The sequence below is a fragment of the Lathyrus oleraceus genome, chromosome 3, assembly GCF_024323335.1.
Source record: "Lathyrus oleraceus cultivar Zhongwan6 chromosome 3, CAAS_Psat_ZW6_1.0, whole genome shotgun sequence".
NCBI classification, from domain to species: Eukaryota; Viridiplantae; Streptophyta; class Magnoliopsida; order Fabales; family Fabaceae; genus Lathyrus; species Lathyrus oleraceus.
In genome coordinates, this window is record NC_066581.1 from 97268442 (window position 1) to 97412620 (window position 144179).

Below are 144179 nucleotides of genomic sequence, written 5' to 3' on the forward strand. Positions count from 1 at the left end.
AGTGATATGTAAAGCATTCTCCTAAAGCTTATGCCATACAAAAGAGAAAAGAGGATGGATCAAGCACAAAGGGTAAGAGGATGGTCCATTACTTTAATCCATACTTCATGATACCTAGGACAAACTTATGCATCAATCCAAAGTACCTTAAATGATCCATGATCAATTAGGAGGTAGATTTGAAATGATGAAAGTTCATCAAGTACCAATCCACACATCATGAACAAGATGGACACAAACCATCCAATTGATCAAGAGGAAAATAAAGAGATGAAGAAGAAGAAGAGGACACGAGAAATCATACCCAAATTGGATCAAAGGATTGATCAAGTCTTCATCAAAATAAATCATCTATTTTGATGGGTTAGGGTTTTTACCCCATCAACACCGAAGACCCATTGAGTTTAATGAGACCTATGATCAAAACAACCATGATCCAAGGTCAACAAAAGTCAACAAAGGTCAAACAAATATAAAATGCAAAAAGATAAAATAAAATGCATCAAAAAGATTTTTAAAATGAATTTTAAAAGGGAAATAAAAGAGAAAATCCATAAAGCCCTTCAAAGCACCAAATAAATGGCCAAGAAAATTATGGAAGGTTAGGAATAAAATAAGACACATAACATAAAACTTTCAGAATTTAAAAATGCAGAAAAATATTTTTAAACCAATTAAAACAATGGAGAAAAGAGAAATTTCATGAAAAATAATAAAATAAAATATAAAAAGTAAAAATTAGATGAAAAAAAAATAGAATTTTAGAAATTATTTTGGGATTTTTTGGATATAAAATGAATTTTAAAAGAAAATGTAATTAAAAATGAAAATAGAAAAAGAAATAAAACCAGGAAAAGAAACATGGAGCGTTGGATCTGGCCTCATTAATTGATGTGACAGATCCAACAATCCTCGGGTTGGGGCACACGATGGAATTTAACAAAAATGAAACACGAGATTGCATTTAAATTGAACCAATCAGAACATTTCAGTTGTCCAACGTGTCTCCAAACTCAGATGACCTGAGATGAACTCCGATCATTTTCCCCGATGGTCTCTCGCCGAAGTTTCATCGTTTGGTAAACTCAGAACACAAGACTACCACCAATGTGATCGCCTCCTCATCATGAATTCAACCTCATGCTCCAAATTCATTTATCTAAACTGAGCATGGGGAATTTCATAGAAGTTTCAGAAGCAAGCAAGCCACAAAAAATTAAATTAAATGATGAACGTGATCTATCAACACCAGATAAGTTAGAGGAAAGCATCAGAGAGTGAAAGACTACATTTGGTAACTTGTTTGAGTTCAAATGATGCTCAAAACTATCTTGTCCAAATGGTGATCAGAAGTTGATGAAGCTCGATCTGGTCATAGCATTTCAGAAGGTCCTAGAGCTTGGTAATTGTTGCAAAAAGCTTCAGAGAAGGCCGAAGGTGCCAACGAAATCAAGAAATCGGACCATGGTGATTTCTTCAGTTCTAAGTCACCATTTTCCACTCAATGAGGCATCTTGCTCAGGAGGCTTTTTGATCCCACTCTTATTGTAATGTGTTCACACCATATCAAAGATCATAATTTTCCAAGAAAGGTTGCATTTGGATGCTTGAGCACAAAGTTGTGACATGTTGAAGTTGACACAAAAATCTGGTCATGTAAATGACCTGAAAATGACCTTTAATGTCTCAATGACTACCATGGCCTTCCAAGCATAATTTGACTTTCATCTTTGAAGCAATCTTGTAGAGGGAATCACAAATGATATTGTAAAAAACTAATCATCCTCAAATGCTGAAAATTGAAGAAGTTATGAATCTTGAAAGTTGAGAAAAAGTCACTTGAAAATAGGTCAGATTTCACTAAGTCCACAAATGACCTATAATGTCTCCAAACGTTTTATTATCCTCCAAGAATAATTGGCTCTTATCATGTAAATAGAAGTTATAGAGGATATTGAGAAGAGACATATGCAAAAATAAGCATTCAAAAATGTTGAGAATTAAAGGAGTTGTGTTCCTTGGAACTTTGACTTCAAATTTTGACTTTTTTGGTCGAACCTCTTGGAATAAACTTGTGCACTTGGAATTTTCTTGCATTTTAAGGTACATGGATGATAATATGAACTTACAATAAGGTGTACTTGAATGTCTTTTTATTTGATTGCTCAAAGTTTTAGGCAACTTGTTGAAGAAGGCATGGAAATAAACACATAAACCTTTAACTTTCTTTGAGAAGTTTGCAATAAAACTTTGAGATACTCTTGATCAAAGTGAGGTTTCAAGATCCTTGATGACCTTAGAGATCATGTCTTGAGATATAACCCCTCGAGAATCAATGGTTGACCATACTTTGACTTGAGGAAATAACAAAACCCTACTTGATGAGCCATGCTTGATGCTCTTGATGGGAAACCCTACCCTGCACAATAAACTTAAAGAAAATAAGACATATTTTTACTATTTTGATTAGTGGTTAGATAAGAAATGAACATAAAAACACAAAGGTAAAATATCAACAAATAGGTTCTTGGTGAACCCTGCAAAGAGAAAAACCTAAAAATGGGAGGGAGAGGAATAAGATGTGACCTTCTATGTATGCAAGGGTGCAAATGATATCTGGGATCTTATGGTTAAAAGTTAGGGTATGATAGATGCCCCTATTTAAGGTTCTTCAATTTGGAGATATGAAGATTGAGATCTTTGTCTCTACGAGATTGAGGAGACTTAAGTAAAGAAGACCCAATTTTGGCCCTAAGATACCGCAAAAATGCTTATGATATGATATGATATGAATGTCGACATGGATCTCTGTGAGGAATATAGCGCCATGAAAAAGAAGAAATGCTGGAGAAAATAGGAGATTGAAACTCCGTAGGGGAATAACAGATTCCAAAGGGGGACCCAAGTCGGGACAAACAAAGTTCCACAGGGGAAAAGGAAAGACGTGGTACTAACTATTGTATTGGAAAGAAACCAATGCACAGTTAGAAGACAAACAAAACAAAGACCCAACGGGGGAAGACTTATCAAAGCAAGACTCCGTCATGGAAAAGATCAATTAAAGGGAATGCCCAACTCTACTAGGGGGAGAAATTACCTAACTATCAGCCAAGTGATATCTTAACAAAGGTAATAATCTCAAAAGGAAAGATTACCAACTCCCAGCCAAGTGATATCTTAACAAAGGTAACCAACCAAACGTAAGAGGAATATTACCTACTATCATCCGAGTGATAGCTTCACAAAGGTAATAAGCTCAAAAAAGGAAAGATTACCAACTACCATCCAAGCGATATCTTAACAAAGGCAACAAACCAAAGGTAAGAGGAATATTACCTATTACCAGTCGAGTGATATCTTAACAAAGGTAATAATCTCAAAAAAGGAAAGATTACCAACTACCAGCCAAGTGATAGCTTAACAAAGGTATCCAACCAAAGGTAAGAGGAATATTACCTAACTATCAACCAAGTGATAGCTTAATGTCATACCCTCAAAATTTCCCTACCCCATATCACTCTCTCGAGCCATAAACCTTAAGCATACATCCCATACATGTCATCTCATATGCATGTGTACTTAATGATCACAATAATCCATAAGCCCAAGGCTTGGGATTCATCTGCAAAGCCCCAAGATCCTCTAATCATGTTGAGATGTGCCTAAGCCACCTTAACCCTAACCTCATCCTCAAGCATCCCACAAAGCTTGGAGGATCAATCAAGACATCTCACTCACTCCCCAAGTCCAATTTATGTGGTGAGTAACCTTTGAAGAAGCTTCAAGATTCATCTGGTCACCCAAGGATCAAACCCTAGCTCTTGACCCTCCTTTTGGCTTGTACATGTCATGATTCACCATGGATCTTGACCATGCCATTAAGGACCCCTCAAATCCAAAGTTTTTTCATACCACATACCTTTTAAACATCTTAATTTAATCCCTACATCTCAAACCCTAATTCATTTGACCATGGTTCTTGATGAAACTTGTGGCTCAAGAAACCCTAGTTTAAGGATCCCTTGATCATTGACCTTGCTCATTTTTGGCCATTCAATCACCCTACCACTCATTCAATATCATTTCATGTCCATTATAATCAAAATCAAACATTTAAAAATCCATTGAATCCATGTTACAAGTAGTTGGTTTGTACATGATTTTTAAACTTTCCATGACTTGATCCATCCACCAATTTGGCCTAAAATCATTCCACAAAGGTGGAAACTTCATTTCCCATAATGGTATGGCCATTTTAACTCAAAAAATCCATCATTGTGCCTTGGGAATCAATAAATCACAAAATCACCAAATTAGGTCATGTTGGTTGGTCACATTTTGGCAAGAATGGCCTATGGGAAGTTCCAAACACCATAACTTTCTCATTTTTCAAGATTTTTAAATTCCACTTTGAGCCAAATGTTATAAATAAATTCCTCACCAACTTTGTTTCTAGGTTAAAAAACTAACTCATTGAGGAAGGGATTCAATTTTTCTATTGGCCAAGCTCGTCCACCATGCCCACCATGCCCTAAAATCATGTCATGACCACTACTTTGACACATTTCCATTTCCAAACCACAAACCATTTTGACCTGGTTCTTGATTCAAAGTTGCTGACTTGCCATGATGCACAAACCAGATGCACATCAGCCAGATTTTGCAAATCAATGCACCAAGGCCTCAAACTCTTTCCTTATGATCCCAATGGTCCACAAACACATTACATATCATATTATGGTGTGATTTAAGGTCAACTTTCAAGTCAAAACCTTACAAATCATAAAATTCGACCCCATGTGCAAATTCTAATTTTCCCCAAAATGGCAAAAAGCAAATCCTGTAGCAGAGCATTTCATTACCCTTGGTTGTTACAAATCCATGCTATGGACCAAAACCAACTTGTCTATGGTGCAACTAAGCTCAGAATGTAGCTGTTTCATTGTTCCCCGAGTCAACACTAAGCATGCTTTAAGTCACATGCCAATCTGAAGCAAACCTCCACAATCTCCCTCCAAAACCATCCACACGCCTTACCTATAAATAGGTGAAGCTGTTCCACTTCAAAACCATGTTGAAAAAGGCCCTAAACTCATTATGAACATGTATTCTGAACCTCTATTAATAGAGTATCGGGTTTTTATTTCTAGAGCACCTCAACCTCAAACGACCATCCAGGAACCTTCACCAAACATCCCTCAAGCTTTCCAAACACCTAACTCCCCTTCCCCAAGCCTCACCTAAGCAGAGCCATACCGTCAGAAAACTTGCATGAGCTACTTATGATCAGGTAGATTTCTCGACACCCATCATCCAAACAAGTTTCCACTTCCCTCGAAATCACTCACTGATCATTTCCCCTAAACTTGTAGCTTTGATTGTCCCTTATCCACCATTTAATTTTTAAATTAGGTCAAGTTAGTATTTCTGGTTCGTGAGAAAGAACTCCACACTAAGAGCCAATCAATGGCTCATGAGTGTCGAAGATAGTTTGTTTATGTTTATGCATTGAGATTCCATAAAAAAATCTGGTTGGTTTTGCTTATTTCCAACTTTGGATTTTCAAAAATCTTGAGGTTGAAGATGACCTCGGGTCGTTACCTCGCGTCGAATTCGAATTCAAAAAGAAATCGTGTGGTACTATGAATGGTTGTTGAGCGCGCGGATCCCTTTTAAACTTGGTTTTCTTATTTTATTATTTCGGCCCATTTGGTTAACACAACTGGGCCTTTGGCCCAGTGGGTTAGGGGGTTGATCCCCCCATGACCCCAAGGTCATGGGTTCAACCCCTAGTGTGTGCAAATCTTCATTATCTTTTTTAACTTGTGTTATTTTATTTTCCATATTTAATTTCATTTCCATTTTATTTTTTAACCCTTTCATTTTTATTATTTTGCAAATATGTTAAACATAAACCCCCTTTATTTTTGTCTATAAAATTCATTGGTTACTTGTTTTATTTCATTTGAATTATTTTTGGTGAACTTACAAAGTCTTGAACTTATGGACTAATTAAATTTATTTAAGTCATGACATGTTTGGTTTAGAGTTGATTAAAACCTTTCATACTTCAAACCTACCATTAGATGATCATGTGTTCATCCATGGTACTTTGAGGTATGGATATGTTGCCCCTACTTAAAATAACTTGGTCATTTGACTTGTGGATGAAGTCTTATTTTATTAACTTGGATTCATCTGATAAATTGCTATTCACTTGGTTTATACTAACCCACTAACCCTTTACCTATTTGTTTATATCATACACTAACCCTTTACTTACTTGCTTATATCATACACTAACCCTTTATTGACTTGTTAACATTGTGCCTTGTTTATATAACTTGTTAATGTCTTATTCTGTTCACCTTAACTTTACTAACCTTGATTACTACTAACCTTTTGTCATTGTTATTATCATTGTTAGTATCCATTGTTATTTACTTTTATGTCATTTTCATTCAAGTACTCACCATCATTATCATTGTATAACTCCATAATGCATGTTTATTATATTGCCTTTACTTTATTATTATCATACTCATAAAAACAACAAAAACATGATAACATTATAAGACAAAGAAAAACAATCCATGGCACTTAACCAACTTGGACTAAGAGGATCCCATTTAGGACATTTGATTGGAGGCTTTTCCATTACTTTCTTGTGACACTTTATTTCAAACACTTGGGTTTCATTTATACTTACATTCCGGTTGTAAAAATGACATCATGGCACCACCTTAGGGGGACATGTTTGTAAGACCATTATCCTTTGTTTAGCTTAGGTCACTTTTGCACACACAAGGCTTTCTCTTGGGTTACCTTACAATTAGCTCCTTTATTTTCTTGTTGGTTACTTTGCATTCATTTTGCATAAGCCAAATTTCTAAATCAAATAAACAAACCTTTAATTCAATGTCAAGTGGCTTTTTCATAATCAAATTCAAAATACTTAATAAATATGATTAGTATTGTGCGCCACAAACCTTAAGTGGTGGAGATTGAGTGAGAATTGAGCATTCTTACCCTCACTCTGATTATTTTGGACGCAAGACATTTGGCTTGTTGTCTAGAATATTCACCTCCTCCCCTAGACTTTAGTGCAATCTAATCACAAACTCTTTTCATAAACCCTTGTTAAGGTAAAATCAACACAATCCATCAAACCTAATTTTTTGTGCCTTAGGGTACCACCCTGAAAACCCTTTTCTCAAAGGTAAAATCAACCAAACACAGAAACATTTTCTACTCCAAACTACAGAGCTCTGATTCCTAATCCCCGAATGAATGATACGTAGGCACAAGGGCCACAATCCTTGGCGAGCACCATAATAAAAAACCAAAACTCCTCTCTTTCACACACATTCCTTTTGAAAATAAAACAATAACAGATAAATCCCCATGTACATAAATAACCCAAATGGTTCCCATGGAAATACCATGGACGTGAGGGGTTCTAATACCTTCCCCTTGCGTAACCGACTCCCGAACCCTAATCTCGATTGCAAGACCGATTCCTTATCATTTTCTAGTGTTTCCCGTACACTTATCTTTTTGAGGGTTTTATCGACTACTTCTCATTGCCTCCCCGATAGAGGCACTCAAATAAAATTCGGTGGTGACTCTTCTGATATTTTTTTCAGTCCGTCCAGTTCACTCGTTATCGTGAAACCCTAGTGGCGACAGCTGGCGACTCTGTTGGGGACCATGTTTTCCCTAAGCGAGTCTAGCCTAGTTTGGGTTTTTTTCCTTTTGCGTACGTGGATATTTATTTGTTATTTATTTTTTCCTGTATATATTACTTTTATTGCTAACCTGTATTTATTTTTTATGTTTGTCCGTTTGTCCTTATCTTTGGTCTCGTGACGAAGAAAATTTGGAAGCAATAATGATTGCAAAGAAAACCTTGTGTGAAAGACTTTCCACCTGAGTCTGAGAGATTTCTTGAGATAGGAGAGGCTGAATAGTATTGGTCTGTGAGGTTTCTTCCTCGTTAGGGTCATACGAGAACCTCACTTAGTGGTAGATTCTCTTAAGGGGATTGATGACCGTCGTGCTTTTGGCGTAAGCATCCTTTCCTTTACTAGAGTTTGTGACCCTAAGACCTCTCTTTTAGAACATTTAACCGTGGCCAGCCTATACCAATGTTCATGTAGTATAGGTCCCCGGGGTTCCTTCCTCGTAGGGATCGATACGAATATCTCACTTAGAGTAGATGACTTTGATGGAGCAGTCGCTGTAGCGGTAAAAACATTGAGATTAAGTTATTGATTAACTCGCAAAGCAAGAGTCGCCACCGCGCTTTTATCATTTCCAAAGGAAAAGGGAAAAAGTATGAACAAAACCCAAAGAAGTTTTAAAATAAAACTAATAAAAGAGAACAAGGGTTCAGGGGTTAGTTATGCAAAGGGAAGGTATTAAGACCCTAAACATCCATGGTACTCCATTGGAACCTCTTTGAAAATATGTATATTTTGGTTTGAAAAGGGTGTTGTTTGTTAAAAGATTGGAGAGATGGGAAAAGAAGTATATTTTTCTTACTTTTTTATGTTTGCCAAGACCTTTGAAGTCTCATGCCTACGTATTAACAAAGTGCAGTGGAGGATCAAAACCTCGTAGTTCATGGTAAAAATAACAAAGGGAGTTTGCTTTGATTCATTTTTATGGAAAAGACATTTTATCATTTTAAGGAGAATACTCAACTAGTCACCCACAAGTATGAGGACTTTGCATCATCATGAGAAGGGCTCCAACTTGGATAAGGATCAACAAGTATGCCACTGGCTCTCATAAATGGAAAATAATCATTATCAATGCTATAGGGATATGAGAATTATATCTCAACTAAGGAAATGACTCATGTCTAATGCCTTGAGAAAAGTTTTAAAAGGAAAAATGCACAAAGGGCACAAAATGGTTTGAATGAGTTATGCATTTTTTAGTCTTTTGAAATTGGTGTGCATATGCCTAAGATGAATTAACACTTATTAAGAAAAATGTTTTAAAAATCACTTGACAGAAGTCAAGGTTTATTGAGAAAGAAGTTCAAGTTAAAAAAACAAGAGGGTTTTCGATAAGAGGGAGAAGATTTGAAAATTAAAGAAGGCAGAGGAGAAGAAGAGATTATCCTAAAGTACAAAGTAAAAGCTAGGGAGGAAAGATATAACCAAGAGAAAATTCATGAAAAATAGAAAATCAATGAAATAAAATGTGGAAAAATAAAAATCAGATGAAGAAAAATAAAAGAGAATTTTAGAAATTATTTTGGGATTTTTTGGATGAAAAATGAAATTACTATGAATTTTAAAGAAAAAGAAATTAAAAATAATAAAAGAAAAAAATTAAAATCAGAAAAAACACAGAGCGTTGGATCACGCCTCATTAATTAACGTGGCAGATCCAACACTCCAAAGGTTGGGATGCATGGTGGAACACGTTGCAAGCCAAACACGGGATCCAATTTAAATCCAACCAATCAAAACAATTCAAATTTCCAACGTGTCTGATTCAAACTCAGACAACTTGAGAAAACTTCAGTAGTCTTCTCTAGTGAGCTCTTTCCGAAGTTTCATCATTTGGTAAATTCAAGACATGGGACCACCACCATTGTGATCCTCTTCTCATTCCAAATTCAACCTTATGCTCCAAATTCATTTATCTAAATCGAGCAAAGGGAATTTCAGAGAAGATTCAGAAATAAGCAAGCCATGAAAAAAAATTAAATGATGAGCACAGTCAATCAAAGCCAGATAAGTTAGGGGAAGACATCAGAGAGTGAAAGACTACATTATGATAACTTGATTGAGTTTAAATGATGCTCAGAACTATGTTGTCCAGATGGTGATCAGAAGTTGATGTAGCTCGATCTGATTAGAGTACTTCATAAGGACTCTGAGCTTGGGAATTATTGCAAAAAATTTAGAGGATGTCGAAGATGCTAATGGAATCAAGAAATTGGATTGAAACAAGCTGAAACTCAAAACACGGTAGTTGAATTTTCTGGAAAATTTTCAAGTTGCAATAGGAGTTTATTGGCTCTTCAAAGCTTGCAAATGAAGGCAATATCTTCCTCTATTTATAGGAAATGTGTTTGGATCCATATACGCATGGAATGATGTTGAATTCTTGCAAAACAAATTTGATCCAAATGTGTGAAAAGTGTGACTTGAAACTCATCAAAACTCAGCCAAATGATGCGTTTTAAGGGTCAATTAATTTTTGGAGACTTGGTTAAACATGTTTAGGATCAAATAACTTTCTAATTTGGCTTAGAATTGAGATTGGTGATGTTCAAGTTTCGGGCAATGGTGATTTCTGCAGTTCCAAGTCACCATGTTCAACTTAATGGGGCATCCTACTCAAGAGGCTTTTTGATCCCATTATTTTTGCAATGTGTTAACATTATGGCCAAGATTATAATGTGCTAAGAAAGGTTGCATTTGGATGTTTGAGCACAAAGTTATGGCATGTTGAAGTTGGCATGAAAAACTGGTTACATAACTTAGAAAAATTTGAGTGCTTCATGGCTGAAAATAACCTATAATGTCCCAATGAATTCCATGGTCTTCCAAGCATATTATGACCTTGGTCCTTGAAGAAAACATGTAGAGGGTATTACAAACGACATTATGCAAAAATAATCATACTCATATGTTGAAAATTGAAGAATTTATGATCCTTGAAAGTTAGGAAAAGTTCAATTGAAAATAGGTCAAATTTCACTAAGTCCACAAATGACCTATAATGTCTCCAAACTTTTAATGCTCCTCCAAGCATAATTAGCTCTTATCATGTGAAGATAAGTTGTATATGATGTTTAGAAGAGTCATATGCAAAAATAAGCATTCAAAAATGTTGACAATTGAAGGAGTTATGATCTTTGGAACTTTGACTTCAAATTATTGACTTTTAGGTCAAACCGCTTGGAACAAGCTTGTGTATTTGGACTTTTCTTGCATTTAAAATCACATGGGTGATCATATGAACTCAAGATAAGTTGTCCTTGATATTCTCTTGATTAAATTGCTCAACGCTTAAAGTTGCTTGTTGAAGAAGGCATGGAAATAAACACATGAAGCTTTGACTTTCCTTGAGAAGTAAGCAACTAAACTTTAAGATGCTCTTGATTTGAAAAGCCCAACCTGGAACAATAAACTTAGGGAAACAAGATATATTTTTGGTATTTTTATTAGTGGTTAGATAAGCAATGAATCAAATAAACACAAAGGTAAAACAAAGAGGTGCTAGGTGATCCTCCAAGAAGCAAAACCAAAAGATGGATAAGGGGAAGGACCAAGATGTGGCCTTGCTTGTATGAAAAAAATGAAAATGAGATGTGGGATCTTAGGGTTAAAAATTAGGGTATGACAGATGCCCCTATTTAAGTTTCTTCAATTTGGAGATATGAAGGTTGAAATCTTAGTCTGAACAAGATTGAAGAGACTTAAATATCAAAGACCCAATTTTTGGCCCTAAGATACCGCAAGATGTTTATGATATGATATGAATGCAAACCAGGATCACTGTGGGGAGAAGAAGTTTCGACAACAGACAAAGAACTGTTAGAGAAAAAAGGAGACTAAAAATTCTATAGGGGAATGACAGATTCCAAAAGGGGGACTCGACTGGGGATAAATAATGTTCCACAGGGGCACAAGAAGAATTCGAGAATAACCAATGCACGTCTAGAAAACGAGCTAAAGATATAACGGGGAAGACTTATCAAAATAAGACTTCTCCGTGGAAAAGAAACCAATAAAAGGGGAAAACCCCGACTTCAAAAGGAGAGGAATATTACCTAACTATCAGCCAAGTGATAGCCTAACAAAGGTAATAAACCAAAGGGAATGATTACCAACTATCACCCAAGTGGTAACTTAACAAATGTAACCAATCAAAGGTAAAAGGAACTATTACCTACTATCAGCTGAGTGATAGCTTAACAAAGGTAATAAACCAAAGGAAATGATTACCAACTACCAGCCAAGTGATAACTTAACAAAGGTATTCAATCAAAGGTAAAAGGAGCTATTACCTACTATCAGTCGAGTGATAGATTAACAAAGGTAATAAGCACAAAACAGAATGATTACCAACTACCAACCAAGTGGTAACTTAACAAAGGTAACCAATAAAGGGGGGCCAAAGTTCAATCCAAGACTGAGCTGGAGAGAAGCGGTCAAAGAGGACTCAATCCAATGAGAACATGAACTCAATTGGAGATTGATTCCATCCAGATAATGAACTGGAGGGTAAAACTGAAACAAAAATCTTCCATGAGGATCAGGCTAAGTGGGGAATCAAAAAGGATAAACTATTTCTTCTTAAGGTCAACACTCTATTGGAGATAGGAGATACGTATTTTGTGAGGAGAAAAGCTCCAGAGAGTGGTGAGGAATTACTTCAAAATTAAAAATGCGCAAATAAACATCATGATGTTATGCACATGCGTATGATTATGCTGACAAAACAAACGCGAAGGCGTGAGACTGATAACATAGTACACCCAGATACTCGGCTAATCTCAACAAGGCGGAGATGCTGGAAGAGATTCATCAGGGATTCCACCACTGTTGCAATTTGAGGCTGGAGAGATTGTTATAAAAGAAGATCTGACTTGGGGAAGAATTGAATTCTAACCTTCATGATCTTACCATCCTAGGGATTGCCATTAACATTCCTCTTTCGTATTCACAAGTCGAGGAAAAATACATATATTTTTTGTAAATTTTCAAAAATATGATTGTTTAAATATATTTTTTGCTTCAAAAATGATCATCAAAAATAAATGAAATCTCGTAAACTGAAACAAAATAAGAATAGCGAACAAATGGGCAAAAGGCTCAATTTTTATTTATAGAATGGTAGTTCACAAATGGCGTGACTCCATGGATCATTAAAAAGTTGGAAAATGGTAAATACATAGGAAGGTCTACGTTGAAATACAATGATCACTATTCTCCCTAATAACTTTGAATTCCACTATGCTCTGGACTTCGGTCGAGGATGACAAAAATGAACCCTTGATAGGCACTATTACTTCAAATGATCAAGTCTGGCCTGATGTAGTTACTTGCCATAATCCATAACTTATAACTAGATTGCCTTTTTAGGGCCAATCTACTGGGATTATTATTTTCTATTTATGTCTCTAATTTTTGCCTGGACCTCCCTTCCGGGGTTTTAATCCACCGAGATGCTAATTTTTGCCTAAGTCGCCTATTCGGGTTTTCAACTTAGCGAGTTGTCCTTTTATTTTTTCTAGGTGAAGTATTTCTTGACTACATCATCATTCACAGGATGAGGGAGCTCCTCTCCATCCATTGATGTAAGAATAAATGCACCACAAGAGAGATATCTCTTAACAACATATATGCCTTCGTAATTAGGAGTCCACTTGCCCCTAAAATCAGTGTTAAAAGACAAGATCTTCCTAAGCACAAGTCACCTTCTCTGAATACACGAGGTTGAACCTTTTTGTAAAGTGCTTTCTTCATTCTCTTTTGATATAACTAACCATGACATAAGGTTGTCATTCTTTTCTCTTTAATCAAATTCAACTGACCATATCTGCTCTGACACCATTTAACCTCAGACAAACTGGCTTCCATCAGGACTCGCATTGATGGATCTCAACCTCCAAAGGGAGCATTGCTTCCATGCCATACACAAGAGAGAAAGGGGTTACCCCTGTTTAAGTGTGGATAGATGTATGGTATCCATGCAAAGAAAAAGGGAGCATTTCATGCCAATCCTTAAACGTCACAACCATCTTCTGGATGATCTTCTTAATATTCTTATTTGTGGCTTCAACAACCCCATTCATCTTAGGCCTATAAGGAGAGGAGTTATGATGTTCAATCTTGAAGTCATCACAAAGTTTTTTCATCATCTTATTATTCAAGTTCTACCCGTTATTAGTAATGATCTTACTTGGAACACCATATCGGCAAATAATCTTATTCTTGATAAATCTGACCATGGTCTGCTTGGTCACATTAGCATAAGATGTTGATTCAACCCACTTGGTGAATTAATCAATAGCTACCAAGATGAAACAATGTTTGTTTGAAGCTTTGGGTTCAATCATACCAATCATATCAATTCCCCACATAGAGAAAGGCCATGAAGATGAAATAACATTGAGAACCGTCGGAGGCACATGAATCTTGTCAGCATAAATCTGACATTTATGGCACTTCTTCATATATTTACAGCAATCAAATTCCATTGTTAGCCAATAGTAACATGCCTTCAACATCTTTTTAGCCATTACATGTCCATTGGTGTGAGTACCAAAGGATCCTTCATAAACTTCTTGCATTAACATGTCAGCTTCGTGTCTATCCACGCATCTGAGCAAAGCCATGTCTAAATTTCACTTGTAAAACACATCTTCATTTAGAAAAAAAATTCCACCCAGTCTTCTCAAAGTCTTCTTATCTTTGTTGGATGCCCCAAGCGGGTATTCCTGACTTTGGAGAAAACACTTAATGTCATAATACCAGGGCTTATCATTTATAACTTTTTCTGCTGCAAACATATGAGCAGGTCTATCAAGGCGCATAATTGTGATATTGGTTGCGTCGTTCTAATGATTTGCTTTATACATAGAGGAAAAAGTATCCAGAGCGTCTGCCATTTGATTCTCTTCACGAGGTATATGATGAAATTCTATTTTATTGAAGAAAGTTGACAGCCTCCTTACATAATCTTTGTAAGGAATCAGGCCAGGATGACGAGTCTCCCATTCTCCTTTTATCTGATTAACCACCAAGGATGAATCTCCATACACATCCAGGATTTTAATTCTCAAATCAATGGCTTCTTCAAGACCCATGATACAAGCTTCATATTCTGCCATATTATTCGTACAATCAAACATCAATCTTGCAGTAAAAGGGATATGAGAACCCTTTGGAGTAATAATGATTTCCCCAATTCCATTTCCATAAGCATTAACAACTCCTTCAAACATTAAACCCCAACGAGATCCAGGCTCTGGCCCTTCTCCAAGCAACGGTTCATCGCAATCTTTAGATTTCAACTTCATAACATCTTCATCAGGGAAGTCGAACCTGGTGGATTGATAATCATCGATCGGCTGGTAAGCCAAATGATCTACAAGAATACTCCCTTTAATTGCTTTCTGAGTACGGTACTCAATATCATATTCAGACAATAGCATCTGCCAATGAATGAGCTATCCTTCCAGTCAAAGAAGATTTTTTAAAAATATATTGGATTGGATCCATTTTGGATATCAACCAAGTGGTATGATTGATCATATACTGGCGTAAACGTTTGGAAGAATGAGCTAAACCATAACAGATATTTTCAAGCATGGAGTACTGAGACTCACAGTCTGTAAACTTCTTACTCAGATAGTAGATGGCGTGCTTAAACGTAGAGAAAAATAAGAAAGGGGGGCTTGAATTGTTTTCACTGATAATAAAAACTTTTGCAAACAAAACACACACGAAAGATAAAGCAATCAACACAGAATTTTATCCTGGTTCGCTTGAAATTCAAAGCTACTCCAGTCCACCCAGCCAAGGTGATTTCGCCTTCAACAAGGACTTAATCCAATAATCTAGAAAGATTACAACAAAAGCGTCTAAGAGAACAAAGATATCTTAGCCCTCTCAAGTATACATACTTCACAAGTCACTTGAGGAAGTATTCAACAACTATTTGAGAATTACAAGGAAGTGTTTAGTGCTTCTAGGTAAGCAATTTTAACACAATAAGAATAGTGAAACTTCACACTAAGAGCAACAACTCGTGTGAACAGATTTAAACAAGAATTAAAATATAGAATTGAGTTTTTCAGTATTCTTGTGTGATTGCTTCATTTCTTTATGGAGATGATATGCCCTTTATATAGTGCTTTAGATGTGATGTCGTTGGTTGAAGCATTGATGTTGATATCTTGACAATGATGAGACTTAATTGAAATTAAGTTTGTTGTCCTTTCCATAGAAATTTTGGAGAGTATTTATTTTTCTCCAAATAAATATTAACACCATATATGGAAAACTTCGTTGTTAAGTCTTTAACATTGATCTATTGGCGTGAGTCAGAGTGCGCGGAATCCATATCTTCTTGTTCAACATGTATTCTCCAGATAGTTGTTAGAAGTGATTTTTCTTCAAAAGTTCTTTATATGCGTTCAGTTGGACCTTCTTTAGATGTACGAATCAGCATAATAACTTAAGTGTGGAATCCTTCAAAATCAGAGTATCTAAGTCTTCAAACTTCAAATGTTGTGAGCGTCGTTGTCTTCAGAGTCAGAGCGACTACTTTATTTGATTCTAATTCATCCATTCTGGACTTGTGTGATGTCAGATGTTGTCTATCAGATCCATTTCTGTTAGAGTCCTGCATACTTAGATAAATTCGTTAGGGTACCAATGTGTTTCATCCTTTGTTATCATCAAAACTTAGAGATGAATTGTAGACCGAAAATCTCATTCTAACAATCTCCCCATTTTTGATGATGACAATAACTTCAGTCTGATGATGAAACAATGATACTTAAAAATATTTAAAGGAGTTATCTTAGAGTCAGATGTATGATGAATCCCCCTGAGATAAGCAATCTCCCACTAAATTATATGCTTAAGAAGGTTTAGTGGTTCTTACCAGATCTCCTTAAGTTGTATAGCTTGTTTCTCAGATGATTTAACTCAGATACTTCCTGCAGAGCTTTAGTCTTCATAATAATATTTTTTAAATGTGCACAATGTATTATAAGGCTTAGATATTATTTCATCAGAGGCTGTTTAATTTATTCTACCATTTTTTGTCAGACTCAAAAAGACATAGCAAGGCAAGTAAAGGCAAAACAAATTTCATTGATAAGAGGCAAGTACAGATAAGAGAAAGAAGAAAAACTTATAAGAAAAACATAGAAGTTAAGCACTTAGAGAATTATAGCATAACAATCCTATGTGTGCCTAAGGGTTCGAAGGAGGCGGCATCCTCTGCAGCAGCTGAGTCAGTAGATTCTGAATGTTGGAGTTGACAGAGTTCTATTGATCTAGTCTGGCTCTCACAATATGTTGCTCTTTCTGTAGTTCCTCCAGAGTATTCAACACCAATGGAGAAAAGTCATAGTGAGATGACTCCACCTGAGTCAGAGCGGTGTCCTTAGCCTTGGCAGCTTCTTCCGCAGCAATGTGTGCTGCTTCTTCAGCATTAGCCTTGGCTTTGGCTTCAGCTTCAGCAGCAGCAGTAGCCTCAACGGCAACCTTTTCTGCAGTGTCTCTTATTTCTTTCTCTTCTTCTTCTAATCGAGCCTTTTCCTCATCTTCTCTGTGAGCTTTCTCTTCTGCCTCTCTAGCTAGACGGGCCTGTAACCTCTCTCCAACTTCTCTGATACAGTCTTTTATGACTTGTTCAGAGAGGCCTTTCAGCTTGAAAGCCTCAGATGTCATCCATCTGATTACTTTATTCTAGTGAGTCCTCACTAGTAGGGCCTCAGATATGGGAAGTGTTGTGGTAGTGAGACAAAAATGTTGAAGGGGAGGTGAAGGTGGGTTAGAGGTATGAGATTCAGAAGGATTTGTGGTGGATTTTGTGGGTTCATAGTGTGCATAGATGGGGGATGGTTGAGGTAAGTAAGAGGACAATTGCCTTAATTATAAAGTAGGAGATTCAAAGGGTTGAGACTTACTTTGAGAGGAGGATACCAGAGGCACAGGTGGTCTGGATACAAATGGTTCCCCCAGCTTCATAGTTTTCTTCTTTGACTTTCTTTTAGATGGCTCTCGCATCCTCTTCAAGAAATTGGATGGATGTTCAGGTAGCCAATCCACCGAGAAGTCAGAGATGTCTACCCCTTGATTTGCTAGGTCCTGCAGATAGTGGGTGATAACCTGTGGGGGATCTATCTTAGAGAACAGATAGAGACAATTGGGTATCTTTCTCTGATCCTTCAGAGCTTCCCAGGAGGTGTACAAAGATGGCTTGACCAAAACTCTCTCAATGATGCCCATGCTCTTCAGATTTCTTGAGTTCAGAGGCTTGTCGGTGTCTACCGTCACATCTTCCATCAGATTGTGGAATATCAGATGATCCACCAATCCGCTTTCTATCAGAACATCGAAGATTAGCCTTCCCAAAGGAATGTAGTTTCTGGGCTTCATGTGGTTTCGGGTAACCCTGACCGAGTCCCTAAGATATTTGAACAGTAGGGATGACAGATTCATCTTGAGTCCTTTGTGGAGGTAGTAAATGATGCACTTATAGTCAATGTTGATGTAATCTGACGAATTTGATGTTGGACGATGATGAATAGTACCATAATAATCTTCATCCAGACTCTCAGATTCTGGTGAAGCTCCTTGTTCTTGGAGGATTTTCCTTCTGCGCTCTGCTTGAAGATGGTGGGAATAATCTCCTGGGACATGTATTTTGCCCTAGGGTTGATGTTATAGATTCTTCTTCCCCCAGTCTTCTCCATGTTCAGAAGTTTTTCTATTGATTTCTCCGTAATAATTATTTTCACCCCCAGAACGTGTGAGACGATGCAATGGTCGTCGCAATATGCAAATCTCCAGAACTCCTTGACTAGAAATGTGTAGATTGGACCATAAAGTCTCTGAAAGTAGTTTTCCCAAACTCCAGACCTCGCTTCATTTTTCAAAATCCACCAGAGATTCACACAAAACTTCCAGTTTGTCAAAAGGAGTTGCAAGATGAATGTGGGCTGGACGATCCAAAATGTGTGGTTCCTTGTAGACTGGGGTTGATATTACAGCAGTTACAACGGTGGTTCACTAAGAAGCATTTGTATGTTGTTCAATTGATTCCATTTGTTGAGAGAAGTTGTACAGTTGTTGTTGTGAATCCATGAAGAAGATGAAGAATAAGTGAAGAACACTGAAGAACTTTGAGAGGAAGTGTTGGTAACAAGGGTTTGTGTTGGATTGTGAGTGAAAAGTGTGAGAGTGTGAGTTACGACAATTATATATACACAAGGTTAACATGCAAAATGACATCATTTAGTGGGAATAGTAAACAACAACATGAATGGGCACAAAAATAGAGTTGACACGCGAGGGGGAAATCAATTGTAGCTCGTGATGGATGTCTAATCCCAAAAATATGCACACTGCTCGAGGAGACCTCAAAATTCTGGCTCTTGAGTTCTGTGCTAGACAGTTGTCTAGAAGATCCAAGGTCATATGAATGAGAGGCCACATGTTGATATATCTGACGTCAAGAATACCAAGAGATTTGGTCATGAGGATTTCTAATTCAGATTACTTCTAACTGGAAGAAATATTAGAGTTAGATCCAGATGCCAGAAGGTTTTAAGTTAGAGCATATTTTGACATTTCAAAGAAGGAGCACAAATTTTTGACTCATTTTGGGCAATTTTCCATGTTTAAATGTTTCAGAATGAATGAGAATCTATCTTAAGCTAGGGGTTTTATGAAGATATGAGCTCATTGGTAGTCTGTATCTATGAATTTTAATGTTATTACCCCTTTCGGAACATAGTCTCTGATAAAATGATGTTTAATATCTATGTGCTTTGCTCTGGAGGGCAAAATAGGGTTCTCACTTAAACATATGACAGCAGTATTGACACAAAAGATAGGAATGTTACTCTCATATATCTGAAGGTCTTCTAATTGATTCTTCATCCAGAGCATCTGAGTAGTGCATAGTGAAGCTGAAATATTTTATGCTTCTACAGTAAAGTGTTATGGTTGACTTTCTTTTGCTAGCCCAAGAGATAAGGTTTCCTTCCAGAATTTGATAGTTTCCAGATGTACTCTTTCGTTCCAATCTATCTCCAGCGTAATCTGCATCACAATATCCAGAAAGCATATACTCTGATGTTTTCTCACACATCAGGCTAAGGTTAGGTGTTCCTTTCAGATACGTTAGGATTCTCGTAATAGTTATTAGATGAGATTCCCTTGGATCTGACTGGAATCTGGCACAGAGACAAACGCTGAAGAGAATATATGGTCGTGTAGTAGTCAGATAGAGAAGAGAGCCTATCATACCACGATAGAGCTTCTGACAGACCTTTTGACTTACCTCTTCTTTATCCAGAATGCAGGTACAATGCATGAGAGTCTTTGTTGGTTTACTTTCTGACATTTCAATTTTCTTCAGAATGTCTTTTATGAATTTTCTTTGATATACATATCTAGCGTCTGAAGATTGGTTGATTTGAATTCCCAGAAAGAATTTTAGTTTGTGCATCTGACTTATTTCAAATTCTACCTGCATTAACTCAGAAAGTTCTTGACAAACAGAAGGATTAGCATAATCGAAGATTATATCATCAACATATATCTGACAGATCATGAGGTCATTTATCATGTTTTTACAAAAGAGTGTAAAGTCAACTTTGCCTATGATAAAATCCTTTTTCAGAAGAAAAATACTTAGTCTTTCATACCAAGCTCTAGGAGCTTGTTTTAGACCATACAGGGATTTTTTCAGTTTAAAAACATGTTCTGGACATTTTGAATTTTCAAAACCTGGAGGTTGATGAACATACACTTTATCAGAAACATATCCATTCAGAAATGCACTCTTGACATCCATCTGATATAGTTTGATGGAATAATTTACAGCGAATTATAGAAATAAATTCATGATCATCAAGCTATGAATAAGCTAGACATCAATAAAACCAGAGTTGCCACCGCGCTTTTATTGTTTCCAATGGAAAAGGGAAAAGTACGAACAAAACCCAAAAGTAAGAAGTTTTCAAATCAAAACTAATAAAATGTCAGAGATTACAGGTAAGGGGGTTGGTTACATAGAGGAAAGGTGTTAGCACCCAAACTGTCCTAGATACTCCTAGGGAGCCCTTTTTTGTGTGCATATGTATTTTGTACAAATGGATGTTTACAAACAAATAGAGTGGGGGTATGAGAAAAGAATTCAATAATTATGTTTTTGTGTTTGACAAGACCTTCGGACTTGTGCCTACATACCAACATAAAAATGAGAGATCAAAACCTCGTAGCTCGTGATACAAATTTCAAACTGGATGCATTGCTTTTAACAAAAATTAAGTTTGAAAGACACAAAGGCCTAAAATGGTTTGAATGAGTTAGTTCTTTTTGGCTTTTTTGAAAGTTTAACTCAAGTATAGTTAAGTTTATTTACAAATTTGATTTAAGAAAAGGAGTTTGAAAATGCAATGGCATAAGGCCAAAGTTTCTATCTTTTTGCAAAGTGGTCAAAGTTTAGAACAAAATAAGTTCAATCAAAGAAGATTTTAAAAAGAGGGAGGGAGAGATTTTGAAATTTAAGAAATGGGGAGAAGATGAAGAGACTAACCCTATGCACAAAATTAAAAGTTAAGGGTTGAAAAGATCTGACCAATTGGTAGCAATCCAATAGACAAGAATGTCAATAGAAACCTAAGTTCCCTTGGATATTTAGAATCAAGAAACACACAAATGCACAATTATATTATCTTGAAGAGCAAGGCATCAAATAAAGATAGCCACATCCAAGCTTTGCCACTCCATGATCTTCTTCAAATTTGCCCATGTAACAGATGAATTCAACAAGTCACATGTTTAAAATAACAACTTTATAATGATCATGTTGCAAATAAACTCAAAGGGATCTTGAATGATGAATCAGATGGAATTTCAAATTGCAAGCACTTAGTTTCACAAAAGTTGGCATTGGCCAAGTCCTTTAGCATAGGAATGTTGCCTAAGTTCTAAGTCCATTTGTCCAAGATCGAGTCAACAGTCCACACAAAAGTTGTTTAGGATTTTTTTGTTATTATTATGTACATTAATGGTCAAAGACCACACAAACAAACAAAGTATACACAAAATGGGATATATCACACAATATGGTCCAAGTGGATAAAAAATGAAAATTGCATTAACATAAACAATTAGAATGGTATGAATAATGGCAAATGAATAAAGATTAAAATTAAATTACATTAAAATAAATGGCTTGAAATTAAATGTTAGTTGTTAATGATTTAGAGGTTAGTATTGTTTTGCTTTTGGTTTTTTATTTGAAGTCATTCTTTGGAGAATACTCAACCCACTTATCACAAGCATGGATCCTTGAACCAAGACATCTTCCAAAGGAAGGAAAAAAGGCCAAGTTTCCACACAGTACCATGAAAGAGGAGAGACTTACAATCTCACTAACTATAATGTTATGTCTTTTGTATCACAAATTTAGCGCTATGTTAAGAAATCGTAATTGGATTTATATAGAAGTCACAACTATTTGAGACTGGGCAATAGAATTTTGGTGTTAATACATGTTAGAGACATAGTATAATGGACTATGCTCACGAAACATACCACACACAAAAAGAATATGCAAAAGAGGTGGCCTAATCTTATCCATACTTATGTTGATTTTTCAATCAACTAGCCTTGGGACTTTGACACATCATAGGCCAAATGAGATGAATGCATAAAGAAGGGGAATAAGATGAAGATGGAGGGGAATGGATCAAAACTCAAATTGGCCAAAGGAGGACTTTTACCAAATTAATATCATCCATTCATTTTGGGAGATGGAATGTACATTCCATCAATCCCCTAAATCCAATGATATTAACTTGACAAAGTCAAATCAACCTTGACCATGACCCAACAACAAGAGTCAAACTCAAACTAGTCATCATAATTGGTCAACACAATTAATTGGCATTTATTCAAATTAAAAAGACTAAAAATAATGCATTAAATTAAATATGGTTTGTCAAATTCCTAAAACCTCATCAAAACACCAAAGAAATGGCCATGAGATTTATCATAGGTCAAACAAGGTCAAAGGACCTTGGAAAAAAAAATTCAGAATTTTTAAAGACTTAAAAGTATTTTTAAACAATTAAAAATAAACAAAAAATCAATTAAATCATGAAAAATATTAATAATGATCCAAAAAATAAGTTTAATTCAAAATATGAAAGAGGAAATTATTTGAAATTTTTTGGTGAAACTCTAATATTTTTTGGATCAATATTAAAATTAATATGAATTACTGAAAATAAAAGGATTAAAATGAAAATCATAAAATAGAAAAAAATGTGGACCACTTGATCTCCCTCATTAGTTGAGGTGGCAGATCAAGTGGTCCTCAGCGCGCGTTCCACAATGGACACTAGTCAATGCGCTGCAGGGGTGGTATTTAAAACAAACGCACGAGATTAAAACGTTTTGCAAGGATCCCATGGTCTGAGACGTGCCAACACACGGCCGGAGCTGTAGCTCCGGTCTTCTTCTTCGGTGGACCTCACCAGACTGGTCCACCCTCAACCATCACCAAAATGAAAAAGGAGAACATGATCTGAAAGAAAAAAATGGTGTAGAGCACGAATCTGACCTCAATTTTCACTAACTCCAAATATATATAAAAAGATATGAGGAGTTGAATTTTGAGGAATGTCAACTGAGTTGCTTCGATTTGATCTCTAAGCAACTCAATCTTCTTGCCTACATTGGTAGGACTTTAGACAACCAAAGATCCAAGAGAATTGAGTAGAATTGAGTGAGAATCAGAGAGATAAAGTTTTCTAAAAATTACCTTCAATGTTATGCAGTTCTTGATGTCGCTTGCTCCAAACACGATCTGATCACACTTGAGAAGCTAGCAGGAAGTGATTGGAGAGGTTACAAGGCTTTGGATCCTGGAGTTCTTGAATCTCCAACAGTGGAGATTCAAACTTAAATTTCAAATTGAAATTTCTCAGGTTTTCCTTTAAAATGAGAGGGTTTGAATGGGGGGTAAAGCTGGTGCGCAAAGTGTTGTTCAAATGAGCTCAGAAGCCTTCTATTTATAGCCAAAGGGAATGATATTTGCACACTTCAAAATTTGTCCAAAATTGGCAATATGGATGGCACGAGTGTATGGGAATGTACATGCCCATGATGCAATGCATTAAGGTCCAAAATGATTCATATTGAAGTTTGAATGAAGCTTGAATGGCAAGGCAATATGAACTGAAGTTTGTGCAATTGATTCTTTCCAATGATGCCTCCCTGTTAAAGCCATGCGCATACCTAGCAATCTTTGTCCAAAATGAATGAACTTGGGTTCTTTGGAAAGCTTGGATCAAGGGGAACAAGTTTTATGTTGAACACTTTTTCATTTGGATCTTGGAACATGGAGAATTTTGAGGTGGAAATTTGGAAATTTCAACATGTTGAAAAATTCTCTAAGTGTCAAGCCATATACCTCAATATTCCACCTTACTTAACTTTTTATGTGAGCTTCAAATGAGAAACATGTCTGTATCAAAGTTGTATCTCTTTCAAAGACCTTCAAAATGGTCACCAATTTCATGTCATTTGGATTTGGAATGATAGAGTTATTCCTTTTTGGATTTTGGAAAAATCACTTATCAAATGGTATAGGTCAAAAATGACCTATAATATAACCTCATATCACATGCTCATAAAAGTTGAATTAGCTCTCACTCCAAACATCAAAATTGAAGTACACATATTGAATTTGATTTTGCAACTTGAAAATATTTTATATCATAAAAATCGAGCAAGTTATGGCCTTGGGAAGTGGACTTTCAAATTAGAGATTAGACAAAATGACCTATAATGTTTCAACATAGGAAATGATTTTCCAAGCAAAACTAGCTCTAGGTCTCAACATGAAAGTTGTTTGGAATGTCATTTATAGTAACGTTTATCTTGGAATCATTTTCATATGGTGAAAATTGTAGGAGATAGAGTCTAGAGAGACCCAGTTTTGATCAGATGAATTCATCTGGCCAACCACCACCAACCAACTTGCTAACCTTTAATTGTTTGGTATTTCTTGGATCATGGTAGATCATATATGTATAAGATGATAAATCTTGAAGTGTCCCTTGAGAAATTTGATCAATTGGTGAGATAGCTTGTTGGAGAAGTTATTCAAGATACCTAGTCAAACTAGGGTTTCCAAGGCAAATCACCCTCAAACTCTTGAAGAATGCTTGATCAATATGACATGTAGGAATAATTGGGACTCATATATGATGCTTGTAACCATCCTTGGATCAATTCATGGTTGTGCTCTTTGTCATGAGGGTCTTAAACCCTAGATATGAACTTGATAAATCAATGGGATCATGCCCTACCCACAAAAGAGTTAGGCAAATGCAAAGACATATTTTTGGTATTTTGGTTAGTAAAATGATAATATACAAGTATGATACAATCACATAGTGCTTGGTGATCTCTCCCCAAAACAAACCCAATGAAAGAGGGGTAAGGAGGATGCCAAGGTATGATCCTAATGCTAATGCATATGATGAAATTGCATGAGGGATCTTAGGGTCAAAATTAGGGTCTTACAGCTGCCCCTATTTAAGGACATTCTAACTGAGGAGGCGAAGGTTAAAATCTTCATGTCGACTCAGTAGAATGGGCCTAAATAACAACATATAGAAACAAATTTTGGTCCCTAAGAGTCCTCATGATGCATATGATATGAATGTAAAAGTTAATGCTCTATGGGGAAATATTTCCACAAAGGAAAAGAAATCAGAGAGACCAAAAATACGCAGGAGCATAATGCGTTTCGTAAGGAAAACTCACTGGGGAGACAGATACTTTATGGATAAAGGAGTTATTGCATAGGCCAGGCTACAACTTAAAACCGCTGGGGGACCTGAGGAATTCCATATAAAATGGAAAGACTCAGTCGGGGAACAACAACATCTGCAGGGAATACGAGTAAGTCAGGTGTAGCGGTGTATTCGTCGCTATATGATTTATTGATTAAATCAAAAGCAAAGCATACAATGAATCGAGTCGCCACCGCACTTTTATTTATCCAAAGGACTGGCTAAAAAGCGAACAAAAGCCTAAGAAGTTTTACACATAGAAAACTAATCAAAAGATCAGAGAGTCCGGGTAAGGGGTAAATTACGCAATGGGAAGGTGTTAGGCACCCACTACGTTCTAGGTACTCCTAGGGAGCCCTTTTCACACTTGTTGTACTAAATTGTTATTTGTTATGAAATATTTATTGTGCAAACATGAAGGGGATGATGAGAAAAGAATATACAATTTTTATTGTTTTTGTGTTCGAACGGATGAACCCGTTGCCTACGTACCTTCCATCAAAGGTAAGGATCAAAACGCCGTAGTTCGGCTAAAAGATTTCCAAAAGTTAGTGGATTCAATTTTAAACACAAGCCTTAAGGTCTTACGTTATCCACGGGAGAAAACTCAACCTTATACAAACAACGAGTCCACCATGTGAGAATAGCTTCAACTTGCTAGTGAGGGGGTTAACCCTATAATAAGCAAGGAAGACTTACAATTCAATCAACTAAGGACGAATAGGTGAGATTAACATCAACCAACTAGGATAAATCAAACCTATGGCTAATGTATGAAAACTTAACAAGAATGGACAACGCCACAAAACAATTGAATGAGTGAAGTTAATTGATTATGATTATTCACAATTGGAGGGTCAAAGTATGATTAAGATTGATTCAAAAGAAGTATTATGAAATGGAGTTTGAAAAGTCAAGGACTTAGGGTCCAGGTTTCTAATTTGAAAGCATGAAGATGTTTGCACAATATTTATCTCAAGTTTTGAAAGTAATGTGTGAAAAGGCTTAGGACAAAGAGGGATGAACGGATGAAGATGGAGTGTAAAACTTCCTAGAAGGTTCACCTCTTGAAATCATATAGAAGATGACTCAAGTGTGTCCTTTGGAATAGACAGTGGGCAATAACAAACAAGCAAAGCAAAAGAGGAAAGTCAACAAAAGCGGATACCGGATGCCAATCTATCTGGGCTTATACCAATCTCCTAAAACAAAACTGGATATCAGAGGCCACTCTATGGACTTATACCAATCTCCTCAACAAAGGAATAAAAAGTGGATACCGGATGCCAATCTATCTGGGCTTATACCAATCTCCAACAAAATCAAAGCAAACACTTGGATGTCAGATGCCAATCTATCTGGGCTTACTCTAACCTCCAACATATGATCATAGGAAAACAAATGCCAAATTACATGGACTTACAATTGCATCCTCACATAAATCAAACAAATGCATTAAGCAAAGAGAAGATGAGTGGCCAATGAAATGGTCTTATACTCACTTCCATATCATAGGAACAATGGCCAATGAATGGTCTTACAATTGTCCTCAATGGGCAAACAACAAAGATATGTCACAAAGACAAATGAAATGGTCATGCACTAATGAGCAATTAATGATGATAAATGCACAAAGCATGCAAGCAGACATGTACAAATGAACTAAGTAATCAATCAACCAAAGTCATTCAGCACACTCTATAACCAAACAATTAGGCTCATACAAAGGGTAGGCACTGAAGCCAACTGGAATAGGGTTAATGGTGCTCTTAACCTTGACATTGAGAGCCAAGGTGAAGTAGATGAAAGGATATGAGGGGTGTACCTCATGCTCTTATCCCTGGTCAGGGAGAGCTTCAAATGATAGAAGGTGTGGGAGTTCAGAAAGATGGAACTCTCTCCACAAGTTAGACTCGATAGATCTTGGGTTTTTACTCACTATGCATCAACACAAGTAGTGTGAGCAAGGTGAGTGACTCACAGAATAGTAGGAGATAGGCTACATATCTCTTTTGTCTACCAATTGCCTCACATGAGGTCTTTACCTGCTTGGGGACAAAGTTAAACAAACACAAACATTGCCTCTTAAGGAGGACTTCAGACAGTTGCCTGGCCAAGTAACAGGCCAGGTCTTCCAGACTACATGAAGACAAGAGATTCTACCTCAATGCAAATGCTATCAAGCAAAGCAAAGCAAGTTCTTAAAAGAACTGAGCAACTAATGGTACCTGAAACCAGTCAAACAAAATCAGTATACAATTCAAACTCAAAACCAATATAAGATAAGGATCAACAGTCAACACAATCAGTCAAATGTGCAATGCACAAAGCTCAAAGCATATGAGCTAAGCATCCTACAAAACAAACAAGTTAGTTCATGATAATCAATCAAACTTAATCAACTTGCATAAGTCTCCTTAAGGCATTTGCTTCTTAACCTGAAAAGCAAACTTAAACATGAGAAACAAGACCACTAGGACAAGCCTAAGGTCAAAAAGAGATAAGAAATCCAAAACAGCAAGTGAAAGCTATCCAATCAAGTTCAAACAATTAAGAAACAAACCCAAGTGGTTTCATGTTCATATCATTCATCATTATCATTTCACAAACAAAGTAGGTCAAAGCATGTCATATAGAACCTCAAAGAAGTCAACAGAAAGACTCCACTCAAATCCAGTCACAAACATTTCAATAAATCCTCAAATAATTCATGATCAAACATCATCCATAACATGATAAGCATACCAAATTTCAGCTCATTTGGATCAAGGGAAGTAGGTCAATGAAAACCAGAAAGTCAAAGCAAGTTCAAGCAAACTCATACAAAGCATCAAAACATGCACCAACTTCAATTAATCATAAAACAGAAACAAAACATGATAAATGAATGGGACTAAAACCATGATAAACTTCAAGATGTCTAAAATTCACATGTCAAATTTTGAGTCCATCCAATAATGCATGAGGATTTCACAAATCATATGAAATCATGTATCACAAAAAAGTCAACAATTTGGTCAAACAGGGGAGAAAATTCCAATCAAAAAGGAAATGCCATCAATAATTCCAGAAAAATTCACATGTATTCGCAACATCCATAAGTATATTCATGCAAAAATACAGACCATTTTGAGTTCAATAAGCATGGTAATTAAAATCATGAAGTTGGACATGAATGGTGTGACACAAATTGTCACACCTCTATTCAAAAAATCATATCTTATCAACCAGCAATGATAAAATCACAAACTCTACACCAAAATCACCATGAAGATGTCTAGTTTAAGCACAAAAAATTTCAGAGGCATTGGATTAAGTATCATCATTTCACAAGCAAAATGGCATGGCATACACAAAATGGACACACATGAACAAACCCTAGGCATTTTTAAAATCCACACGTGCAAAAAATCTGGAAAAATCACCATAATAAACTAGAGATCATAAGGAGCATTTCACAAAAAATCCCATCAAATTTGGACAAATATTGAAGAACTTATGAATTTTCTAAAGATTGGCACACAAAATGAAATAAATATTGAAAAAAGAAAAAGATTTAAATCCAATTAAACACGGCAGTGGCAATTTTGTAAATAGTTGGTCCCTTAAGTGAAACGCTGCGTTTCACTTAAGGACGTGTCATCCAGGGATTGGCTTCATGGGCCAAAAACTGCGGAACGCATGCAGGACACGGGCTTGGAAGATCAAATACGGGTTTTGGCAAGGAAAATTAGGGTTTCGAGCTACAGTTGCCATGTTCATCATCCAAAATCCCAGCAAGAACACTTGGCAACCAAAATCAAAAAGCGACATACCAAACAACTCATCTTGCAGTGTACAACAATAATCTAACCCTAGTTTTCACTAACTCGAGCCAACATGAAAGAACTAAGCACAACAACATTTGACCAACAAACTTTAAATCAACATTTCACTCTCAATACTTAACTAAAATCCAAACCATAACATTCAGTGAACTCAGCATGGCAAGATCTATCCAAAGCACAACATGATTTCAAGAATAATGAGGTTCGAAAGTTCACCTGATTTGAAGAGCAGTGGTGAAATCGTGGTTTTCAGGCCGTGTTGAGCTGAAACAGATGCACAATGATGTTCCAAATGATGAATGAACAATGAATTTTAGCTCAACAACCCTTGAGGCGGCTCCAATCGATACTTGCCATGGAAGAACTTCAATGTAACAGTGTTGTTCCTTGCTTTACAGTTGTGATTCTAAGCTTGCAAAAGCTTCCAAAAGGATGGTGGATGATGGTCCAATACCCAGAAGCACGAATCCTTTGACAATTTTTCAGAAAAGTTCAAGTAAGGAAATGAGAGTTTTTGAGAGGAAATGAATTTCAGATCTGATTTGTGAATGTGGCTAGGGTTTTTCAGTCTGAAATGAGTCATATATACTCTGATTAACAAAGCCTAAGTTTGGTTAATGAAGTGGTAAGTGAAATTAGCTTAAATGAAGTGTTTTGGTTAATTGGTGAAATCCACTCAACATGCATGTGCATGGCATGCTACAGTGCGAAAATGGGCCTAAACAATCTCCAAATGTGGTTTTCAGTCATTTGCAATTGGTAGAATACATTGGCAAAGCTTAATTTGAAAGTCCATTTTTCACCCCTCTCTTTTTTAATTCAATGCACTTGAAAAAGGCCATTTTGATTGGAAGATTTTTGGTGAAATGTGATGAAGGATTTGGATAGAGCATATCAAATGTGACTTGTAGCAAAAAACCTCACTCAATTTGGCCAAATGGTTTGGAAGTTATCTCACTTTGAAGTTCAAAAATTCTTGAGAATGATTTGATCATAACTTGCCAACCACATATGAGAAATGAGTGTTCTTGGACTTTTTGGAAATGGGAGAACAAGATCTTCAACTTTCATGTTGGACAAAAATTCATTTGAAGCTTGTATGATGATGTAATTTTGAGGAGAAGAACTTTCCATTTTTGGCAAATTCCAATTACAGGTCAACTTACTATTTTTGGAAACTTTTTGTCTGACCTCCAATCCTTCACTGATGATGTTTGACATGTTATATGAGGCTTATATGGACATGAATGAGACCTCTCAAACCAATTCCTACCATCAAATCACTGATTAAATGCACAGTTGACCACAGTTGACTGTGCTAGGGTTTTGGTTGACTGAACCATGTTCTGATGAATTCCAAGCCCCTACCACTTGAGATCTTGATTCAAAATGATGTCACAACTCATATGAACTCTTGATGAATGATCATGGTGCCCAAATTCTTCAAGAATGGCCACCATCTATTGCTCAATGACTGTTTTGACTGATTTGACCTAGCTGGCTTCATCTGCAAGTAGCAGGGTTAGATGACAATATTTTTGTACTTTTGGTTAATAAACAAATGAAAAGCAATGATATACAAATGCAATACATGCTTTGTGATCAAGAACCACACTCACAAAATAGCCCACCCACTAGGAGGGAAGCAAAGGTGCACAAAGATCCTTGAGGCAATGATATGGTATGATATGATTCCATGAGGGATCTTAGGGACAAAATTGGGGTCTTACAGATGCCCCTATTTAAGGTCATTCTAGCCGGAGAAGTGAAGTTTAGAAATCTTCATCTCGACACGGTAGAATGGGCTTAAATAACAGTAATGAGACAAATTTTGGTCCCTAAGAGACCTCATGATGCAAATGTTTGTATGCAAAAGACACACTCTGTGGGGAATATGATTCACACAGAAGAAAAGACGATCCGTCGGAGTAATACACTCACCAGGGACAGAGACTCTAACAAGACTCTTATTGGGGATAGTAAAAGAAAAAGAATGCGTGAGCAGGGCACGACTTCAAGTTGGGGAAAAACAAAACTGACACAGCGTGGACAAGACACGACTCTGATTAGGGGAATAACAGAAATCAGACTGGAGACCTCACTGGGGAGTGAAGGACTCACACTGGGGAAAAGAAAATTCCAAAGGAAAAACATCCATTGGAGAGACACAAGCTGACTCCTGGAAAGCAATAGGAAACTCTACTGGGGAAGCACCAAAGAATGAGGTGTTACCGGTATAAGGGTAATAAACTCAGGAAGAATGAATATCTAAGACCGGTATAAGGGTGAGAGATATCAATCAACCACACATCTGAGAAAGACCTGGAAATGGTACATAAACTCAGGAAAATCTGACTCCGCAAGGGACCAAAGTCATAATAGGGAGCAGAAAGGAAGGAACACCAGGGATACCGAGGTATATAATAGGTGACCGACCAAAGCGTGAATTGGTATATATGCCAAAACACTCATCATCCGAAAGGAGGGCTTGAAAAAGCAAATCGACTTGCAGGATGGACATTCGAATCCACAACGGGAAAATGAACCTTACTCAATTGGGGACACAAACCCAAAGAGCGCATGAGATATAATATCCATTACCAGCAGACCGTGGATAAGAATACTCGCATGAGATATATTATCTATTACCGTCAGAACGTAGATAATAAACTCGCATGGTAAGAAACACCAGAGATACCAAGGTATATAATAGGTGATCTACCGAACACGTGCATTGGTATATATGCCAAAACACTCATCATCCGAAACACAAACTGGTTAAAGGATGGATATTCGATTCTACAAAGAATACGAATCTTGCTCAGCTGGGGAAAATCAACAAAGGATTCCAACTAAAGAGCGCTTGAGACATATTATTCATTACCGGCAGACCGTGAATAATATACTCGAAAGGAAAAGACACCAGAGATACCGAAGTATATAATAGGTGACTAACCAAAAAGAGAGACAATCGATACCAAGCAACCGGGTAAACGAAAGATAACTCAAAGGGATAAATTGCAAGCATCCGGCAATTATCCGAAACACAACAAATATTCGACTCCGCAAAGGGAAATAACGAATCTTACTCGACCAAGGAAACACGAAAGGCTTCGACTGAAGAGTGTATGAGATATATTATTCATTACCGGCAGACCGTGAATAACATACTCGCATGGAAGATTATCCACAACCGGTTACTGGGTTAATAAAGGATAAATCAACCGAAAAGAAAGGCATCGGGGTACCAAACTAGGTATATAATGATGACCGATCAAAGGGAACAACAACATTACCAACACAAGGGTAAATGAAAGGAGACCCGCTGGGATAAATTGCAAGCATCCGGCAATTATCCACAACTGTACCACAAGGCACAAACTCCGCCGGGGAGAAACATCAATACTTGGGATTTACAACTACCGAATACGGGGTAGAAGATCACAGACTCAACTGGGGATAGAAATCACCACAGGGAGACACCAACTCTGTTAGGGATAAAACCACAACAACAGAAATCCACTTACAATCAGGACGAACCACAAAGGTTATCTCTGTTAGGGGAAAAGAGATAGGACTTACAACTACCGAATACGAGGTAATAGCCATATTCTGGTGGGGATAACCATGAATTAGGGTTTACATCTACCGAATACGGGGTAGAAAACCAAAAAACTTGCCAAGGAATAAAAGGTATATAACCACCAATTCCACTGAAAGGGCAAAGAAAATAGGACTTATAACTACCGGTATAAGGGTAGAGGCCCGAAAAAACTCCGCTGGGGAACAACCCACTGGGAAGCACAAGACAATTGACAAATAGCCAATCCGGGAATAATCCGAAAAGGCAGACTGAATCAAGACACGTCCTAATGAGGATGTAACTCAAATAGGAAAATCCATCCCAATATTTATGTTGGGAGGAAACGGAAGAAACCGTCATCCATGAGGATATATCTCAGTGGGGAACCGCAGAAGGAAAGACAACGCTTTCTGCTTATGGGGCTGACTCTATATGGAGAGAATTAACACCCGACATCTGCTAGGGGAGATCTATTAGGGATCTGTACCACCATAGCAAGGAATAATCAACAAAAGATACATGGCGAGAAATGCAACATGAATATCTGAATGTTTATGAATATGCATGAATATGCGTGATTTATGTTTGATGAATGCTGACAAAACAGACATATCTAACACAAACAGGTCCAGGAATCAAACGCCTGGTACTATACTTCCAGGGGAGAACCAACTGGAAAGCCAATCTGCGGAGATCTACATGCTATAAAGCATAGATCTGCGGGTACTGCTGGGGAGCAGAGGATCAGAGATATCAGGAAACACCAAATCTCTGAGTGATGGATCAGCCAACAACCCAACCAGGGTACAGAAAAGTCACAACGGGCAAAACAGCCACCTAGACGAATCTGTTGGGGAACAAGAGAAAATCTCGAAGATCCGCAGGGGATCTCAGCATCAACTGAGAAACAAAAAGTTTTGTGACTCCAAACAACTCCGGGGAACAACCCACTGAAGGAGAAAAACATCATCCAAGTAGAATCCAACTGCATAAACAACTCTACTGGGGAAAACTGCTGCTGGAGAAAACTGAGTCTTCAACAACACTTTTCTTGCAACTATGCTGGGGAACGACCCCATCACAAGATCTGGAGAAAGAAGATACAACCAAACCAGGAATATGAACCAAATGTCTTACCTGTTGGAGATCATGCCACCCTTGGGAGAGCACTGAGATATTCTTGAGTATCCTTTCAACCTTATGGATATTCACTTTGTTTAAAAACAGCAAATTTTGAAAAATTTGATTTGTTTAAAAACAATGATATTTTATCAATTAAAACATGCAAAACATTTGTTGAATTGAAACAAATAAGAGTGCAAATAATTGGATAAAAGCTCAAATTCATTTGATGGAATGGTAGCCTGCAAATGGCAAGACTCCATAGATCTGTATAAATTTGACATCAGTGATATATATTGGAAGAGGGCTACATTGAACATAATGATCCTTTCTCTACCAATTTGAATCTCGATGTATTCGAAGCTTCAGTTTGACGACGAATCGAGAATCCTCTGACGAGATGACAGCTGGTGAAACAGAAAGTCTTGTCAGGATGCAATTACTTGCCAAATCCCTAATTTTTGCCTAGATTGCCCCAGAGTGAGGTACTCAATCTAGCGGGATGCAAATATTCTTTTTTCAAGTCTCTAATTTTTGCCTGGATTACCCTTGCGGGTTCTCCACCGAGACGCTCATTTTTGCCTAAGTCGCCCTTTCGGGTTTTCAACCTAGCGAGCTATTCTGTTTTTCATTTGCATATACTTTTTTTTCTAGGCAAAGTATCTCTTGATTGCATCTGAATTCACAGGACGAGTGAAATCCTCCCCATCCATTGTTGTAAGCATCAAAGCTCCGCCTGAAAAGGCTCTCTTAACAACATATGGACCCTCGTAGTTTGGAGTCCACTTGCCCCTGGAATCGGGCGCGAAAGACAAGACTTTCTTGAGCACGAGGTCACCTTCTCGGAACACACGAGGCTTGACCTTCTTATCGAATGCTTTCTTCATTCTCTGCTGATATAACTGACCATGACACATGGCAGTTAACCGCTTCTCTTCAATCAAATTCAATTGGTCATAACGACTCTGCATCCATTCAGCATCAGTCAACTTGGCTTCCATCAAGACTCTCATTGATGGGATCTCCACCTCTACTGGGAGAACAACCTCCATGCCGTAAACAAGAGAGAAAGGGGTTGCCCCTGTTGAAGTGCGTACAGACGTACGATATCCATGCAAAGCAAATGGCAGCATCTCATGCCAATCTTTGTACGTAACAGTCATCTTCTGGATAATCTTCTTGATGTTCTTATTAGCAGCTTCAACAGCCCCATTCATCTTAGGTCTGTAGGGAGAGGAATTATGGTGTGCAATCTTGAATTCAGCGCACAACTCATCCATCATCTTATTGTTCAGATTAGATCCATTATCAGTAATGATCCTCTCTGGCACACCATAACGGCAAATCAGCTGGTTCTTGATAAACTTCACAACCACCTGTCTAGTCACATTCGCATACGAAGCGGCTTCAACCCATTTAGTGAAGTAATCAATTGCTACGAGAATAAACCGGTGTTCGTTGGACGCTTTCGGCTCAATCATGCCGATCATGTCAATTCCCCACATAGAGAAAGGCCATGGTGACGAAATCACATTCAGAAGTGTCGGAGGAATATGAATCTTATCCGCATAAATTTGACACTTGTGACATTTCTTCACATACTTGCAACAGTCAGACTCCATTGTCAGCCAATAGTAGCCTGCTCTCAATATCTTCTTAGCCATGGCATGTCCATTGGAATGAGTACCAAATGAACCCTCATGGACCTCAGTCATCAATAGGTTTGCTTCGTGTCTATCCACGCATCTGAGCAAAACCATATCAAAATTTCTCTTATACAGCACTTCACCACTGAGGTAGAAACTGCCTGACAACCTTCTCAAAGTTTTCCTATCTTTCACAGATGCCCCAGGCGGGTAGACCTGGTTCTGGAGGAAATTCTTGATATCAAAATACCAAGGCTTGTCATCTTTCACCTCTTCAATCGCAAATATGTGTGCTGGTCTATCTAAGCGCATCACAGTAATATTGGGGACATCATTCCACCGTCTGACTACAATCATGGAAGCGAGCGTAGCAAGAGTATCTGCCATCCGATTATCCTCTCGAGGAATGTGATAAAATTCAACTTCCGTGAAGAATGTTGAAATCCTCCTTGCGTAATCTCTGTATGGGATGAGACCAGGTTGATTCGTCTCCCATTCTCCCTTGATCTGATTAACCACCAGGGCCGAATCACCATACACATCAAGATACTTGATTCTCAAATCAATGCATTCTTCAAGTCCCATAATACAGGCTTCATACTCCGCCATATTATTCGTGCATTTGAAAGTTAGCCTCGCTGTAAACGGAATGTGTGAACCTTGAGGAGTAATGATCACTGCCCCAATTCCATTTCTATATTGATTAACAGCGCCATCAAACACCATCGTCCATCTGGAACCAGGTTCCGGACCTTCATCAAGTGTAGGCTCATCGCAATCTTTCATCTTCAAATACAGAATTTCCTCATCCGGGAAGTCATACTGAACAGACTGATGATCTTCGATCGGCTGGTGCGCTAAATGGTCAGCCAAGATACTACCTTTGATAGCCTTTTGAGCTCGATACTCAATATCATACTCAGACAACAACATCTGCCAACGGGCAATCCTCCCAGTTAAAGCAGGCTTCTCGAAGATATACTTAATTGGATCCATTCTGGATATCAACCAAGTTGTATGATTTATCATGTACTGGCGCAAACGCTTAGCAGCCCAAGCCAAAGCACAGCACGTCTTCTCAAGCATAGAGTACCGAGACTCACAATCAGTAAACTTCTTACTGAGGTAGTATATAGCAAACTCCTTCTTCCCTGATTCATCTTGTTGACCGAGTACACAACCCATCGAGTCTTCAAGAACTGTCAAATACATGATCAGAGGTCTTCCTTCCACAGGCGGAGACAAGATCGGAGGTTCAGACAGATATTCTTTGATACTGTCGAAAGCTTTCTGGCAATCCTCGGTCCAATCATGAGACTGATCTTTCCGGAGGAGCTTGAATATCGGCGCACATGTGGCAGTCATGTGGGATATAAATCTGGAAATGTAATTCAAGCGGCCAAGAAAACCTCGGACTTGCTTCTCAGTTTTGGGTGCAGGCATCTCTTGTATTGCTTTGACCTTTGCAGGATCAACTTCAATACCTCTTTCACTTACCACAAAACCCAACAATTTGCCAGAACGGACTCCAAATGTACACTTGTTCGGATTCAGGCGAAGTTTAAACTTCCTCAAACGCTGAAAAAGCTTCAACAAATGCTCAATATGCTCAACTTCCGTTCGGGACTTAGCAATCATATCATCAACATAGACTTCTATCTCCTTGTGCATCATATCATGAAACAAGGTAGTCATAGCTCGTTGATACGTGGCTCCGGCGTTCTTCAAACCGAAGGGCATCACTCGATAACAGAATGTTCCCCAAGGTGTGATGAATGTTGTCTTCTCCATATCCTCTGGTGCCATTTTGATTTGATTATATCCGGAAAATCCGTCCATAAAGGAAAAGACTTTGAATTTAGCTGTATTGTCTACCAACATATCAATGTGTGGTAGAGGAAAATCATCTTTCGGGCTAGCCTTATTCAAATCTCTATAATCAACGCACATACGGACTTTTCCATCCTTCTTAGGAACAGGCACAATATTGGCCACCCATTGAGGATATGTAGAAGTCACCAGAAACCCCGCATCAATTTGCTTCTGAACTTCCTCTTTGATCTTCACTGCCATATCTGGATGAGTTCTTCTGAGCTTCTGCTTCACAGGCACGCACTCAGGCTTTAAAGGCAGGAAATGTTGCACAATATCTGTATCTATACCCGACATGTCTTCATAGGACCAAGCAAAGATATCTGAATATTCTCGTAGCAAACTGATCAAATCTTCCTTGACAGACCCTTCAAGAAGTGCCCCAATCTTCACCAGACGAACACAATCCTCAGACCCCAAGTTGACTGTTTCCAAGTCTTCGAGATGCGGCTGAATGATCTTCTCTTCGTGCTCAAGGAGACGGGTAATCTCATCAGGAATCTCCTCAACGTCATCTTCCTCTGCCTCAAATACAGGGAATTCAAAATTGGGAGATGGCGTTGGATCATTATGTTCAATGGGTTTTAGGATCAACTCTGATCTATGGATGACCGTAGGAACATCTACAGCGACCCAATTGTGGCAGACACCACCAGGAATAACGAAATTGTTCACGTCTTCTGCATCCTCTTCCAAGATAGCAGCAACTTCCTCCTCAGGTTGATCAGCATGGATGAATCCTCCACTTGTGAACAAACCTTGCTCATTACATGCCCCAGAACAGTATCCAATGCCAGCCCGGGATCTATTGTCTTCAAGTTCGATCACCTTCCCTAATCCAGCAACTGCGCCACATTCAATGGCTAGCTTTGCATCACGGTAGGAAGTGAATGAAGGAGACTTCTTCTCGATTGGTTCATCAATAGATAAAGCTTGGAACGGCGTTCCAACTTCATCCTCAGCGTCAATGTAGGAGAAAGAAGACAGATGGCTAACCAGGAGAGCCTTTTCTCCCCCTACTACAACCAATTTCTTGTTTTTGACAAATTTCAGCTTCTGGTGTAGGGTGGATGTCACGGCGCCAGCCTCGTGAATCCATGGTCTGCCTAAGAGACAGCTATAAGATGGGTGGATATCCATTACCTGGAAGGTAACCTGGAAATCGCTTGGTCCAATCTTGATTGGGAGATCAACTTCCCCAATCACGGTCTTACGCGACCCATCGAACGCTTTCACAACAACCCCACTCTGCCTCATAGGAGGACCTTGATATGACAATCTGGAGAGTGTGGTTTTTGGCAATACATTTAAAGAAGATCCAGTGTCCACCAGCACATTGGACATTGCATCAGATTTGCAATTCATGGAGATATGTAAAGCCATATTGTGGTCTCTTCCCTCCTCAGGGAGATCAGCGTCACAAAAGCTCAAAGTGTTGCAAGCGGTAATGTTTGCAACAATACTATCAAATTGCTCAATGGTGACGTCGTGATCAACATACGCCAAATCCAAGACTTTCTGCAGAGCCTCCCTATGGGGTTCTGAATTCAGCAATAGAGAAAGTATGGAAATCTTGGATGGCATTTGTAGAAGCTGGTCTACAACGTTGTACTCACTCTTTCTGATGAGCCTCAGCATCTCATCAGATTCATCATCTACAATGCCACTCGGGCCAACTGAAGAAACGGGAGTTTTTTGTACAGAGGAGGATGGTTTGGCAACATCACGTGCCTGATTCTGAATATTAACAGCGGTCCCAACCGGACGCTCAACCGTATCAGAAGCAACAGCCTTAGGAGGCGCAGAAAACACACGACCACTTCGGGTCAACCCACTTACATCAGCGACGTTGGTCACGGAAGTTGAAGGCAAAGGCACTTCTACCCCATCTTGCACAGCAACAGGGTTATATCTGAATGGTACGGCTCTGTCTGAAGAGTAAGGCACAGGGCCTGCAGGTTTAATGACCAAAGAAGGGGAAGCCTTCGGCTTGCTGCAATTGTAGCGGATAACAACAGGCTCAGGTAACTTGAATACTGGTGAAATCACATTCACTTCAGGCTCGTCTTCATCAACGTTGCGATTCTGCAGAATCTCAACGGTACCCTCATCCAACAACTTTTGGAGTTCTCTTCGTACTTGATCGCAACCCAAGCGGTTAACCGAGCAGACGCGGCATTTGTCGTGGTTATGCTCTAAGTAGCTGTACTGACACAGCAAACGATGTAATTCAACCAACGACTGCCTAATGTGGCTTACATATCTGACCTTGTACTTCCCAAGGCATTCCTGAACCATATTAACTGATTTCCCATGCGCAGGCAATGGGTTCTTGGTGACATTCGGGCCTGAATCTTCAAAACTCAAGATTCCACATCTCATAAGGTCTTGAACCTTAGTCTTGAGTGGGTAGCAATTCTCAATGTTATGACCCGGAGCACCGGAATGGTAAACACAATGCTGATCTGGTTTATACCACCATTGTGGATTTGCAAGACTGGCAGGAGGATCCCTGGGAGAAACCAATTTCCTTTCCAACAAGGAAGGATAAAGCTCTGCATATGTCATAGGAATTGGATCGAAGCTGATCTTCTTCCTATCATAACTCAAGTTAGCTTGATTGGTTGTACTGCCACGAGGCTGGTAAGCCTGTTGCTGTGGACGATGTTGTTGCTGATACTGAGGTTGTTGATATTGTTGCTGATGCTGATACTGCTGATGTTGCTGAGCATTGTCTTTAAAGACAGGTGCTATATGAGCCACCTGGTGCTGACGACCGGCACGACGTGCAGGCTTCCTCTGAACAGAGGGTCTTCTGTGCTGGGGATGGGATTGCACAGCATGTGCTTCCCCATCCTTCCTCTTAAACGCTCCATATCGTTTAGAAGAAGAGCTCTCGTCCTTCGCCAATCGTCCTTCACGGACACCTTCCTCAAGACGCATCCCCATGTTCACCATCTCGGTGAAATCAGAGGGAGCGCTTGCTACCATCCGCTCGTAATAGAATGAGCCAAGAGTCTTCAAAAAGATCTTGGTCATTTCTTTCTCCTCCAGCGGTGGAGTAATCTGAGCTGCCAGCTCTCGCCACCTCTGGGCGTACTCCTTGAAAGTTTCCTTGTCCTTCTGTGACATGGACCTGAGTTGATCTCGGTCAGGCGCCATATCGACGTTATATTTATACTGCTTGACGAAGGCTTCGCCAAGGTCGTTGAAGGATCTGATATTGGCACTGTCTAAGCTCATGTACCATCTGAGCGCCGCACCGGACAGACTGTCTTGGAAATAATGAATCAGAAGCTGATCATTATCAGTCTGGGTAGACATCTTCCTGGCGTACATGACCAGGTGAGCGAGTGGACATGTGTTCCCTTTATACTTTTCAAAGTCAGGTACTTTGAATTTAATCGGTATCTTCACACCGGGAACAAGGCACAACTCGGCAGCAGACTTGCCGAATAAATCTTTACCTCGAAGAGTCTTCAATTCCTTTCTCAGCTCAAGGAATTGGTCGTTCATGGCGTCCATCTTTTCATAAACGTCCGGGCCCTCAAACGGCTCGGAGTGATAGATGGTGTCGTCTACCCTTGGCATGGTATGCACGACAGGAGGAGCAGCAACAGAGACCGGGCTAGATGCCGGCATGTGAGCAAAAGTTGGAGCAGGCCGATCAGGCATAAAACCTGGAGGCATTCCCCAAGGGAATCCGGCTGGCATAGCATTGGGCACCTGATGAGCACTGACTGGCACAGTCGAAGTGACGACCTCTGAGATGACCGTCCTCTGGGCAGGCGTTGCAGGCGATTGAGCAGGTTGATTTTGAGCAGCGAGGAGTTGCTCCATCAAAGCGCCAAGTCTGGCGACCTCTTCTTTCAGTTCTCTGTTCTCTTGTTCTAGCTGCTCCATGACTCTCGCAGAATTGACTCGAGTATAATACCGGTGAGTCAGCTTGTCTTCAAAATAAATGAAGAACACAGAGTTAGGACAAGAAGACCAGAAACAAAGGGTACCTGCTTATGCAAAAAATGATGCATGAAATGCTTGTGCAGATGCTTTATTTATTTTCAAGGAACCCTTAGGGTATTATTTGCAATATTTTGAATAGTTAAAGCATTTTAATTTCTCACGGAAAATATTTCATTCAATATATCGAAACAAAGAAGTACAGCATTTTTTATTATTACAAAGAGAAAAGGGAAATAAACATCCTATGGATCCCTAGAAGCTCGGGATGCTGGAAGACGAGAAGTACACAGCTTCTTGATCTCTCTCTCATAGGCCGCTTCCATATCTGCTTTCTCCTTTGCAAGTCGATCATACCTCCTCTTCCAGAATTTAGAAGACTGAGGAAGCAGAGAGGTCCAAGTGTCGTTCGGATCGTCGATCACTCGATGCTCAAGGAACTCAATCATAGCGTCCTTCTCCTTAAGCTGCTGAAGCAATTCTTCTCTTTCACGGATCCAAGCACGTGAAAGGTCTTCTTCTCTCAACTCCTCTACACGTTGGGTAGGGAGGGTTGAAGGCCCAGCCACATCCAACGGTGTAGGTCTCGGATGATCATATGGCATCAAGTACACGGCAACTCTCTGTCTGACCCAAGAGGTGTATGGCTCCAAAGCAATGCAGTTCTTTGGACCCAACTCGTTCCTACTCTTCTTGTGAATACTGCGCCAAGCACGGACAAATCTGGCTTTCAGGCCTTGGGGATCTTTACCCTCCTGGAAGAACACACCTTCTAACAGAATGTTATGAGGTTTATCCTTCAGGGGGAACCCAAGCTGACGTCGTGCGAGAATGGGATTGTAGCTGATCCCACCACATGTGCCAAGAAGAGGCACATTAGGGAATTCACCACAATAGTCAATGATCTGGACGGTATCATACACGCGATCATACCAAGTGATATCATCATTAGTGAGAGACATAAGTCTATGAGACCACCGTAGACATCCCTTGTTCTCCTTGAAAGCAACTGTCTGCGGCAAGTGCGAAATAAACCACTTGCATAGCAAAGGTAGACAGCAGACAATAACTCCTCCACCCTTTGCATTCCTCAGATGCAAAGAGACATAGGCATCGCCCAACAAAGTCGGAACGGGATTAAGAACAGAGAAGATCCTAATAGCGTTCATGTCCACGAACTTGTCGAAGTTGGGAAACAACACTAATCCATAGATGAGCAACACAAACAAAGCCTCAAAGGCATCCTCACTCATGGCCTTCCCATAAAAGGTAGCTTGAGCAACGAGGAACTCGGAAGGAAAACCCTGAATTCCGCCTTTGGTAGTCAGATTAGCCCTAATCAAATCTTCATCTATGTGCAACAAACTGGCAATCTCTCGAGCAGTCGGAATACTCTCTAGGCCACTGAACGACACTTGATCCAGAATCGGAATCCCAATGAGATGAGAATACTCCTCCAAAGTAGGCAGCAACTGGAAATCCGGAAATGAGAAGCAATGATACAGCGGATCATAAAACTGGGCTAGAGTACTCATCAACCCTTCATCAACCTGAGTAGTCAGCAGAGGTAGAAGCTTCCCATATCGAGCTTTGAAACCCAAGGGATCTAATACATAAGATGTCAGATTCCTTAACTCTTTTACATCGGGTTGTCTAAAGCTGTACTTCTTTGTATGCCTTTTTGGTCTTTCCATGTCTGAAAATTTTGCAAATAAACCCTTTTAAGTTCCTTGAAAATATTCTTTCTTCTTTTTTTTTTGATGACATGAAGTGCAGATGAATGCATGAATGCATGAATGCAACAATCACACTCAAGGATCAAATAAGTCACACCAAACAAAGGTCATGGGAAAGCTCATTGTATCCCTAATATCAATCATCCATTTTGGTGGATTTAGGTTTTCACCTTATCGACACCCAAGTTCCATTGATATTAACGGTACATGAACCGGCTCGAACATCCTTAATATCAACCATCCTTTTTGGGGGATTTAGGTTTTATACCTGATCAACGCCCAGGTTCCATTGATATTAAGGTTGTCTGAACGACTCAACCACGAATCACGGGTTTGTTGAGAGTCACGAGCATGGAGCCTCGGTTAAGAACCACCCAAAGGGAGTGTACTAGGGTTTAAACCTGCCAGACATGTTCTACCAGAGGTTCCCATAATCATCGTTCCATCTTTCGAATATTATCGGAGGAACGAATACTCGTATTCCAAAAATATTCTCAAGAGAAACTCTTATGAGTGTAGTATCGCGTAACAATCGCATCAAAACTTACATCTGAACGACCTCCGCACCACGTCCTAAAAAATAGGCCAAGATGGGCTTGGTAAACTACGGTCCTTGGCTTCTGCGGCACATGATTGAAAGAATAATGCCTAACCACAAATAACTTGTGTGACATTATTAATCCAACATGACCTCCACCAAGTGAATGGACTCGCAAGTCAACTGGCTAAGGAATACTCCACACCAGTCAACAAGACTATGCCATTCTCCTATCCTAGAGTGCACTCGAGTTCGGGTATAGAACTCATCTCACAAAGATCACCAAAGCAAACAACAATTGTATATCAAGCAATTCAAACATTACAATCAATACAGTTATCCCAAATCGTACAAAAATATGTCATATAACAAATAACAATATATCACACAAAACAAGGGTGAAAAGTAGGCAATACCACCAAGGATTTGCATCCCAGCAGAGTCGCCACTTTTCTGTAGCGGTGTATTCGTCGCTATATGATTTATTGATTAAATCAAAAGCAAAGCATACAATGAATCGAGTCGCCACCGCACTTTTATTTATCCAAAGGACTGGCTAAAAAGCGAACAAAAGCCTAAGAAGTTTTACACATAGAAAACTAATCAAAAGATCAGAGAGTCCGGGTAAGGGGTAAATTACGCAATGGGAAGGTGTTAGGCACCCACTACGTCCTAGGTACTCCTAGGGAGCCCTTTTCACACTTGTTGTACTAAATTGTTATTTGTTATGAAATATTTATTGTGCAAACATGAAGGGGATGATGAGAAAAGAATATACAATTTTTATTGTTTTTGTGTTCGAACGGATGAACCCGTTGCCTACGTACCTTCCATCAAAGGTAAGGATCAAAACGCCGTAGTTCGGCTAAAAGATTTCCAAAAGTTAGTGGATTCAATTTTAAACACAAGCCTTAAGGTCTTACGTTATCCACGGGAGAAAACTCAACCTTATACAAACAACGAGTCCACCATGTGAGAATAGCTTCAACTTGCTAGTGAGGGGGTTAACCCTATAATAAGCAAGGAAGACTTACAATTCAATCAACTAAGGATGAATAGGTGAGATTAACATCAACCAACTAGGATAAATCAAACCTATGGCTAATGTATGAAAACTTAACAAGAATGGACAACGCCACAAAACAATTGAATGGGTGAAGTTAATTGATTATGATTATTCACAAAAGGAGGGTCAAAGTATGATTAAGATTGATTCAAAAGAAGTATTATGAAATGGAGTTTGAAAAGTCAAGGACTTAGGGTCCAGGTTTCTAATTTGAAAGCATGAAGATGTTTGCACAATATTTATCTCAAGTTTTGAAAGTAATGTGTGAAAAGGCTTAGGACAAAGAGGGATGAACGGATGAAGATGGAGTGTAAAACTTCCTAGAAGGTTCACCTCTTGAAATCATATAGAAGATGACTCAAGTGTGTCCTTTGGAATAGACAATGGGCAATAACAAACAAGCAAAGCAAAAGAGGAAAGTCAACAAAAGTGGATACCGGATGCCAATCTATCTGGGCTTATACCAATCTCCTAAAACAAAACTGGATATCAGAGGCCACTCTATGGACTTATACCAATCTCCTCAACAAAGGAATAAAAAGTGGATACCGGATGCCAATCTATCTGGGCTTATACCAATCTCCAACAAATCAAAGCAAACACTTGGATGTCAGATGCCAATCTATCTGGGCTTACTCTAACCTCCAACATATGATCATAGGAAAACAAATGCCAAATTACATGGACTTACAATTGCATCCTCACATAAATCAAACAAATGCATTAAGCAAAGAGAAGATGAGTGGCCAATGAAATGGTCGTATACTCACTTCCATATCATAGGAACAATGGCCAATGAATGGTCTTACAATTGTCCTCAATGGGCAAACAACAAAGATATGTCACAAAGACAAATGAAATGGTCATGCACTAATGAGCAATTAATGATGATAAATGCACAAAGCATGCAAGCAGACATGTACAAATGAACTAAGTAATCAATCAACCAAAGTCATTCAGCACACTCTATAACCAAACAATTAGGCTCATACAAAGGGTAGGCACTGAAGCCAACTGGAATAGGGTTAATGGTGCTCTTAACCTTGACATTGAGAGCCAAGGTGAAGCAGATGAAAGGATATGAGGGGTGTGCCTCATGCTCTTATCCCTGGTCAGGGAGAGCTTCAAATGATAGAAGGTGTGGGAGTTCAGAAAGATGGAACTCTCTCCACAAGTTAGACTCGATAGATCTTGGGTTTTTACTCACTATGCATCAACACAAGTAGTGTGAGCAAGGTGAGTGACTCACAAAATAGTAGGAGATAGGCTACATATCTCTTTTGTCTACCAATTGCCTCACATGAGGTCTTTACCTGCTTGGGGACAAAGTTAAACAAACACAAACATTGCCTCTTAAGGAGGACTTCAGACAGTTGCCTGGCCAAGTAACAGGCCAGGTCTTCCAGACTACATGAAGACAAGAGATTCTACCTCAATGCAAATGCTATCAAGCAAAGCAAAGCAAGTTCTTAAAAGAACTGAGCAACTAATGGTACCTGAAACCAGTCAAACAAAATCAGTATACAATTCAAACTCAAAACCAATATAAGATAAGGATCAACAGTCAACACAATCAGTCAAATGTGCAATGCACAAAGCTCAAAGCATATGAGCTAAGCATCCTACAAAATAAACAAGTTAGTTCATGATAATCAATCAAACTTAATCAACTTGCATAAGTCTCCTTAAGGCATTTGCTTCTTAACCTGAAAAGCAAACTTAAACATGAGAAACAAGACCACTAGGACAAGCCTAAGGTCAAAAAGAGATAAGAAATCCAAAACAGCAAGTGAAAGCTATCCAAAATCAAGTTCAAACAATTAAGAAACAAACCCAAGTGGTTTCATGTTCATATCATTCATCATTATCATTTCACAAACAAAGTAGGTCAAAGCATTTCATATAGAACCTCAAAGAAGTCAACAGAAAGACTCCACTCAAATCCAGTCACAAACATTTCAATAAATCCTCAAATAATTCATGATCAAACATCATCCATAACATGATAAGCATACCAAATTTCAGCTCATTTGGATCAAGGGAAGTAGGTCAATGAAAACCAGAAAGTCAAAGCAAGTTCAAGCAAACTCATACAAAGCATCAAAACATGCACCAACTTCAATTAATCATAAAACAGAAACAAAACATGATAAATGAATGGGACTAAAACCATGATAAACTTCAAGATGTCTACAATTCACATGTCAAATTTTGAGTCCATCCAATAATGCATGAGGATTTCACAAATCATATGAAATCATGTATCACAAAAAAGTCAACAATTTGGTCAAACTGGGAAGAAAATTCCAATCAAATAGGAAATGCCATCAATAATTCCAGAAAAATTCACATGTATTCTCAACATCCATTAGTATATTCATGCAAAAATCCAGACCATTTTGAGTTCAATAAGCATGGTAATTAAAATCATGAAGTTGGACATGAATGGTGTGACACAAATTGTCACACCTCTATTCAAAAAGTCATATCTCATCAACCAGCAATGATAAAATCACAAACTCTACACCAAAATCACCATGAACATGTCTAGTTTAAGCACAAAAAATTTCAGAGGCATTGGATTAAGTATCATCATTTCACAAGCAAAATGGCATGGCATACACAAAATGGACACACATGAACAAACCCTAGGCATTTTTAAAATCCACACATGCAAAAAATCTGGAAAAATCACCATAATAAACTAGAGATCATGAGGAGCATTTCACAAAAAATCCCATCAAATTTGGACAAATATTGAAGAACTTATGAATTTTCTAAAGATTGGCACACAAAATGAAATAAATATTGAAAAAAGAAAAAGATTTAAATCAAATTAAACACGGCAGTGGCAATTTTGTAAATAGTTGGTCCCTTAAGTGAAACGCTGCGTTTCACTTAAGGACGTGTCATCCAGGGATTGGCTTCATGGGCCAAAAACTGCGGAACGCATGCAGGACACGGGCTTGGAAGATCAAATACGGGTTTTGGCAAGGAAAATTAGGGTTTCGAGCTACAGTTGCCATGTTCATCATCCAAAATCCCAGCAAGAACACTTGGCAACCAAAATCAAAAAGCGACATACCAAACAACTCATCTTGCAGTGTACAACAATAATCTAACCCTAGTTTTCACTAACTCGAGCCAACATGAAAGAACTAAGCACAACAACATTTGACCAACAAACTTTAAATCAACATTTCACTCTCAATACTTAACTAAAATCCAAACCATAACATTCAGTGAACTCAGCATGGCAAGATCTATCCAAAGCACAACATGATTTCAAGAATAATGAGGTTCGAAAGTTCACCTGATTTGAAGAGCAGTGGTGAAATCGTGGTTTTCAGGCCGTGTTGAGCTGAAACAGATGCACAATGATGTTCCAAATGATGAATGAACAATGAATTTTAGCTCAACAACCCTTGAGGCGGCTCCAATCGATACTTGCCATGGAAGAACTTCAATGTAACAGTGTTGTTCCTTGCTTTACAGTTGTGATTCTAAGCTTGCAAAAGCTTCCAAAAGGATGGTGGATGATGGTCCAATACCCAGAAGCACGAATCCTTTGACAATTTTTCAGTAAAGTTCAAGTAAGGAAATGAGAGTTTTTGAGAGGAAATGAATTTCAGATCTGATTTGTGAATGTGGCTAGGGTTTTTCAGTCTGAAATGAGTCATATATACTCTGATTAACAAAGCCTAAGTTTGGTTAATGAAGTGGTAAGTGAAATTAGCTTAAATGAAGTGTTTTGGTTAATTGGTGAAATCCACTCAACTTGCATGTGCATGGCATGCTACAGTGCGAAAATGGGCCTAAACAATCTCCAAATGTGGTTTTCAGTCATTTGCAATTGGTAGAATACATTGGCAAAGCTTAATTTGAAAGTCCATTTTTCACCCCTCTTTTTTAATTCAATGCACTTGAAAAAGGCCATTTTGATTGGAAGATTTTTGGTGAAATGTGATGAAGGATTTGGATAGAGCATATCAAATGTGACTTGTAGCAAAAAACCTCACTCAATTTGGCCAAATGGTTTGGAAGTTATCTCACTTTGAAGTTCAAAAATTCTTGAGAATGATTTGATCATAACTTGCCAACCACATATGATAAATGAGTGTTCTTGGACTTTTTGGAAATGGGAGAACAAGATCTTCAACTTTCATGTTGGACAAAAATTCATTTGAAGCTTGTATGATGATGTAATTTTGAGGAGAAGAACTTTCCATTTTTGGCAAATTCCAATTACAGGTCAACTTACTATTTTTGGAAACTTTTTGTCTGACCTCCAATCCTTCACTGATGATGTTTGACATGTTATATGAGGCTTATATGGACATGAATGAGACCTCTCAAACCAATTCCTACCATCAAATCACTGATTAAATGCACAGTTGACTGTGCTAGGGTTTTGGTTGACTGAACCATGTTCTGATGAATTCCAAGCCCCTACCACTTGAGATCTTGATTCAAAATGATGTCACAACTCATATGAACTCTTGATGAATGATCATGGTGCCCAAATTCTTCAAGAATGGCCACCATCTATTGCTCAATGACTGTTTTGACTGATTTGACCTAGTTGGCTTCATCTGCAAGTAGCAGGGTTAGATGACAATATTTTTGTACTTTTGGTTAATAAACAAATGAAAAGCAATGATATACAAATTCAATACATGCTTGGTGATCAAGAACCACACTCACAAAATAGCCCACCCACTAGGAGGGAAGCAAAGGTGCACAAAGATCCTTGAGGCAATGATATGGTATGATATGATGCCATGAGGGATCTTAGGGACAAAATTGGGGTCTTACATCAGGATAAAACTGAAGTACTTGAATTATGCAGGGGAAGCAATTTCACTAAGGTGTAGCACCTCAAATTTGCACCTGTCATTGTACATACATTTTCATATTAGGTCATAGCATATCATGGTCCATTGCATAGCATTGCATTGCCTCATTTGCCTCAGGTGCAAGCCAATCAAGAAATTAGGTCAAACTGATCAGGAGATCAGTCAACCAATCAAGCAAGGGTGATTTTCAAGGAGCCAAAGCCTTGGGGTTGGTCCAACAAGTTCACATGACTTGGAGGTCCATTTGAAGTGTTCAAGTCAAGGGTTGAAGGCTCAGAGGTCATCAGTTCATACACAGACAGTCAAAAACCCTAGAAAGTCAACAGTCAGTCAAAGCAGTGGATGGTGGTCATTCTTGTGGAATTTGGGCATCATGATCAATAATCAAGAGTCCATACAACTTGGGACATCATTTGAAGTCAGATTCTCAAGGAATTAGGGTTTGGAAGTCCTCAGTCAATGAGCAGACAGCCAGAAACCCTAAAAGTCAACTGTTGGTCAACTGTCCATTTAATCAGTGATTTGATGATTGGAATTGGTTTGTGAGAGCTCATTCATGTCCAAATAGGCCTCATATATCATGTCAAACACCATCATGGAAGAATTTGAAGCCAGATCAAAAATTTCCAAAAATGGAAACTGGACCTGTAACTGAAACCTGCCATAAATGGAAAGTCTTGATCCTCAAACTTACATCATGATACAAGCTTCAAATGAATTTTTGCCCAACATGAAAGTTGAAGATCTTGTTCTCCCATTTCCAAAAAGTCCAAGAACTCTGAATTCCCATGTGTGGTTGGCAAGTTATGATCGAATCAATTTCAGAAATTCTTGAACTTCAAAAGGCCATATCTCTCAAACCGTTTGGCCAATTTTGGTGGGGTTTTTTCCTACAAGTCACATTTGATCCCCTCTTTCCAAAAATATAAATTTCACAAGCCAAAACTTCACCAATCAAAATGACATTTTTTGACTTTTCTCATTTAAATGCAAGTTTGACCAAGGGTTGACTTTTTGATATAATCATTTTTCTAACATTTGGCCAATTGGAACAGCTCAGAAATGTCATTTAAAACATGTTTGCCAAGTCAAATTATGCAGTACATGAGGCCATTACTTAGTTGCTTGAAATTTGAAAAAAGGACAATTTCACCATGCCATCCATACTTGCATTTGAGCCATGCTTTGTACTTCAGCAAAACAGAAAATTAGCAGGTCATTTGCTGATTAGAACCACAATTTACAGCCAAAAAAACCAGCAAAACAAGAGGCCATGTCCTAGTTGCTTAAGAATGGGCAAAAGTACATTTCATCCATACTTCCACAACAATGCCTTGTACTGTCCAGCAGAATTTTTCCATCATTTTCTGTCTTGGACAAGCACATTTGGACAGCACAAAACCAACAGAACTCATTCTCTCACTTTGGGCTCAAAAAACACATTTCATGCATTTTTCATTTTCTGTCAAAAGCTTCCAAAAGACTGAATCTGGCATTGGCTATTTCACTATCCATTCCTCATTTTGGAGAGTCTCTAACACATGACAGACCAACCAACTTCATTCACTCTCAAAATCTCACCTTGCTATTTGCATTTCAAGAAAAGGCTGTCAAAACAAAACCACAAAAGCAATTTCTAACAGCAGATTTTAGACCTCATTTTTCTGTCATAAGAAGCATATAGCAGTCACAAGCCATGGCATTGCACACAAAACCACCCTCATTCATCTTCTAAAAACTCATCTTGGCATTTGCCCAAAAACCAGTCAAAAACTCCAAGGGAGAAAAGCACTGCCTTACCACCAACAACATCAAACAGAACATTGTCATCATTTTGAAAGTAGCAGCAGCAGCCAACATACACAGCAGAACCAATCTGCTTCAATCATTCTCCAAAAACTCACTCATTGGCATTTTTCAAACTCAGTCAAGAACTCTCAATGAACTAAACCCTGGCCATTGCTTTTCACCATTTTTTCAGCATTTTTGAACCTCAAGTTGCAGCCATCATAACACAAAGAGAACATCATTCTCCTTCTCATTCTTGGCCATCTACCAAATCTGTCCAAAAGCTTCTAAAAGAATGAAACCCTGCCTTGCTTAACACAATATTTCCTCACCATTTTTCTGTCATATGAAGCCCTGCTAGCAGCCACAAGAGACCACAAACCAACAGAAACCTCACTCTCTCTCAAACTCATTTTTTGGCCATTCTCCAAAATCTTCAAAAACTTCAAAAGACTCGAGCTTGGCTTAGGTTTATCATCACATTCCATCACTTTGAAAGCTGTTGCAAGTCCTGAACCACGACTGGAAGCAAGAAAAGTAGCATTGTTTGTGCAGCACATCATCCATGACAGAAGTTGCTTGTGCCCAAACCAAGCCATTTCAAGCCAAAGTGCTTCTCCCATTCATCATCTGGAGTGTTGAGGGCCAGCTGTTTTGAGCTTCAAAGACCAAACAACAACTGTTTCTCATTCTGCTTCAAAAATAGGTAAAATTTCGACCCTCTCTATTTCAAAAACCATGAGATGTTTTAGATAGGTCTCTTAATGCTGAGCTTCATGATAGCTTTGTTTTTTGAAAATGGTTGAGTAACGGTTGAGTAATGTCGAAATGAATATTGATGATCCAAACTTGTTTTGCTCATTCCTTCTTGCTTAGCTCGATTTAAGGAAAATGGATGTTGGAATATTGTTGTGCTTGGTTTGTTGATGAGAATGATATGCTTGATTTCAATTTTCTGGGCGTTTTTGAAAAATCGTGTTTGAAGATGATGAATGAGCACTGTATGTGAAACCCTAGCCTTCAAGTGTAATTCCCAGAATTTTTCTGTTTTATTTGTACGTGTGCCTGGCCTTGGTTTGTACTGGCCAATGAAAACATTTTATTTTCATGGCCAAAACGACCGCGTTTGATTAAGTGGTCCAAGGAATTACAAGAATGCCATCCGGTCATTAATAAATCACTTAATCCATTTAATTTTCAATTATTATTTCATTTAATCACTCAAACTTCCAAAAATCATAACTTGTTCATTTTAAGTCCAAATTTAATGGGATTTTTTGTGTTGTGTTCATCATGGTCTCTACTTTTTTATCATAATTTTTCCAGAATTTTGTGATCAATGGATTTTAATTTGTATGAGGGTTTGTGACATGTATGCACATTTTGTACACTTTGCCAAAACATTTGTGAAATGGTGATACTTTATCCAATGGCTCCCAAATTTTTTGTGCTCAAACTAGACACATTCATGGTGATTTTGGTGTAAAGTTTGTGAATTTATCATTTGTGGTTTGAGAGTTATGATTTTTTGAATTAGGATGTGACAATTTGTGTCACACCATTGATGTCCAACTTCATGATTTTCATTACCATGCTTCTTGACCTCCAATTGATCCAATATTTTGCATGACCCTACTCTTGTATGTCTAGTTTACATGTGAATTTTATTGGAATTATTTGTGGCATTTCCTAATTGTTTGAGATTTTCTCTCTGCCTAGCTAAAATGTTGACCTTGTGTGACACTTGTTCCCATTCCATTTGTGAAATTCTCATACTTTATTGGATGGACATGAAATTTGACATGTGATAACTAGACATCCTCATCTTTGCCATGGCTTTGATCCCATTCATTTATCATACACCATTCTTGACTTATGATTTTTCTAAGTTGATACATGTTTGGTTGACTTCTTTGAGCATGTTCAAAATTGCTTTGACTTTCTGATTTTCATTGACTGCCTTCCACTTGTCCAAATGAGATGAAATTTGACATGCTTACCATGCTGTGGGTTGTGATTGATCATGATTTATTTGGTGATTTTTGGAAATGTTTAAGATTGCTTTTGAGTTAAGTCTTGCTGTTGACTTCTATGAGCTTCTAAATGCCCTGCTTTGACCTAAATGGTTCATGAAATGATGATAGTGATTGATATGGATGTGAGCCCAATTGGTTTTGTTTCCTAATTGTTTGAACATGATTTTGGATACTTACCCCTTGCTGTTTTGACTTTCTCATTCATTTTTGACCCTAGGCTTGCCCCTAGTGGTCCTGTTACTCACCCTTGAGCTTGTGTTTTCAGGTTGGCCAACAAATGACCAATGAGACCCATTCTTTTGATTGAGCTTGCTTAGATATCATTGTCTAACTTGTTTGTTTTGTAGGTGGCTTGGCTCACATGCCTTAAGCCTTGTGCCTTGCACATCCATGTGCCTCTAATTGACTGTTGGTGTCTGTTTCTGTTTGTTTTGTTTGAAGTTGCATACTAACATCTGCTTGACTGTTTCAGGTGCTTTAGTTGCTTAGTTCCTTGTGAACTTTTTGCTTTGCTTTGTTTGTATAAGCAATTTGCATTGAGGTATGTTGCCTAACTCCATGTAGTCTGGAAGACCTGGCCTGTTACTTGGCCAGGCAACTGTCTGAAGTCCTCCTTAAGAGGCAATGTTTGTGACTGTTTAATTTTGTCCTTGCATAGAGTCAAAGTCCTCCTAAGTGAAGAGGCAATTGGTGGAAGGTAGGGATATGCAATCTATCCCCCACTATTCAGTGTGTCATCTGCTTTGCTCACACCACTGTGTTGATGCATTACAGATAAAAACCCAAGATCTTGTGCAATTGCACAGTTGAGTCAGTCTTAAATGTGTAGAAGGGTTCCCACTTTCTGAACCCACACATTCTTGTCTTGAGCTCTCCCAGGCCAGGGATAAGAGCTGTGAAGTCTTATCTTCACTCACCTTTCATCTGCTTCACCTTAGCCCCTCAATGGCAAGGTTAAGAGCAACACTCACCCCATTCCAGAGGTTTGTTTGTTGAGGTTGATATGACCCCTCGACTAAAACCTAACCCTTGTTTGAGCCACTTGCTTGTGTATAGTGTGTGCTATCTGTGCTTGTAGGATTGTTTGACTTGCTTCCTGTGCAAGTTAGGATTGTTTGACTTGCTTCCTGTGCAAGTTAGGATTAGTTTAGACTTGCTTCCTGTGCAAGTAGGTTTTGCTTGGCTTGCTTCCTGTGCAAGTTAAGTGTGTGTGTGGCTTGCTTCCTGTGTGAGCCATGCTTAGGATAGGTTGGCCCTTGTGCCATTTAGTTAGAAACCTTAACTTAGGGATGATTTTGCATGACAACATCTAGGCTCGAGTCGTAGTCTCCCTAGTGTTATGTCTCCCTCTGTTATCTGGTTAGGCTAGTCCTTTGTCCCTCTGTAGGGGAACTACATCGCCCTGATCTTCATACCAGATGAAGTATGTAGGCAGGAGATTGAGCTGATCTCTCCGGGCGCCCTTTTTCTTTTTTGTGTGTGTTGTCTGACAGTTGCTAGGCTCGAGTGCCCGACTCCTTAGCAATTTGTTGTCTGTCTGTTTGAGTGTGTGCTTGACAGTTATAGGCTCGAGTCCCCGACTCCCTATTAACTTGTTGTGTTGTTGTGTGCTTGGAAGCTGATGTAAGTCCATCGAGTGGCATTTGGGTTCCAGTGTGCGTGTGTTTGGTTCGGATGCTGATATAAGCCCAGTGATTGGCATTCAGGCTCCATGTTTGCCTTCTTGTGTGAGTTTTGGTTCGGATGCTGACATAAGTCCAGTGATTGGCAGTCGGGCTCCACGTTTTCCTTTGCCCGTGTTTTGTTTGTGTGCGTGTCAGCCGAGCTACGAATGCTCTGATTCTTCTCTCGTCCGAGAAGATACATATGCATAGGATGCGATATCCTAGCGAGCATGTGTCGTTTCCCCAGTCCGAACTACTTTGACTCTGATGTCTATGCCTGATAGACTAAGTAGGCCCAGGATACGATGTCCTGCCGAGTCAGTTTCAGTCAGTTTCTTTTGTCTCTTTTCAGCCAGTGTGTGTGAGTATTTGAGCAGTGTTTAGCAACCAATTTATCCTTCCTTTTGTGCGTGGATCCCGTAGAGTACTACGGATGCGTAGGGGTGCTAATACCTTCCCTTCGCATAACCGACTCCCGAACCCATTCTCTTTGGTCGCGAGACCATGTTCTTTTCCTAGGTTTACTCTGAGCGTTTCCTTTCCTTCTTTTGGGATAAATAACGCACGGTGGCGGCTCTGTTGTTCTTTCTTTTCCCGCCGGTTTTTCGCGTGATGCGACAGCTGGCGACTCTGCTGGGGATTAAGAGAAGTTGACCTATGCTGGTCCATCTTCCCTAAGCGAGTCTCTCCTAGCGTTCTCTAGGTTAGGTTTTTGGTTGCTGTTTGCTGTTTTTTTTTTATTGCATTCATTTATTTATTTGTTTGCATTTATTTGTTTGCATTAATTGTGCATTCATATTCATCTATTCACCTGGCTGGTTGTCTGTTTCTCTCTGTTGGGGTGGGAGTTACATGAGGTAAAAGGCCCAATACCCAGGCCATGAGTGAAATCTAGGATACTTAGGAATAGAGTGATTCATGGGAAGCGGGTGGTATTGCGCCACTTAGCGGAACATTGATATCACGAGCAGTTCAGACCCTGGTGGGACAGTATCGTTACATACTTCGGGTGTATATGATGATGTTCTGCGAAAGGTTATTTATGCTGCGTTTCTCTCGACCTTACCCTGGCCTAGATGACACCCGTGAGTGGGGAGGGAATGATCATTATTACAGGTACAGTTGGTGACTTGTTGGTGACTTGTGATCCTGTTGGTGACTATTGGCTCAGAATTTTGGGGTCTCAGATGACTTTGGGTTTCAGATGAATTTGTGGTTCCGAGTTCAAGCCGAAGCTTTGATCCTGTGTTCTGAGAGACACAGCCAACCAGTCGAGTCTGCATCATTTGCATCATAGCATATTTATTTTTCAAAAGAAACGCAATAAAAAAAGATACAAAAAAAAAAGAAAAAGAAAAAAAGAAAAAAAACTAATCCCTGCATGCATATCATTTCTCAGGTACATTCCAGAGCTTGTTCACTGATAGAGATGGCAACAGTCCCAGAGTTGAAGCGGAAGACTTGTTCCTACAGCTTTCACCGTGAACCTTTGACGTCTCTGATTGAGTTGAGCAACCTTATGACCAGTGGTAACCAGAAGGGGTTTGTTGACCAGTATGGAGATATTCTGACACTGTTGAAGATGGTAGTCGATCCGGTGCCGTTGCAGACTCTTCTACAGTTCTACGACCCAGAGCTTCATTGTTTCACCTTTCAAGATTATCAGTTGGCGCCTACTCTTGAGGAATACTCCATTCTGCTGAGTGTCCCGGTCCGGTATCAGGTTCCTTTCTTGGATGTGCCTAAGGAAGTTGATTTCAGAGTTGTTGCCAGAGCTCTCCATTTGGGTATCAAGGAAGTCAGTGATAGTTGGAAGTCCAGTGGGGATGTTGTAGGGTTGCCTTTGAAGTTTCTGTTGAGGGTAGCTAGAGAAGAAGCAGAGAAGGGAAGTTGGGAAGCCTTTCATGCTCAGTTGGCCGTCATGATCTATGGGATCGTCCTATTTCCGAGTATGCCCAATTTTGTTGACTATGCTGCAGTCAGTATTTTCATTGGAGGAAATCCAGTTCCTACTCTATTAGCTGACACTTACTATGCTATTCACAGTAGGCATGGTAAGGGTGGAGCTATCAGGTGTTGCCTGCCTCTTCTGTTCAAATGGTTCATGTCTCTTCTGCCAGCCAGTGGACCATTTGTGGATACCCAGAGCACTCTGAAGTGGACTCAGAGGGTCATGTCGCTCACTTCCTATGACATCAGGTGGCAATCTTACCGGATGGATGTGCGTAACGTCATTATGAGTTGTGGAGGATTCCGTAATGTGCCACTCGTAGGGACTAAGGGTTGCATCAATTACAACCCAGTTCTTTCTCTTCGCCAGTTGGGGTTTGTGATGAAAGGAAGACCACTTGAGGCTGAGGTAGCTGAAAGTGTGTGTTTTGAGAAGCAGAGTGACCCGGCTAGATTGGAGCAGATAGGGAGAGCTTGGAAGTCTATTGGTGTGAAGGATGGATCTGTCTTAGGGAAGAAGTTTGCCGTTGCTATGCCTGATTACACTGATTGGGTCAAGAAGAGAGTAGAAACTTTGTTGTTACCCTATGATAGGATGGAGCCGTTGCAGGAGCAACCACCTTTGATCCTTGCTGATAGTGTGCCTGCGGAGCGCTACAAGCAAGCCTTGATGGAGAATCGCCGTCTGAGAGAGAAGGAGCAAGACACTCAGATGGAGTTGTACAAAGCTCAGGCTGATAAGCTGCACTTGGCCCATCAACTCAGGGAGGTGCAAGGAGAGGATGCTAGCAGAGCAAGAGGTAAGAAGAGGTCATATGAGGAGATGGAGTCTATGTTAGATGCAGAGCATAGGGAATGTCTGAGACTGCAGAGGTCAGAAATCAGCTACCAGAAGAAGATCAGAGACTTGGAGAAGCAACTCAGAGACAAAGACGCTCAGTTGGAGAAAGAGATGGAGTTGAGACAGAAGTCAGAGGATTATCTTGAAGAAGAAGTCTTGGAGCTGAGAAGACAATTGAAGGAGAAGATTACCCCTCTACCAGAATGCTCAGAATGCTCATTGTTGATAGACCAGTGTCGGTACTTGAAGACTCTCATTCCGGAAGATCGTCTGTCTTAGTTTGTATCTCTGATTATTTTTGTTGAGAATCACCTCCAGGCTTGTTGGATGGGATTCATTTGCGTGTAAGCCATCTCTTGGATCTTTTGTTAAGGATCACCTCCAGGCTTGTTGGATGGGATTCTTTTTCTTTGTACGTTGTTTATTCAGATTATTCTGTTGACATTGGTTGTATGCCTTTTTACCCTTATGTATATATAAGGATGTCAGCATTTCCTTGTATCTGTTTGTTCTCTTGTTGCTGCAGGTTGCCATCTTTTCAGGATGGGTCAGGCTCTTTGAATGCCTGAGAAATGAGCATATCATGTGCATCATACGCATCATTAGCATCATACTCATATCATTTTGCATAACAGGTGTTCTTGGTCGTGGCTTCTCACTCTGGTTCCTGTTTTAGGCAGGATAGCTGATCAACGTCCGCACCGCTACTCAACAAGACTGAATCAACAGAGAAGTATGGATCAATTTCAAGCTGAGTTGGCTGAGATGAAGGCTAGCATGGCCCAGTTTATGAATATGATGCAAGGGGTTGCGCAAGGTCAAGAAGAACTTCGAGCTATGGTTCAGAGACAAGAGGCTGCAAATCCACCGATCAACCATGCTCCGCCAGAAGGAGGCCCGGTCAATGATAACAATGTTGCTGCTGCTGTACCCATCAACAACTATGCTGTGGGTGATGAGTTGGGGGGTATTCGAATCAACGGTCAACCTATTGTTCCAGATGCCGCTAATGCCAGAGTAGTCCGTGCTCCGGCCCGTAATCCTGTTCCGATTGTTGACAGACAAGAGGATATGTTCTCTCTGCTCAGTGAAGACGAAGACGTTCTGGGAAGGGTTAATGAGAGGGACCGTAAAGTTGAGGCTCTTGCTGAAAAGATCCGTGCTATGGAAAGTCAGAATTCTCTCGGTTTTGATGTTACTAATATGGGATTGGTTGAAGGTTTGAGAATCCCGCACAAGTTCAAAGCACCATCCTTCGACAAATACAACGGTACTTCTTGCCCTCGCACCCATGTGCAGGCTTATTATCGAAAGATCTCTGCGTATACCGATGATGAAAAGATGTGGATGTATTTTTTCCAAGATAGTCTATCTGGGGCTTCTTTGGACTGGTACATGGAATTGAAGAGAGATTCTATCCGCTGTTGGAGGGATCTGGGTGAGGCCTTTTTGAGGCAATACAAACACAACATGGACATGGCGCCTAGCCGGACTCAGCTGCAGAGTCTATGTCAGAAATCTGGAGAAAGCTTCAAGGAGTATGCCCAGAGGTGGCGTGAACTGGCTGCCAGAGTTCAACCCCCTATGCTGGAGAGGGAGTTGACGGATATGTTTATCGGTACTCTTCAAGGTGTGTTTATGGACCGGATGGGGAGCTGCCCATTCGGTAGTTTTTCTGATGTTGTCATTTGTGGAGAGAGGACTGAGAGTTTGATCAAAACTGGGAAGATTCAAGATGCTGGTTCCTCTTCTTCTAAGAAGCCATTTGTTGGGGCACCTCGTCGAAGAGAGGGTGAAACTAATGCTGTTCAACACCGCAGAGATCAGAACAGAAGTGAATACCGTCAAGCTGCTGCAGTAACCATTCCGGCACCTCAACCTCGTCCGCAACAACAACAAAGAGTTCAACAACCGCAACAACAACAACAACAGCAACGTCCGTATCAGCCCAAACAAAGGATGCCTGATCGACGTTTTGATTCGATACCCATGTCGTACGCCGAGCTGCTGCCCGAATTACTCAGGTTGGGGATGGTTGAGTTGCGTACAATGGCTCCGCCTACAGTATTGCCTCCGGGGTACGACGCCAACGTCCGTTGTGACTTTCATTCTGGGGCACCAGGGCATCATACTGAGAAGTGTCGGGCTCTCCAGCACAAGGTCCAAGATTTGATCGATGCCAAGGCAATCAACTTTGCCCCAGTGCCTAACGTCGTAAACAACCCTATGCCTCAGCATGGTGGGCATAGAGTGAACAATATTGAGGGGAAAGAAGCTGAAGATCTGGTTGTTAATGTTGATGATGTTCAGACTTCTCTGCTAGTTGTGAAGGGCCGTCTGCTGAATGGGGGTGTCTACTCGGGCTGTGATGAGGATTGTTTGGGCTGTGCAGAATCAGAGAATGGTTGCGACCAGTTAAGGGCCGGTATCCAGGGTATGATGGATGAGGGTTGTTTGCAATTCAGTAGGGCTGTAAAAGATCGTGGAATAGTGTCAACTATCACCATATACTTTAAACCGTCTGAAGGACGTGGACAAAGGGTCGTTAGTGCACCTGCAGTAAATGGTACCCCAGTTACCATTTCCGTGCCTGTAACCATCAGTGCTCCAACTACTATCGTTGCGTCTGGAAGAAGGGCTGTTGAGAATAGTAGAGCCGTGCCGTGGAAGTATGATAATGCTCACCGCAGTTACAGAAGGGCTGAAAGTCAGACGAGACCAGTGAATCAAACTCCAGTGACAATTGGTTTACCGAATAGAGTTCCTGCAACTGTTGGTCCGGCTGTGGATAATGTAGGGGGTCCAGGAGGTTTTACCAGAAGCGGTCGTCTGTTCGCACCGCAGCCTTTGAGGGACAATAATGCTGAGGCTCTCGCCAAAGCAAAGGGTAAGCAAGCTGTGGTTGAGGAAGAGCCTGTCCAGAAGGGAGCGCCCGAGGGGTCATTTGAGAAGGACGTGGAGGAGTTTATGAAAATAATCAAGAAGAGTGACTACAAGATTGTAGATCAGTTGAATCAAACTCCGTCCAAGATTTCTATACTTTCACTCTTGATGTGCTCTGAGGCATACCGTAATGCCTTGCTGAAGATGTTGAATCTGGCTTACGTGCCTCAGGAGATTTCTGTCAATCAACTGGAGGGTGTGATGGCCAATGTGAGCACCAGGCATGGTGTAGGATTCACCAACCTGGACTTACCGCCTAAAGGGCGGAACCATAACAAAGCCTTGCACATCACCATGGAGTGCAAGGGGGCAGTGTTGTCTCACGTATTGGTAGACACCGGGTCGTCGCTGAATGTGTTGCCTAAGCAGATTCTGAAGAAGATTGATGTGGAAGGGTTTGTGCTTACTCCCAGTGACCTGATCGTTCGTGCTTTCGACGGATCCAAACGTTCTGTATGTGGGGAAGTTACCTTGCCTGTGAAGATAGGTCCTGAGGTATTCGATATCATCTTCTATGTTATGGACATCCAGCCCGCCTATAGTTGTTTATTGGGGCGTCCATGGATTCATGCAGCAGGGGCAGTCTCGTCGACTCTCCATCAAAAGCTCAAGTATGTCTGGAACGGTCAGATTGTGACTGTGTGCGGTGAAGAAGAGATTCTGGTGAGTCATCTATCCTCGTTCAAGTATGTTGAGGTGGATGGCGAGATCCACGAAACCTTATGCCAGGCATTTGAGACTGTGGCTCTTGAGAAAGTGGCGTATGCTGAGCAGAGGAAGCCAGGTGCTTCAATTACTTCTTACAAGCAGGCTAAGGAGGTTGTTGATTCTGGCAAAGCTGAAGGCTGGGGCAAGATGGTGGATTTGCCTGTCAAAGAAGACAAATTTGGCGTTGGTTACGAGCCTCTCCAAGCAGAGCAGAATGGTCAAGCGGGTCCGAGTACCTTTACCAGCGCTGGGCTGATGAATCATGGCGACGTCTCTGCAACCGGTAGTGAAGAATGTGACAGTGATTGTGATCTGGACAACTGGGTTCGCCCGTGTGCACCGGGGGGGTCTATCAACAACTGGACGGCTGAAGAAGTGGTTCAAGTTACTCTTCTGACAGAGTAATTTTCTGTTGTTTTGTCATTTTGCATGAAAATCCTACGATCTGCCCAAGGCGTAGTGATTCATTGTAGGGCCTCATCATGTTTTAATGATTATCATTAATGAAGGACATTTTTTGCAATCAAACTTTGTGATCCCTGTCTTTCTATTTTTTGTTTTCATCTTTTTTCAAAAACAATAAAAATGGCAATGTTTTTGTTTTTTGTGACTTTATTGAACTCTTTTTCTAAAACAAAGCATTAAACATGCAGAAGCGATCTTATGGCATTCACTATGAACAATTCTATTATGGCTCAGTATGATTTCGACAATCCCATCTACCAAGCTGAAGAGGAGAGTGAGGAAGACTGTGAACTCCCTGCAGAATTGGTCAGATTGCTGAAGCAGGAGGAAAGGGTCATCCAACCTCATCAGGAGGAGTTGGAGGTTGTTAATTTGGGTACTGAGGACGCCAAAAGAGAAATCAAGATTGGGGCTGCTTTAGAGGACTCTGTCAAGAGGAGGCTGATTGAGATGCTGAGAGAATATGTAGAGATATTCGCCTGGTCATATCAAGATATGCATGGGTTAGATACCGACATTGTGGTGCATCGATTACCTCTTAGAGAAGGATGTCCTTCGGTCAAGCAGAAGCTTCGTAGAACGAGTCCTGACATGGCAACTAAGATCAAGGAAGAGGTTCAGAAGCAGTGGGATGCGGGTTTTTTGGCTGTTACAAGTTATCCCCATGGGTGGCCAACATCGTTCCTGTGTCGAAGAAGGATGGCAAAGTCAGAATGTGTGTCGATTACCGGGATTTGAATAGAGCAAGGCCGAAAGATGATTTCCCATTACCTCACATTGATGTATTGGTTGATAATACGGCTCAATCCTCGGTATTCTCTTTCATGGACGGTTTCTCAGGCTATAATCAGATCAAGATGGCGCCAGAGGACATGGAAAAGACGACATTCATTACACCTTGGGGCACGTTCTGCTATAAGGTGATGCCATTTGGGTTAAAGAATGCTGGTGCTACCTATCAGAGGGCAATGACGACTCTCTTTCATGACATGATGCACAAAGAAATTGAAGTATACGTAGATGATATGATTGCGAAGTCGCAGACAGAAGAGGAGCACCTGGTTAATTTGCAGAAGCTGTTTGACCGGTTGAGAAAGTTCAAATTGAGATTGAATCCGAACAAGTGTACGTTTGGGGTGAGATCATGGAAGCTTTTAGGCTTCATTGTCAGTGAGAAAGGGATTGAGGTTGATCCAGCGAAAGTCAAAGCTATTCAAGAGATGCCTGAACCGAAAACGGAGAAGCAAGTCCGTGGGTTTTTAGGGAGGTTGAACTACATTGCAAGGTTCATATCTCATCTAACTGCTACATGTGAACCAATTTTCAAACTGCTTAGAAAGAATCAAGCGATCAAGTGGAATGATGATTGTCAGAAAGCTTTTGACAAGATCAAAGAGTATTTACAGAAACCTCCAATCCTTATACCTCCAGTTCCTGGGAGACCTCTGATAATGTACCTGTCAGTGACTGAGAACTCGATGGGGTGTGTATTGGGACAGCATGACGAGTCTGGTCGAAAAGAGCATGCCATATACTACCTTAGCAAAAAGTTTACCGACTGTGAAACAAGATATTCACTGCTCGAGAAAACTTGCTGTGCTTTGGCCTGGGCTGCTCGCCGACTGAGACAGTATATGTTGAACCATACTACCTTGTTGATTTCTAAGATGGATCCAGTAAAGTACATCTTTGAGAAACCGGCTCTCACCGGACGCGTTGCCCGTTGGCAGATGATTCTAACAGAATATGACATTCAGTACACGTCTCAGAAGGCCATCAAGGGTAGTATTCTGTCAGATTACCTTGCCGAGCAACCGATTGAAGATTATCAGCCAATGATGTTTGAATTCCCTGATGAAGACATCATGTACCTGAAGATGAAAGATTGTGAAGAGCCTTTTGTCGAGGAAGGACCGGATCCTGATGACAAGTGGACACTGATGTTTGATGGGGCTGTGAATATGAATGGTAACGGTGTTGGGGCAGTATTGATCAATCCCAAAGGTGCTCATATACCTTTTTCTGCCAGATTGACGTTCGATGTCACCAACAACGAAGCTGAGTATGAGGCTTGTATCATGGGGATAGAAGAAGCCATTGATCTGAGGATCAAAACCCTTGATATTTATGGAGATTCAGCTCTAGTGGTCAATCAAGTCAATGGATATTGGAATACGAATCAGCCGCATTTAATTCCGTATAGAGATTACACCAGAAGAATACTGACGTTCTTCAAGAAGGTGAAGTTGTATCATGTCCCCCGGGACGAGAATCAAATGGCTGATGCCTTGGCTACTTTGTCGTCTATGATCAAAGTTCATTGGTGGAATCATGTGCCACATGTTGCGGTGAATCGACTTGAGAGGCCTGCGTATGTGTTTGCAGCCGAGTCTGTTGTGATTGATGAGAAGCCGTGGTATTATGACATCAAGAACTTCCTCAAGACTCAGGAGTATCCTGAAGGTGCGTCGAAGAATGACAAGAAAACCCTGAGGAGGCTAGCTGGAAGCTTCTATTTGAATCAGGATGATGTGCTGTATAAGAGAAACTTTGACATGGTCTTGCTCAGATGCGTGGATAGACACGAGGCAGACATGTTAATGCAGGAAGTTCATGAAGGTTCCTTCGGTACTCATGCCGGCGGGCATGCAATGGCTAAGAAATTGTTGAGGGCGGGTTATTACTGGATGACTATGGAATCCGATTGTTTCAAGTATGCTCGGAAGTGCCATAAGTGTCAAATTTACGCTGATAAGGTGCATGTACCACCAAGCCCTCTGAATGTCATGAATTCGCCTTGGCCGTTTGCCATGTGGGGCATTGATATGATTGGGAAGATTGAGCCTATTGCTTCGAATGGACATCGCTTCATTTTGGTTGCGATTGACTATTTCACCAAGTGGGTGGAAGCAGCTTCCTATGCTAACGTTACCAAACAAGTGGTTACCCGGTTCATCAAGAAAGAAATCATCTGTCGTTATGGAGTTCCTGAGAGAATCATCACTGACAATGGTTCGAATCTCAACAACAGGATGATGAAAGAGCTTTGTAAAGATTTCAAGATTGAACATCACAATTCTTCTCCTTACAGACCGAAGATGAATGGTGCTGTAGAAGCGGCGAACAAGAATATCAAGAAGATTGTGCAGAAGATGGTCGTTACGTACAAGGATTGGCATGAGATGCTGCCTTTCGCTCTGCATGGGTACCGTACCTCAGTACGTACGTCGACCGGGGCAACCCCTTACTCCCTTGTGTATGGTATGGAAGCTGTCCTACCTGTTGAAGTGGAGATTCCGTCTCTGAGGGTATTATTGGATGTCAAGCTGGACGAAGCCGAGTGGATTCGAACACGGTTTAACGAGTTGAGCCTTATAGAGGAGAGACGGCTAGCAGCTGTATGCCATGGACAGCTGTATCAGCGAAGGATGAAGCGAGCCTTTGATCAGAAAGTGCGTCCTCGAAGCTATCAGATTGGTGATCTAGTTTTGAAGAGGATCCTCCCTCCCGGTACAGATAACAGGGGCAAGTGGACTCCTAATTATGAAGGTCCGTATGTTGTGAAGAAGGTCTTCTCCGGTGGAGCCTTAATGCTTACAACTATGGATGGTGAAGATTTTCCGTCTCCTGTCAACTCAGATGTAGTCAAAAAATACTTCGCATAAATTGACCCGCTGGACAAAAAGAATAAAAGAGTCCAGGCAAAAAATGGGCATCCCGGCGAACCAAAAAACAGAAAGAAAAGGTTCGGGCAAAAGTTAGGGATAAAAATATAAGAAATGTGTACACCAGGTAAGTCGAAAACCCGCAAGGGCGGCTTAGGCAAAAATGGGTATCCCGGTGGATTGAAAACCCGAAAGGGCGATCCAGGCAAAAATTAGGGATTAAAGCGAAGACTACAGTCTGAGTTGTCTGTACTTCATCAAGCTTTGTCGTCTGCCATCTCGAAAGATGTGATCCGTCCAGTCATTCTTCTCGGAAAGCAAGGAGTTGGGAGGAAAACTGATGATCTGTGAGTTATAGCAGAATTGGGAAATAGTGAATGCCGTGTTCACGTTGCCATTAGGGTAGATTTTTCCTTTTGTGCGCAATTACCTCTTTCTAGGAATTGCTTCCTAATGTATTTTGCCTCTTCAGGCACATTTTCAATCAATAAAAGTCGTTGTTCAGATAAATAGCTCTTTTTTGTTTTTATTTTTACTGTTCTGTTTGCAAAAATGTCCGAATTTTTGATAAGCATTGCATATAAGAACATGAAGGCTACACAATAGCTTGCAAGATGATAAAACATTTGAAAATCATTTTTGAATGTTGAGGACACTTGAGCGTATCTTGTCCATGTATACCCTGGGGCATTTTGTTGTGCTGTTTTTCAGATGGGCATCTGTGAGGGCGTTTCCTCAGCAGATATTTTCCCCCAAGCAAGTTTGGAAGCTACCAGAGCTATGTTCCCCTGCGAAGACGTCTGTGGATAGTGCCTTCTATTCCCTAACAGATCTAAGGATTGCCTATCCCCAGCAGGCCTGTATTTGCTGATTTCCTCCCCGAGTGAGGCAGGTTCATCGAATTTATCTCCAACATTTATCCTGTCTGTGGACTGAAGGATATCCCCAGCGGAGTTTACCTTTCCCCAACAGCAGTGCTCTTCTTCAACAGGAGTGTGAAGTCGCTTTACCATTCCTCAAGCAGAGTTCCCCGCAGAGTATTTCCCCAAGAGGAGTCTCCCCACAGAGTCAGAGTATCTGATCATTTCGGCTCCCTAGCCAGAGTTCATTTGCATTTTGCATGTAGTAATCATTGCATCCTCAAAAATCGCGTAGCATTTCCATTCCATATGGAGCATTACGCCATAGAAAAATTCAAACATATGCATTCATGTGTTAACCTCACCAGACCGTATCCCCGGCAGAGGCGGATCATTTCATTCAACATCAGCACAGCAAGTCTGCTACAGTTGCTCTTGACAGCGTTCAGGATTGATATCCCCACAGAGGTTATTTCCTCATCCGTTGGTGAAAGAAAAGCCTGTTTTGAGACCCCCCCTGCAAGTGTTCAGCCTTGCCCTGTCATCTTGAGAACGTTAGTATACCCTGTCAGCACCCGTGCGTGTTGTTTCCTTGGTGTCGGTAAACACCATCTCTCGGTGATTCCCAGTCGTGCGTAAGTGTCTGGTCTTCTTTGATGTCTGTAAACATCATCTTTCGATGTTCGTAACGTCGTCCCTCCCCCAGTAGAGTTTCCTCCTCTCCGTTGGTGTCGATAAACGTCGAGTTTTTCCTAGTCATCCGGTGATGTCTAGTTGTACCCTCCCCATGTGGACTTACCTCTCCGTTGGTTTCGATAAACGACGAGTTTTTCCCAGTCGTCCGTTGACGTCTGGTTGTGTTTCTCTTATTCCCATTCATCTGTAAATGTCTGGTCAATCTTTTTGGTGTCTGTAAACATCATCTTTCGATGTCTGTAAACGTCGAGTATTCCCATTCATCTGTAAATGTCTGGTCAATCTTTTTGGTGTCTGTAAACATCATCTTTCGATGTCTGTAAACGTCGAGTATTCCCATTCATCTGTAAATGTCTGGTCAATCTTTTTGGTGTCTGTAAACATCATCTTTCGATGTCTGTAAACGTCGAGTATTCCCATTCATCTGTAAATGTCTGGTTAATCTTTTTGGTGTCTGTAAACATCATCTTCCGATGTCTGTAAACGTCGAGTTTTCTCCCATTCATCCGTTGATGTCTGGTCGAGTCCTCCCAGTCACTCATTAATGTCTGGTTACCTCTCCGTTGGTTTCGATAAACGTCGAGTTTTTCCTGGTCGTCCCCAGTTGGTTACCTCTCCGTTGGTTTCGATAAACGTCGAGTTTTTCCTGGTCGTCCCCAGTTGGTTACCTCTCCGTTGGTCTTGGTAAACGTTGAGTTTTTCCCATTTCGTCCGTTGACGTATGGTTGTATCCCTCCCAGTTATTCAATAGCGTCTGGTTACCTCTCCGTTGGTCCCGACAAACGTCGAGTTTTTCCTAGTTGTCCGTTGGCATCTAGTTGTGATTGTTGTTCCCATTCACCGTCGTTGTGATGTCTGGATGTAGCCGTACCCTTTGAAAACAAAACCAAAAATATATATACCCAGCAATAAATATCAAATCCCAGTGGACGTTTCCATTGGTGGATCCCTGTATTGTGCAAATTCTACGGTTCTTGGTATTCAATCCCTGTTTACCCTGAAAGTCTGACAGCCGTTGCTCTCATCCATTCGGGTTCCCAGCTGATTGAATAGGGGCAGCTGTAGCACCTCAAATTTGCACCTGTCATTGTACATACATTTTCATATTAGGTCATAGCATATCATGGTCCATTGCATAGCATTGCATTGCCTCATTTGCCTCAGGTGCAAGCCAATCAAGAAATTAGGTCAAACTGATCAGGAGATCAGTCAACCAATCAAGCAAGGGTGATTTTCAAGGAGCCAAAGCCTTGGGGTTGGTCCAACAAGTTCACATGACTTGGAGGTCCATTTGAAGTGTTCAAGTCAAGGGTTGAAGGCTCAGAGGTCATCAGTTCATACACAGACAGTCAAAAACCCTAGAAAGTCAACAGTCAGTCAAAGCAGTGGATGGTGGTCATTCTTGTGGAATTTGGGCATCATGATCAATAATCAAGAGTCCATACAACTTGGGACATCATTTGAAGTCAGATTCTCAAGGAATTAGGGTTTGGAAGTCCTCAGTCAATGAGCAGACAGCCAGAAACCCTAAAAGTCAACTGTTGGTCAACTGTCCATTTAATCAGTGATTTGATGATTGGAATTGGTTTGTGAGAGCTCATTCATGTCCAAATAGGCCTCATATATCATGTCAAACACCATCATGGAAGAATTTGAAGCCAGATCAAAAATTTCCAAAAATGGAAACTGGACCTGTAACTGAAACCTGCCATAAATGGAAAGTCTTGATCCTCAAACTTACATCATGATACAAGCTTCAAATGAATTTTTGCCCAACATGAAAGTTGAAGATCTTGTTCTCCCATTTCCAAAAAGTCCAAGAACTCTTAATTCCCATGTGTGGTTGGCAAGTTATGATCGAATCGATTTCAGAAATTCTTGAACTTCAAAAGGCCATATCTCTCAAACCGTTTGGCCAATTTTGGTGGGGTTTTTTCCTACAAGTCACATTTGATCCCCTCTTTCCAAAAATATAAATTTCACAAGCCAAAACTTCACCAATCAAAATGACATTTTTTGACTTTTCTCATTTAAATGCAAGTTTGACCAAGGGTTGACTTTTTGATATAATCATTTTTCTAACATTTGGCCAATTGGAACAGCTCAGAAATGTCATTTAAAACATGTTTGCCAAGTCAAATTATGCAGTACATGAGGCCATTACTTAGTTGCTTGAAATTTGAAAAAAGGACAATTTCACCATGCCATCCATACTTGCATTTGAGCCATGCTTTGTACTTCAGCAAAACAGAAAATTAGCAGGTCATTTGCTGATTAGAACCACAATTTACAGCCAAAAAACCAGCAAAACAAGAGGCCATGTCCTAGTTGCTTAAGAATGGGCAAAAGTACATTTCATCCATACTTCCACAACAATGCCTTGTACTGTCCAGCAGAATTTTTCCATCATTTTCTGTCTTGGACAAGCACATTTGGACAGCACAAAACCAACAGAACTCATTCTCTCACTTTGGGCTCAAAAAACACATTTCATGCATTTTTCATTTTCTGTCAAAAGCTTCCAAAAGACTGAATCTGGCATTGGCTATTTCACTATCCATTCCTCATTTTGGAGAGTCTCTAACACATGACAGACCAACCAACTTCATTCACTCTCAAAATCTCACCTTGCTATTTGCATTTCAAGAAAAGGCTGTCAAAACAAAACCACAAAAGCAATTTCTAACAGCAGATTTTAGACCTCATTTTTCTGTCATAAGAAGCATATAGCAGTCACAAGCCATGGCATTGCACACAAAACCACCCTCATTCATCTTCTAAAAACTCATCTTGGCATTTGCCCAAAAACCAGTCAAAAACTCCAAGGGAGAAAAGCACTGCCTTACCACCAACAACATCAAACAGAACATTGTCATCATTTTGAAAGTAGCAGCAGCAGCCAACATACACAGCAGAACCAATCTGCTTCAATCATTCTCCAAAAACTCACTCATTGGCATTTTTCAAACTCAGTCAAGAACTCTCAATGAACTAAACCCTGGCCATTGCTTTTCACCATTTTTTCAGCATTTTTGAACCTCAAGTTGCAGCCATCATAACACAAAGAGAACATCATTCTCCTTCTCATTCTTGGCCATCTACCAAATCTGTCCAAAAGCTTCTAAAAGAATGAAACCCTGCCTTGCTTAACACAATATTTCCTCACCATTTTTCTGTCATATGAAGCCCTGCTAGCAGCCACAAGAGACCACAAACCAACAGAAACCTCACTCTCTCTCAAACTCATTTTTTGGCCATTCTCCAAAATCTTCAAAAACTTCAAAAGACTCGAGCTTGGCTTAGGTTTATCATCACATTCCATCACTTTGAAAGCTGTTGCAAGTCCTGAACCACGACTGGAAGCAAGAAAAGTAGCATTGTTTGTGCAGCACATCATCCATGACAGAAGTTGCTTGTGCCCAAACCAAGCCATTTCAAGCCAAAGTGCTTCTCCCATTCATCATCTGGAGTGTTGAGGGCCAGCTGTTTTGAGCTTCAAAGACCAAACAACAACTGTTTCTCATTCTGCTTCAAAAATAGGTAAAATTTCGACCCTCTCTATTTCAAAAACCATGAGATGTTTTAGATAGGTCTCTTAATGCTGAGCTTCATGATAGCTTTGTTTTTTGAAAATGGTTGAGTAACGGTTGAGTAATGTCGAAATGAATATTGATGATCCAAACTTGTTTTGCTCATTCCTTCTTGCTTAGCTCGATTTAAGGAAAATGGATGTTGGAATATTGTTGTGCTTGGTTTGTTGATGAGAATGATGTGCTTGATTTCAATTTTCTGGGCGTTTTTGAAAAATCGTGTTTGAAGATGATGAATGAGCACTGTATGTGAAACCCTAGCCTTCAAGTGTAATTCCCAGAATTTTTCTGTTTTATTTGTACGTGTGCCTGGCCTTGGTTTGTACTGGCCAATGAAAACATTTTATTTTCATGGCCAAAACGACCGCGTTTGATTAAGTGGTCCAAGGAATTACAAGAATGCCATCCGGTCATTAATAAATCACTTAATCCATTTAATTTTCAATTATTATTTCATTTAATCACTCAAACTTCCAAAAATCATAACTTGTTCATTTTAAGTCCAAATTTAATGGGATTTTTTGTGTTGTGTTCATCATGGTCTCTACTTTTTTATCATAATTTTTCCAGAATTTTGTGATCAATGGATTTTAATTTGTATGAGGGTTTGTGACATGTATGCACATTTTGTACACTTTGCCAAAACATTTGTGAAATGGTGATACTTTATCCAATGGCTCCCAAATTTTTTGTGCTCAAACTAGACACATTCATGGTGATTTTGGTGTAAAGTTTGTGAATTTATCATTTGTGGTTTGAGAGTTATGATTTTTTGAATTAGGATGTGACAATTTGTGTCACACCATTGATGTCCAACTTCATGATTTTCATTACCATGCTTCTTGACCTCCAATTGATCCAATATTTTGCATGACCCTACTCTTGTATGTCTAGTTTACATGTGAATTTTATTGGAATTATTTGTGGCATTTCCTAATTGTTTGAGATTTTCTCTCTGCCTAGCTAAAATGTTGACCTTGTGTGACACTTGTTCCCATTCCATTTGTGAAATTCTCATACTTTATTGGATGGACATGAAATTTGACATGTGATAACTAGACATCCTCATCTTTGCCATGGCTTTGATCCCATTCATTTATCATACACCATTCTTGACTTATGATTTTTCTAAGTTGATACATGTTTGGTTGACTTCTTTGAGCATGTTCAAAATTGCTTTGACTTTCTGATTTTCATTGACTGCCTTCCACTTGTCCAAATGAGATGAAATTTGACATGCTTACCATGCTGTGGGTTGTGATTGATCATGATTTATTTGGTGATTTTTGGAAATGTTTAAGATTGCTTTTGAGTTAAGTCTTGCTGTTGACTTCTATGAGCTTCTAAATGCCCTACTTTGACCTAAATGGTTCATGAAATGATGATAGTGATTGATATGGATGTGAGCCCAATTGGTTTTGTTTCCTAATTGTTTGAACATGATTTTGGATACTTACCCCTTGCTGTTTTGACTTTCTCATTCATTTTTGACCCTAGGCTTGCACCTAGTGGTCCTGTTACTCACCCTTGAGCTTGTGTTTTCAGGTTGGCCAACAAATGACCAATGAGACCCATTCTTTTGATTGAGCTTGCTTAGATATCATTGTCTAACTTGTTTGTTTTGTAGGTGGCTTGGCTCACATGCCTTAAGCCTTGTGCCTTGCACATCCATGTGCCTCTAATTGACTGTTGGTGTCTGTTTCTGTTTGTTTTGTTTGAAGTTGCATACTAACATCTGCTTGACTGTTTCAGGTGCTTTAGTTGCTTAGTTCCTTGTGAACTTTTTGCTTTGCTTTGTTTGTATAAGCAATTTGCATTGAGGTATGTTGCCTAACTCCATGTAGTCTGGAAGACCTGGCCTGTTACTTGGCCAGGCAACTGTCTGAAGTCCTCCTTAAGAGGCAATGTTTGTGACTGTTTAATTTTGTCCTTGCATAGAGTCAAAGTCCTCCTAAGTGAAGAGGCAATTGGTGGAAGGTAGGGATATGCAATCTATCCCCCACTATTCAGTGTGTCATCTGCTTTGCTCACACCACTGTGTTGATGCATTACAGATAAAAACCCAAGATCTTGTGCAATTGCACAGTTGAGTCAGTCTTAAATGTGTAGAAGGGTTCCCACTTTCTGAACCCACACATTCTTGTCTTGAGCTCTCCCAGGCCAGGGATAAGAGCTGTGAAGTCTTATCTTCACTCACCTTTCATCTGCTTCACCTTAGCCCCTCAATGGCAAGGTTAAGAGCAACACTCACCCCATTTCAGAGGTTTGTTTGTTGAGGTTGATATGACCCCTCGACTAAAACCTAACCCTTGTTTGAGCCACTTGCTTGTGTATAGTGTGTGCTATCTGTGCTTGTAGGATTGTTTGACTTGCTTCCTGTGCAAGTTAGGATTGTTTGACTTGCTTCCTGTGCAAGTTAGGATTAGTTTAGACTTGCTTCCTGTGCAAGTAGGTTTTGCTTGGCTTGCTTCCTGTGCAAGTTAAGTGTGTGTGTGGCTTGCTTCCTGTGTGAGCCATGCTTAGGATAGGTTGGCCCTTGTGCCATTTAGTTAGAAACCTTAACTTAGGGATGATTTTGCATGACAACATCTAGGCTCGAGTCGTAGTCTCCCTAGTGTTGTGTCTCCCTCTGTTATCTGGTTAGGCTAGTCCTTTGTCCCTCCGTAGGGGAACTACATCGCCCTGATCTTCATACCAGATGAAGTATGTAGGCAGGAGATTGAGCTGATCTCTCCGGGCGCCCTTTTTCTTTTTTGTGTGTGTTGTCTGACAGTTGCTAGGCTCGAGTGCCCGACTCCTTAGCAATTTGTTGTCTGTCTGTTTGAGTGTGTGCTTGACAGTTATAGGCTCGAGTCCCCGACTCCCTATTAACTTGTTGTGTTGTTGTGTGCTTGGAAGCTGATGTAAGTCCATCGAGTGGCATTTGGGTTCCAATGTGCGTGTGTTTGGTTCGGATGCTGATATAAGCCCAGTGATTGGCATTCAGGCTCCATGTTTGCCTTCTTGTGTGAGTTTTGGTTCGGATACTGACATAAGTCCAGTGATTGGCAGTCGGGCTCCACGTTTGCCTTTGCCTGTGTTTTGTTTGTGTGCGTGTCAGCCGAGCTACGAATGCTCTGATTCTTCTCTCGTCCGAGAAGATACGTATGCATAGGATGCGATATCCTAGCGAGCATGTGTCGTTTCCCCAGTCCGAACTACTTCGACTCTGATGTCTATGCCTGATAGACTAAGTAGGCCCAGGATACGATGTCCTGCCGAGTCAGTTTCAGTCAGTTTCTTTTGTCTCTTTTCAGCCAGTGTGTGTGAGTATTTGAGCAGTGTTTAGCAACCAATTTATCCTTCCTTTTGTGCGTGGATCCCGTAGAGTACTACGGATGCGTAGGGGTTCTAATACCTTCCCTTCGCATAACCGACTCCCGAACCCATTCTCTTTGGTCGCGAGACCATGTTCTTTTCCTAGGTTTACTCTGAGCGTTTCCTTTCCTTCTTTTGGGATAAATAACGCACGGTGGCGGCTCTGTTGTTCTTTCTTTTCCCGCCGGTTTTTCGCGTGATGCGACATAAGGAAACGCGCACTTAACTCGACTGGAGAAGATAAACTTCAACACAGGAGGAGTAGAAATCTATTATCCACTCCCTGTTACTAGGTAAGGAGATAATAAAGATCTGATAGAGAGGACATCCGTCATCGGCTAGGATGAACATATCAAGGATGACTCGTTGGGAAAAAGCCAGGAGGGAGTATTCATTACCGGTTACTGGGTAAGAATAGCCTTGTTGGGGAAAACTGAAGGAGAAGAGCGATCCAAAACGTAGCAGAATTTAAAATTTATCCTTTAGTGATCCTTACGAATGGGCATGATCCGTGATAGAATCGTTACCTCTTGTGGCGATTGTAACCTTTGATGCAGATCTATAGAGAGATCACGAATGTTAAATGATGACAACGCCTCTACTCAGTCCACACGAACGGATTCCTTCAATCTTAGTGCTAGCTGCTACGAATGAAGGCTTTGAGTGAGAGAGAGAGAAACGAAATTGCAATTGCACAAATGCTTCTACACAAGGGTTCTATTTATAGAACCACTTGTGTGGGATGCAAGCTATAAAAAAAGTCCACTCAAGTGCATGTGGCCCATAACTTATTATATGCCAAAATCACTTAAGCGCATGGTACTTTACCATATTTCGTATTCTACTTAAGTACACCGTACCTTACGATGTTCTACAATTAACTTAAGTGCACCGTACATTACGGTATTCCTTAGTTACTCTATCTCTCATCAATCCGTCCTTATGTTTGTGACCCTGTAGGTTTTCGCGGCATTGGCAATTATATTAAATCACGTATTTAAGATAATAAACAGTGAGCGGTATCTAGCAACACATCACTACTACCCAAGACACGAAAATGTCATGTGATCTGACAAATCCTTTTATGATAATACTTATGTGTACAATTACCCTTTTGCCCTTATGTCTATATTGAACACAAGGCATAGACCGTGTCATCCTTGTCCAGTTCAATATTGGGCCCATAGACATTTATCCTGTTACGCATGATGGGCAAATTCCATCTAGGTCACTCATGTCCCTTAGCATGCTTCGTGGAGTACCCATCAACTATCTTTATGGTCATCCAATTATGGACAATGTTTGATCAGCAATAAGGCACTCGACTCTACATCTAGGGTCCATAGTGGTTTCAGGTCGAAAGGTGGTATACACCATTATCACCATGAGAATAACTTATGACACTTTGCATAACATTCTATATAGTATTCTCATAGCGGGACAATCCAGTATAAATATTACTCTTAATATTCATACCTATGTTTAAGACTTGATAACTCCTTATCCATGATACATGAGATGTGATCATCAGTCTATATACATAATAGTATGAATGCTTTAATGTTATCCCACTTCACAATAAAGCTCGACTATGGATACTTTAAGAATAGTGTTCTTATGTTTAATGTGATCTCATGATTAAGTCACACTTGATACATTAAACGGACTATCTATTCTAAGGACTTTATTAGAAAAACATAATAAAGAAAAAGCCTTTTATTATTAATAAATAATTCAATACAAGTACTAAAAGTATTGGCCTCTAGGGCTTACACCAACATCTGCAGGTGTAGCGGTGTATTCGTCACTTTATGATTTATTGATTAAATCAAAAGCAAAGCATACAAAGAATCGAGTCGCCACCGCACTTTTATTTATCCAAAGGAATGGCTAAAAAGTGAACAAAAGCCTAAGAAGTTTTACACATAGAAAACTAATGAAAAGATCAGAGATCTGGGTAAGGGGTTAATTACGCAATGGGAAGGTGTTAGGCACCCAAAACGTCCTAGGTACTCCTATGGAGCCCTTTTCACACTTGTTGTACGAAACGTTATTTGTTTATGAAATATTTATTGTGCAAACATGGATTGAAGAGATGAGAAAAGAATGTACAAGTTATTATTTTTGTGTTTGAACGGATGAACCCGTTGCCTACGTACCTTTCCATGGAAGGTAAGGATCAAAACGCCGTAGTTCGGCTAAAAGATTTCCAAAATATGAGTGGGTTCATTTTAAAACAAAAGCCCTAAGGTCTTTCGTTATCCACGGGAGAAAACTCAACCTTATACAAACAACAAGTCCACCATGTGAGAAAAGCTTCAACTTGCTAGTGAGGGGTTAACCCTATAATAAGCAAGGAAGTCTTACAATTCAATCACTAAGGACAAAAGGTGAGATTAACATCAACCAACTAGGATAAATCAAACCTATGGCTAATGCATGAAAACTTATCAAGAATGGACAAAGCCACAAAACAATTGAATGAGTGAAATTAACCAATTAGGATTTATTCACAAAAGAGGGTCAAGAAATGATTAGAATTCAATTCAAAAGAAGTATTATGAAATGAAGTTTTGAAAATCAAAGGCCTAAGGCCTAGGTTTCTAATTTGAAAAGAGATGAGAATGTTTGCACAATATTTTTCAGGTTTTTGGATTAGCATGCACATGGAGGTTTAAAGAAACAAAAGGTGGGAGGGTGAGGGAGTGTAAACCTTCTTAGATGTTCACCTCTTGAAATCATATGTAGATGATTCAAGTGATTCCTTTGAAATAGGCAACAATGCAAATAAGCAAATGAAAAAGGGATATCGCATGCCAATCAATGGACTTACACCAATCTCCTAAAACAAAATGGATACCGGATACCAATCAATGGATTTACACCAATCTCCTAAAACAAAAGGAACAAATGATACCAGATGCCAATCAATGGACTTACACTAATCTCACAAAAAATCAAAGAGAAAACATGGATATCAGATGCCAATCAATGGACTTATACTAGTCTCACAAAAACAAAATGAAACAAGGATACCAGATGCCAATCAATGGACTTACACTAGTCTCCCACCATATCATAGGAACAACTGCCAAATAATGGACTTATGCTTGTCTCCTCCATGGACAAAGCAAAATGCTATAAAGCAAAGTTTATGAAATGATATACAAATGATGATGATAAATGCACAAAGACACACTCAAGCACATATGCACAGATGAATCAAGTAAGCAAACAATCCAGTCAGTTAGCACACACTATATACAATCAATTAGGCTCAAACAAGGTTAGACTTTACAGTCAACTGGAATGGGGTAATATGATCTCTTAACCCTAACATTGAGAGTTAGGGTGAAGCAGATGAAATGGAGATGAGGGGTGTGCCTCATAGCTCTTATCCCTGGTCAGGGAGAGCTTTAAACAATGGAAGGTGTGGGAGTTCAGAAAGTTGGAACTCTTCTCCACAAATGAATGACTCTATAAGATCTTGGGTTAATATCCATAATGCATCAACACATTGTGTGAGCAAGGTGGATGACACACTGAATAGTAGGAGATGGATTACACATCTCTTTTATCTACCAATTGCCTCATAAGAGGACTTTTCCTGCTTGGCACAAAAGATAAACAATCACAAGCATTGCCTCTTAAGGAGGACTTCAGACAGGTGCCTGCCCACATAACAGGACAGGTCTTCCAGACTACATGAAGGAGAGAGGCTATACCTAAGTGGTTAAGCAACCAAGCAAAAGCAAGTTCAAAGTGAACTTAAAGCAACTTATGTACCTGTGGAAACATCAAGCAAATCAGTACACAATTCAGACAATCAAACAACAGTCAATAAGCAACAAACAATCCCAATGTACAAAATGTGTAAGCCAAATGTCAAACTCAAATGAGTCAACATTAACCTACAAAACACACAAAGATTAGTAATCAAAGGCAAACATCAATGCTCAAATGATGGAGCATCATTAACCATGTAACTTGGATGTTCAACCTGAAATCAAAGCTCAAATGTGAGAGGCAAACCACTAGGTCAAATCCTAGGGTCAAAGATGGAGAAAAAATTCAAAACAGAAGCTGAAAATTAACATGAATCAACTTTAAACACATCTTGAAACAATCCAAAAGGTCTCACATCAATATCATATACCAAAAGCATTTCATGATCAATTGAAGTTCAAGGCAATTTAAAAGCTCAAATGTGATCAACCAGAATGAAAAATCTCAATTAAATCAGAAATGATTCAAATAAATCCAAGAAAGTTCATGAGTAATCACAACATCCATAACATGCATCACACAAAAAATCAGGCCAATTGGAGATCATTTGGCAAGGCAAATACATCACATAAGTTGACCATCAAAAGGTGTGACACAAATTGTCACACCAACTTAACATGATCATAAAACAGAAATGATAAATGGTAAAAATACCAAATCAACACCAAAATGTCAAGCAAAGAGTCTAGTTTCATCATGCAAATTTTCAGATTCATTGGATTAACAACCAGCATTTCACAAATGATATAGCAAGGCAAGGTACAAAATGCATACATGTTCACATGCCCTAGCACAAAATGAAATCCAGCCAAGCACAATTTATGGAAAAATGATCAAAAAGTAATAGACAAGATAAGGAATGCAATGCAAAAACCCTCATAATTTTTGGATGATTATTCAATTAGATATGAATTTTGTAAGATGATGAAAAAATAAAAAAAATGATGTGAAGCATGGCACATGAATACATGCAGGGAAAAGAAAAAATCATGAAGCATTTGAAATATTTGCTACAAGTCGGAATCGAAGCATGTGATAATTCAAATAGTGGCGCGCCTGGGATTGAAACGCTGCGTTTCATTAATCCCAGTGGCAGTCAATGCGCGGTCAAACAAATACCAACCAATGGATGTGCTGTGTGTGCAATGACGTGGACCAGTACATGTTAAGATACAGGCAAACACATGCAATGCACAGAAAACTGTTTTCTGAAGATCAAAAACCGTGGCCAAAGCAATTATCATCTTCTTCCTCACGTGTTTCATGTGAACAGTAACAACATCATCATGCATCAAGAACTTTTGTTCCAGAAATTGAAATTAAACACATCATCATGTAGCATATTCAATGTAGGTCACGAATCAATGAATAACTAAGCATAAATCCACATATTAAGATCAAATCGAGCAAATCAAGTTTCATGCATGGATCTTTAAATCAACATAACTAACTCAATTCTGCATGGAATTTCATGAATTAAAGCTCAACATAACCAGCATCACAAGATCTACAACAATAGCATAATAATTTTGAGAAAGGAGAGAATCAATTCATGACCTCTTGAAGAGCAACTTTGGAATTCGCGTGGTTCAAGGCCTTACAATGCTCAAAAGTTCTTCTATAATACTTGTATGGATGATTGGAAGAGAAATTGCAGCTCAATTACACACGATTTTGCCAGAATTTGGATTTGCCATGGATGCTTTCAAGCTTCGATATGCTTCAATCTTGTACTGTTTTCTTCAACTCCACGTGTAAACCTGCTCAAGAACAACTCAGAAACAAGGATCAAGCAAGAAGAATGGATTGAATGTGAAGAAATTGCAAGAAAAAAGTGAGATAAATTTTTTGGAGTTTTAGATCTAGATCTGAAATTGTGATTGTTGTTAATGCTGAAACAGTTAGGGTTTCATTTATATATGCTATGCTAATCACCCTTCTAATCATGTTTAGCCAATGGTAAGTGGAATTAGCAAAATAGGGTGTTTGTGCAATTTAGCTTTTTCACCCTATGCATGAAAATGCACGGTGAACAGTGCACGGGATTGTGTTTGTTTTCACTCAAAAAAATCATTTTGGAGCTAAAGGCAATGGTGGAATGTTCAAATAATGCACCAATTTTAAACTTCACATTTTCCCTCCAAGAATCAAGTGAAATGGCAAATGTTCATATGATGATAATTGATGAAATGTAATGCATGATTTGGAAACTAGAGGTCAAAATGAGAATTTAGCGAAAAGAACCACTTGAATTGGAGCTTTGGTTGGAAAGTTATGCCCATTTGAATCTTCAAGTACACTTTGCCATGTTTTGATCATATCTCCTTAACCACACATGAGAAATTGATGATCTTGGACTTTTTGGAAATGGGAGAGAAAGATCTACCACTTTCATATTCAACAAAATTTCATTTGAAGCTTTCTTGATGATGTAATTTGAAGTTGAAGTTAGGTTAAAACCTTTCCATTTTTGGCAAATTCAAATTATAGGTCACTTTCTATTTTTGGAAAGTTTTGACCTGACTTTATTTTCTTCAATGTTGATGTTTGAAAGGTCAAATGAGACTTGTTTGAACATGAATGAAGTATTTCTAATCACTTCCCACCTCCAAATCCACAGTTGACTTGGCAGTTGACTTTCTAGGCCTCTAGTTGACCTGGCAATGTTCTCATGAAATTCAAGCCTCTACCACTTGGGATTTTGATTCAAAATAATATCATAGCTCATATGAATGGCCACCATCTATTGCTCAATGAATGCCTTTGACTGCTTTGACTGTTGATTGCTTCATCTGCAAGACAAGGGTTAGATGACATATTTTTGTACTTTTGGTTAGTGGTAAAAAGAAATGCAATGATATACAAATGCAAAACATGCTTGGTGATCAAGAACCACTCTCAAAAAGATAACCCACCCATAGGGAAGGAGGCAAGGTGCACAATGATCCTTAAGGCAAATGCAATGTTATGATATGATGCCATGAGGGATCTTAGGGACAAAATTGGGGTCTTGCAGATGCCCCTATTTAAGGTCATTCTAGTCGGAGAAGTGAAGTTTAGAAATCTTCATCTCGACGCGGTAGAATGGGCTTAAATAATAGTAATGAGACAAATTTTGGTCCCTAAGAGACCTCATGATGCAAATGTATGCATGCAAAGGAAACAATCTCTGTGGGGAATATGGGTCCACAAAGAAGAAAAGACGATCCATCGGAATAATACACTCACCAGGAACAGAGACTCTAACAGGACTCTCATGGGGATAAGAAAAAGAAAAAGAATGCGTGAGCAGGACACGACTCTGAATTAGGGTAAAACTGACGCTGCGTGAACAGGACACGACTGGACTGGAGACCTCACCGGGGAGTGAAGGACTCAAACTGGGAACAAACGAGAAATTCCAAAAGGAAGACACATCCATTGGAAAGACACAAGCTGACTCAAACTATCCACAAAGGATACTTCGGATAAAATCCGGACTCGGACTGGGGAAAAGATTCACAAAGAACCTCCCTGCCGGGGAAAACTGCATATATTGGGGAAAACGCCAATACAGCACAAGGGTAAAATCACCACAAGAAACTCCACTGGGGAATGTCTAACAAAGAGACTCTCCTGGAGAAGCAACAAAGAATGAAGTGTTACCGGTATAAGTGTAACAAACTCAGGAAGAATGAATATCTAAGACCGGTATAAGGGTGAGAGATATCAATCAACCAAACATCTGAGAAAGACCTGACAAAGGTACATCAACTCAGGAAAATCTGACTCCACAAGGGACCAAGGTCATAATAGGGAGTAGAAAGGAAGGAACACCAGGGATACCGATTACTGGGTATATAATAGGTGACCGACCAAGGCGTGAATTGGTATATATGCCAAAACACTCATCATCCGAAAGGAGGGCTTGAAAAAGCAAATCGACTTACAGGATGGACATTCGAATCCGCAACGGGAAACGAATCTTACTCAGCTGGGGAAACAAACCCAAAGAGTGCATGAGATATAATATCCATTACCGTCAGAACGTGGATAGTATACTCGCATGAGATATATTATCTATTACCGTCAGAACGTAGATAATACACTCGCATGGAAGGAAACACCAGGGATACCGGTTACTGAGTATATAATAGGTGACCTACCGAAAACGTGAATTGGTATACATGCCAAGACACTCATCATCCTGAAAGAGCAAAACGCAAACTTATCAAAGGATGGATATTCGATTCTACAAAGAATACGAATCTTACTCCGCTGGGGAAAATCAACAAAGGATTCCCACCAAAGAGCGAAAGAGATATATCATTCATTACCGTCAGAACGTGAATAATACACTCGCAAAGGAAGAGACACCAGAGATACCGACTAATGGGCATATAATAGGTGATCAACCAAAAAGAGAGACAATCGTTACCACATCAACAGGGTAAACGAAAGATAACTCACAGGGGATAAATTGCAAGCATCCGGCAATCATCCAAGAACAAAGAATATTCGATTCCACAAAGGAATAACGAATCTTACTCGACTGGGGAAACACAACAGGCTTCGACTGAAGAGTGCATGAGATATATTATCCATTACCGTCAGAACGTGGATAACATACTCGCATGGAAAATTATCCACAACCGGTTACTGGGTTAATAAAGGATAAATCAACCGAAAAGAAAGGCATCGGGATACCAAACTAGGTATATAAAGATGACCGATCAAAGGGATCAACAACATTACCAAGCAAAAAGGGTAAATGAAAGACGACCCGCTGGGGATGAATTGCATAAACAGCAACTATCCACAAGGACTTGCTGGGGATACAATTTCTAGCATACGGCAATTGCCCAGAAGCAAGGAGGGAAATATCAACATCAAATATTGAATGAAGATAACCACAAAGAGTAACCATCATCGGTTAGGATGAATAACAAGGTTAACTCTGCAAAGGGGAGAAATCAGGGTTTACAACTACCGAATATGGGGTAGAAGACCAAAACTCTGGCTAAGGATAAAATTGCTAGCATCCGACAATTATCCACAAGAAAGCACAGACTCCGTTGGGGATAAAACCACAACAACATAGGATTTACAACTACCGAATACGGGGTAGAAGACCACAAAATCCACCATCACCCAGAATGAACCACAAAGGTTCCCTCTGCTAGGGGAAAAGAGATAGGACTTACAACTACCGAATACTGGGTAGTAGCCAACAACTCTGATGAGGATAAAAAGTAGGGTTTACATCTACCGAATACGGGGTAGAAAACCAACGACTCCACATAGGGAATGAAAGAATCACAATTCCGCACGGGAAACAAAAATAAGGTTTATAACAAACCACCAACTGCTGAGGAGCAAGAAAATAGGATTTACGACTACCGACTACTAGGTAGAAAACCAATCGACTCTTGCCGAGGAATAAAAGGTATATAACCACAAATTCCTCCAAGAGGAAAAAGGAACATAGGACTTACAACTACCGGTATAAGGGTAGAGGCCCAAAAGATTCCGCTGGGGATAAAAGAATTATTGCCGGTTACTGGGCAATTCATTCATTTATTCCACAGGGGAACACAAGAAACAGTTGACAAATGCCAATTCAGGATCAAACCGAAAAGACAGACTGAATCAAGACTCATCCTAATGAGGATATAACTCAAATAGGAAGATCCATCCCAATATATGTATTGAGAGGAAACGGAAGAAACCGTCATCCACGAGGATATATCTCAGTGGGGAACTGCAGAAGGAAAGACAGACACTTTCTGCTTATGGGGCTGACTCTATATTGAGAGATTAAACACCCGACATCTGCTTGGGGGAGATCTACTAGAGAGATCTATATCACCCATAGCAGGGAACACAAACAAAAGATATATGGCAAAAATGCAACATGAATATCTGAATGTTTATGAGTATGCATGAATATGCGTAATTTACGTTTGATGAATGCTGACAAAACAGACATATCTAACACAAACAGGCCCAGGAATCAAACGCCCGGTACTACACTTCCAGAGGGAAAACCAACTGGAGAGCCAATCTGCTGGAGATCTACATGCTAAAAAGCGAAGATCTGCGGGAAGGCAAAAGATCAGAGATATCAAAGAAATCACAAAAGCTCTGAGTGATGGATCAACAATCAACCCAACTGGGAAACAAAAGTCCACAACAAGCAGGAACTGCTACAAAGACAAATCTGTTGGGGAAAAGGAGAAATCCCGAGATATCTGCAGGGGGTCCTCAGTATCAACTGGGAAACAAAAGTTCACTGCACAAGCAAGAACTGCTGAAGAGAACAGAATACAAGTAGAATCTAGCTGCACAAGCAACTCTACTGGGAATACTGTCAGCCACTCCATCGGGGATAAAACCACTGAGGGAAAATAGATCACACAAGTAGATTCTGCACACCACTCTACTGGTGATCAAAAACATCAGGAAATCAACCAAATCTATGGATGATAGATCACCAACCAACCCCACTGGGGAAACAGAGATTTTCAACAGGCAGAAACTGCCACAAAAGCAACTCTGTTGAGGATACCAACTCTGGCGGGGATCCCGTAGGGAAACATCACGGATACAATCCACCATACCACAAATCTGATGGTGGCTCCACTAGGGATAAGGAAGAGAGCTGGGGATCAACCACCAAATGTTGAACCTTCCAAAAAGAAATCAACAAGCTGAAGAGGAAATAATCACTGCTCCGCTGAAGGATAAGAGGTGAATACCTCAACAAACGCTCTGATGGGGAGATATAGCATAAATGCAGTATATCATATCAACAACTCTGCTAGCGACTGTGCTGAGGAAAGCAACCATGCTGAGGAGAGAATATTGTTGGAGAGGACCATAAAGTCTTAACCAACACTCTGCTTAGGGAACAACCCCAACAAAATCTCTGCTTGGGGAACAACCCCTAACAACAAAAATCTGGAGAAAGAGGATACAACCATGCCAGGAATATGAACGAATGTCTTACCTGTTGGAAATCATGCCACCCTCAGGAGAGCACTGAGAAATTCTTAAGTATCCTTTCATCATTGTGAATGTTCACTTTGTTTAAAACAACAAATTGAAGAATTTTGTTTGTTTAAAACAATGACATTTTATCAATTAAAACATGCAAAACATTTGTTGAATTGAAACAAATAAGAGTGCAAATAATTGGATAAAAGCTCAAATTGATTTGATGGAATGGTAGCCTGCAAATGGCAAGACTCCATAGATCTGTACAAATTTGAAATCAGTGATATATATTGGAAGAGGGCTACATTAAACATAATGATCCTTTCTCTACCAATTTGAATCTCAATGTATTCGAAGCTTCAGTTGACGACGAATCGAAAATCTCTGACGAAAAGACGGCTGCGGAACAGAAAGTTTTGTCAGGATGCAGTTACTTGCCGAATCCCTAATTTTTGCCTAGATTGCCCCAGGGTGAGGTACTCAATCTAGCGGGATGCAAATATTCCTTTTTTCAATGTCTCTAATTTTTTCCTGGATCACCCTTTCGGGTTTTCCACCGAGACGCTCATTTTTGCCTAAGCCGCCCTTTCGGGTTTTCAACTTAGCGAGCTATTTTGTTTTTCATTTGCATACTTTTTTTTTAGGCAAAGTATTTCTTGACTGCATCTGAATTCACAGGACGAGTGAAATCCTCCCCATCCATTGTTGTAAGCATCAAAGCTCCGCCTGAAAAGGCTCTCTTAACAACATATGGACCCTCATAGTTTGGAGTCCACTTGCCCCTGGAATCGGGCGCGAAAGACAAGACTTTCTTGAGCACGAGGTCACCTTCCCGGAACACACGAGGCTTGACCTTCTTATCGAATGCTTTCTTCATTCTCTGCTGATATAACTGACCATGGCACATGGCAGTCAATCGCTTCTCTTCAATCAAATTCAGCTGGTCGTAACGACTCTGAATCCATTCAGCATCAGTCAACTTGGCTTCCATCAAGACTCTCATTGATGGGATCTCCACCTCTAATGGGAGAACAACCTCCATGCCGTAAACAAGAGAGAAAGGGGTTGCCCCTGTTGAAGTGCGGACAGATGTACGATATCCATGCAAAGCAAATGGCAGCATCTCATGCCAATCTTTGTACGTAACTGTCATCTTCTGGATAATCTTTTTGATATTCTTATTAGCAGCTTCAACAGCCCCATTCATCTTTGGTCTGTAAGGAGAGGAATTATGGTGTGCAATCTTAAACTCAGCGCACAACTCTTCTATCATCTTATTATTCAGATTAGATCCATTATCAGTAATGATCTTATCTGGCACACCATAACGGCAAATCAGATGATTCTTGATAGACTTCACGACCACCTGCCTGGTCACATTCGCAAACGATGCGGCTTCAACCCATTTGGTGAAGTAATCAATTGCTACGAGAATAAACCTGTGTCCGTTGGACGCTTTCGGTTCAATCATGCCGATCATGTCGATTCCCCACATAGAGAAAGGCCATGGTGATGAAATCAAATTCAGAAGTGTCGGAGGAATATGAATCTTATCCGCATAAATCTGACACTTGTGGCATTTCTTCACATATTTGCAGCAGTCAGACTCCATTGTCAGCCAATAGTAGCCTGCTCTCAACATCTTTCTAGCCATGGCATGTCCATTGGAATGAGTACCAAATGAACCCTCATGGACCTCAGTCATCAACAGGTTTGCTTCGTGTATATCCACGCATCTGAGCAAAACCATGTCAAAATTCCTCTTATACAACACTTCACCACTGAGGTAGAAACTGCCTGACAACCTTCTCAAAGTTTTCCTATCTTTCACAGATGCCCCAGGTGGGTAGACCTGGTTCTGGAGGAAATTCTTGATATCAAAATACCAAGGCTTGTCGTCATTCATTTCTTCAACTACAAACACGTGAGCTGGTCTATCCAAGCGCATCACGGCAATGTTGGGAACTTCATTCCAATACTTGACCACAATCATCGAAGCAAGCGTAGCAAGCACATCTGCCATCCGATTATCCTCTCGAGGAATATGATGAAAGTCAACTTCTGTAAAGAACGTCGAAATCCTCCTCGCATAATCTCTATACGGAATGAGACCAGGCTGATTCGTCTCCCATTCACCCTTGATCTGATTGACAACCAGGGCCGAATCACCATACACATCAAGATGCTTGATTCTCAGATCAATACATTCTTCCAGTCCCATAATGCAGGCTTCATACTCATCCATATTATTCGTGCATTTGAAAGTTAGCCTTGCTGTAAACGGAATATGCGTGCCATGAGGAGTAATGATTACTGCCCCAATTCCATTTCCATACTGATTTACAGCGCCATCAAACACCATCGTCCATCTGGAACCAGGTTCTGGACCTTCATCAAGTGTAGGCTCATCACAATCTTTCATTTTCAAATACAGAATCTCCTCATCTAGGAAGTCGTACTGAACAGACTGATGATCTTCAATAGGCTAGTGCGCTAAATGGTCAGCTAAGATACTACCTTTGATAGCTTTCTGAGCTCGATACTCGATATCATACTCAGACAAAACATCTGCCAACGGGCAATCCTCCCGGTTAAAGCAGGCTTCTCGAAAATGTACTTGATTGGATCCATTCTGGATATCAACCAAGTTGTATGATTTATCATGTACTGGCGCAAACGCTTAGCAGCCCAAGCCAAAGCACAGCACGTCTTCTCTAGCATAGAGTATCGAGACTCACAATCAGTAAACTTCTTACTGAGGTAGTAGATAGCAGATTCTTTCTTCCCTGATTCATCTTGTTGACCGAGTACACAACCCATCGAGTCTTCAAGAACAGTTAAATACATGATCAGAGGTCTTCCTTCTACAGGCGGAGACAAGATCGGAGGTTCAGACAGATATTCTTTGATACTGTCAAAAGCTTTCTGGAAATCCTCGGTCCAATCATGAGACTGATCTTTCCGGAGGAGCTTGAATATCGGCGCACATGTGGCAGTCATGTGGGATATAAATCTGGAAATATAGTTCAAGCGGCCAAGAAAACCTCGGACTTGCTTCTCAGTTTTGGGCGCAGGCATCTCCTGTATTGCTTTGACCTTTGCAGGATCAACCTCAATACCTCTTTCGCTGACTACAAAACCCAACAACTTGCCGGAACGGACTCCAAATGTACATTTGTTCGGATTCAGACGAAGTCTAAACTTCCTCAAACGCTGAAAAGGCTTTAACAAATGCTCAACATGTTCAACTTCCGTTCGGGACTTAGCAATCATATCATCAACATAGACCTCTATCTCCTTGTGCATCATATCATGAAACAAGGTAGTCATAGCTCGTTGATACGTGGCTCCGGCGTTCTTCAAACCGAAGGGCATCACTCGATAACAGAATGTTCCCTAAGGTGTGATGAATGTTGTCTTCTCCATATCCTCGGGTGCCATCTTGATTTGATTATAACCGGAAAATCCGTCCATAAAGGAAAAGACTTTGAATTTAGTTGTATTGTCTACCAACATGTCAATGTGTGGTAGAGGAAAATCATCTTTCGGACTAGCCTTATTCAAATCTCTGTAATCAACACACATACGGACTTTTCCTTCCTTCTTAGGCACAGGCACAATGTTGGCCACCCATTGAGGATATGTAGAAGTCACCAGAAACCCCGCATCAATTTGCTTCTGCACTTCCTCTTTGATCTTCACTGCCATATCTGGATGAGTTCTTTTGAGCTTCTGCTTCACAGGCACGCACTCAGGCTTCAAAGGCAGGAAATGTTGCACAATATTTGTATCTAAACCTGGCATGTCTTCATACGACCAAGAAAAGATATCGGAATATTCTCGTAGCAGACTGATCAACCCCTTCTTAACAGACTCTTCAAGAAGTGCCCCAATCTTCACCATACGAACACAATCCTCAGACCCCAAGTTGACTGTTTCGAGATCCTCAAGATGCGGCTGAATGACCTTCTTCTCGTGCTCAAGAAGACGGGAAATCTCATCAGGAATCCCTTCAACATCATCTTCCTCTGCCTCGAATACAGGGAATTCAAAATTGGGAGATGGCGTTGGATCATTATGTTCAATGGGTTTTAGAATCAACCTGCATAATGATTTTGGATAATAAAAACTTTAGAATTTAAACAAGCAAACCATTATGCAGATGAAAAGATTGCTTTTATTCTTGTTTTTAGGTTTTTTGTGATCACTGATTTCATGCAAAAGCAAAAAGTGAAAACAAATGGAAAAACAAATGTTTAACAATGCATTAATTGAATGAAATATCATTGTATAAATGCTGCCAACAATGTCATCACTTCTCCTTTTGGCATGGGAGAAGGGTTTTTGAACAAAGTGAACAAATTACGCAGACTTATGAATGACCGTAGGAACATCCACAGCGACCCAATTATGGAAGACACCACCAGGTATGATGAAGTTGCTCAAATCCTCTGCATCCTCTTCCAGAATAGCAGCAGCTTCCTCAGCTTGATCAGCATGGATGAAACCTCCACTCTTGAACAGCCCTTGCTCGTTGAATGCCCCAGAAGAATAGCCAATGCCAGCCCGGGATTTGTTGTCTTCAAGCTCGATTATCTTCCCTTAACCAGCAACTGCACCATATTCAATGGCCAGTTTCGCATCACGATAGGAAGCAAATGAAGGAGACTTCTTCTCAATCGGCTCAGCAATAGATAAAGCTTGGAAAGGAGTTCCAACTTCATCCTCAGCATCAATATATGAGAAAGAAGACAGGTGACTAACCAGGAGAGCCTTCTCTCCCCCTACCACAACCAGTTTCTTACTCTTGACGAATTTCAGCTTCTGGTGTAGGGTGGATGTCACGGCGCCAGCCTCGTGAATCCATGGTCTACCAAGGAGACAACTGTAAGACGGGTGGATATCCATAACCTGGAAGGTAACTTGGAAATCACTTGGTCCAATCTTGATTGGGAGATCAACTTCCCCAATCACGGTCTTACGCGACCCATCAAAAGCTTTCACAACGACACCACTCTGCCTCATGGGATGCCCCTGATATGACAATCTCGAAAGAGTGGTCTTTGGCAATACATTCAAAGATGATCCAGTATCCACCAACACGTTAGACATGGCATCAGTCTTGCAATTCATGGAAATATGTAAAGCCATGTTGTGGTCTCTTCCCTCCTCAGGGAGATCAGCGTCATAGAAACTCAAAGTGTTGCAAGCAGTGATGTTTGCAACTATACTATCAAACTGTTCAATAGTGGCGTCATGATCAACATAGGCTAGGTCCAAAACTTTCTGCAGAGCCTCCCTATGGGGTTCTGAATTCAGCAGCAAAGATAGCACGGAGATCTTGGACGGCGTTTGTAGAAGCTGGTCTACAACGTTGTACTCACTCTTCTTGATGAGCCTCAGCATCTCATCACATTCTTCATTCACAGTGCCACTCGGGCCAACAGAAGAAGCAGGAGTCTTTTGTACAGGGGAGGGTTTGGCAACAGGTGTCGGGTTTGGAACATTCACCGCAGTCCCAACCGGACGCTCAGCAGAATCAGAAACGACAGCTCTAGCATGAGGCATAGGTGCAGAAAACACGCGACCACTACGGGTCAACCCACTCACATCAGCAATATTAACAACGGAAGTTGAAGGCAACGACACTTCTTTCCCACCTTCCACAGCAACTGGATTGTACCGGAAGGGAATAGCTCTATCCGAAGAATAAGGCACAGGGCCTGCAGGCTTGATCACCAAAGAAGGAGAAACCTTCGGCTTGCTCCCATCATAACGGATGACAACAAGCTCAGGAATCTTGAACACAGGAGAAATCACATTCACCTCTGGTTCATCTTCATCAACATTTCTGTTCTGAAGGATCTCAATGGTACCATCACCCAACAGCTCTTGAAGCTCTCTTCGCACTTGGCGACAACCCAATCTATTAACAGAACATATACGACATCTGTCATGGTCGTGCTCCATATGACTGTATTGACACAGCAGACGATGTAACTCGACCAATGACTGTTGAATATGGCTCACATATTTGACTTTATATTTGCCAGGGCAACCCTGGACCATGTTAACCGACTTCCCATGCTCGGGTAATGGGTTCTTCGTAACATTCGGGCCTGAGTCCTCAAAGCTCAGGATGCCGCATCGCATAAGGTCTTGAACCTTGGTCTTCAACGGATAGCAGTTTTCAATATTGTGACCCGGAGCACCGGAATGATAAACACAATGTTGATCTGGCTTGTACCACCACTGCGGGTTAGCAGGTACAGCCGGAGGCTCTCTGGGAGTAACCAGTTTCCTCTCCAATAAGGAAGGATACAACTCGGCATATGACATAGGAATAGGATCAAAACTGATCTTTTTCCTATCATAATTCAGGTTGGCCTGGTTACTGGTACTGCCACGAGGCTGGTAAGCCTGTTGCTGTGGACGATGTTGTTGCTGATACTGAGGTTGTTGTTGCTGATGATGATTAGGCTGCTGATATTGCTGAGAATTATCTCTGAAAACAGGTGCTATATGAGCCACCTGATGCTGACCGCTGGCATGACGCACAGGCTTCCTCTTAATAGAGGGTCTTCTAGGTTTAGCATGAGATTGCACAGCATGTGCCTCCCCATCTTTCTTCTTAAACGCCCCATATCGTTTAGAAGAGCTCTCATCTTTGGACAACCGTCCTTCACGGACACCTTCCTCCAGACGCATCCCCATGTTCACCATCTCGGTGAAATCAGAGGGAGCACTCGCAACCATCCGCTCATAATAAAATGAACTAAGAGTCTTCAAAAAGATCTTAGTCATCTCCTTCTCTTCCAGCAGAGGAGTAATCTGAGCTGCCAGCTCTCGCCACCTCTGGGCGTACTCTTTAAATGTCTCTTTATCCTTCTAGGACATGGCCCTGAGTTGATCACGGTCAGGAGCCATATCAACATTGTATTTGTACTGCTTGACGAAGGCTTCGCCAAGATCGTTGAAGGATCGGATGTTTGCACTATCAAGGCTCATATACCAACGAAGAGTTGCGCCGGACAAATTATCCTGAAAGTAATGAATCAGAAGCTGATCATTATCAGTCTGAGTCGACATTTTCCTGGCGTACATGACCAGGTGAGCGAGAGGGCAGGTGTTCCCCTTATACTTCTCAAAGTCAGGGACTTTGAACTTGACCGGAATCTTCACACCGGGAACCAGGCATAACTCGGCAGCAAACTTGCCGAACAGATCTTTCCCTCGGAGGGTCTTCAATTCCTTACGGAGCTCGAGGAATTGGTCATTCATAGCTTCCATCTTCTCATTAACATCTGGGCCCTCAGACGGCTTAGAATGATAGATGGTGTCGTCTACCATGGGAATGGTATGCACGATAAGAGGAGGCATTGCAAGGACCGGGCTAGATGCCGGCATGGAAGCAAAGGTAGGAGCTGGAATATTTGGCATGAAACCTGGAGGCATACCCCACGGAAACCCGGCTGGCATGGCATGCGGCACGAAGTGGGCACTAGCAGCTGGCACAGATGAAGAAACCACTTCAGATATAACAGTCCTCTGGGGAGGAGTTGCAGGAGGTGGAGACGGTTGATTCTGAGCAGCTAGAAACTGCTCCATCAGAGCACTCAGTCTAGCGACCTCTTCCTTCAGCTCTCTGTTCTCTTGTTCTAACTGATCCATCACTCTTGCAGAATTGGCTCTGGTATAGTACCAATGAGTCAGCTTGTCTTCAAAATAAATGAAGAGCACAGAGTTAGGCCACAGACAAGAAGACCAGAACAACCTGCTTATGCAAAATGATGCATGTAATGCTCGTGCAGATGATTTGTTTTTTCGTTTTTATTTCAAGGAACTTTTAGGGTTCTATTTGCAATTTTCGAAATTTTAAGGCATTTAATCGCATATGGAAAAATATCTCATCAAGTATATTCGAGACAAAGAAGTACAGCATTGTTGATTATTACAAGGGAAAAGGAAAATAAACATCCTATGGATCCCTAGAAGCTCGGGATACTGGAAGACGAGATACACAAAGCTTCTTGATCTCTCTCTCATAGGCTGCTTCCATATCTGCTTTCTCCTTAGCAAGTCGATCATACTTCCTCTTCCAGAATTTGGAAGACTGAGGAAGCAGAGAAGTCCAGGTATCATTCGGATCATCTATCACCTGATGCTCGAGGAATTCGATCATAGCGTCCTTCTCTTTGATTTGCTGAAGCAACTCTTCTCTTTCACGGATCCAGGCACGCGAAAGGTCTTCTTCTCTCAACTCCTCTACATCTTGGTTAGGGAGAGTTAAAGGCCCAGCCACAACCAACGGTGTAGGTCTCGGATAATCATATGGCATAAGATACTTTGAGGCTCTCTGTCTGACCCAAGAGGTATAAGGCTCCAAAGCAATGCAATTCTTCGGACCTAACTCATTTCTACCCTTCTTGTGAATCTTGCGCCAAGCGCGGACCATCCTGGCTTTCAGGCCTTGGGGATCTTTACCCTCCTGAAAGAACACACCTTCTAACAGAATGTTATGAGGTTTATCCTTTAGGGGGAACCCAAGCTGACGACGTGCTAAGATAGGGTTGTAGCTAATCCCACCACATGTACCAAGAAGAGGCACATTAGGGAATTCACCACAATAATCAATGATCTGAACAGTATCATACACGCGATCATACCAAGAGATATCGTCATTAGTGAGAGACATAAGCCTCGTAGACCACCGTAGACATCCCTTATTCTCCTTGAAAGCAACCGTCTGCGGTAAGTGAGAAATAAACCACTTATACAACAGAGGCAAACAGCACACAATAACTCCTCCACCCTTTGCATTCCTCAGATGCAAAGAGAAATAGGTATCATCCAACAGAGTCGGAACGGGATTAAGAACTGAAAAGATCCTAATAGCGTTCACATCCACAAATTTGTCGATGTTGGGGAACAATACCAAACCATAGATGAGCAGCACGAATAAAGCCTCAAAGGCATCCTCACTCATGGCCTTCCCATAAACGGTAGCTCGAGCAATGAGGAAATTAGAAGGAAGACCCTGAATTCCACCTTTGGTGGTCATATGCGCCTCAATAAGGGATTCATCTATGTGCAACAAGTCTGCAATCTCTCGAGAAGTCGGAACACTCTCCAAGCCACTGAACGGCACCTGATCCAGAATAGGAATACCCACAAGATGAGCATACTCCTCGAGCGTAGGCAACAGCTAAAAGTCCGGAAAAGAGAAGCAATGATACAGAGGATCATAGAACTGCGCCAAAGTACTCATCAGCCCTTCGTCAACCTGAGTAGTCAACAAAGGCAGAAGCTTCCCATAACGAGCTTTGAAACCCAAGGGATCTAATACATAGGATGTCAGATTCCTTAACTCTTTCACATCGGGTTGTCGAAAGCTGTACTTCTTTGTATGCCTTTTTGGTCTTTCCATGTCTGAAAATTTTGCAAATAAACCCTTTAAGTTCCTTGAAAATTTTCTGATTTTTCTGATGACATGAATGCGGATGAATGCATGAATGTATGAATGCAGCAATCACACTCAAGGATCAAGCAAAGCACACCAGACAAAGGTCATGGGAAAGCTCATAGTATCCTTAATATCAATCATCCATTTTGGTGGATTATGGTTTACACCTTATCAACACCCAAGTTCCATTGATATTAACGATACATGAACCGGCTCAATCATCCTTAATATCAATCATCCATTTTGGTGGATTATGGTTTTCACCTTATCAACACCCAAGTTCCATTGATATTAAGGATGTCTGAACGACTCAACCATGAATCACTGGTTTGTTGAGAGTCACGAGCATGGAGTCTCGGTTAAGAACCACCCAAAGGGAGTGTACTAGGGTTTAAACCTGCCGAACATGTTCTACCAGAGGTTCCCATAGTCATCATCCCATCTTTTGAATATTATCGGAGGAACGAATACTCGTATTCCAAAAATATTCTCAAGAGAGACTCTTATGAGTGTAGTATCGCGTAACAATCGCATCAGATCTTACATCTGAACGACTTCCATACTACGTCCTAAAAATAGGCCAAGATGGGCTTGGTAAACTAAGGTCTTTGGCTTCTAAGGCACATGATTGAAAGAATAATGCCTAACCACAAATAACTTGTGTGACATTATTAATCCAACATGACCTCCACCAAGTGAATGGACTCGCAAGTCAACTTGTTAAGGAATACTCCACACAAGTCGACGAGACTATGCCATTCTCCTATCCTAAGGTGCACTCGAGTTCGGGTATAAAACTCATCTCACAGAGATCACCAAGCAAACAGCAATTGTATATCAAGCAATTCAAACATTACAAACAATACAGTTATCCCAAATTGTACAAAAATATGTCATATAACAAATAAACAATATCATACAACAAGGGTGAAAAGTTGGCAAAACCCACTGAGGACAATTGCATCCCCAGCAGAGTCGCCACTTTTCTGTAGCGGTGTATTCGTCACTTTATGATTTATTGATTAAACCAAAAGCAAAGCATACAAAGAATCGAGTCGCCACCGCACTTTTATTTATCCAAAGGAATGGCTAAAAAGCGAACAAAAGCCTAAGAAGTTTTACACATAGAAAACTAATGAAAAGATCAGAGATCTGGGTAAGGGGTTAATTACGCAATGGGAAGGTGTTAGGCACCCAAAATGTCCTAGGTACTCCTAGGGAGCCTTTTTCACACTTGTTGTACGAAACGTTATTTGTTTATGAAATATTTATTGTGCAAACATGGATTGAAGAGATGAGAAAAGAATGTACAAGTTATTATTTTTGTGTTTGAACGGATGAACCCGTTGCCTACGTACCTTTCCATGGAAGGTAAGGATCAAAACGCCGTAGTTCGGCTAAAAGATTTCCAAAATATGAGTGGGTTCATTTTAAAACAAAAGCCCTAAGGTCTTTCGTTATCCACGGGAGAAAACTCAACCTTATACAAACAACAAGTCCACCATGTGAGAAAAGCTTCAACTTGCTAGTGAGGGGTTAACCCTATAATAAGCAAGGAAGTCTTACAATTCAATCACTAAGGACAAAAGGTGAGATTAACATCAACCAACTAGGATAAATCAAACCTATGGCTAATGCATGAAAACTTATTAAGAATGGACAAAGCCACAAAATAATTGAATGAGTGAAATTAACCAATTAGGATTTATTCACAAAAGAGGGTCAAGATATGATTAGAATTCAATTCAAAAGAAGTATTATGAAATGAAGTTTTGAAAATCAAAGGCTTAAGGCCCAGGTTTCTAATTTGAAAAGAGATGAGAATGTTTGCACAATATTTTTTAGGTTTTTGGATTAGCATGCACATGGAGGTTTAAAGAAACAAAAGGTGGGAGGGTGAGGGAGTGTAAAACTTCTTAGATGTTCACCTCTTGAAATCATATGTAGATGATTCAAGTGATTCCTTTGGAATAGGCAACAATGCAATAAGCAAATGAAAAAGGGATACCGGATGCCAATCAATGGACTTACACCAATCTCCTAAAACAAAATGGATACTGGATACCAATCAATGGATTTACACCAATCTCCTAAAACAAAAGGAACAAATGATACCAGATGCCAATCAATGGACTTACACTAATCTCAAAAAAAATCAAAGAGCAAACATGGATACCAGATGCCAATCAATGGACTTATACTAGTCTCACAAAAACAAAATGAAACAAGGATACCAGATGCCAATCAATGGACTTACACTAGTCTCCCACCATATCATAGGAACAACTGCCAAATAATGGACTTATGCTTGTCTCCTCCATGGTCAAAGAAAAATGCTATAAAGCAAAGTTTATGAAATGATATACAAATGATGATGATAAATGCACAAAGACACACTCAAGCACATATGCACATATGAATCAAGTAAGCAAACAATTCAGTTAGTTAGCACACACTATATACAATCAATTAGGCTCAAACAAGGTTAGACTTTACAGTCAACTGGAATGGGGTAATATGAGCTCTTAACCCTAACATTGAGAGTTAGGGTGAAGCAGATGAAATGGAGATGAGGGGTGTGCCTCATAGCTCTTATCCCTGGTCAGGGAGAGCTTTAAACAATGGAAGGTGTGGGAGTTCAGAAAGTTGGAACTCTTCTCCACAATTGAATGACTCTATAAGATCTTGGGTTAATATCCATAATGCATCAACACATTGTGTGAGCAAGGTGGATGACACACTGAATAGTAGGAGATGGATTACACATATCTTTTATCTACCAATTGCCTCATAAGAGGACTTTTCCTGCTTGGCACAAAAGATAAACAATCACAAGCATTGCCTCTTAAGGAGGACTTCAGACAGGTGCCTGCCCACATAACAGGACAGGTCTTCCAGACTACATGAAGGAGAGAGGTTATACCTAAGTGGTTAAGCAACCAAGCAAAAGCAAGTTCAAAGTGAACTTAAAGCAACTTATGTACCTGTGGAAACATCAAGCAAATCAGTACACAATTCAGACAATCAAACAACGGTCAATAAGCAACAAACAATCCCAATGTACAAAATGTGTAAGCCAAATGTCAAACTCAAATGAGTCATCATTAACCTACAAAATACACAAAGATTAGTAATCAAAGGCAAACATCAATGCTCAAATAATGGAGCATCATTAACCATGTAACTTGGATGTTCAACCGGAAATCAAAGCTCAAATGTGAGAGGCAAACCACTAGGTCAAAGCCTAGGGTCAAAGATGGAGAAAAAATTCAAAACAGAAGCTGAAAAATAACACGAATCAACTTTAAACACATCTTGAAACAATCCAAAAGGTCTCATATCAATATCATATACCAAAAGCATTTCATGATCAATTGAAGTTCAAGGCAATTTAAAAGCTCAAATGTGATCAACCAGAATGAAAAATCTCAATTAAATCAGAAATGATTCAAATAAATCCAAGAAAATTCATGAGTAATCACAACATCCATAACATGCATCACACAAAAAATCAGGCCAATTGGATTAACAACCAGCATTTCACAAATGATATAGCAAGGCAAGGTACAAAATGCATACATGTTCACATGCCCTAGCACAAAATGAAATCCAGCCAAGCACAATTTATGGAAAAATGATCAAAAAATAATAGACAAGATAAGGAATGCAATGCAAAAAACCTCATAATTTTTGGATGATTATTCAATTAGATATGAATTTTGTAAGATGATGAAAAAATAAAAAAAAATGATGTGAAGCATGGCACATGAATACATGGAGGGAAAAGAAAAAATCATGAAGCATTTGAAATATTTGCTACAAGCCGGAATCGAAGCATGTGATAATTCAAATAGTGGCGCGCCTGGGATTGAAACGCTGCGTTTCATTAATCCCAGTGGCAGTCAACGCGCGGTCAAACAAATACCAACCAATGGATGTGCTGTGTGTGCAGTGACGTGGACCAGTACATGTTAAGATACAGGCAAACACATGCAATGCACAGAAAACTGTTTTCTGAAGATCAAAAACCGTGGCCAAAGCAATTATCATCTTCTTCCTCACGGGTTTCATGTTAACAGTAACAACATCATCATGCATCAAGAACTTTTGTTCCAGAAATTGAAATTAAACACATCATCATGTAGCATATTCAATGTAGGTCACGAATCAATGAATAACTAAGCATAAATCCACATATTAAGATCAAATCGAGCAAATCAAGTTTCATGCATGGATCTTTAAATCAACATAACTAACTCAATTCTGCATGGAATTTCATGAATTAAAGCTCAGCATAACCAGCATCACAAGATCTACAACAATAGCATAATAATTTTGAGAAAGAAGAGAATCAATTCATGACCTCTTGAAGAGCAGCTTTGGAATTCGCGTGGTTCAAGGCCTTGCAATGCTCAAAAGTTCTTCTATAATACTTGTATGGATGATTGGAAGAGAAATTGCAGCTCAATTGCACACGATTTTGCCAGAATTTGGATTTGCCATGGATGCTTTCAAGCTTCGATATGCTTCAATCTTGTACTATTTTCTTCAACTCCACGTGTAAACCTGCTCAAGAACAACTCAGAAACAAGGATCAAGCAAGAAGAATGGATTGAATGTGAAGAAATTGCAAGAAAAAAGTGAGAGAAATTTTTTGGAGTTTTAGATCTAGATCTGAAATTGTGATTGTTGTTAATGCTGAAACAGTTAGGGTTTCAGTTATATATGCTATGCTAATCACCCTTCTAATCATGTTTAGCCAATGGTAAGTGGAATTAGCAAAATGAGGTGTTTGTGCAATTTAGCTTTTTCACCCTATGCATGAAAATGCATGGTGAACAGTGCACGGGATTGTGTTTGTTTTCACTCAAAAAAATCATTTTGGAGCTAAAGGCAATGGTGGAATGTTCAAATAATGCACCAATTTTAAACTTCACATTTTCCCTCCAAGAATCAAGTGAAATGGCAAATGTTCATATGATGATAATTGATGAAATGTAATGCATGATTTGGAAACTAGAGGTCAAAATGAGAATTTAGCAAAAAGAACCACTTGAATTGGAGCTTTGGTTGGAAAGTTATGCCCATTTGAATCTTCAAGTACACTTTGCCATGTTTTGATCATATCTCCTTAACCACACATAAGAAATTGATGATCTATGACTTTTTGGAAATGGGAGAGAAAGATCTACAACTTTCATGTTCAACAAAATTTCATTTGAAGCTTTCTTGATGATGTAATTTGAAGTTGAAGTTAGGTTAAAACCTTTCCATTTTTGGCAAATTCAAATTATAGGTCACTTTCTATTTTTGGAAAGTTTTGACCTGACTTTATTTTCTTCAATGTTGATGTTTGAAAGGTCAAATGAGACTTGTTTGAACATGAATGAAGTATTTCTAATCACTTCCCACCTCCAAATCCACAATTGACTTGGCAGTTGACTTTCTAGGCCTCCAGTTGACCTGGCAATGTTCTAATGAAATTCAAGCCTCTACCACTTGGGATTTTGATTCAAAATAACATCATAGCTCATATGAACTCTTGATAATGATAATGGGGTCCAAATTCTCAAGAATGGCCACCATCTATTGCTCAATGAATGCCTTTGACTGCTTTGACTGTTGATTGCTTCATCTGCAAGACAAGGGTTAGATGACATATTCTTGTACTTTTGGTTAGTGGTAAAAAGAAATGTAATGATATACAAATGCAAAACATGCTTGGTGATCAAGAACCACTCTCAAAAAGATAACCCACCCATAGGGAAGGAGGCAAGGTGCATAATGATCCTTGAGGCAAATGCAATGTTATGATATGATGCCATGAGGGATCTTAGGGACAAAATTGGGGTCTTACAGCAGGGAATATGAGTAAGTCAGGATAAAACTGGAGTATTTGAATCATGCAGGGGAAGCGATTTCACTAAGGAAACGCACACTTAACTCGACTGGAGAAGATAAACTTCAACACAGGAGGAGTAGAAATCTATTATCCACTACCTGTTACTAGGTAAGGAGATAATAAAGATCTGACAGAGAGGACATCCGTCATCGATTAGGATGAACATATCAAGGATGACTCGCTGGGAGAAAGGTAGGAGGGAGTATTCAATATCGATTACTGGGTAAGAATAGCCTTGTTGGGGAAAATTGCAGGAAAATAGGATTTACAACTACCAGTTACTGGGAAGAAGACCAAATGTGAGAATATCTGTCATCGGTTAGGTTGAACATATAAAGGATAGACTCAACAGGGAAGAAAATCCGTCATCGAATAAGATGAACATATCAAGGATAGACTTGCCTGGGACTATCAAGGAGGATACCCGTCATCGGCTAGGATGAACATATCAAGGATATACCAACTGAACAAAAAGTAGGAATTACATCATTCGAATACTGGATAGAATACCATCAAAGAGAAAATCCGTCACTGGTTAAGATGAACATATCAAGGATAGACTATGTGAGGGGAGAATATAGGGATTATATCTATCAGTTACTGGATAGAATACCAAGAGAGAGAATCCTTCACTGGTTAAAGTGAACATATCAAGGATAAACTCTGCACAGGAAAAAGTAGGATTTACAACTACCGGTTACTGGGTAGAAAACCATAAGGAGAAGGAAATTTGTTATCGGTTAAGATGAACATATCAAGGATTAACTCTCTGGGGAACAAAATAGTGATTACAACTACCTTTTTACTGGGCAAAATACCAAGGATGAGAGTATTCGTCATCGGTTAAGATGAACATATCAAGGATAGACTCAGGCAGGGGAAAGAAAGATATCCGTCACCGGTTAGGATGAACATATCAAGGATATACTTCCTGGGGAATCAGAAACAAATGAATCCACTAGGGATTCCACTGCGGGGAAGAAACGGGGATACCTTTGTCGTGTATTGGGCAAGAAGTAACAGACTGCAAACTAAGAAGAATATTACCAATTACTGGGCAACAAAATCTTAGAAGACTCAAATCATCTATCTACGCGCGATCTAGAAAGAAACAGTCAATCAAGACTCCACCCAATAAGGATATAACTCGTGGGGGATGATTCCATCTAGATAATCAACTGGGGAGGAAACTGAAGTAATAATCATCCACGAGGAAACAAACTCAGTGGGGAAAAGAAGAAAGGTTAAAGTCTTTCTGCCTAAGGGGCTGACACTCTATAATTGAGGGAGGACAGACACCGAATCTGTATGGGGATAAAGTACCACCATAACAGAGAATAAGAATCTCAGACAATGAATTAATCAAATGATGATACAAATATGCAATTACGAAATTATATGGATGTATATGTATATGTATATATGATGATTATGCTAACAAAACGATCACAAAGGATACGAAGGTGTCGCCAAGAATTTGAATCATCGGTACAATCCTCGGTCAATCCACAAAAAAGAGGGAGACAATTGTTGGAGAACAGAGAGATCAACAACCCAAAGGCTCAAATCTAGCTGAAGGAGGAGATCTGCTAAGGAGAGGAATCATTATCGAGTCTGTAGGGAATTTTAGGTCAAATCCATATCAAATAGGAGACAACCATACAGAAGATGAATACAAATAGCTGCTCAGAAACCAGGAGGAAACTCTGACTGGGAGCAAGTCGGATGGTGACTGGTGAGGGAACCAACGCGATCTACTGGGGAAGATCATCTTACTCTGCCAAAAATCAACCTTGTTGAGGAAACACAAACTCCGTTGGGGAAATACGGAAACTCTATCGGGAAAACAACACTCCGCAGGGTACTGAATCAACCAACTCAGCTGGGGAAAAGAATCGAAGCTCTGCTGGGGAACTTTGATCAACAAAATCGACTAGGGATACCTGAAGGGTTAACTGCTTGGGGAACCTCTAATGTTTCGCCTTTTAAGGACTTGCTGCACTTTCAAGTGTTGTTGATACTTCTTTTCAATTGCTCTGGAAAATTCTTGCTTTTATATGTTTAAGAAAATGATTTTGATTAAAAAATTTAATTTCAAAAATGATCATAATAAAATTTAAACTATTGGCTGAAGTGAATAAGAGTAGAAATAATTGGATAAAAGCTCAACTTTATTTGATGGGATGGTAGTCTATAAATGACAAGACTCCATAGATTTTTACAAAGTTGAAAGTGGTAATTTACATGGAAAAGAGTTACATTGAATACAAATGATCCTTACTCCTTCTATAAACTCTTGATATCCGCTGTGCTTTTGGCCGCTACTGGGGATGATAACTCGACGTCAACCCTTGTGCTTAACAAAGTCTTTAAAACTGGACGATCAGCAAACTGCAGTTACTTGCCATAATCCCTAATTTTTGCATAAGTTTCCCCAAGATGGGGTACTCAACTTATCGGGAAATTCTTTCTGTTTTTTATGTCTCTAATTTTTGCCTGGATCGCCCTTTCAGGTTTTCAATCCACCAAGACGTTCATTTTTGCCTAAGCCGCCCTTTCAGGGTTTCAACTTAGCGAACTGTTCTTTTCTTTTTTAGGCGAAGTATTTCTTGACTGCATCTGCGTTCACAGGACGAGTGAACTCTTCACCATCCATAGTTGTAAGAATCAAAGCACCGCTTGAAAAGGCTCTCTTGACAACATATGGGCCTTCATAATTACAAGTGCATTTTCCCCTAGAATCTGGTTTAAACGACAAGATCTTCTTGAGCATAAGGTCACCTTCTCTGAATACCCGATGTATGACCTTCTTATCAAAAGCTTTCTTCATCCTTTGCTGATATAACTGACCATGACACATGGTAGTTAACCTCTTTTCTTCTATCAAATTCAACTGATTCAATCTAGTCTGACACCATTCAACCTCAGTCAACTTGGCTTCCATGAGCACACGCAATGAGGGAATCTCAACTTCTATGGCGAGCACTGCTTCCATACCATATACAAGAGAGAAAGGGGTTGCCCCTGTTGAAGTGCGGATGGATGTTCGATACCCGTGTAAAGCAAATGGGAGCATCTCATGCCAATCCTTATATGTTACAACCATCTTCCGAATAATCTTCTTAGTGTTCTTATTCGCAGCTTCAACAACCCCATTCATCTTGAGTCTTTAGGGAGAAGAATTATGATGTTCAATCTTGAAGTCTTTGCAAAGAGCTTCCACCATATTGTTATTCAAGTTCGACCCATTATTAGTAATGATCTTACTTGGCACACCATAACGGCATATGATCTGATTCTTGATAAACCTTACAACGACTTGCTTGGTTACATTTGCATACGATGTCGTTTCAACCCATTTTGTGAAGTAGTCAATTTCCACCAAAATGAAACAATGTCCATTCGAAGCTTTGGGCTCAATCATCCAAATCATATCAATTCCCCGCATGGAGAAGGGCCATGGGGAAGAGATAATATTCAATAGTGTCGGAGGAACATGAATCTTATCAGCATAAATTTGACACTTGTGGCATTTCTTCACAAATTTGCAACAGTCAGATTCCATTGTCAGTCAGTGGTAACCTACTCGCAACATTTTCTTTGCCATTGCATGTCCATTGGAATGAGTACCAAAGGAACCTTCATGCACTTCAGTCATCAACAAGTATGCTTCGTATCTATTCACGCATATGAGCAAAACCATGTCGAAGTTTCTCTTGTACAGTATATCACCATTTAAGTAGAAATTACCGACTAATCTTCTCAAAGTCTTCTTATCTTTCAAAGATGCCCCAGACGGGTAAACCTGACTTTGGAGGAAACATTTGATGTCGTAATACCACGGCTTCTCGTCTTTGATCTCTTCAACAACAAACATATGAGTTGACCTATCATTACGCATCACAAACAAATTGGGAACCTCATTCCAATACTTCACTACAATCATTGACGCCAACATTGCAAGAGCATCTGCCATCCGGTTTTCATCTCGAGGGATGTAATGAAACTCAACCTTTGTCAAGAAAGTTGTAATCCTCCTCGCATAATCTCTATACGGTACCAAACCGGGTTGGTTCGTCTCCCAATCACCTTTGATCTGATTCACAACCAAAAAGGAATCTCCGAAGACATCTAAATACTTGATTCTGAGATTCATGGCCTCTTCAAGCCCCATAATGCAAGCTTCATATTTTGCCATGTTGTTTGTACACTTGAAAGTTAATCTAGCTGTAAATGGTAGATGCGTGCCTTGAGGAGTAATGATTACCGCCTCAATGCCATTTCCATATTGATTAACAGCTTCATCAAATACCATGCCCCGACGGGAACCAGGTTCTGGCCCTTCTTCAAGCAATGGTTCATCACAATCTATCATTTTCAAGTACAAAATCTCTTCATCAGGAAAATCATACTGCACTGACTGGTAATCTTCAATCGGTTGGTGAGCTAAATGGTCAGCCAAGATACTGCCTTTGATCACTTTCTGAGATCGGTATTCGATATCATACTCTGATAACAACATCTGCCAACGGGAAATCCTCCCAGTTAAAGCAGGCTTCTCAAATATATACTTGATTGGATCCATTTTGGAAATCAACCAAGTGGTATGATTCAACATATATTGACGCAGACGCTTAGCATTCCAAGCCAATGCGCAACAAGTTTTCTAAAGCATAGAATACCGAGTCTCACAATCGGTGAACTTCTTACTGAGGTAGTAAATCGCGAATTCTTTCTTTCCAGTTTCATCTTGCTGACCCAGAACACAACCCATACTATCTTCAAGCATAGTCAAATACATGACCAACGGTCTTCCTTCAATAGGCGGAGACAAAATCGGAGGTTCAAGCAGATATTCCTTGATACTGTCAAAAGCTTTCTGGAAATCTTCGGTCCAATCACAAGACTGATCTTTCCGAAGAAGCTTGAATATAGGCGCACATGTGGCAGTCATGTGGGAAATGAATCTGGAGATATAATTCAAGCGGCTGAGAAAACCTTTGACTTGCTTCTCGGTTTTGGGCGCAGGCATCTCTTGTATTGCTTTGACCTTGGCAGGATCAACTTAAATACCCTTCTCACTGACAATAAAGCCCAACAACTTACCAGAACAAACACCAAAAGTACACTTATTGGGATTCAAGTAGAGTTTATACTTCCTCAAACGCTGGAATAACTTCAACAAATGCTCAACATGTTCCTCTTCATCAATTGATTTAGCAATCATGTCATCGACATAAACTTCAATCTCTTTATGCATCATATCATGAAAAAGATTAGTCATTGCTCTTTGGTAAGTTACACCAGCATTCTTTAAACTAAAAGGCATCACTCTATAACAGAATGTTCCCCAAGGTGTAATGAATATGGTCTTCTCCATGTCTTCGGGTGCCATCTTGATTTGATTATATCCGGAAAATCCATCCATAAACGAAAAGACTTTGAATTTAGCAGTATTGTCTACCAATATATCAATGTGTGGCAGAGGGAATCATCTTTCGGACTGGCTTTATTCAAATCTCTATAGTCGACACACATGCGTACTTTTCCATCTTTCTTCAGCACATGCACAATATTGGCCACCCATTACGGATACTCAGCGGTTACAAGGAAACCGATGTCAATCTGCTTCTGCACTTCTTCTTTGATCTTCACAGCCATATCAGGATGCGTTCTTCTCAACTTCTGCTTGACTGGCGGGCATTTTGGCTTCAACGACAATCTATGTTCCACAATCTCAAAATCCAAACCAGGCATGTCTTGATAGGACCAAGCAAACACATCTGAATACTCTCAAAGAAGATCAATCAACCCATTCTTAACATCTGGACACAAGCAAGACCCAATCTTGACTTCCTTCACATCATCCTCGGAACCCAAGTTGACTAGCTCAATCTGCTCTTCGAATGGTTGAATGGTTCTTTCATCATGTTCAAGGAGACGAGATAATTCATCACTCACTTCTTCATCACTTTCCTCCTCGACCTCGAACACATGGAATTCAAAATTTGGAGAAGGAGAAAGATCATTGTATTCAATGGGGTTAGAAACCAACCTGCATAATGATTTGATATTTTGATTTTAGAGAAGTGGATTTGTGATCAAATATTATGCAGATGGAGAATTATATTGTTTATTTATGTGTTTTGTGATTACCATTTTCAGAATAAAGCAAAAAGTAAAAAAACAAAACATCAAAGATGTGGATGAATATAATTAATTTTATTAATGATCAATTTGAAAATGCCCAAACAATGTTCACTTCTCCCTTAGGCATAGGAGAAGGATTTTTAAAAACATATAAAAGAAATTACTTAGATCGATGCAAAATAATGGGAATATCAACAGCAGTCCAATTGTTGTAAGTCTTTCCATGCGTCACAAAATTGGTGCAGTCTTCCTCTTCGTCATCCTCTAGCACAACAGCTAAGTGTTGTTCATTGCCATGAATGAACCCTCCTCTACAGAAGCTAAGTTGCATGTCTTCAGACCTTACAGTTGATGAACCTTTCTGGAACCCCAAACTGGTTCTGCCTTTGTTGTCGGAGACCTCTACCATGCTCCCCCCTAATCAACATCGACTTCTTCCATAATCTTCTTAGCATCTTTCAATGAGGACATAGGTGGCCCAACTCTCTTTTCAGCAGCAATAGATAAGGCTTGGAATAGAGTTCCAACCTCATCCTCTGCTTCAACATAAGAGAAAGATGATAGGTGGCTAACCAACAACGCCTTCTCTCCACCAATAATCACAAGCTTTCCGTTCTTCACAAATTTGAGCTTCTAGTGCAATATGGAAGTAACAGCTCCCGCCTCGTGGATCCATCGCCTTCCCAATAAGCAACTGTAGGCCGGGTGGATATCCATTACTTGGAAAGTAATTTGAAAATCACTCGGACCTATCTTAACTGGAAAGTCCACTTCACCAATAACTGTTTTGCGTGAACCATCAAAAGCTTTGACGATTACACCGCTATACCTCATAGGCGCTCCTTGATATAATAACTTTGACAAAGTTGACTTTGGTAGCACATTCAGAGATGACCCGGTATCAACAAGCACATTTGACAAAGCATCCTCCTTGCAATTCTAAGAAATGTGCAAAGCCAGATTATAATTTCTGCCCTCCTCAGGGAGTTCTTCATCACAAAAACTGAGATTGTTACAGGAAGTGATGTTAGCCACAATATGATCAAACTGATCCACCGTAACATCATGTTCCACAAAAGCTTTCCCTATAACTCTCTGCAGTGCTTCTCTGTGCGCTTCAGAATTCATGAGCAGAGACAACACTGAGATTTTCAAGGGGGTTTGGAGCAGTTGCTCCACCACATTAAACTCACTCTTTTTGATTAACCGAAGTACCTCATCATCATCGTTAGCCTTCAAGTTGCTGGATTCACTAGACTTACCCTTTGAAGCACCAACCAGATCTACAACAGGCACTTCCACCTTCTTTCCAACAACTGATTCTTCATTATCTTTTGGGAACACTGGCCCAAACACTCGACCACTGCGGGTCACCTTAGTAACATCAGCAATGCTCACTACAGAGCTGGTCGTAGGCAATGGGACCTCTTGACCACCTTTTATCATTGTAGCATTATACTGATATAGCACAGCTTTATCAGATGAATACGGGACCGAGCCCGCTAACCGTATTACCAACGGCGATACTGATCTATTGTTGTTGCTGTTACTGTTATCGTATGGATTACCGATTGCTCTGGTTGTTTGAAAATGGGCACTATGACATTCACATTGTCATCTACATGACGGGTTTAAAAAATTTGAATCATGTCTTCATCCATCGGTCGTTGTATGTCCCTTTTCACAACTTCGCAACCTCTTGGGTTAACACTACAGATAACACAACCGTCATGGTCATGTTCACAATCACTCACCAAACAAATATCCTTATGCATCTGCACCAAGTACCTTCGGATAAAACGCACATCAAAAACCTTAAACTCTCCAGGACAACCATCCACCATATTCACAGAAGAATTCCCATGAGTAGGTAATGGATTTGCTTTCACATTCGGCGCGCGGTCCTCAAAGGACACCATTCCATTCTTCATCAACTTTTGGATCTCATACTTGAGCGGATAACAATTCTCGATATCATGTCCGAGTGCTCCTTGATGAAAATCACAACGGAGTTCAGGTTTGTACCCCCAAGGAAGTGGTTCTGGAATTTGTGGCGGGTTTCTTGGTTGAAGTAGGTTCTTGAGAACCAAAGATGGGTATAATTCTGCATAATACATAGGAATCGGGTCGAAAGAGACCTTCTTCGTCTCAAAGTTTTATTGATGATGATTGTTGGTATTGTTGTTGTTGTAGGTGTTCGTTCGTTGTTGTGGTTGTTGTTGTTGACGTTGTTGTTGTGGAACCGGTGTTGATTGATGATTAGAAAATACAGGGCTAACTGAAGATACTTGATGATGATGTTGACGGAATGATGGATTCCTTCTAATCTGAGGCCTCCTCTGCCTCCCACTTGAAATTGCATTTTGCTTCACTTTCCTTTTCTTCTCAAAATTGCTGCCATATCTCTTACTCGACGATGCTTCATCTTTTGACAAACGTCCTTCTCGGACTCCTTCCTCAAGCCTCATCCTCATGTTTACCATTTCGGTAAAGTCACTGGGGGCACTAGCAATCGTTCGTCATAATAAACTGAACTCAGAGTTTTCAGAAAGATCTTTGTCATCTCTTTTTCCTCCAAGGGAGGAGTGATCTGGGCAGCCAATTCCCTCCATCTCTGTGCATACTCTTTAAATGTCTCCTTATCTCTCTGAGACATAGACCTCAGTTGGTCTCTATCAGGCGCCATGTCCACGTTGTACTTATATTGCTTAACAAAAGCTTCTACCAAGTCATTGAAAGTGTGAATGCTTGCACTATCCAATCCCATATACCATCTGAGCGCAACACCGGTCAGACTGACTTGGAAGTAGTGAATTAGCAATTTATCATTGTCTGTTTGAGTAGACATCTTGCGAGCATACATCACTGGATGGCTGAGTGGGCACGTGTTCCCTTTGTACTTTTCAAAGTCAGGCACTTTGAGCCTCACCGGGATCTTGACATTGGGCACTAAACATAACTCAACAACACTCTTTCCAAATAGGTGTTTACCCCTTAGCGTTTTCAATTCCTTGCGCAGCTCAAGAAACTGATCTTTCATTTCATCCATTTTTTCAAAAACATCCGGACCCTCAGACGGCTCAGAGTGATAAATGGTGTCCTCTACACGAGGTAAGGTCTGCACAACGGGAGGTGGCACAGACCTGACCGAGCTAGATGTCGGCATGGAAGAAAATGTAGGTGCAAAGCCTTCAGGCATAAAGTTGGGTGGCATTCGCCACGGGAATCCGGCAGGCATAATGGGTGCAAAATGAGCGGTAGCAGCAGGTATGGTAGAGGTAGCCACTTCTGAAACAACAGTCCTCTGAGGAGGAGGAGTTGCAGGTGTTGGAGAAGACTGGCTCTGAGCAGCGAGAACTGACTCCATCATGGCAGTCAGTCGGGCGATCTCGTCCTTTAGCTCTCTGTTCTCTTGCTCTGGATGCTCCATCACTTTCAGATGATTGGCGCGGGTGTTGTATCGATGAGTCAGCTTGGCCGAAGCACAGAAGAAACACCAATGAGACATATCGCGAAAAGGAAACCTGCTTATGCAAATGATGCATGAAATGCAATGCTTTCTTATTTATTTTTTATATTTCAAGGAACTTACTGTATCATTTGCAAATATATATATATTTAACAATAATTGCAACAATTTTATATCACCAAAAAATCTCTTTTCATTTATATAATTGGAAGGATTACACTGAGTACAACTTCAAAAATAGAAAAGTATAAGAGAAAAGGAGATTAGATATCCTAAGGATCCCTAACAACGATGTCAGAAGATCTGGCTGAAGGCGCGTACTTCCTTCGAATGTGACGGATCTCGGTCTCAAAAGAAGTCTTCATCTGAGTCTTCTCGAGGACAAGTTGATCAATAATCTTCTTCCAAGCAACAGAAGGTTGAGGCATGCTAGAGGAAGATGAAACCTCCGGCTCTCTCTGTCTCTTCGTCACTCGGTCTTCAAGTAGCTCAATAAGTGCGTCTTTGTCCTTAGACTCCAACTGCAACTCTTCATGTTTCTTGCTCAACGTGCGGAAATGCTCTTCCCACATATATTTCTCTTGCTTCATCTTGGCGAGCGCGTCTTCCAACTCCTCTACATCTTGGTTAGGGAGAGTTAATGGCTCAACCATAACCATAGACATGGGTCTCTCACAAGGATAAGGCATCTTCAACTCCATAGCTCTCTTCTTCACCCAAAGAGTGTAAGCTTCCAAAGCTACACAATTGCATGGACCAAGCTCGGATCTTCCTTTCCTATGCATATTATGCAAAGAATGCATAATCTTCTACTTCAAATGTTGGGGATCTTTACCCTCTTGATAGAAAAGACCTTCTAACAGAGTATTATTAGGTTTGTCTCTCAAGGGGAACCCAAGTTGACGACGAGGCAAAGCAGGGTTGTAGTTGATTCCTCCTTGTGCACCAACGATAGGCACATTAGAGAATTCACCACAACTATCAATAATCTCCAAACTCCTCAATGACGGATCATACCAAACTATATCATCATCAGTGAGAGATATAAGTCTCTGAGACCACCGTAGACATTATTTGTTCTCCATAAAAGCAGTTGTCTGAGGCAAGTGTGAAATAAACCACTTGTACAAAAGAGGAATACAACAGACAATCATTCCACCACCCTTAGAATTCCATTGATGCAAATAGAAATACATATCACCTAACAAAATAGGCACAGGATTCCCAATCAAGAAAAGTTTAATGGCGTTAACATCAATAAAACTGTCAATGTTACTGAACAAAGCTAATCCATAGATGAGCAACATAAAGATAGCCTCAAAAGCATCAACACTACCGGCTTGAGCAAAAGTAGTAGCTTCCTTGATGAGGAGATTAGATGGCAATCCAAACAATCCTCCTTTCTTCACCCAATGAGCCTCTATCTCAAAATTCTTCAAGTGAAGAGCTTCAGCAATAAGACTAGATCGGGGAATTTCCTCCAATCCACTAAAAGGCACTCTACTAGAAATAGGTATCCCCAAAAGATGAGAATAATCCTCCAATGTAGGCACAAGCTGATAATCTGGGAAACTGAAAGAGTGGTAGAGAGGATCATAAAACTGCACCAATACACTCAAAAGTCCCTCAACCACATCAGCAGACAAGATAGATAGAAGCTTCCCATGACGTTGTTTGAAGTCCAAGGGATCTAATACAAAAGATGATACTTCCTTAACTATTTCAAATCGGGACATCTGAAACTGTACTTCTTAGTGTTCCTTCGTCCACAATCCATGGTCTGAAAATATTTGCAAATAATACCTCAGTTCCTTGAAATTTTCGTGTGATGAATGTTATGATGCACATGAATGCATGAATGCAACAATAAAAAATAAGGGATCACACACAAGGCAAGCAAACAAAGGTCAAGGGAAGAATCAAGTCATTGTCAAGATCAATCATCCATTTTGGTGGATTATGGTTTACACCTCATCAACACCCAAGTTTCATTGATATTGACAAGATTTGATTGGATCAACCAAGAATTAAGGGTTTTTTGTAAATCACGAGCATGGATTCTGGGTTAGAACCATCCCAAAGGAGTGAACTAAGGATAGAAACCTGTAGATCATGTTCTAAAAAGTTCCCAGAGTCTTAATTCCATCTATCGGATATTATAGGTTAAGATGACTGACTCATCGACCCATAATATTCTCAAGAGAAACTCGTCCAAGTGTAGTATCACGTAACAACTGTTATCAAGTCTACACTTGAACAGTTTCTGCACTACGTCCTAAATAGGCCAAGAGGGGGGTAAATGTTCTAGGTCCTCAGCTTCTCGGACCCAAATTAGAGATAGTAATGCCTAACCACAAATACTTGTGTGACATTTCCAAATCCAAAAGGGTATCCACTGAGCAGATGGATCTCAAGCCAACTTGTTAAGGACTACTCCACACAAGTCGAACATGACTATACCATCCTCCTATCTTAATTGCACTCAAGCTCGGGTTAGAACTTATCTCACTACTTAGAGATCACCAAGCACAACAAGCAGATTATATCACACATACATATATATACAAACATCACATATATACAATTATATACACACAAAAAAGTAGGCTAAACCCACTAGAGACTACTCCCCAGCAGAGTCGCCACTTAATTTCTGTAGCGGTAAATTCATGATCATCAAGCTATGAATAAGCTAGACATCAATAAAACCAGAGTCGCCACCGCGCTTTTATTGTTTCCAAGGGAAAAGGGAAAAGTACGAACAAAACCCAAAAGTAAGAAGTTTTCAAATCAAAACTAATAAAATGTTAGAGATTACACGTAAGGGGGTTGGTTACACAGAGGGAAGGTGTTAGCACCCAAAGTGTCCTAGGTACTCCTAGGGAGCCCTTTTTTGTGTCCATATGTATTTTGTACAGACGGATGTTTCCAAACAAATAGAATGGGAGGATGAGAAAAGAATTCAATAATTATATTTTTGTGTTTGACAAGACCTTCGGACTTGTGCCTACGTACCAACATAAAAATGAGGGATCAAAACCTTGTAGTTCGTGATACAAATTTCAAAGTGGATGCATTGCTTTTAACAAAAATTAAGTTTGAAAGGCACAAAGGCCTAAAATGGTTTGAATGAGTTAGTTCTTTTTGGCTTTTTCGAATTTTTAAGTCAAGTATAGTTAAGTTTATTTACAAATTTGATTTAAGAAAAGGAGTTTGAAAATGCAATGGCATAAGGCCAAAGTTTCTATCTTTTTGCAAAGTGGTCAAAGTTTAGAACAAAATAAGTTCAAACAAAGAAGATTTTAAAATGGGGGGGGGGGGGAGAGAGATTTTGAAATTTAAGAAATGGGGAGAAGACGAAGAGATTAACCCTATGCACAAAATTAAAAGTTAAAGGTTGAAAAGATCTAACCAATGGGTAGCAATCCAATAGACAAGAATGTCAATAGAAACCCAAATTCCCTTGGATATTTAGAATTAAGCAACACACAACTGCACAATTATATTATCTTCAAGAGTAAGGCATCAAATAAAGATAGTCACATCCAAGCTTAGTCACTCCATGATCTTCTTCAAATTTGCCCATGTAACAGATGAATTCCACAAGTCACAGGTTTAAAATAGCAGCTTCATAATGATCATGTTGCAGATGAACTCAAAGGGATCTTGAATGATGTATCAGATGGAGTTTCAAATTGCAAGCACTTAGTTTCTCAAAAGTTGGCATTGGCCAGGTCCTTTAGCATAGGAATGTTGCCTAAGTTCTAAGTCCATTTGTCCAAGATCGAGTCAACAGTCCACACAAACGTTTTTTTAGGATTTTTTGTTGTTATTATGTACATTAATGGTCAAAGACTACACAAACAAACAAAGTATACACAAAATGGGATATATCACACAATATGGTCCAAGTGGACAAAAAATGAAAATTGCATTAACATAAACAATTAGAATGGTATGAATAATGGAAAATGAATAAAGATTAAAATTAAATTGCATTAAAATAAATTGCTTGAAATTAAATGTTAGTTGTTAATGAGTTAGAGGTTAATATTGTTTTGCTTTTGCTTTTTTACTTTAAGTCATTCTTTGGAGAACACTCAACCCACTTATCACAAGCATGGATCCTTGAACCAAGACATCTTCCAAAGGAAGGAAAAAAGGCCAAGTTTCCACACAATACCATGAAAGAGTGGAGACTTACAATCTCACTAACTAGAATGCTACGCTTTTTGTATCACAAATTTAGCGCTATGTTAAGCAATCGTAATTGGACTTATGTAGAAGTCATAACTATTTGAGGTCGGGAAATATAATTTTGGTGTTAATGCATGTTAGAGACATAGTATAATGGACTATGCTCATGAAACATACCACACACAAAAGGAATATGCAAAAGAGGTGGCATAATCTTATCCATACTTATGTTGATTTTTCAATCAACTAGCCTTAAGACTTTGATACATCATACGCCAAATGAGATTAATACATTAAGAAAGGCAATAAGATGAAGAGGGAGGGGGATGGATCAAAACTCAAATTGGTCAAAGGAGGACTTTTACCAAGTTAATATCATCCATTCATTTTGGGAGATGGAATGTACATACCATCAATCCCCTAAATCCAATGATATTAACTTGACAAAGTCAAATCAACCTTGACCAAGGCCCAACAACAAGAGTCAAACTCAAACAAGTCATCATAATTGGTCAACACAATTAATTGACATTTATTCAAATTAAAAAGACTAAAAATAATGCATTAAATTAAATATGGTTTGTCAAATTCCTAAAACCTCCTTAAAACATCAAAGAAATGGCCATGAGATTTATCATAGGTCAAACAAGGTCAAAGGACCTTGGAGAAAAAAATTCAGAATTTTTAAAGACTTAAAAGTATTTTTAAACAATTAAGAATAAACACAAAATCAATTAAATCATGAAAACTATTAATAATGATCCAAAAAATAATTTTAATTCAAAATATGAAAGAGGAAATTATTTGAAATTTTTTGGTGAAACTCTCATATTTTTTGGATCAATATTAAAATTAATATGAATTAATAAAAATAAAAGGATTAAAATGAAAATCAGAAAATAGCAAAAAACGTGGACCACTTGATCTCCCTCATTAATTGAGGTGGCAGATATAGTGGTCCTCAGCGCGCATTCCACAATGGACACTAGTCAATGCGTTGCAGGGGTGGTATTTAAAACCAACGCACGAGATTAAAACGTTTTGCAGGGATCCTATGGTCTGAGACGTGCCAACACACGGCCAGAGTTATAGCTCCGGTCTTCTTCTCCGGTGGACCTCACCGGACTGGTCCATCCTCAACCATCACCAAAATGAAAAAGGAGAACATGATCTGAAAGAAAAAATAGCGTAGAGCACAAATCTGACCTCAATTTTAACTAGCTCCAAATATATAAAAAGATATGAGGATTTGAATTTTGAGGTGTGTCAACTGAGTTGCTTCGATTTGACCTCTAAGCAACTCAATCTTCTTGCCTATATTGGTAGGACTTCAGACAACCAAAGATCCAAAAGAATTTAGTAGAATTGAGTGAGAATCGAAGAGATGAAGTTTTCTAAAAATTACCTTCAATGTTATGCAGTTCTTGATGTTGCTTGCTCCAAACACGATCTGATCACACTTGAGAAGCTAGCAGGAAGTGATTGGAGAGGTTACAAGGCTTTGGATCCTGGAGTTCTTGAATCTACAACAGTTGAGATTCAAACTCAAATTTCAAATTGAAATTTCTCAGGTTTTTCTTTAGAATGAGAGGGTTTCAATAGGGGGCAAAGCTGGCATGCAAAGTGTTGTTCAAATGAGCTCATAAGCCTTCTATTTATAGCCAAAGGGAATGATATTTGCACACTTCAAAATTTGTCCAAAAATGGCCATGTGGATGGCACGAGTGCATGGGCATGTACAGGACCATGATGCAATGCATTAAGGTCCAAAATGATTCATATTGAAGTCTGAATGAAGCTTGAATGGCAAGGAAATGTGAACTGAAGTTTGTGCAATTGATTCTTTCTAATGATGCAGCCCTGTTAAAGCCATGCGCAGACCTAGCAATCTTTGTCCAAAATGCATTAAATTGGGTTCTTTAGAAAGCTTGGATTAATTGCAACACGTTTGATGTTGAACACTTTTTCATTTGGAGCTTGGTACTTGGAGAATTTTTAGGGGATGTTTGGAAATTTCAACATGTTGAAAAATTCTCTAAGTGTCAAGCCATATACCTCAATATTCCACCTTACTTAACTTTTTATGTGAGCTTCAAATGAGAAAGTTATCTTCATCAAAGTTGTAGCTATTTCAAAGAACTTCAAAATGGTTACCAATTTTATGTAATTTGGATTTAGAATGATAGAGTTATGCATTTTTGAAGTTTGGAAAAATCACTTGTCCAATGGTATAGGTCAAAAATGACCAATAATGTAACCTCATATCACATGCTCATAAAAGTTGAATTAGCTCTCACTCCAAACATAAAATTTGAATTAGAAATCTTGAATTTGATTTTTCAACTTGGAAATCTTTCATCTCCTAAAAATTGAGCAAGTTATGGCCTTGGGAAGTGGACTTTCAAATTTGGGTTTAGACAAAATGACCTATAATGTTTCAACATAAAAAATGATTTTCCAAGCAAAACTAGCTCTAGGTATCAACATGAAAGTTGTTTGGAATGTCATTTAGAGTAACGTTGCTCTTCGAATCATTTTCATATGGTGCAAACTGTAGGATATAGGGTCTAGGGAGACCCAGTTTTGATTAGATGAATTCATATGGCCAACCACCATCAACCAACTTGCTAACCTTCAATTCTTTGGTCTTTCATGGATCATGGTAGATCATATATGTATAATATGATGAATTTTTAAGTGTCCCTTGAGAAATTTGATCAATTGGTGAGATAGCTTATTGGAGAAGTTACTCAAGATACCCAGTCAAACTAGGGTTTCCAAGGCAAATCACCCTCAAACTCTTGAAGAATGCTTGATCAATATGACATGTAGGAATCATTAGGACTCATATATGATGCTTGTAACCATCCTTGGATCAATTCATGGTTGTGCTCTTTGTCATGAGGGTCTCAAACCCTAGATATGAACTTGATAAATCAATGGGATCATGCCCTACCTACAAAAGAGTTAGGCAAATGCAAAGACATATTTTTGGTAGTATGGTTAGTAAAATGATAATATACAAGTATGATACAATCACATAGTGCTTGGTGATCTCTCCCCAAAACAAACCCAATGAAAGAGGGGTAAGGAGGATGCCAAGGTATGATCCCAATGCTAATGCATATGATGAAATTGCATGAGGGATCTTAGGGTCAAAATTGGGGTCTTACACGAATGATACAAGTAAACGAATAGATTATAACAATTATAACCTAGCAACTGGAGCAAAGGTTTCGTTGTAGTCAATGCCTTCTTGTTGACTATAACCTTGTGCTACTAGTCGTGCTTTGTTTCTGACTACTTCTCCCTTTCCATTTAGTTTGTTTATGTACACCCATTTGGTTCCAATAACGTGGGTACCTTTTGGATTTGGTACAAGATGCCATACATCGTTCTTTACAAATTGATCAAGTTCTTCTTTCATTTCCAAAATCCATTCTTTGTCTTGAAGTGCCTTTTCACACGATGTTTGCTCTATCAGAGACACTAATCCGAGAGGGGTTTCCTCGGATACTTTGAATATAGACCTTGTTCTGATAGGTTCATCCTTGTGTCCCATAATCAATTATTCAGATACGTTTAGTCTATTTCTTGATCTTTTCTGTGTAGTTGAGATTTTGGTTGCTTTTGGTGTTTCCCTTTCAGCTTCCTCAGATTCTTTAGTCTTTTCGTCAGAACCTGCAAGTGTTATCTCCAAATCTGCAAGTTTTTCAACTAGCTTTGACTTTTCAGAGTCAAGCTTATCATTAAATCTGACATGTATTGATTCTTCCACAATTTTAGTTTATGTATTGTATACTCTGTAGCCCTTAGAGCGTTATGAGTATCCCAACATAATACCTTTTTGTGCTTTTGAATCAAACTTGTTCAGATTATCTTTAGTGTTAAGGATAAAACAGGAGCATCCAAAAGAATGAAAATAAGAAATGTTGGGTTTTCTTCCCTTACACAGTTCATAAGGAGTCTTCTTCAGAATATGTCTTATAGAGATTCGATTCTGAGTATAACAAGTTGTATTTACTGCTTCAGCCAGAAGTGCTTAGCCACATATGTTTCATTGGTCATGGTTCTGGCCATTTCTTGGAGAGTCTTATTCTTCCTTTCTACAACCCCATTTTGTTGTGGAGTTCTAGGACAGGAGAAATCATGGGATATTCCATTGGAATCAAAAAGTTCTTCAAAAAGTTTGTTTTCAAATTCGCCACCATGATCACTTCTGACTCTGATGATCTTAGAGTCAAATTCGTTTTGCACTTTTGAACAGAAACTAGTAAATACAGAGTGTGACACATTCTTGTGTCTTAGAAATTTCACCCATGTCCAGCGACTATAATCATCAACGATGAACAGTCCATACTTCTTACCATTGACTGAAGTTGTCTTAAAAGGTCCAAACAAGTCAATGTGAAGAAGTTCCAAAGGTTTAGAGGTAGAAACAATATTTTTATTTTTGAAGGTTGTTTTAGAAAATTTGCCTTTCTAGTATGCCTCACAAAGAGAATCTGAAGAAAACTTTAGCTTAGGTAGACCTCTGACTAACTCGAGTTTATTTAGCTGAGAAATCCTCCTCGTGCTAATGTAACCCAAGCTTTATGCCATACCCATTGCTCTTCATTTACATACATTAAACATTTTATATTTTGATCTTTTAGAGCTGAAAGATTAATTTTGTAAATGTTGTTCTTCCTCTTGCCAGTGAAAAGAACTGTTCCATTATTCTGATTAATTGCTTTGCATGTTTTTTGACTGAAGATTATATCATAACCGTTATCACTTAATTGACTTATGGATAACAGGTTATACATTAATCCTTCTATGTAAAGAACATAAGAAATAGAGGGAAGATATCTGTTACCAATTGTTTTGGAGCCTCTGATTCTTCCTTTCTGATTTCCTCCAAAACCTACGAAGCTAGCATCTTTAAGTTCCAAGCTTTGGAACATATGCTTTCTTCCCGTCAAGTGTCGCGAGCATCTAGAGTCTGCTACATAGGATATCTGCAACATAGACTATTTTATCCTTTGGTACCCAGAATCTTTTGGATCCTTTATGATTAGTTCTCCCAGAGTTTCTGGAAACTTTGGGTTTTCTAGCATTAATAAATTTTTGTGTTTGTGCATGTGTGTAATGATAATAAAAGGGAGATTTAGGTTTATCATCTGCATAAGGTATTTTCTCATCTTCATCAGAGTCATATCATATCCCTCTTTTCTTATTCTGACTAACTCCATAAATCATGGAAGCCATTTTGCTTCTTTCTAGCCCATTTTTCAGAAATTTTTGAAACTCTTTTTCATATTTATATATGATTGTGTCAGAGGTTTGTGGAGCTTTGGATAGAGCTTCTTCAAGTTTTAAACATTTTTTAGTTGAAAAATCATTTTATTTTTCCAAAACAAAAATGTTGCCTTTTAATAAAGAAACTTCTACCTCAAGCTTATCACATTCTTCAACAGTTTCTTCAAGGACTTTCTTTAGAGCCATGAATTTCTGTCGAAGCTTCTGATAGGAGCTTAGAAATTTAGATAAGCAAGATTCAAGGTTAGAGAGAGAGAGATCAAAAAATACCTCTTCAGGATCAGATTCTTTTTCGGATGTACTTCTAGATGTGGTAGCCATGAATGCCACATTTGCCTATTCCTCTTCAGAGTCTGATTCTGAGGTATCAGATTCAAAGTCTTCCCTGGTAGCCATGAGTCCCTTCTTAGTTTTGAAGGAGTTTTTCTTGAATCCTTCTTTTCTGGAACTGTCTTTCTTGAGCTTTGGACATTCGTTTCTATAGTGTCCTGGTTTTTTACATTCATAGCATGTTACCTCTTTGTTTGATTTGCTTCTGGAAGTTGATTCTGAGCGATCTCCCTTCGGTCTTGGTCTTCTGAAGTTATTATTCTTTTTTCTCCAAAGTTGTTTAACTATTTTGTTAGAAGAGATAGCTCTTCTTCATCATCAGAATCATCCTTTTTAGAGTCATCATTGTCTTTTTCTTCAACTTGAAAAGCTTTGCCCCTTTCTAGATTGCGTTTTTCAGATCTAGACTTTAGAGCCACGAATTTGCTTTTCTTTTGGGGCTCGTCTTCCTCTAGTTCTATCTCATGACTCTCGAGGGAGCTGATGAGTTCTTCCAGGCTTATTGTGCATCTCTTTTGATAGCTTCAATGCAGTGACCATAGGTCTCCACTTCTTTGGCAAGCTTATGATAATCTTTTTGACATGATTTGCAGTTGTGTAGCCCTTGTCCAAAACCTTGAGTCCTACAATTAATGTTTGAAATCTAGAAAACATTACCTCTACAGCTTCATCATCCTCCATCTTGAATGCTTCATATTTTTGAATTAGGCCAGAGCCTTTGTCTCTTTGACTTGAGTGTTGCCTTCGTGGGTCATCTTTAAGGAGTCAATTATTTCTTTAGCAGTTTCCCTATTGGTGATCTTTTCATATTCATTGTAGGATATGGCATTCAATAGTATTGTTCTTGATTTGTAGTGATTTTTGAAATCAAGCTTCTGATCATCAGTCATTTTATTTCTGGCAATAGCAATACCAACATCAGATATATGTGGTTCATAGCCAATTGTACCTATGTCCTGTAGGTCATCGTCATAACCCGGGAAGAAACTTTTGATTCTATCTTTCCAATAATCAAACTTTTCTCCATCAAACACTGGAGGTTTAGCATTGTAGTTGTCTCTTTCATTGGTGTTAGTCATTATGTTTTTCTCGCGCTAGATCTTTTCTACACTGTTAAGTGTTTGATTTGAAAATCAATAACAGAGCCAAAGCTCTAATACCAATGAAGGTAGAGAAAAACAAGAAAGAGGGTTTAAATTGTTTTCACTGATAATAAAAACTTTTACAAACAAAACACAAACAAAATATAAAGCAATCAACACAGAAGTTTATCCTGGTTCGCTTGAAATTCAAAGTTACTCCAGACTACTCGGCCAAGGTGATTTCTCCTTCAACAAGGACTTAATCCAATGATCCAGAAAGATTACAACAAAAGCGTCTAAGAGAACAAAGATCTCTTAGCCCTATCAAGTCTACAAACTTCACAAGTCACTTGAGGAAATATTCAACAACTATTTCAGAATTACAAGGAAGTGTTTAGTGCTTCTAGGTAGGCAATATTAACACAATAAGAACAGTGAAACTTCACACTAAGAGCAACAACTCGTATGAACAGATTTGAACAAGAATTAAAATATAGAAATGAGTTTTTCAGTATTCTTGTGTGATTTCTTCATTTCTTGTATGAAGATGATATGGCCTTTATATAGTGTTTTGGATGTGATGTCGTTGGCTGAAGAATTGATGTTGATATCTTGATAATGATGGGACTTAATTGACTTAATGTGACTTATGGAATTCATCTTCTACATGAGCTAATTTAAAGAAGATCATGGAGTGGCTAAGCTTGGATGTGGTTATATTTATTTGATGCCTTGCTCTTCAAGATTGATATAATATGCATTGTGTGTTGCTTGATTCTAAATGTCCAAGGGAATTTGAGTTTCTATATGACATTCTTGTCTATTGGATTGCTACCCATTGGTCAGATCTTTTCAACTCTTAAGTTTTAATTTTGTGCATAGGATTAGTCTTTTCATCTCCTCCCCACTTCTTTAATTTCAAAATCTCTCCCTCCTTTTAAAATTCTTCTTTGCTTGAACTAGTTTTATTCTAAACTTTGACCACTTTGCAAACTAGAAACTTTGGCCTTATGCCATTGCATTTTCAAACTTCTTTTCTTAGTCAAACTTGTAAATAGACTTAATTATACTTGACCTAAACTTTCAAAAAAGACAAAAAGAATTAACTCATTCAAACCATTTTTAGGCCTTTGTGTCTTTCAAACTTAATTTTTGTTAAAAACAATACATCCACTTTGAAATTTGTATCACGAACTACAAGGTTTTGATCCCTCATTTTTATGTTGGTACGTAGGCACAAGTCCGAAGGTCTTATCAAACACAAAAATATAGTTAATGAATTCTTTTCTCATCCTCCCATTCTATTTGTTTGTAAACATCACATTTGTCCAAAATACATATGCACACAATAAAGGGCTCCCTATGAGTACCTAGGACTCTTTGGGTGCTAACACCTTCGCTATGTGTAACCAACCCCCTTACTTGTAATCTCTGGCATTTTATTAGTTTTGATTTGAAAACTTCTTATTTTTGGGTTTTTGTTCGTAATTTTTCCCTTTTCCCTTGGAAACAATTAAAGCGCGGTGGCGACTCTTATTATTTGATGTCTAGCTTATCCATAGCTTGATGATCATGAATTTACCGCTACAGAAATTAAGTGGCGACTCTACTGGGGAATAGTCTCCAGTGGGTTTACCCTACTTTTTGTGTGTATATAGTTGTATATATGTGATGTATGTTTGTTTGGATGATATAATCTGCTTGTTGAGCTTAGTGATCTCTGAGTGGTGAGATAGGTTCTAACCCGAACTTGAGTGCAAATTAAGATAGGAGGATGGTATAGTCATGTTCGACTTGTGTGGAGTAGTCCTTAACAAGTTGGCTTGAGATCCATCTGCTCAGTGGAGACCCTTTTGGATTTGGAGATGTCACACAAGTATTTATGGTAAGGCATTACTATCTCTAATTTGGGTCCGAGAAGCTGAGGACCATAGAACATTTACCCCTTTTGGCCTATTTAGGACGTAGTGCGGAGACTGTTCAAGTATAGACTTGATAATAGTTGTTACGTGATACTACACTCAGACGAGTTTCTCTTGTGAATATTATGGGTCGATGAGTCAGTCATCTTAACCTATAATATCTGATAGATGGAATAAAGACTCTGGGAACTTTTTAGAACCTGATCTACAGGTTTTTATCCTTAGTTCACTCCTTTGGGATGGTTCTTACCCAGACTCCATGCTCGTGACTGACAACAAACCCTTGATTCTTGATTGATCCAATCAAGTATTGTCAATATCAATGGAACTTGGGTGTTAATAAGGTGAAAACCATAATCCATCAAAATGGATGATTGATCTTGACAATGAATTGATTCATCCCTTGACCTTTGTTTGTTTGCCTTGTGTGTGATCCCTTATCTGTGATTGTTGCATCCATGCATTCATGCGCATCATAACATTCATCACACGAAAATTTCAAGGAACTGAGGTATTATTTGCAAATATTTTCAGACCATGGATTGTGGACGAAGAAACACTAAGAAGTACAGTTTTAGATGTCCCGACAAGAAAGAGTTAAGGAAGCTAGCATCTTTTGTATTAGATCCCTTGGACTTCAAACAACGTCATGGGAAGCTATTGTCTATCTTGTCTGCTGATGTGGTTGAAGGACTTCTGAGTGTACTGGTACAATTATATGATCCTCTCTACCGTTGCTTCACTTTCCCAGATTATCAGCTTGTTCCTACATTGGAGGAGTATGCCCATCTCTTGGGGATACATGTTTCTAGTAGGGTGCCTTTTAGTGGATTGAAGGAGATTCCCTGATCTAATCTTATTGTTGAAGCTCTTCACTTGAAGAAGTCTGAGATAGAGGCTCATTGGGTGAAGAAAGGAGGTTTATCTGGGTTTCCATCTGATATCCTCATCAAGGGAGCTACTGCCTTTGCTCAAGCCGGTAGTATGGATGCTTTTGAAGCTATCTTTGTGTTGCTCATCTATGGATTAGCTTTGTTCCCTAACATTGACGATTTTGTTGATGTTAATGCCATTAGAATCTTCTTGATTGGGAATCTTGTGCCTACTTTGTTGGGTGATATGTATTTCTCTTTGAATTTAAGGATTTCTAAGGGTGGTGGACCCGTTGTCTGTTGCATCCCTCTTCTGTACAAGTGGTTTATTTCGCACTTGCCTCTGACACCTGCTTTTGTGGAGAACAAACAATTTCTACGATGGTCTCAGAGACTTATGTCAATCACTAATGATGATATAGTTTGGTGTGATCCGTCTTTGAGCAGTTTAGAGATTATTGATTGTTGTGGTGAATTCTCTAATGTGCCTCTCATTGGTACACAAGTAGGAATTAACTATAATCCTGCTTTGGCTCATCGTCAACTTGGGTTCCCCTTGAGAGACCAACCTAATAGCACTTTGTTAGAAGGTCTTTTCTATCAAGGGGGTAAATATCCCTAACATTTGAAGCAGAAGATTGTGCATGCTTGGCATAATGTGCATAGGAAAGGAAGATCTGAGCTTGGTCCGTGCAATTGTGTAGCTTTGGAAGCTTACACTCTTTGGGTGAGAAAGAGATCTATGGAGTTCAAGATGCCCTATCCTTGTGAGAGACCTATGCCTATGGTTGTGGTTGAGCCATTAATTCGCCCTAACCAAGATATAGAGGAGTTAGAAGACGCACTCGCCAAAATGAAGCAAGAGAAGGACATGTGGGAAGAGCGTTTCCATGCTATGAGCAAGAAGCATGAAGAGTTGCAGTTGGACTCTAAGGACAAAGATGCACTTATTGAGCTACTTGAAGACCAAGTGACAAAGAGACAGAGAGAGCCGAAGGTTTCATCTTCTGGCATGCCTCAGCCTTCCGTCGCTTGGAAGAATATTGTTGATCGGCTGGTCCTCGAGAAGACTCAGATGAAGGCTTCTTTCGAGACCGAGATTCGACGCATTCGAAGGAAGTACGCGCCTTCAGCCAAATCTTCTGACATTGTTGTTAGGGATCCTTAGGATGTCTAGTCTCCTTTTCTCTTGTATTTTTTATTTTTGGTTTTTGAAGTTTTACTCAGTGTAATCCTTCCAATTATATAAATGAAAAAGAGATTTTTATGGTCATATCAAATTGTTGCAATTGTTGTTAAGTATATATATATATATATATATATATATATATATATATATATATATATATATATATATATATATATATATATATATATATATATATATATATATATATATATATATATATATATATATATATATATATAGTAAGTTCCTTGAAAATAAAAATAAACAAACAAGCATTGCATTTCATGCATCATTTGCATCAGTAGGTTTCTCTTTCGCCAGATGTCTCATTGGTGTTTCTTCTGTGTTTCAGCCAAGCTGACTCATCGGTTCAACACTCACGCCAATCATCTAAGAATCATGGAACCTCTTGAGCAAGAGAACAGAAAGTTGAAGGACGGGATCGCTCAACTGACTACCATGATGGAGTCAGTGTTGGCTGCTGTAAGACCCCAATTTTGACCCTAAGATCCCTCATGTAACTTCATCATAAGCACTAACATTAGGATCACACCTTAGCATCCTCCTTACCTCTTTTCATTATGTTTGTTTTGGGAGAGATCACCAAGCACTTTGTGATTATATCATACTTGTATTTTATCATTTCACTAACCAAAATACCAAAAATATGTCTTTGTATTTGTCTAACTCTTTTATAGGAAGGGCATGATCTCCATTGATCTATCAAGTTCACATTTAGGGTTTGAGACCCTCATGAACAAAGAAGCACAACCAAGAATTGATTCAAGAATGGTTATGAGTATCATATATGAGTCCCAATGTTCTCTACATGTTATATTAATCAAGTTTTCTTCAAGAGTTTGAGGGTGATTTGTCTTAGAAACCCTAGTTTGACTAGGTATCTTGAATAACTTCTCCAACAAGCTATCTCACCAATTGATAAAATTTCTTAAGGTACACTTCAAATTTCATCATCTTATGCATATATGATCTACGATGAGCCAAGAAAGTCAAGAGAATTGGAAGTTAGCAAGTTGGTTGATGGTGGTTGGCCAGATGAATTCATCTAATCAAAATTGGGTCCCCCTAGACCCTATCTCCTACAATTTTCACCATATGAAAATGATTCCAAGATAAACCTTACTCTAAATGGCATTCCAAACATCTTTCATGTTGAGACCTAGAGCTGGTTTTGCTTGGAAAATCATTTTCTATGTTGAAACATTATAGGTCTTTTGTCTAAACCCTAATTTGAAAGTCAACTTCCCAAGGCCATAACTTGCTCAATGTTTATGAGATGAAAGATTTCCAAGTTGCACAATCAAACTCAATGTGTCTACTTCATCTTTGATGCTTGGAGTGGGAGCTAATTCAACTTTTTTGAGCATGTGATATGAGGTTACATTATAGGTCACTTTTGACCTATACCATAGATCAAGTGAGTTTTCCAAACTTCAAAAATGCATAACTCTATCATTTCAAATCCAAATGACATGAAATTGGTGACCATTTTTAAGGTATTTGAGATAGATAAAACTTTGATGAAGACACTTTTCTCATTTGAAGCTCATATAAAAAGTTAAGCAAGGTGGAATATTGAGACATATGGCTTGACACTTAGAAAAAATTTGATATGTCAAAATTTTCCAAACTTCCACCTCAAATTTCTCCAAGTTCCAAGCTCCAAATGAAAACGTGTTGAACATAAAAGTTGTTCCTCTTGATCTCACCTTTCCAAAGAGCTCAAATTCATTCATTTTGGACAAGAAATGCATAGGCTGTGCATGGCATAAACAGGGTGATATCACTTGGCAAGGATCAAACTTCAAACCTCAATGCACACTTACCTTGCAATCCAAGCTTAGTTCAGAGCATCCAATATTCATTTGTGGACCTTAAGCAATCATTTCATTGGTATGTGCGCACCCATGCACACTTGCATCACCGTTTGCCAAAATTGGAAAGTGAATTTGAAGGTGCAATTATCACTTGCTTCAGCTATAAATAGAGCTTCAATTGCTCAAAAATTGACACACATTGGCGCCAGCTTTGATCCCCCATTTCAAACCCTCATTTTGCAAAGGATAAGCCTGAAAAATTCTCTTGAATTTGAGATTGAATTTCCACTGTTTTGAAATTCAATTCTCCACGAATCCACAGCTTCTTAACCATTCAATCCTTCTCCAGCAAGCAAGTGGAGTGAGATCAAGCACAAGCAAGATCAAGATCAATTGAATCCAGACCTACATTGAAGGTATTTTCCATAAATTTTGAACTCTTCGATTCTCTCAAATTCTTGCTCAATTCTATTGATTCTTTGGTTGTTTGAAGTCCTACCAATGTAGGCAAGAAGATTGAGTTGCTTTGAGGCCAAATTGAAGCAACTCAGTTCATGTACCTCAAATTTCAAGTCCATGTATCTCTCAATATACTTGGAGTTAGAGTGAATTGAGGTCAGATTCGAGCTCAGTGCCGTTTTTTCTTTAAGATCATGTCCTTGTTTTTCATTTTGGTGAAGGGTGATGGTGGACCAGTCCGGTGAGGTCCACCGGAGAAGATGAACGGAGCTCTGGCTCCGACGATGAGTTGACAATGCTCTGAACCACATGATCCATCCATTATGTTTTAATCCTGAGCGTTGGTTTTAATTACCACATGTGCAGCGCTGTTGACTCAAGACCATGTGGAACGCGCGCTAGTGACCATCTGATCTGCCACCTCAATTAATGAGGGAGATCAGATGGTCCACGTACTTTTGATTTTTTGAATTTTTATTTTAATTGCATTATTTTCAATAATTCATATTAAATTCAATATTGATCCAAAAAATATGGGACTTTCACCAAAAAATTTCAAATATTTTTCTCTTTCGTATTCTGAATAAAATTATTTTTTGGATCATTATTAATATTTTTCATGAATTAATTGATTTTGCATTTGTTTTTAATTGTTTAAAAATATTTTTAAATGTCCAAAAATTATGAAATATTTTCTCCAAGGTCCTTTACCTTGTTTGACCTATGATAAATCTCATGGCCATTTCTTTAGTGTTTTGATGAGATTTTAGAAATTGGACAAACCATATTTGATTTAAATGCACTATTTTATTATTTTAATTGAATAAATGCCAATTATTTTTGTTGACCACTTGTATTGACTTGTTTGAGTTTGCTTGTTGTTGTTGAGCCTTGGTCAAGGTTGATTTGACTTTGTCAAATTAATATCATTGGATTTAGGGGATTGATGGAATGTACATTCCATCTCCCAAAATCAATGAATGATATTAATTTGGTAAAAGTCCTCATTTGACCAATTTGTAATTTCATTTTATCCCCTTTCCACTTCACCTTATTCCCCTTCTTCATTCATTCACTCCATTTGGCCTATGGCATCTCAAAGTCCTAATGCTAGTTGATTGAAAAATTGACATGAGTATGGATGAGATTAGGTCATACCTTTTGCATATTCTTTTTGTGTGTGGTATGTTTTATGAGCATAGTTCATTATACTGTGTCTCTAACATGCATTAACACCAAAAATTTATTGTCCGACCTCAAATAGTTGTGACTTCTACATAAGTCCAATTATGATTGCTTAACATAGCGCTAAATTTGTGACATAAAAGGCATAAGCATTCTAGTTAGTGAGATTGTAAGTCTCCCTCTTTCATGGTATTGTGTGGAAACTTGGCCTTCTTTCCTTCCTTTGGAAGATGTTTTGGTTCAAGGATCCATGCTTGTGATAAGTGAGTTGAGTGTTCACCAAAGAATGTCTTGAAAACCAAAAGAAAAAATAAAACAATACTAACTTCTAACCAACTAACTACTAACTTTTAATTTCAAGCTTTTACTTTAATGCAATTTACTTTTAGCACTCTATTTCATTTGCCATTATTCATATCATTCTAATTGTTTATGTTAATGCAATTTTCTTTTTGTCCATTTGGACCATATTGTGTGATATATTTTGCTTGTGTATACTTTGCTTGTTTGTGTGGTCTTTGACCATTAATGTACATAATAATAACAAAAAACCCTAAAAATCTTTTGAGTGGACTGTTGGCTTGATCTTGGACAAATGAACTTAGAATCTAGGCAATCTCCCTATGCTAATGGACTTGGCCAATGCCAACTTGTTGAAGAACCAAGTGCTTACAATTTGAACTTCATCTGATATATCTTTGAAGACCTCTCTGAGTTCATCTACAACATGATCATTGTAAAGTTGTTATTTTAAACCTGTGACTTGTGAAATTCATCTGTTACATGGGCTATTTTGAAGAAGATCATGAAATGGATAAGCTTGGATGAGGCCATCTTTATTTGATGCCTTGCTCTTCAAGATAATATAATTGTGCATTTGTGTGGTGTTTGATTCTAAAAGTTCAAGGGAATTCTGGGTTTCTATTGACATACTTGTCTATTGGATTGCTACCCATTTTGTCAGATCTTTTCAACTCTAAACTTTTAATTTTCATACATAGGATAGTCTCTCCATCTTCTCCCCATTTCTTTAATTTCAAAATCTCTCCCTCCATTTTTTCAAAATATTCTTTGTGTGAACTACTTTAGTTCTAAACTTTGACTACTTTTACAAAAAAGATAGAAACTTTGGCCTTATGCCATTGCATTTTCAAATTTCTTTTTTTTTTAAATCAAACTTGTGAATAAACTTACTATATTTGACCTAAACTTTCAAAAACCCAAAAAGAACTAACTCACTCAAACCTTTTTTTAGGCCTTTGTGCCTTTCAAACCTAATTTTTGTTAAAAGTAATGCATCCACTTTGAAATTTGTATCACGAACTACGAGGTTTTGATCCCTCATTTTTATGTTGGTACGTGTCATACCCCAAAATTTGCCCGCTAATATTACAAGGCATTTTTCAAGGCACTCCAACTCATTGTTCAAGGCACTGATCTTAAAAGAGCAAAGACCCAACTCATAAATGGCCCAATCCAGAAAAAGACTCAAACTGGCATGCTCGCTAGGCGAGCAACTCCTTCGCCTAGCGAACCCTTCGCTATGCCACTCGCCTAGCGAAGCTTGCGAGTACCAGAAAATTCTGGGCTTCATTCTGAGCCCATTAGGTCATAAAAAGAGCATTATAAATACCACAACTTCAGTGAGAAAAAAAGAGGAGAACAGAAGGAGACGAACCGGAACCCTAGCAATCAAACCTTGGAGGCTAACCAAGAGAATTCAGAGCACCCTAACGGAAATCCTGAAGGCAACTCATTTGCACAAAGTTTACCGCCGCCCAACTCAATCCGATACTAAAAGTGACCTGCCAATTCAACGTTGCAATTCAATTGCAAAAAGGTTTGCGCATCACTACTGTTTTATGCTTCCAATCTGTATTCTCTAAATACATAATGCATCATGATTGAATTTTTGGATATGTAATTAGATTTTGCATGTGAGTTTAAGTATGCCTGAATATCCTGAATGTTTGACCATGTTATTTCTGTAATTGAATTCCATAGGGTTCGGAGTGCCGGAAATCGTAATGCTGTCAAACTCAAAACCCGTAGCCGCTCGCTAGCACATCGCTAAGCGAGCATGTAGCGAGCACTCGCTAAGCCTTCGCTAGGCGAGGCAGCAGCGAACATGACAGTCGCTGAATTTTTCTGTTCTGTTTTGCGCATACCTGATCTGATTCATTATAATCATGCATTATTTCGCCTGACATTACTACTGCTGTGTTTCTGTTGTAGTGCAATTCTCAATTGCACTTTGTCTCGATATTCTAACCCATTTGCTGAATTTTGTAAGGGCTTACATATTCCCGGAAAAGTAGCTTGCTAGGTACTCCACTTTATTTGTGGGATACCCTTGTGGAGATTCATCCTATTTACTTAATTGATTTTAATGTGGAGATTCATCCTAATTACTTAATTAATATGGACCTAATTACATAATCGATTACAACTACCTAATCGATTGTAAAATATTGCCTTTGAATATGTGATCTTGGACCTCTCTTTGTTGCCTTACGATATTACGGCATTATGGTCATGTCCCGCGAATGTGGGGATACACCTAGCAAAGACCCTTCGGTTAAATCATCATGTCCCTATAAAATAAATCATAGTCCCTCGGATGTTGCCTGCGAATATATGATGTTGCCCCTCGATGACCCTTCGTTGTAGCCTACGGTTAAATGATGATCGTCCCTTCGAATGCTAAGGTATCCTTACAAATGTTGCCTTCAATGACCAAACGATGACCCTACGATGACCCTTTACATCCAAAGGGATAAAACTACTTACTTCTCAATAGTAAGGACAGTTTTACCCTCATAAGGATAGGAAATACCCATAAAGACCTTGGGTAGGTATAACTCTTAATTGCTGGCTCACAACCTAAGACATTTTTCATACCTCACACTTTGCAAATACTAGAAGATCACCACTTGGTATACATTCGTACTAGAATCATTGCCAAGTTATATTTTTCTAAACCGCTTTCAAAACTAAACGAGATAACCACTTTGTATACATTCGTACAAGAATCATTACAAAGTTAAACTCTCTTTTCAAAACATTTTAAGCAATTCACAAACACCTTTTTCAGACAAACATAAGTGATCAAGCAATTAAGAGCCCATGGATAACCATGGATACAAAGGGTGCTAACACCTTCTCTTTGTATAATGTACCTCCCGAACCCAAAATCTAATTACGGTCTTTCCTGTTCTTTTCCACCTTTCCTTATTGGATAAAAGAAAAGTCGGTGGCGACTCTTGCTATCCGCGACATTTGCTTTTCAAAGCAAAACACTTAAAGTCAGTTCACCGTATGACAGAACTGGCGACTCTGCTGGGGACCCTTAAAAAGAGAGGTTACCTTAAAAACAAGATCACTTATTCAAATTGTCTGATTTACTTTTAAGGGATTGCTTGGGTATTTTGATGCTTGAGTGAAAGATCCTACACCCGGATCTAATGTACCTTAGGTAAGTAGCAATAGATCATCGCGACTATCCGGCGTATACTGGAATGGTCAAAATGATGGCTACGGTTAATGTGACACTTTGGATGTCCTGATGTTCCTCATGTTTACTTGAGGAAAAATTTGGCTTCCGCGTGGTGTCATCAAAGCATTAACCAGACCTTTAGAACCCTAATTGACTCATCCTAGCCATTAGAAAGTAGTGAGATAACTGACTTCGGTTCCGACTGAGGTTGGTTGAGACTCGATACTACACTCTTTGAGATTGGACTTTAGGGAAGCTTCGGTCAACCACTTGGTGTTGCACTGAAGCGGACTTAAAGGAAAGTCAATGATTTGAGATCCTTCTAGAACCTGTTTACTATTCTAGGACAGGTTGAACCAACCAAACTTCAGTGGGGAGGGTACTTACCTATGGAACTCATGCAAGCCTTAAAACCTAGGAAGGATTGTTGTGTGACTTGTTTGTATTTGTTACTTACTTAACATCATAACATCATAACATCACAACGTCATGACATTGTACTAACCATTTCAAGGACTTAGGGATTTAACGTTGCTTTGTTTTGTAAGGCTATGGCTTCCAGGAAGACCATCCGGATCAATTTTGTAGCAATCTTTCCTCAACTAAAGGATTTGGTGTCAGAGCTTCCCGATCATGCTCAGTTCATCAAGAAACATGGTTCTATCCTCAATTTGGTTACCACTGGTTTCAAAGAAGATATGATGAGAGTTCTATTCCAGTTCTTCGATCCTAAACATCATTGCTTCACCTTCCCAGATTATCAGTTGGTGCCCACGTTAGAAGAATTCTCCAGGCTGCTTGGGATACCTATTCTTGATCAAACGCCTTTCAGTGGTTTAGAAAGGAGTCCAAAGTCTGAAGAAGTTGCCGCAGCTTTACACGTGACAAAGTCAGACATTGAAGCCAATTGGGTAACAAGAAGTGGAATGAAGGGTTTACTTGCCAAATTTCTGATAAATAAGGCCCGAGAATTCCTAAAACTTATGGATGTCCATGCTTTCGAAGATGTCCTAGCATTACTAATCTATGGTTTGGTGTTATTCCCTAATCCAGACCAATTCATAGACGTGAATGCTATTAAGATATTCCTCACTCATAACCCTGTGCCTACCTTGCTCGGAGACATTTTGCATTCCCTTCACACCCGTACTATGAAGAGGCAAGGGACTCTCATGTGCTGCATACCGTTATTGTCTAGGTGGTTTATTTCTCACCTTCCTCAATCAATCTTGAAGAATGAGCGAAATCTGAAATGGTCTCAAAGGATAATGTCACTCTCCCATTCAGACATCCGTTGGTGTCCCAGTCTTAGAGAAAATGTTATCCTCATCGACCGTTATGGAGAATTCTCTAATGTACCACTCATGGGGATAAGAGGAGGTATTACTTATAATCCTGCTTTAGCCCTACGTCAGTTTGGTTGTACTCGAAGAGATGGTCCACATGAAATGATTATCCAAGGCACGGTGTTTGACTATGACAACGATTCTCAAAGTCTCCGTCAAAGGTTTGTACGAGCTTGGGGCATGGTAAAAAGAAGTACTTTAGGACAGAAAAACTCTATTCCTATGGAACCTTATCTTAGATGGGTACGCGCCAGAGCTCGTGAACTTGTCATGCCATATCTTGCAGTCGGACCGCGGATTGTTGAACCAGAAGTTGAAGGAGGTACTCCTCAGATCATTCCTTATCCAGATATGCCTACCGATGTGGAAGAATTAAAGAGATCCTGGATCCAGTTGAGAGAGGAAAGGGATACTTTTGAGACTCAGTGCGTTGCAGAAAGGAAGAAAGTATTAGAGCTCACCAGCCAGCTTAATGAGGAACGAAGACTCAATACATATCTTCGCCCAAAAAGAAGCCGTCCCTGGGAGATTTGAGCTTTTATTATTTCCTTTTTGTAATGAACATTGATTAAAGAAATTATTAATAAAAGTTTCCCTCTTTTTGGTGGTTTACGCAAAGTTAAATTCCAGGAGTCCTTGAAAACATTTCATACATTGCATAGCATAACATAACATTGCATAACAGGTATCCTAAAAGATCAATATTCTCACGATCTTCCTTCCAAACAGAAAAATGGCTCTCGAACAAACTGTCAAAGATCTCCAGGCTCAGAATGCTCAATTCCAGGAGATGATGCTGAGCTTATCCAAGGGGCAGGAGGAACTGAAGGCTCTCTTGCTCGAGAAGAAGAAAGACCAGAAACCTGTGAGTTACATTAACCCGGGAAGAAGGCGTAAAGGGCAGGTTGCAAGAGTCAAGATTAGACTTCCGAAGGATCAAGAAGAGGAAATAGAAAATGATTCAGGAGAGGAGGATGTTGATCTCTTCAACTCTGAGGACGACGATGAAGATTATGAGAATGAACAGTACTCTCCACGAGATGGCAAGTACAAGTTGCTGGAAGAACGTATGCTAGCTATGGAGGGTCAGAAGGCGCCCGGTCTGGATTTCGAAAGCTTGGGACTGGTCTCTGATGTGGTCATTCCTCGCAAATTCAAGATCCCCACTTTCACTAAGTATGATGGTGCGTCTTGTCCTCAGATGCATCTGAGAGCTTATGTGAGAAAGATTCAGCTGTATACCACTGATAGGAAACTAGGGATCCATTTCTTCCAGGAGAGCCTGTCTGGCACGCAGTTGGAGTGGTATTATCAGCTCGAGAGCTCTAACATCCGCACCTGTACTGATTTAGCGACAGCTTTCTACAAGCACTACCAGTACAATTCTGAATTGGCGCCTACTCGGCTACAGTTGCAGAATATGACTATGGGATCTAAAGAAAGCTTCAAAGAATATGCTCAAAAATGGAGAGATTTGGCTGGCAGAGTCAAACCCCCCATGACTGATCGAGAATTAGTGGACATGTTTATGAGCACACTGACTGGCCCATTCTACAGCCATCTAATGAGAAGTTCCTCATCGAGTTTCACTGAACTTATATTAACAGGTGAGCATGTGGAACGCGGCATTCGAAATGGAAAGATACAGGCGGCTACCTCTGATCCTCCGGAGACTCCTAATGACATCACTGCCCCTCTGCTGTGGAAGATACTGATAACGATTGTGACTTGGATAGTTGGATTTTCCCAACAATTGGCGACGGACTCAATAATTGGAAGGCTGAAGACACTATCCTGATTTCCTTTAGTCAGGAGTAATTGTTATTGCTTATTTTAATGTATTAAATTTTGTTAAAGGTTTTGTCATTTTTATAAGCATATTCACATTCAATAAATCAATGGACCTTTTTGCATTCAAATATTGCGCTCTTTATCTTTCCTGTCATCTTTCAAATAAGCTATGTTTTCTTGCACACACTCACGTAACAATTTGCCGATCCATATCCACTCTGGATCCTGTTGGTAATAATTCTGCTACTGTGCATTACGACTTTGAAAATCCGATCTACCAAGCCGAGGATGGAAGTGAGGAAGTTTGTGAAGTACCTGAGAACTTGCCAGACTGTTACTGCAAGAAGGAAAGACCATACAGCCGCAGGAATAATCAATTGAAACTGTGAATCTGGGTACTGAAGTAGACAAGAACATTACTGAGGAAAAATCAAGAGATAATATGGAATGATGAATGTCAAGAAGCTTTTGACAAAATCAAGAAGTATCTCCAAGAACCTCCAATTCTGATGCCACTAGTTGAAGGAAGACCTCTAATCATGTATTTGACCGTGTTAGAAAATTCAATGGGGTGTGTCGGGGCAACATGACGAGTCTGGTCAAAAAGAGCATGCAATATACTACCTTAGCAAAAGGTACCGACTGTGAAACAAGATACTCCCAGCTCGAGAAAGCTTGCTATGCTTTGGCTTAGGCTGCTCGCCGACTAAGACAGTATATGTTGAATCATACCACTTTATTGATTTCTAAGATGGATCTTATTAAATATACATTCGGAAAACCTGCTCTCTCCAATTTGAACAACAAAATGATTACTGAACTCTGCACGCAGTTCAAAATAAAACACCACAACTCTTCTCCGTACCGGCCAAAGAGGAACGGCGCCGTGGAGGCCGCTAATAAGAACATCAAGAAGATCATACAAAAGATGACAGTAACATACAAAGACTGACATGAGATGTTACCATTTGCTCTTCATGGTTATCGCACTTCAGTACGCACTTCGCCAGGGGCAACTCCCTTCTCTTTAGTCTACGGAATGGAAGCCGTCCTACCGGTGGAGGTTCAGATTCCCTCTCTAAGAATCATGAAAGAGGCAGGTTTAGATGAGGATGAATGGATTCAGACTCGACTCGATCAGATAAATTTGATTGATGAAAAGAGACTCGCGGCTGTTTGTCATGGGCAGATATATCAGAAGCGCATGACCCGGGCATTTAACAAAAGGGTCAAGAGAAAGGTGTATCAAATCGGCGAATTGGTGATCAAGCGTATCATTCTACCACAAAGTGATCCCAGGGGCAAATGGACTCCCACATACAAAGGGCCATTTGTAGTTAAGAAGGTATTCTCTGGTGGAGCCATGATACTTGCTACGATGGATGGCGAAGACTTCCCACATCCCGTGAACGCAGACATAGTAAAAAAATACTACGCATAAAAGAGACCCTCTAGGTCGACGTACCTAGGCAAAAGTAAGGGCATCCCGGCGAACCAAAAGGGTTCGGGCAAAAATTAGGGATAAACATGTACACCCGGCAAGTCGAAAACCTGAAAAGGCGGCTTGGGCAAAAAAGGGTATCCCGGTGGACAGAAAACCTGAAAAGGAGGTCCAGGCAAAAAGTAGGGATTGAAAGCGTGTGACTATGTCCTGTTCTCAGACAGCTTCATCCAAGTTCAAGGGACTTAACAAGCCAATCACTTCTATCCGACAGCAGGAGATGAGATGCTTGAAGACATAATGACAGTAGCAGAATTAAAATCGATAGGACTTTTCCTTCATAGCTTTTTCTTTATGTTCTCGACGATTTCCTCTTACTAGGATTTCTGTCTCTTTGTACACAAATTGCCTGTTTATAGGCCCTCTTTCAAGCTCAATACAATTTTATTCCCAAAAAGATACTTTTGTTTTACTTTCTCTGCTTTGTTTGCGTAAACGTCCATTGATTTAATTCGAATTAATATATGCATTTGAATATGACCGATGTTTATCAAAATACATGCATAAAACGGAAATAGCAATTACTAAAAGACTTCAGGATCGAGGAGAAGGTCTAACCATGTTTTCCAACGAATCCAGTTGCTAATTCTATTCCCCAGCATAAACCAGTTACTCCCCAGAAGGAATTGGCATCGTTACACAGACGGATCATCTCCTCCATCCCCCCATCCAGGCTCTGTTAAATATTTCTACCATCAGACAGAAATCAAGTATCCCTAGATGAGAGAGGGTCATCAATACAAGTATCTCCAACCAGAAGATGGGGGTTTATTTTCCCCAGGGAGTCACCAGAAAAAACTTTTCAGACGCATAATTCATTCATTACATCATTTCACAACATACGCATGCATACATTGTTCGCATTTATTTTCATAAGCATAAAACATCTCATGCATCATGACATGGCATGGAGCTAACTTTATTTTTCAGTTAATTATCCTCCTGATACAGTCAAAACAAAGGTCCATCCAGACGGACATCTTTATCAATTACATTCAAGATTCAACTACATCTCTCAAATACGATCCATATGAGCATTCACTCTGGCAAGCGCTCTGATATCCGCCCAATGGTGGCATCATTAAGCCCACCCCAGATATTCATTCCAAATACAACATATACAAATACTATCAGATATAGCCTAGCGTATGGTTCACTCTGATTCAGCTCAACATATGACTCCTTCAACTCAGATACGATCTAACGTACGATCCATTCTGACCTTCAACTACTCCAATACGGTCTAATGTACGACTCAGTTGGACCTTCGAATCCTCAGATACTGCCCAGCGTACGGTACATTCCGGGGTGTAGTCTAGCGTACGACTACTTTCTTCTTCAGATACAGCCTAACGTACGGCTTATTCTGCAACTCAGATACGATCTAGCGTACGATCCATTCTGATTCTACCTTCGTCAGATACAGCCTAACGTACGGCTCATTCCGCAACTTAGATACGATCTAGCGTACGATCCATTCTGATCTTTCCTCCCCGGCGAAGTCATCCGCCTAATGAATAACTCACTTTGCTATTCAGATACGGTCTAGCGTATGATCCATTCTGATCCCTTATCCCCAACAGCGTATAACACACTCTGACTCCCCAGCGAAGTCGACAGCGTAATGGAGGACTCACTATACGGTCTAGCGTATGACCCGGTATGACACCCATGTCTTCAGATATCATCTAATGCACGACGCACTCTGAAGCTCTCATCATCAAACTTCCTGGATGGCATCTTTAAGGCCATCTTCATCAAGACTAACTGTTGATTAACAAGTGAAAATTTTGGGGCATTCTAAGTGTTCAATAATCTTCCACCTCCAGACCACGAATGACGTACATACCATTCTAACTCTCTCGGTTCAAGAATATTGAACAGGGGCAGCTGTCATACCCCAAAATTTGCCCGCTAATATTACAAGGCATTTTTCAAGGCACTCCAACTCATTGTTCAAGGCACTGATCTTAAAAGAGCAAAGACCCATCTCACAAATGGCCCAATCCAGAAAAAGACTCAAACTGGCATGCTCGCTAGGCGAGCAACTCCTTCGCCTAGCGAACCCTTCGCTATGCCACTCGCCTAGTGAAGCTTGCGAATACCAGAAAATTCTGGGCTTCATTCTGAGCCCATTAGGTCATAAAAAGAGCATTATAAATACCACAACTTCAGTGAGAAAAAAAGAGGAGAACAGAAGGAGACGAACCGGAACCCTAGCAATCAAACCTTGGAGGCTAACCAAGAGAATTCAGAGCACCCTAACGGAAATCCTGAAGGCAACTCATTTGCACAAAGTTTACCGCCGCCCAACTCAATCCGATACTAAAAGTGACCTGCCAATTCAACGTTGCAATTCAATTGCAAACAGGTTTGCGCATCACTACTGTTTTATGCTTCCAATCTGTATTCTCTAAATACATAATGCATCATGATTGAATTTTTGGATATGTAATTAGATTTTGCATGTGAGTTTAAGTATGCCTGAATATCCTGAATGTTTGACCATGTTATTTCTGTAATTGAATTCCATAGGGTTCGGAGTGCCGGAAATCGTAATGCTGTCAAACTCAAAACCCGTAGCCGCTCGCTAGCACATCGCTAAGCGAGCATGTAGCGAGCACTCGCTAAGCCTTCGCTAGGCGAGGCAGCAGCGAACATGACAGTCGCTGAATTTTTCTGTTCTGTTTTGCGCATACCTGATCTGATTCATTATAATCATGCATTATTTCGCCTGACATTACTACTGCTGTGTTTCTGTTGTAGTGCAATTCTCAATTGCACTTTGTCTCGATATTCTAACCCATTTGCTGAATTTTGTAAGGGCTTACATATTCCCGGAAAAGTAGCTTGCTAGGTACTCCACTTTATTTGTGGGATACCCTTGTGGAGATTCATCCTATTTACTTAATTGATTTTAATGTGGAGATTCATCCTAATTACTTAATTAATATGGACCTAATTACATAATCGATTACAACTACCTAATCGATTGTAAAATATTGCCTTTGAATATGTGATCTTGGACCTCTCTTTGTTGCCTTACGATATTACGGCATTATGGTCATGTCCCGCGAATGTGGGGATACACCTAGCAAAGACCCTTCGGTTAAATCATCATGTCCCTATAAAATAAATCATAGTCCCTCGGATGTTGCCTGCGAATATATGATGTTGCCCCTCGATGACCCTTCGTTGTAGCCTACGGTTAAATGATGATCGTCCCTTCGAATGCTAAGGTATCCTTACAAATGTTGCCTTCAATGACCAAACGATGACCCTACGATGACCCTTTACATCCAAAGGGATAAAACTACTTACTTCTCAATAGTAAGGACAGTTTTACCCTCATAAGGATAGGAAATGCCCATAAAGACCTTGGGTAGGTATAACTCTTAATTGCTGGCTCACAACCTAAGACATTTTTCATACCTCACACTTTGCAAATACTAGAAGATCACCACTTGGTATACATTCGTACTAGAATCATTGCCAAGTTATATTTTTCTAAACCGCTTTCAAAACTAAACGAGATAACCACTTTGTATACATTCGTACAAGAATCATTACAAAGTTAAACTCTCTTTTCAAAACATTTTAAGCAATTCACAAACACCTTTTTCAGACAAACATAAGTGATCAAGCAATTAAGAGCCCATGGATAACCATGGATACAAAGGGTGCTAACACCTTCCCTTTGTATAATGTACCTCCCGAACCCAAAATCTAATTAAGGTCTTTCCTGTTCTTTTCCACCTTTCCTTATTGGATAAAAGAAAAGTCGGTGGCGACTCTTGCTATCCGCGACATTTGCTTTTCAAAGCAAAACACTTAAAGTCAGTTCACCGTATGACAGTACGTAAGCACAAGACCAAAGGTCTTGTCAAACACAAAAATATAATTAATGAATTCTTTTCTCATCCTCCATTTTATTTGTCTGTAAACATCACTTTGTACAAAATACATATGAACACAAAAAGGGCTCCCTAGGACTACCTAGGACACTTTGGGTACTAACACCTTCCCTCTGGGTAACCAACCCCCTTACCTATGATCTTTGACTTTTAATAGATTTTATTTGAAAACTTCTTACTTTTTGGGTTTTGTTCGTACTTTTTTCTCTTGGAAACAATAAAAGCGCGGTGGCGACTCTTGTTAATTGATTTCTAGCTTGTCAATAGCTTGATGATCATGAATTTCCTGCTATAGAAGTTAAGTGGCGACTCTACAGGGGTGTAGTCTCCAGTGGGTTTAGCCTACTTTTTATGTGAATATATTTCTATATATGTGATGTTTGTATATATATATATATATATATATATATATATATATATATATATATATATATATATATATATATATATATATATATATATATATATATATATATATATATATATATATATATATATATATATATATATATATGTATGTATGTATGTGTGATATAATCTGCTTGTTGTGCTTGGTGATCTCTGAGTGGTAAGATAAGTTCTAACCCGAACTTGAGTGCAATTAAGATAGGAGGATGGTATAGTCATGTTCAACTTGTGTGGAGTAGTCCCTAACAAGTTGACTTGAGATCCATCTGCTCAGTGGAGACTACTTTGGATTTGGAAATGTCACGCAAGTTTTTATGGTTAGGCATTACTATTTCTAATTGGGTCTGAGAAGCTGGGGACCTTAGAACATTTAACCCATCTTGGCCTATTTAGGACGTAGTGCGGAAACTGTTCAGGTGTAGACTTGATAACAGTTGTTACACGATACTACACTCAGACGAGTTTCTCTTGAGAATATTATGGGTCGATGAGTCAGTCATCTTAACCTGTAACATCCGATAGATGGAATTAAGACTCTAAGAAATTTTTAGAACTTGATCTACAGGTTTTTATCCTTAGTTCACTCCTTTGGGATGGTTCTTACCCAGACTACATGCTCGTGACTTACAACAAACCCTTGATTCTTGGTTGATCCAATCAAGTCTTGTCAATATTAATGGAACTTGGGTGTTGATAAGGTGTAAACCATAATCCACCAAAATGGATGATTGATCTTGATAATGACTTGATTCATCCCTTGACCTTTGTTTGCCTTGTGTATGATCCCTTATTTGTGATTGTTATATTCATGCATTCATGCGCATCATAACATTCATCACACGAAAATTTCCAGGAACTAAGGTATCATTTGCAAATATTTTCACACCATGGATTATGGACGAAGGAACACTAAGAAGTACAGTTTCAGATGTCCCGACTCGAAAGAGTTAAGGAAGCTAGCACTTTTGTATTAAATCCCTTGACTTCAAACAACGTCATGGGAAGCTTCTGTCTATCTTGTCTGTTGATGTGGTTGAAGGACTCTTTAGTGTGCTAGTGCATTTCTATGATCCTCTCTATCGTTGTTTCACTTTCCCAGATTATCAGCTTGTGCCTACCTTGGAGGAGTATTCTCATCTTTTGGGGATACCTATTTCTAGTATAGTGTCTTTTAGTGGATTGGAGTAGATTCCTCTATCTAGTATTATTGCTGAAGCTCTTCACTTGAAGAAGTTTGAGATAGAGGCTCATTGGTTGAAGAAAGGAGGGTTATTTGGGATGCCATCTGATTTCCTCATCAAGGAAACTACTACTTTTGCTCAAGCTGGTAGTGTGGATGCTTTTTAAGTTATCTTTGTGTTGCTCATCTATGGATTAGCTTTGTACCCTAACATTGACGGTTTTATTGATGTTAACGCCATTAGACTTTTCTTGATTGGGAATCCTGTGCCTACTTTGTTGGGTGATATGTATTTCTCTTTGAATCTAAGGAATTCTAAGGGTGGTGGAATGATTGTCTGTTGCATTCCTCTTCTGTACAAGTGGTTTATTTCGCACTTGCCTCAGACACCTGCTTTTGTGGAGAACAAATAATGTCTAAGATGGTCTCAGAGACTTATGTCTCTCACTAATGATGATATAGTTTGGTATGATCCGTCCTTAAGCAGCTTGGAGATTATTGATAGTTGTGGTGAATTCTCTAATGTGCCTCTCATTGGTACACAAGGAGCAATTAATGACAACCCTGCTTTGGCTCATCGTCAACTTGGGTTCCCCTTGAGAGACAAACCTAATAACATGTTGTCAGAAGGTCTTTTCTATCAAGAGGGTAAAGATCCCCAACATTTGAAGCAGAAGATTGTGCATGCTTGGCATAATGTGCATAGGAAAGGAAGATCCGAGCTTGGTTCGCGCAATTGTGTAGCTTTGGAAGCTTACACTCTTTGGGTGAAGAAGAGAGCTATGGAGTTGAAGATGCCTTATCCTTGTTAAAGACCTATGTCTATGGTTGTGGTTGAGCCATTAACTCTCCCTAACCATGATGTAGAGGAGTTGGAAGACGCGCTCGCTAAGATGAAGGAAGAGAAGGATATGTGGGAAGAGCGTTTCCGTGCTTTGAGCAAGAAGCATGAAGAGTTGCAGTTGGAGTCTAAGGACAAAGATGCACTGATTGAGCTACTTGAAGACCGAGTGACGAAGAGACAGAGAGAGCCAGAGGTTTCATCTTATAGCATGCCTCAGCTTTCCGTTGCTTGGAAGAAGATTGTTGACCATCTTGTCCTCGAGAAGACTCAGATAAAGGCTTCTTTTGAGACTGAGATCTGTCGCATTCGAAGGAAGTACACGTCTTCAGCCAGATCTTCTGACGTTATTGTTAGGGATCCTTAGGAGGACTAGTCTCCTTTTCTCTTGTATCTTTTTATTCTAGTTTCTGAAATTGTACTCAGTGTAATCCTTCCAATTTATATAAATAAAAAGAAATTTTTGGTCATATCAAATTGTTGCAATTGCCATTCAAATATTATATATATTTGCAAATGATATAGTAAGTTCCTTGGAAATAAAAAATAATCAAGCATTGCATTTCATGCATCATTTGCATAAGTAGGTTTTTACCAGATGTCTGATTGGTGTTTCTTTTGTACTTTAGCCAAGCTGACTCACCGGTACAATACCAGAGTCAATCATTTGAAAATCATGGAACATTTGGAGCAAGAGAACAGAGACATGAAGGACGAGATCGACCGCCTGACTGCCATGTTGGAGTCAGTTCTTGCTGCTCAGAGTTAAGCTTCTCCAACACCTGCAATTTCTCCCGCGAGGACTGTTACTTCAGAGGTGACTACCTCTACCATGCCTACTGCTACCACCCACTTCGCACCGAATATGCCTGCCGGATTCCCATGGGGAATGCTGCCAAACTTTGTACCTGAAGGCTTTGCGCCTACCTTTGCTTCTATGTCGGCATCTAGCCCGGTCATGTCCGTGCCACCTCCCGTTGTGCACACTTTGCCTCGTGTAGAGGATACCATCTATCATTCCGAGTTGTCTAAGGGTCCGGATGTTTATGAAAAGATGGACGAAATGAAAGATCAATTTCTTGAGCTGCGCAAGGAATTAAAGACGCTGAGAGGTAAAGATCTGTTTGGGAAGAGTGTTGTCGAGTTATGTTTGGTACCCAATGTAAAAATCCCGGTGAAGTTCAAAGTGTCTAACTTTGAAAAGTATAAGGGGAAC